The following is a 144,179-nucleotide window of genomic DNA, read 5'->3' on the forward strand; positions in this document are numbered from 1 at the left end:
ACATTTCTTCCCACACTACACAGTGATTGACTACTTCTTCTGGTTTTGGATCCTGTTTTGTTCCCTTTTTTATGTCTAGAACTTTCTGTGAACTTAATGTTGAGGCAATGGACTTCATGATATTCCTTTTAGTGATGTTGTGTTATATTTAGTGTTGTGACACACAATGGAATCCTCCGGGCTTAGTCAGACCTGAGGCTTTCCTCTCTGCATTGTGCAGTCAGAACCAAGGCAGCCTACAGGGACTGACTTGGCTCCACTCTGAAAGCAGTCCTCCTCTGAGGAACGGGTCTGTGGCCTGGGTGGAAGGAGGCCTTTCCACACCTAGAGGAACAAACTGCTCCCAGCTCTCTGAGCTTCTTAAATGTCTTTGTCTACTCTCTGGCGAGTCATTCCCTTTTTTCAGAGTTTTCTCACGTGCACACAGATTCGCGCTCAGCCAGGCCTGACAGAGCTGTCTATCTGAAGCGCTTGGTGTGTCTTTGTCTTTTGTCTTCTCTCGCATGTATAGCTCCCCTCTTTCTGATATTCTCATTACCAAATTCTGGTTGTTTTGGTCTCCTTGAGCGCTGGCCTGCATCTTCTCCACTCAGGAAGAGCACCAAACTCTGTTCAACTTTTTTTTTGTGTGTGTGTTAGAATATTTGATTTTATTTATTTATTTATTTATTTATTTATTTATTTATTTATTTATTTTCTGTTCAACTTTTCTGCCCCGAAGCTGTGGCCTGGAAACTTCAGCCGTCAGTTTGGGTCACATGTGCCCACCTTGTGTGTTGTCTTTTTCCATAACCACTGTCCTCCCCTGGTGTTTTTCCTAAGGTCTGGAAACTGCCGTTAAATTTACTCCACCTGGTTTTTCCTTGCCTTCTCTCCCCCTCCCATCCCCAGCCACTGGATCAGTGCAGAGTGTTCCCATCTTCAGCCTAAGTAGATTACAGCCTGGGCCGCCTGTTGCCTCCAGTCCTGTCTTATTCCCGTCCATTAGCCACACTGAAGTCCAGAATTCTTTTCTGTAGGACGTATGTCCCATCTCCCATTTAACGTTTTTGGTAGCACTTCCACCACCTCAGTGGCACAGAGTTCAGCACTGTGGACACCAGAGGCTCTTTAGAACTTGCCCCAGGCCAGGCGCGTCTCACCCTCTCCTGTCTTGCCACCACTGGTCTCCCCAGCTCCTGTCCTCATTTCCACTCCAATGGCTCCCTCTATGTAAATCCTGCCTCTGTTTTTACCTACGAACTGTTCTTTGTCCATCAGGATTTGCTGTCACCTCCCCCAGGAAAACTCCTTGGATATTCTCAATCACAGTGGTAAACTCCACTGTGGTTCTCGGTGTGTTACTGTGACCGTGGGTTCTACCTGGGTTCTACTAAGCCGTGAGCTCTCTGAGACCAGGATAATAACTTGTTCCACTCTGTGCCTTTAGTGGAGGGCCATGCACTGAGGAGGCACTCAGCAAAGGGGCGTGCCTTTCAGAAAAGGAGAACCAAGGCCAGTTGCTCTCAGTGGCCTGGGTGTCCCTTGGCTGTCACATCAAGCTCAGGTGTTTTAGGTAGCTTACCCTATTTAATATTCACAACATGATGAAATAGTCATTAGGCTCCCTGTGGATTCTGTGGTGCAGCTGAGGCTCGAGATTTTAACCTTGAAGTTACAGAGCCGAGCGCAGAGCCGGATTGAGCCAGTCTGCTGACTTCAGTGTTTGCTCTTAAGTTCCTTGCAGCCAGCCATCTCCAATGCTCCAGCTGAACGTGGCCCGTCCTGGGTCTCTCCAGTGCTTGCTCTCCTATGCAAACCCCAGAATGTTTCCCATTCCACAGCGCCACCAGGCAGGTTTCCCATCCCTTGTCCAGAAGAGAAAGCTGGAGCTTTCATAGTTCAGACCCTGGTCCTGGTATTCTCAACCTCAAGGGTGTCATATTGGAACCCATCCTAGACCAACTAAATCAGTCCCTCGGGGGCGGGGCAAGAACCTGTGCTTTAACCAACTGGATAGACTCTGGGACCACTGCTCAGTCTGGGAAGAGACAATAAATAAAAGAAATGGTGAGCGATTGCTGCTTACACCACTCTCACAATTCCTTTTAGAACCATGGTGGCCTCAGATAGTATATATGAATGTGTGTGTGTACACTGTATATATGCATATATACATATAAAAAACAGTATTTTAAAAACCACATGTTCATGTTAGTAAATATAGATTACCTTAAACAATATAAAGAAAAACAAAGCTACCTATAGATTTCAGTGGTTAAGAGTATATACTGCTTTTACAGAAGACCCACGTTCAGTTCTCAGTATCCACTTCGGGTTGCTCACAGCTGCCTGTAACTCCAACACCAGCGGGGTCTGACACCCCTGAGCTCTGTGTTCTCCTGCACGCATGTGCACACACACACACACACACACACACACACACACACACACACACACAATACATGTAAGTAAAAATAAAATAAAAAACTGAAAACTACCTGTACTCCCAGCCCTCAGAGGTAAAGACTCTGAGGTGATTAATTTCCATTTTAAACTGTTCGCTGGCATGTTCATGCTGTACATCAGCATACACAAATTCCAACCTTCACAGCTTCTACTGAGTTGTCTGCAGATGTGCACAGTCAGGTAGACACCGCCTGTGCCAATAGGAAGAGCGCTGACACCCAGGAGCCCCTGAGGAGATCCTTTCCGGAAACTGCACCCAGTAATTATCCTGACTTCTACCATGACATTAATTTCACCCTCTGTTCGACATTCATGCAGATGGGATGATTTGCTATCGTCACTTTAACACTGACTCACTGTGCTCAGTAGCGAGACTCATCTGTTAGGAATGTACTTCTATATGGTATTCAGGCAGGCGACTGGCACAGCGTATACCTCCATGGACATCCTTGTATGTATCTCTTGGTTCTCACACGTGCTCAGATATGTCCACGGGACGTGTTCTAGGGGCAGAATTGCGGAGCTTTAGGTTCAACTCCAGTGGCTGCTGCCACAGTTCTCCAGAATGTTCCTGCCAGTGCTTCCCGGTGTGCGTCTGGGTGGCTGCAAGCCCTGCCTGTGCTTCATCTTTGTGTTTCCACTTTGGCTATATTAGCATATAGACTTGTGCTCTCACTTTGCCTTCTCTCTCAAGTGATGAAATCGAGTATCATTCCATCGATACATTCCTAACAAATGTTACTTATGTGGCCAGTTCTGGTAACCTTAATGCACTGCAGAGACAGGGAAGTAAGTCCAAAGGCTGTTACCATGAAGTCATAACATTTTCGTTTAAAAACAATTACTCTATTTTTTCCCCTTTGGTGAAGTCTGACCTCTTAAAATAGGTTGTGTGGAACTAGGAGAGCTTAAGGAGAAGGTATTTTGCTGTTGCGCTTCATGCTTCCCGGTTGTTTCAACAACACTGCTTATGTCTGTGTTGGAGTGTAGTTTTGTGAGACCCTGCAGGTCTACTTCTGAAGAGGCCATTGTGACAAATGCAAGCTTGAATTTAGAGAGGACAGAGCCTTTCCTGGCAGATTCTTACCTCCGAGGGCTGGGCTCGTACTGGTGTGGTCCTGCTGGGAACTGTCTGTTGGAAGCGAGTGAGGGGTGAGCGCTGCAGATCGGATCCTACAGCAATGTCATTTGTTCCGTGTTGTTCTTTGTCACTGATGAAAACTTAATTTTTTAATGGGTCTAAATTCCTATTAAGCACTGTTTGAAAAACTATTTTGGATATGATAAGAATGTGCAGTCTGCATTGTTTGTAACTAGACATTTTCTGCTTGTGTGTGCATGCATTCTGGTGAAGCCACGTAAAAGGTTTTGTCATATAAAGTTATCATGTATTGTATTTTTAAGGCGCTGAATATAGCAAGTATTTTTTATGGTTGTGTGATGGTCTTGTGGATTTACTGAAATCTAAGCATCTCCTTATTTTGGTTATTTTCATAATTCCTAAATTTGTGATGAACATAATGCATAAATGTCCATGTTCTTGCAGTTATTTTCTTAGAATGGCTTCAGAGAAAAACATTAATGGTTCACAAATGTCCTTGAAAATCTTTGATACCATGTTCCTGTTCTCGTATTGGCTTCCAGAGAGCAATATGTAGGCTCTCCCTGAAGAACAGGAATTGGCTCCCTCATGGCATACCTACTAAATTTGCATGCCCTCAGTTGGAGTAGCTGTGGCCTAAAAGATGGGATTTTAAAATTTTTAACTTAATAAAAATCTGTGTTCTTTTTTTACATGATAAAACACGGCCTCTGGATTTAGGGGCAGAGCTCAGTGAGATGAGATGTCCCGCTCCCTGCAGATGACGGAAAGACATCTGCTGATGCTTTTGCCTTCCTGCTTGTTTCCTTTTGTAAATGAAACTTTAACCCACCTATTACTTGTATCTGTGTGAAATAGGGACTAGGGATAGATTTTTGTTCTTCTGAACGGGGAAAGTTGATCTCTAAACCATTCGCTGAATACCCAACATCCCTTGGGTGTGTTTGAAAGACCATCTGTGTCACACCTCTGCTGCTTTGCTGCGGTTGGTCATTCTCATGTTTGTGTTCCCATTTGGGGTACAGGTTTGTGTTGTGCAAGAAGATGCTGAAAATTACATAGATCGTTTTGGTGGCTGGCCTGGCAAGTGCCTTCGTGCTGTACCTTCTCAGAACTCCTGTGGGTCTCGGAAAACTTCTTACTCTTCCTGAGGAAGTTTCAAGTAAATTCATCTGGTTGTAAGAGAAGCTCCACTGCAGCTGTGATTAGAACATGTGGCTCTAACGCCAAGCAGGAAGAAAGGGGGCGATCGCGTCAGCTAGGCTGCAGGTGACATGGGGAGGTCATTAGATTTTTTTATTGTTTTCACACACAATGATATTTCTTGTGAGGTTTCATAGATAGTCTTCACTTAAAGATTATTTGAATACAGTGCTTTTTGTTTTATTTTAACTAGATGCTTCCACTATGTGGGAAAGGCAATAATTTATGAACAACTCTTCTATGGTTATCAGCTTTGCTGAACTATTTGTCAGTTCCAATAGTTTTCAGAGACTTACTAGATATATAAATAATAATCAGCTTATATTGGTTCTAGTGATTATATGAAAATACCCCAAAATTGTTGCATTGGCTAGAACTAACATGACGATGTTTAGTTGTATCCAATATACTTTGTCTTGTCAGATGAATACAATGCTGTTCCTTGTTTGCAAGGACTTCTCTCTCTCTGTTTCTCTCTCTCTGTTTCTCACTCCCTCTTTCTGTTCCTTCTCTGTCCCTTCCCTTTCTTCTCCTCTCCCCTCTTCTCTTCCTCTTCTCTCTCTCCCTCTCTCTCTCTCTCTCCTCCCTCCTCTCTCTCTCTTTATCTCTCTCTCTCTGTATCTATCTCTCTGTTTTCTGTTTCTCTCTGTCCCTCCCTTCTCCTCTCTTCTCATCTTCCTATTCTTCTTTCCCCTCCTCCTTCTTCCCCCCTCCCCCTCAGGCCTCACAGTATAGCCTAGGCTGGCCTACCTCACTATGCAGCATGCTAAGTTTAGAAATTTACCTATTTTTCTTTGTGAAAAAAAAAAAGACAGATCTTATAGTGATCCTATAGTGTATCTATAGTGATCACTGTGGTGATGACCGTAGCCATCATAAACACTTAGATTTTTATGGAAAGTTCATTTCATTGAGATGCCAGTCTCAATGCCTAGGAGATGGTCAGATATGCTCAGTCTCCTCTGTGTCACTTCTGAGCTTGCAAAATCCTTTCCAGGGGCTTCAGGTTCTTTAATGGCATTCCACATGCCCCCTCTTGGGTCTGAACAGAGACAGGGCCAGGGTGTGTGTGTGTGTGTGTGTGTGTGTGTGTGTGTGTGTGTGTGTTTCTGCATGTGAAGCAAGGAGTAGCTATGAAGATGAGCCCATCTGTAATCCACAAACTGGGGTGCGTATATTGTTCTGTAGCCATGTGCTTTCCTGTCGTATGCATGTGTCCCAGCATGTTCATCTAGCATCATATGTGTATGTATGCATGTACATCCCTCGGAAGCTGTGCCATCATGTGTACACGGATAATGTCTAGAGCTATTTCTGATTTGTGTGTACATTGCATACATGTTCTTTGGTGGTTGTGCCCATGCTTGGGCATACGTGTGTGTGTGTATATGTGTGTGTGTGTGTGTGTGTGTGTGTGTAAACATCATAGGAAAGCACATTTACCTGACTAAGGGAAGGCAGTTTTCAGCAGAGCCTTGCTGCTCATGTGACTTGCTTTTTGTCATTACAATCAAGCTGTCAAAGGCTCAGAGTATGAAGTGGAAGCCCCATAGGCAAGGTGGAGTGTGGAGAGGGAAGGAAAATCCTCTTGCTAATTGTGGTTCCATTTTAGAAACCCTCTGAAGAGGGGTGACCCTGACCTAGAATCCTCGTATCTGAGCTTCAAGCTCAAGGAGTAGCTTCATCCTCACTAGGCGTTCACTGGGGCCACGGAGTTGGAGCTGTTCTCTGCCCTAAGGTGTGTCATGACCACTCTGAGCCTGGAGTGCAGGCCCAGATGCTAAGCTTACATCTACTGAAAAAGACCCTAGGCTAGATTCAGAAAAGCTGACTATTGTTGCTATGGCAATCTGAAATAAGTATCTTTTGGAAGCAGCAGGATGTAGAGTGCATAGATAACAGGCAGGGCCATTGTCTGTCTCTGTCTCTCTGCTCCTCTCTCTGTGTCTCTATCTCTCTCTTGTATGTGCATACATTTTGTGTGTGTGTGTGTGTGTGTGCTTGTGTGCATGTGCACACGTGCATGCATGAGGGATGGTCAAAGAAGAGAATAAAAGAAAGAAAACAGACTTTGCAAAGGGAAATCCATGTCTCAGTGTTTCCATCTAAGACCTCAGCCATGACTCTGGATTATTGCTGACAGAACTGAAGGAAGGGATGATGTGCCGTGGGGAAGGTGTCCCTGTGTTCACCATGACCTAGTTGGAGGCTACTGTTAGAGTAGCTTGGGACCAGCTCAGTAGATATGTTGGCATCTCCCCACCGTGACTGCAGAACCCAGCCAGTATCTACTGTGTACTGTTTCCTTCTGTGCTAGCTGATGGGTGGTCCAGCAGGGACACCCCTACCCAGACCAGATACTTGGCTATGGGAACAGAGAGACACTTCCTACTACAGAACTCACTTCCATGGATGGGTCAGGGCACTGGGGCAGACAAGGACAGGACAAGAATACAGGATGATGGTCCTAGGTCCCTAATAGGGCCTGACTTTAGGTAGAGCAGAGGATTGGGACCCAGAAGGACAGGATGTGCCTTAGTTTGGTGAGCTGAAGGATAAGGACATCCACAAGGTTTGTGAGAACACCAGTGACCTCCCTCTCCTCCCTACAGGATTTCCAGCTTCCAGTAAGTAGGAGGGCTAAGCTCAGTATTCACTGCAGCCTGGGCAAGGCCCTCACACCCCACTAAGGCTTTCTTGTGGGAAAAGCTTCAGGGTACAGATAGCTTCTTTCCTCAAGGAGAGGGTGCTGGAGAAGGGAAGAAGAGGGCTGCTGGGGCCACCTGTGGTGTCTGGGTTTGGATCTGAAGCAAATGAAGGTGTTTGAATAGCCAGTAGTCCTTATCCCGTCCTTTTCCAAGTCCTCTGAGTCACCTCATGTCTTAGGCCAAGGCCTGACCTCTGGGGAAGTGGTTCCCACCTTGCTACCATCTGTTACAAGGATCCCCTCATCTCCCCACTTTGCACTGTTCCTTGATATAGTATGTAGTCTCAGAGGGCTGGCAGAGGGAAATCCCATCCTGGAACATGGGGATCATATAGGACGACCTGAAGAATGAACTCAGAGTAAGGGTGACCTACATGGATCCCTGGGACATGTGTGTAGGTGGAGAAACACAGGTAGGTGGTGAGCATGTATGTGTGATGTGTGTGTATGCCAAGAATTGGAAGATTGTGGGCATGTATACAGAAAACTTGGGAAGGTGAAATTATTATTTGATGGGGGGTGTGTATGTTAAGCATGTGAATTCCAGGTACTTGGCGTGTGTACTTGCGGTATATAATGTTATGTATGGTTATTAGGGAGAATTGGAATGATGGCAGTGACATGTGGAAGACCGCTGTCAGTTCTCTGTTGGGTAAATGAAGCATGGCATGCTACTGTGTGTGATGTAGTTTGAGAACATCAGGAATGTACATGTACCCAAAATACATGCATGGCATATCTCAAGTAATATGGTAGGTTTGGGGGAAAAGGGCTGAGGCACAGGCAGTAAAACAAGAGAGAGAGAGAGACAGACAGACACAGAGAGAGACAGAGACAGACAGACAGACACACACACACACAGAGAGAGAGAGAGAGAGAGAGAGAGACAGAGACAGAGAGAGAAAGAGAGAGAAAGAGAGAGAGAGAGAGAGAGAGAGAGAGAGAGAGAGAGAGAGAGAGAGAAGATGTATGAGGGGGAGTTTTAAGAGATGGCTTCCATCCACCTCACAAGGTGCATAGATTTTTATCTCAAGGTTGAGGAGCCTGAGCCTTGCTTGGATGACATAGAAGGGTCCATTTGACTTTTTTAAAATAGCACAAATTAACTGTACATATTAGCAGAGTTCCATGTGATAGTCCCTTGCATGAATACAGTGCACACAGTAGCAGCTCATACCCTGGTGCTGGAGGGTGAGCTGGGAGGGCTGCCCTTATGGATGGGTAATAAATCACATTCACTTCTGCAGTCGATGCATGTTGACTAGTGCTAGCCATTTGCACAGCAGAGGAGATGTTCTTGTCGTTTTGTTTTGTGACAGGTCTCACTATGCAGGCCTGGCTGGCCTGAGGTTCACTATGCAGACGAGCACCTGCCTCTGCCTCTCAGGTGCTGGGATTTATTAAAGGTGTGTGCCACCTCACCTAGCCTAGTTTTTTTTTTATTTTATTTTTAAAAGGTTTTTGTACACAATGAGGAAAATGTAAAGTAGTCCTTTAAGCCTGGATGCTGCTATGATTTTGAAACTGTATAAACTTTAAAATGAAATTACAATTAAAAATTAAAACAAATAACACACACACACACACTCAGCTTCCTCATTGTTTTAGCTTTTACTACGTCTGCACTCGCAAAGCCATGTCCACTGTGTTTGTGTGATGGCGGTGCCACTAGGATGCCATGCTCAGTACGGCTTCCTAGTGCTGTGTCTCAGCATGCTGCAGAATCAGCCCAGGGGAGAGGGCCTTCAGAGCAGGGAGTCAGCAGTCTCCGCACCCAGAATGCACTTGTTCTTTTATTGCAGATCTAGACTTAAGCAAGTGATGGGGACGTGTATCGCAGTGCAGATTAAATTCTAAAATGCTGTCGTGTTTGTAATCGCCACGTTGCGAACAACATAGATCACGGAGAAATACCTCTCCAGGACTGGGAACTGTCAGTCAGCTCAGCAGATAAGTCATTCAGGTCTCTGGGGGATGGGTGTTCTTTGTGGGTTTGCTTTCCTCTTTTGTGCTAAATTAAGTGAAAAGATCAAGCAGCATTTGAATTGGAACTAAACCCATTTATCATTGCAGCCACTGATTAGCACACGTAAAAAAATGAGGCACAATCAACAAATGCATTGATTTATGGAGTAATTCATTGTCTGGCCATATGGCATACCAGTAAAGAGTATTAGAATTTTCCCTCTTATATCCATTTATTTATTTACTTGCTTCTTTATTGTGTGTGTGTGTGTGTGTTTGTGTATGTGTGCGTTATGTATCTGGAGGTCAGAGAACAGCTGTCCACTGTCCATTTATGTCAATAAAACTTATAATAACTTATGTATTATTCACATGGACACTTTCTGGAGAGCTAGATATTAAGCTCACTATTGAAGCTGTCCTGTGGCACTTTGTAGATCTGGCATTGCCCTCACCTTCAATATGCCTCCTTTATGGTAGAGGGGATAGAGTGATGGGGATTAAGGGACAGGTACCAGTGGTAAACAGCGGTGGGAATGGATTCAGATTCCCACAAGCTGTGGTCTGTCATCTGTGACCACCCCCCAGTCACGAGTGGAGGGGCTCACTTGGAGATCCCAGTCATTTAACACTCGTCACTAAGTCCCTTCTCTGTGCCAGGCACCAGGTGGGAATTCCATGCTGGAGAAGCCAGGCTCACTGTGTGAAGGGAGCTCACAGTCCAGAGGGAGATACCAAGTCACAGCCTGTTTCTCCCTTCAGAGTGTGCAGGCAGAAGGCCCAGCTGATGCAGTGGGGGTGGCGGGACAAGAGTCTCTGACCTGATGGAGTCAGTGTGTGCAGTTCACATTAAGAGTGAAATGCCCCTGGGATTTGAATTGAAAATGCATCCATCCTCTTTCCAGGGTCCAGGCAGCGCAGTACTCAGGAACATGAATATAGACTAAGGGATGGAGAAAGAGGGGGGGCACTCTTGGAGACACACTGCTGGAGAGAGATGAGAGGGTGTGTGTGAGGCAGGGAGAGGGGAAAGCAGAGATCTGCATGGGGTGTTTGAGAAGCTGGACCACAGCTGGGGTGGGACAATGTGGAGGAGAAAGAGCAGCAGAGGCAGAGAAGAGATGGATCCAAGGCCTTGTGGAGGGGTGGGGAGAGGGGCGGGGCTTCGGATCCATGGCTGAGGGAGGAGCCTAGCCAACAAGTGATGTGTTTAGACTGATTTTTCAAAGCCGATATTCCTGAGGCAGGGAAGGTGGAAAGAGGCTAGACATGTGAGCGCTATGCCCAATCAGCAACTCTCAGATAGAGGAGTGGGGACACACAGGAAGAATCTCAGGCAAGCATGGAGCTAGCAGGAGAGGGGGTTGGGATGGCTATCAATATTACTGGAGTGATGAGGGATTAGATGACAGAGAGTAAGAGAAAGAGCGGGCCTGGGGGAACCTAAGTTTAGTTTGGGGCCTTGAGATTTCAGAGTGTTTCTGGAGGGGTTGAGAGGTATCTTGGAGTTAAGAAGGCAGCTGGATAGTAGACCAGAGCCTCTGTGGGTAGGTGGGAGACCCATGAGCAGACTATGGCTTCTTTGGTTAGATGGGAGAGCCATAGAGTAGACCAGGGTCTCTGTGGGTAGATAGGACACCCATTGAGTAGACAAGAGCCTCTGTGGGTAGATGGGAGAGCCATGGAGTTCCAAGATCACTAGGGAGATCACAGAATGGGAAGAGCTACAGAAGAAGCTCTAAGACCTAATGTTGAGGGCCAACTCAGGAGCCCCATGGACCTCATTTCTGGGGATAGGTGACATAGATGGTAGCCCCTCCATGCAGTAGAACTAGAGATTGGGTAAGAAGAGAAGGTTATGGGGAGTTCAGAGCCATCAGGGAGGCTACTGGCTGCCTTAGAGCAGGACCTGGAGACCACATGGTTAGGCCAGTCCTAGCTCTGCTACCAACTTGCTGTGTGACCTTCGGCCAATCACTGCCTACTCTGAGCCTCAGCTTCTTCGTATGAAAATAAGGTTGGATCGAACCAATGATTTTCAAATGACATTTAGAGCCCCCAGTGTCCTCCAGAACATCTCTAAATAAGTGCTGTGTGGGGGAAGGGAAGATAAGGAACACCCACTGCTGCCCCACCCCAGCTGCATGCAGAGCTGTTTGGTTAAGTTTCCAGTTGTCCTGCCTATGAAAGGGAGTACACCAGCTGAAAACTACAGGGCCAGAGAACTCCAGACATTGTGGCACATAGTGGGGATCTGTGAGTCCTTGATGGAGATGGAAATGGAAACCCAAAAAGCACAAAAAGAAAGCCAGCTAGTCTTGCTGGGCTTCAGATACCAAGCGAGTGTCCAGGCCCATTGCCATCATGACAGTCACAGCAATATTCCCTCTGTGTAGTATATAGGAATTTGTCTCCTCCCTTGGCTGGTAGGTCAATATATATATATATATATATATATATATATATATATATATATATATGTTTATATATATATACACACACATGTATGTATGTATGTATGTATGTATCAGTGAAGTGACCCCCGCCCCAGTGAGGCCCCACTCCTGTGCTCATGACAAACCACAGCATGATACCAGGAAGCAGACCATCTGACTCCCTTGCTTTGACAACTCCACTGCGTCCCTACAGACACACAGCAGAGATTCCTGGAACAGGAAGCCAGAACTTAGCTCTTAGGCCTGGCCTGTGTGTGGGAGGACTCCACAGAGGGTGTCCTGTTCCCCCTTGGAAGCTTTCCTTGAGCCTTGCTGATCGCTAGGTACCAGCTGGGGCCTGACACACAGGTGTGTGACGACTATATTGTGGGAAGGGAGGTTGATGGAGGAGCCCCATGATGAATCAGAGAAGCCAATACCTGACTCTCAGTCCTCAGGTGGGGCCTCAGAATTTGGAATGGACTGAAGACCCGACCCTTGCCCTGGGGTCCTGTGAGGGAGGAGAAGGAGGACAGAGGTCAGCTTGAGGGACAAGGGATCGATCGTGTTGCTTGTCTTGTGTCCTTCCTGTCCAGGTCATGTTCTATTTCCTGGAAGGCAATTCCATCTTAGTCCTGCTATCTAGGGGGTCCGAATGTCTAGGCCTGACCACTCCAGGCTCTGAAATCCCAGGCTCCAAGACAATACTTTTAGGGGGAGCTCCAGGTCCTCGTAGCTTTCTTGTTCCCTCAGGAACAGCCTAGAGGGAGATCACAGAACCAAGTGGCCTTCTTCCTGTTCCATCAACAGCACCTCAGATAGGGCTCAGAAAGTCTCTCTAGGAACCCTGGGAAGACCCTGTCCCCTCAGTTCTTTTCTGTCCTCTTCTGTTCTTTGTATCCCAGGACCACAAGGAGGCTGCCACTGGCTCTCACTTGGCAGGGAGGTTGGATGGGGACAGGGTGACGACTCATGGTGTTTCCTGACAACAGGCCGGGGGACGCAAGCACCAATGTGAAGCTGAAGAGAGTCCTGGAGACAGGGGTCGGTGAGACCGAGTCTGCCCAGGCCACACCAGTGGGCGGGTTGTGGCCCTGGGCCTGGGGAGGGTCGCTGTTTGAGAGGCGGACGCAACTTTATAAAATGACTCCGTAAGTATGGCCGGGGTGAGTGTGGTCACAGGCTCCCCCACTCTCAACCTGGGACAAGGGCAGGGACTAAGAGACCCTGCATTAGGCAGTGGGGGACTCCAAGGCTCAGGCTCTGGCAGAGCACAAGCTGGACCCTTTCTTTTCTTTGGGCCTGTGGAGGGGCCCTCTGGGGGCATGTTTCAGGTTACTAGCTGAGACATCCCCTGAATGGTGCCTGTGTTACCTGTGTGGGTGGGGTCTCTCTGTCAAAACTGCCAGCTGCAAGTTGGCTCTCTCAGAAGCTAAGCGCCTTAGAAAAGGCTCATACCCTTGTTTAGCAACCAGGCTCTACAATGATGGTTTGCACCATGGAAAAACCACTGGGAGAGTCTAAACAATGCACATGTCCAGCCTCACTCCCAGAGAGTCCAGGGTGGAGCCCATGATTCCCTAGACCCCTCGAGGAGGCCACCTGCCCTGAGTCATGTTTGGGGTATACCTCTCCTGCTTCTGGAAGACATTCTGGTCACTTGGACTTTTGTATAGGAGAGAGATCCAGAGGTATCTGAATAACCTCTTCCTGCGGCCCAGAAGAAAAAGAAAGGCGTGGTGGCTGAAGGAGGAAGGCTGGGGGGTGTCTGGACACCACAGACAAGGGTTGCTGCAGTGGGCACGGGGGCCAGTCCACAGACGTGGCACTCACGGCTTTCCCAAGACCCTGAAGTCCATACAAATTCCCACGCTGCCCTTGTCATGGGTGAGCCTGGAACCTCTTGCAGAAACATGAAGGAGATTGGAGTGCAAACCCCTGGGGTGGAGTCTACTGGGGGTTGCTGGGAAATCTTGGTGGGTTCCTTTCCAGCATTTTAAGTAACTTTTTTTTTTTTAAAAAAAAAAGTACATAGTTAATTTAAAATGACCTTTACAAAAGATAAAATAAATGACCTTTAAAACCCTCACAATTGACATGCAGGCTACTGCCTGAGTGAATTAGCCTGAAGGCAGCACGGATTTGCTGTATGTTTCCCGTGGTGGAAGCCAAAGGCAGAGGCAGGCTGGGTTGGCTTATGTCCCATCTCAGCCCAGGGTCAAGTATTGGTTCCTCCTGAGACCGCACATGCCCACACCTCCTGGCTGGAGAGCATCTGAAATGTTCGCCTGACCCACTTTGCTTAGTCAGTCCCCGAGGGCTGAGCCTTTGGGCTCCTTCCAACCTCTCGCTATTATAAATATCACAGCTATGAATATCTCTGTACAAATTACTTTCTTGGTGTTTTACTGGGAAGCATTCCCCTAAGTGGCTTTGCTAGGTCAAAGGGCACGAACAGTTTTATAGTTTTTGCCACACATTACTAGATAGTTACTCAGATATATTGAAGCCATTTGCCATAGTACCAGTTACACACGAGTGTCCCTACGGCACTCCAATAGATGGAGCTTCATATTTTTATGTATTGGCAGCTATTCTGTTTATGGGTTTCCCCTGTTTAGCCATGCTCATTATGAGTGTTGCTGTAAAATCTTATGTGTGATGATGATGTAAGGATACATACAGTTGGACATTATTGGGACTCTCGAGAGCTGATGGGGATTATTTGTCTCATAGCAATGATGACAGTGACCTGACAGAAATCTGTTCTGAGTCAACAAGCTGAATCAGGACCAACTGGGCATGGTGGCGTATCTCTGTAGTCTCTGCTCCTGAAGATACTAAGGCTGGGGAATCAGACTCACTTGTACAATACATGGAGAGACCCCAGTTCAATAAAACAAAGCCTGCTGTCCTTGGCTTGACATACTCCGGCTTCAGTCTTCTCATGATAGGTTGAAATGCACTCCAAGATTACCGCTTCAAATGCGTGGAGACCAAGTGATGACTGTAGTTTCCAAACAGCATCACTTGCTCCTGGTGGAAGGCTAACATGGAGGAGAGGGTGGAGAGTCCTGTTCTTCTGCCTGTCCTCAGCTTGGTGGGCTGTGCCTGAGTTCTACTGAGACCTATAGAATCACTCACACAACTGTGGCCTTCTGGGTGGAAGCTGTGTTTTCAGTTGTGTCTGTGGAGATTTGGGGTATGCTTGTCTATCCATCTAGTGACCATCATGTGTCAATACCAAGACTTTACCCAGTGCTTGTCAAGCCAGGGCTCTGATGGTGGGAAGGGAAACCAGCCTGTGTCAGGTTATAGCGTTGGTTGGTGGCTGAACCCTGGTGTCGTGGCTGAGGTCTAAGATTGGGGATTGTGGACAAGAGGACTAGGACATGCTGATTTAATTAAGAAACCAAGACTACCCTCAGGTGATGACAGGGAAGGCTCGTCAGAACACTTTGGCTCAAAACAATGCGGCTGAAGGACAGGCAGAGTAAGTGGGGATGAATGAGTGACGTGATGTTGCAGGTAGTGGGGCCTCCAGGAATCTCAGGACAGACAGTCTGGGTGATGGAGGAAGGCAGTTAGGGCAGACAAAGCCAGGGCAGCAGGAGGAAGTAGCAGAGCATGAGAGACAAGGAGCTTAAATCCCAGCTCCATAGGACTCAGCAGGCTTGAGAACAAACAGACAGATGAGGATCCTCAAGGGTATTTGAAGCAGAGAGGAGTAGCAGGATGACGTACGTAACCAAGGGATCATATAGGCCCAGTGCCAGGGGCCTAAGGTGAAGCAGGTATCCTGGGCAAGAGTCAGCATGTGTGTACAATGGGACTCAGCCGCTCAGAGCAGCGGTAGAAGTTGGCCACCCGCAACATTCCCACCCATTGCCTAGACAGGGGCAGAGTTGTCTGCAGAGGGCAGGCCAGGATCATGGCTGTCAGGCTAAGGGGAATAATTGTGTACACTGCTTTGGCAACAGGTGTCTCGGGTTTCCCATATGTCGGGCCTTGAGCAATGGGAAATCTTCATTTTCTTCCTCTCTCTCTCCTGGCCTGTTGTTCATAGAACCTGGGCTTGTGTGGTGCTGGGCTAAACAGCCGTGGGCAGAAGTGGCAGGGCGCTGAGAATGGCACCCGACAGCTGAGAAGTAGTTTGATGCAGGAGTGTAGCTCATAGGTTCTGATCCTGACGCTGCGCTTTGTCTTTTGGCTTCTGGTTCGTGTTTCTGAGCCTGGCCTTCTTGTTGGGAAAGCAGGGACATTCATGGCTGTCTTATGGGGGAGATGAGAAGAATAAATGAGATGAATGCATGAAAATACTCTTTGTGGATCTTTTGATTTTTTTTTTTTTTTGAAGCAGGGTCTTGAGGCTCAGCATGGCTTCAAATTTGCTGTCCTCCTGCCTCAGCTCTTTTGAATGCCGAGATTATAGGCATGCACTGCCATGTCTGGTTTTCTTGATCAGGTAATACCAGTTTTCTTGCTTTTACCTCTTCCAATACCTAAATCAGGTATGAAAGCCCAGGTCAGTCTCCATCTTGGGCAAAAGAAAATAAAAACAAACACAACCCTGTGAGCACAAAGTGGGGAAGTGGGGACAAAGTGCACTAAGGGGCAGCACAGTCTGTGGTCGGACCAGAATTAAGCCGAGAACAGACAAACTTCTGGGTTGGTCTAGCCTGGGGTATTGGTGAATTTAGCTGAGCAGATACACAGCATAGGAAAGAGCAAATGCCTGACAAAATGCTGAGTCTTGCTTTCTTTCTCTGAAAAGTAGGTGCATTAACACCTCAGCCCCAGAGCTGTGTGTGACCTGACAATAGTGATGGAAACACCTAACACTATGCAGGCACCCAGTAGGCGGTTTCTGTGGCTGCGGATACCGTCACTGTCCTAGAAATCATAGACTTCAGAGTGTCTGATTTAGAGTCTGGCAGACGAGGAAGTCTGATCTAGTGACTTTCATTAATTAAATTCCATGACCCCTTGATATGCCCGTAGAAATAATTCCGGGATGAGAAATGATTTAAGGTGAAAGAGCCAGTCAGTGCTAGAGTCGCGGTTAGGAGACCAGGAAGCCTGGCTGCAGCCACGGCCTCCAAAGGATGTGCTCTTCCTGCCCCTGTGCCCTCCTGCCTGGATCCTGGGCACCTCCGTGTTTCTCCTCCCATCCCTCACAGCCCACAGCTCAGACGGCTTCCTGTGATCTCCCTTCAGATCATAGCGTTTCTCTCATGTCACATTAATAACCATTCATTTTGTGTTATGGCAGTTTAATTTATTCTCTGACAGCTCCATGCATGAATATAATAAATTCTGGTCACACTAATACCTCCTCTCTCGTCCTGCTCCCATATCCACCAGCCTCCCTCTCAGCCAAGTCTCCACCCCACTTCCATGTCTTTTTGCTTTTGTTTCCTCGTGACGCACTGGTCTAACCAGGGCCACCTACATACAGGAGCATGGGTGTTGTGCTAGCCACTACCTGTGGATGCATCTGCAGACAGTGACTTCTCCACCACCAGCAGCCCTCAGTTGCATTAGCTCCCCTGGGGTGGGGAACAGGGCCACATGAGCCCCTCCCCCATCTGTGACTGAGTATTTACTACTTCCTTTTCTGGTGGGCTCTGTGCACAGCTGATGTGCGCTCACTAGTGTCTCAGCTCTGTCCTGCCCAGCAGACTGCATTTCACAGACTCCCTTTTCTGTCATTCAGCTCTTCCTGCTCCCTCTTTCCACAATCTTCCTTGAGCCTTGGAAGACGGTGGCATGGGTGGGGTCCTGTTTAATGCTGAGCGTTCAACAGTTATTTGTTTTCAACACTTAGACCAGTCGTGACGCTCTGCCTTAACCGCCATTTCCTGCAAACAGAAGTCTCTTTGTTCGAGGCTGAGGATAACACTAGTCTATGGGTATAAACATGAATATTTAGGAGTCGGGTTGACGTGTTCAGTTAACACAAAAGTAGTAGTGTTTTCCTTAGCAATGGGTCTTTGGCATGAGCTCCCACCTACAGAGCACGCCTCAGCTTTAATCAGCACGCTGGTTGCCTCTCCTTCAGTCCTTCACTCATAAAGTCTTGCGCCCATAAAGCACTTCACATATGACAAGGTAGTATTGTGACATACACGTTCCAAAGCCAGGGAAGGCCATTATTGACTTTTGTCCTCAACCACCTCTATAGCAACTGCTGACACCAAAGACTAGCCCACAGGGAGGAAGCTCTCAGCTATGACATTGTTTTTCCATGTTCTGTAACCAAAGTGTGTGTGTCTTTAGCAACAGAGTTCTGTTCATTTCCTTTCTTCTTCTGTTTATTTGAGACATGTTCTGTTGTGCAAGCCAGGATCACCTCAGACTCACAACAATCCTCCTTCCTCAGGCTCTTGAGTACTGGGAGTTCAGATACGCACCACCATGTCTAGCTTCAGACCATACCGTTTCTCAATCACTAGCTAACTCCCACCATTTCCCATTATTAAGAGATTCAAAGGTTGGAGAGATGGCTCAATGGGTAAAAGCACTTGCCATGAAAGTGTAAATCCCCAGGACCCATGTAAAGCCAGATCCATTTGGCACGTCTTATAATCCAGGCACATTCATAGGAAGATGGGAGGCAGAGGTAAAATTCCCAGAAGCTCATGGGGCAGTTTCCTTGATGCACACCGCAACAAACAACCAAAGACACTTCCACACAGGTGTCATGACGTGAGTCACCCACGTTCATACATTTGCTCCCACACTCACATATACACACATGCACGCATATATGTGTACACACACACACACACACACACACACACACACACATCAGATTTCCCTGGCCCTAAGTCCTCTTTCTTCTATGCATCCCCACCACCCATCCCAGTGTCCTCCCCTTCCTGGGGCTCCCTTGCCATGTCTACATTCACCGAACACTATAACCTTGGATGCCTAGCCCGTAGATCCCAACCTGGTGCCCCTCTTCCTCCCACCATACCTTCAGGTTGTGCTAGGCTGAGCCTGCCATTTGTTATGTCTGCCATCGGTGTCCTTCTCTGACCTTTGTCTTCACAGGCCAGGCCTCTGCCATGTCCCATTCATCTCTAAATACCCACGATAACAGTGCTGAGTACACAGTGAGCCTTGCTGCCAAACAGATCTGGCCTGTGAGGCCCCTTGATGATTCAGGGGAGGAAAGATCCAAACATCTTCCTGTGCTACTTTCTAAATCTGCTGTGGAAACTGTGCATCCCAGACGGCTGAGCTAGAAGGGCCACCAGAGGTCACCTGCTTTATTCCTGTATCTTTGAGATGTTGGACCGAGGCCCAGAAAGGGGGGAAGGCCTAGCCCAAGATTGTTCAGCAGGGAGAAGTTGTGGCTGGGATTCAGACCCCTGGCTCGTAGCCCAGGGTTCTTCCTGCTCTAACTATTCTATCTTGTCTTCTTTCTCTGCATAAACCTCTTACCACAACGGCAACAGTTATTTGAGCTGAAAAATTAGCCCCTGGCCTCATAACTCTAAATCTCTTTTTGTCCCCCTGCGGATAACAACCATAAATTAAGTTTTTTGACATTGTACTGCTTTCTTTAGCATTCTTAGTGTTGTGTGTGTGTGTGTGTGTGTGTGTGTATGGGGGGGTTGCTGATTTAATTCTTATAGAGAATGAATATTAAGAGCATAGCTGTTGTAGGAGAGCCACTTGCTCGTTTCCTGGTGCCCAGACCCCCGAAATAATCACACAGAAACTATTATTTAAATCACTGCTTGGCCTATTAGCTCTAGCTTCTTATTGGCTAACTCTTACATCTTAATTTAACCCATCTCCATTAACCTGTGCATCACCACGAGGTTGTGGCCTACCAGCATGTGCATGTCTGTCTCGGGCAGCGGCTCCATGGCTTCTCCCTGACTCTGCCTCCTTTCTCCCAGCATTCAGTTTAGTTTTCCCCGCCTATCTAAATTCTGCCCTTTCAACAGGCCAAGGAAGTTTCTTTATTCACCAATGGTATTCACAACATACAGAGGAGAATACCACATCACATAGCTTTCTAGGGGTTTTGTTATTTATTTATTCTTTGCTTTGTTTTTATGTGTATGGGTGTTTTGCCTGCATGTGTACGTGTCTACCATGTACATGTATACTTGGTACATGGAGGCCAGAAGAGGGCATCAGATCCTCTGGGACTGCAGATACAGATTATTCGAGTTGCCATGCGGATATAAGGAATTAAACCTGGGTCTTCCAGAAGAGCAGCCAGGGCTCTTAACCATTGTGCCGTTGCTCCAGGCCCCAGTTTTCTTGTTTTTATCGGTTTGACGATCCATGTGACACTTACATCCATGATCAAAGCCCTATGCTTTGATAACTGTTAGGACTGATGTTCCTCTTGTTAATCATTATCAGAATTTTCCTTCTTCACCTATGTTCTTTTGTTTGGGCTCACTTTTTTTTTCTTTTTAGATAATCTTATTTTGCGTTATCCGGGGGAAGAATATATCCCAGACTGCTGTAACCTAGGTCAATTAAACCTGACTCTCAATATGACAAAAAGTCCCAGTGATTAGGTGAAATGGGGCTGGGGGTAGGGTAGGGGGGTGGACACACGGACAGACAGGGGATTAGTTAATTTTCTTATATCCAGCAAAAGCAACTTAAGGAAGAATTTAACTTGGGTCACAATTTAAGAAGGAATACAGTGCACAGTGACAGGGACAGCATGGCCGGAGCATGAGGTAACCGGTCTCTAGTCAGGAAGCAGAGAGAGGTTACAGTGTGTTACTTAGTTAGGGGCCAAGCCCATGGAATGCTGCTGCCACCATTCAGGATGACTCTTCCCTCTTCAGTTAAATCTCTCTGGAAGGGCACCCAGCACTGACCTCTGGCATCCATTTGAACCAGCACAAACATGTATACACAGTTGAACATGTATTTATGTATATAACACACACACACACACACACACACACACACACACACACACACACTCATTACCAAAGTGGGGCTCAAGAAATCTGTGAACATTACAGACCTTCAGAATCCCCCTTGGAATTGTTCTTTGAGTAAACAGTCTCATTATGAAGAATTATTGTCTTTAAAACAGTCTTTCTCAGGAATCTCTCTGAGTTGTTCACATAAATCTCAATTACAGCTTACTGTTTTCTTCCTATGGGTCACAAAGAGCCTCGTTTATAAATGTTTCCTTCACAGTCCTGCCATTATAAATGAAATCTTTTTTTCTTTTTCATTTTGTAATATTTCTCTATATCAAAATAATATCGACTGCTCTTTTTAAATCTGATATCTTTGATGAACTTCAATTTTTGTGCTGTTCTTCTTGATTACTTCAGGTCTTCCTGGGACCCGAATTTACATTTGTGTCATGTAAATAATCTGCCTTTCTAGTGCAGTAGGCTCGTGAGTGCTCATTATTGCCCCCTCGGGAACTTTAGAGAAATGCAGGTAGTCTGGCCTTGTGGCCTATATGGGTAGTGGGCCATTTCCACTCACCCTCTACTTGGATCAAGAACCTGGGCCTGGAAGGGTGGGATTGGCAGTTGGACTCCAGACTCATCAGAAAACAGTAACAAATGTAGACAGACCTAGAACGTAGCACAAGTGAAGACCAGCGTGGCTGGGGGAGCAGAAACCACCAGCTTTGCAGGCATTAAAAAAAAAAAAAAAATTTGGCCTTGGAGCAAGGAAGTCGGCAAAGGATTTTAAGCAGCAGGTGCAAGGATAGATTTGCATTCTGCAAAGATCACTCTCTGCCATGTGAGAACAGACTGCAGGGGGGCCAGAGGGAAAGGGGGTGCAGCTCCTTACGTAACAACTCTTATATTAACTACTCCGCTCTGAGGACACATGGGAGCTCATGGCAGAGTCTGCTTTAAAACCAGCACAGATTATCGTGGGCAAAGGAAGTGGCATTGGGCATGGTGAGCCAGAGCAAATATAACAGGACCTGATGACAGAGCCGTTATTAACCGAAGATGGCAGAGAGGAGGATCTAGAGGGGTTTCCACATACCCACTGACCACTGAAATTTTCGTACTGCGTTATCCATGGCGTTTATCCCCTCTGTTCTTCCCATGGGGAGGCAGAAAATGGAGGCTGGTTGTCAGGATGGTTTCTGTCCTTTCTGTGTTTTCTGGGTGTGGTGTGGGAGCATCTTGCTGAGTCTGAGCTTCCTGCTCTGCCCTCCCAGAGCTGTTGAAGGCTAAAGGGAGAAACATTTGTCCTAAACTTCCAAGTGGGAACTCATACAACTCTTGAGGCTTAGAGATCTGATCCCCTCCTCTCACAGATCTATACACTGAGGCCGAGGAATCAGGGAAAGGCTCTCCCCTATGGGCACAGAGAAAGCCAGGAAATCAGGTCTAGAACTTAGGTTTCCTGATAAGTGAGACACTGGTGAATATATCAGACAATGACATTAGCAAATGTCTAGTCACCTACAAGGACCGAAGGAGGATGCTCAAGCCCTCTAGAGTGAAATGGATGGGCTGAAACGTTGGTTTTGCCAAGGTAAATGAGGGGCAACAGTTCACAGAAGCTGCTGGGCTGAAACACAGGCACGGGAGCTAAGACACAGTGCAGAGCCTGGGGAGTTGTCAGGGCGGCAGAGCAAGTGTGGCCTGAGCAGGAGGGATTTCATGCCTCTCAGGGCTCTGTCCACAGCGAGGAGTTTGAAACCTCTGTAGTTCTTCCCGAGTGTGTGCCAGCTCATCTGTCTCCACAGGAGGATTGGGCTACAGCCATCTAGCCTGACATATCTAGCTCAGAATCAGGGGCTTGGTCCTGCTGAGTGTATAGCCCTTGTCTCTATGTCCCCACACCCTGCTGGACTCCGGGCAGCAAGACCAGAAAGGGGAAGGCTCTGTGCTGGAAGGGATTGTAGAATAAACACAGGTGTGGAGAGGAGAGAGACCATGATAAGGACTAGGACTTGGAAGAGATTCGAGGCAGGCAGGCAAGTCTCAGAAGGTGCTTCCCCATCTGGCCTCACCATCCTGGGTGTAATCTCACCCAAGGGAAGTCTGGAAACCGGTTGCACATTGCCTCATCTTAGTGCCAGAGCTCAGGCAAACTGAGGGGAAAGGAGGCTGCCCCACTCCTTCCTAGCGCCACGTAGGGCTTTATGATCACCTCTGGTCATCCCTACTTCCTTTGTGGGCAGTGGCCCCAGGGCCCAGACCTTGGCTGAGGCTGAGTAAATCCCTGCATTCTGCCCAGCCACAGCACAGCGAATCAGCTTCTTCCTGTTAAGCTCCTAGGGTTGCTATGAGCCATCAATGAGGTCTACTACGCTGGTACTTTGCTCCCTTCCCGGAGGGCTCAGCAAATGATGTCACCTCACTCTGGAGCTTGGCCTTCACAGGTTCACAGGTTCCCCTTCATCCCCTCTCAGTTCAGCGTCACTTACTGTACAGGAAACAAGGCCACACTATCTCCACTTAACAGATGAGGGAACCGAGGTGACCCCAAGAGAGTGGTCCTTGGCGCCTCTGAGACAGCCGTGCCAAGAGGACTAGAATTAAACTCCCTCACTAAATCTCCTCTGCATTTACTACCAGTGTCTCTTCTGCAGAACAGGAGGATTCTATCCTTACTGCAGAGTTGAGTAAACTACAGCCATCTTTCATCTCCCAACGGTTCTACTGTAAAATGTCAAACGTCCGAGAAAGCTGGTTCTTTGTAATCATCCTCCTTTCGTGAGGCAGAGGAGGCACCTCAAGGCCACAGCACATGAGTGACAGTCATGACAGAACCCAGGACTGTGCTCTCTCCCCTGCACGCTCGGTATCTATAGGCCATTTACAGAATTTTTAATCCCATTCCATAGATGGGAAGACGGGGCCAGGAAGGGAACACAGTTTAACTACACTCCCAGGGTGCTACCCTGTGAGACTCAGTGACCTGGGGCTTCGGAATCTGATATTTATGAATCAGCAGTAACCATGAAGAAGGGCTATGGACTCCCCCCACCTCAAAAAACAAAAGCATATCAGGGCATTTGGGATAATAAATTTTGCAAATAGTTGACATTATATTTTGGAGACTGATTTCTCTAGTTAGCTTGTGAATTCAGGAGAGGACTGTTTAAAAATGCATTTCAACCTTTAAATAACCTCGGTTTTCTTAGATAACGGGAAAAAAAAACAGGTCAAAAATACACACTCATGGGCTTTGCAGCAGAAAGGTTACGGAATAAAACGTCCTTTGCTGCAGGATACAATGGAAAGGGCTCTCTGTTGACAAAGGAGAGAGCTCCTCCAGATAAATCCTGCCTTATGAACCAATAAGGGCTCCCTCCCTCCCTTCCTGACCAGCTTAATTCCCTGTTGCTTATCTGTAAATCCAATAATGCCAGTAAAACAGGCGCTCCTGGAGTCTGGGCACAGGGGCCTGGCCTCTTATCTTCTATTTTGAACCGTAGTCTCAGTTCCTGGGAGAGCCAGGGCTGTCTGCTTGCCGGGGAGAAAGCAAGCAGGAAAACTTGACTAGGTACACAAGCTGCCCCAGGTCAGGGACATGGTGCTTCTGGGTTTGCTTGCCTAGGAGATGCTCAGGCAGTGCCTCAAGATGGAGCAAGGTTGTGCTAGATGAAGGGCAGGTACAATGATTTAGCATCCTTCCCACACCTCCTGGCTTCCAGTAAAATAGTCACAGGCTGCACAGGTAAGAAGCCCTGAACTCCATCCCCAGTACCCGTGTCAAAAGTGGGATATAGTAGCCTGTACTTGTAATCCTCTATACTGGAGAGGGGGGGCACTAGGAGGATCCTTGAGGCTTGCTCCATCCAGTCTAGCCTAAAAACAGAGAACCCCAGATCCCATCTATAGTCTGACTCAATAAATAAAATGCATGACTTCTGAGAAACAACTGGAGGTAGGCATCTGGGCTCCACATGTGAACATATGCACACACCCATGCACACACAATGAATAAAAATCAGACTAAGGACTGTGGATCCTTCTTGCTTTGCTTACATTAGTAAATAGTCACCTGCAATGCCGTCCAGGTGCTGTATCACATCCCCCAAGGTGACTCAGGGCATACCAGCCGACATGGTTTTAGATTGTTTCATTTATTGAATGCATTGTGCACAGACGGTGTTTGTCTGTCTCCCTAACTATGGGAGATGGGATGTTGTCTCTGCTTAAGAGGCACTAGGAGCATCTGGAAGGAGGAACCGAAGGTAATGGAGGATGTGGCCCCTCGTGTGGCACTAGACTGTGCCTTTCTCACCCTGGGCAGGCTTATTTTTAATGAGACCATTCATATATTGCCAGTATCCTAGCACATTAATATGTTTCTCTGTCTTTAAATTTTTCCCATAAGAGATGCTTTATGATCTGTCCAGTGAACTCAGAAATATTTATTTAACTGAGTTCCAATCCATAGACATTCCTCCCCACCCCTGCTGATTTCCTCTAATCTAAATAAAATGCTAATGACTACATCTGTGCATCAATAGGCCTGTTTCCTTTAGCTAGAATTCTGGTACAAGAATGAGTCAAGAGCTCAGCCTCTTATTGGTTTGTCTAGAGCATGACAGTTAGACCTATGGGCTCTGGAACTCTCTGCTACCTAAATTTGAACTTGGACTCTATTGTTTGTTGTGTACATGACCTTGAGAAAATTTTGTACCCTTTTATTTCTTTGTCTGTGAAATGGGGGTCATAGTAGTAGCTATCTCAAGCAATGATCATAGGAGCCATGCATAACTAAGTTGAATGAGCATGACTCATGAGACATCATAAAGCAAATTTATTTTTGTCTCCTATGATCTCTTTACATCTATTCTATGCAGCCTCTTTCTCCCTAGAATTAGATGAAATTTATTCCCAAAACAAAATCTTTGGACTTTTTTATGGCCATTTTCAGGCAACCCAAAGTTGTCTTATCTGTCATCTGTCCATTACTAAAAATAACTCTCTCTCTCTCTCTTTCTCTCTCTCTCTCTCTCTCTCTCTCTCTCTCTCTCTCTCTCTCTCTCTCTCTCTCTCTCTCTCTCTCTCTCTCTCTCTCTCTCTCTCTGTGTGTGTGTGTGTGTGTGTGTGTGTGTGTGTTGCAATGCTGGTGATCAAACTCAGGACCTTGGGCCTGGTAGTAGAAGTTTCTATCATTGAACTACGTCCCCAGCCCCCAAAAGATCCTTGGAACTTCGATTGCTTTAACAACTGTTTCCCAGTACAGTCTAACATAGAACAGCTTCCTACAGGGAGCAGGTGAACTTGCCAAGAACTATCTGAGCACTTTCCTGGCTTCTTGATGGAAGGAAAGAGATGGGAGGAGGGTGGGGGGGTCAGGGTTCTTCCATGAGTATACTGAGAAGCTGCTGCTATTTTTCTGGCCATCTCTCTCTTTGGAGTGTCATTATGGGATCCTGGAGACCATGCTATCACTGAGGGTCCTTCTATCAGAGTCCTTGATGTCCTTGAGTCCCTCCCTAAAGCTCCTTCTCAAGTTCCATTCTCAGGTCCTAGAAAACTTATGCTTGCTCCTTCCCTGGTATCATCACTTCCCACACTGGGGGACCATTTGGTCTGCATCTAAGCCAAGGCTATACTGCTGAGGTCAGGGTCAACCTACAAGAACCATTCCTGTGCCCTTTGTCCTGCAACCTGGGGCACAGCCTGTACTGAGTTCTCAGCAGCCTCTTTGCTGTCAGAGAAGAGGCAAGTCATTACTGTGTATTTGTCAGGCATAGATCCATTGTCTGTCCGCTGTGCCCCAAGACCACTGTGGTCATACACTAAATTCCACTGTGGGTCTCGGAAAAGCCTTATCTACTTGACTTGAGATGAAGGCAGTAACTTCCTCCATACTTTCCAATTACTTAGGAGTCACTAGGCCCTAAGGCTTTCTCTAAAATTCCTCCTAAACCTCCACAGACCTTCTTTGTAGCCTCTCTCGGATGTGCCAAGATGGTGTCAGCACAGATCCGGGCTCTTCCTAGTCCCACTTAGTGTGTTGCCCTCCTCTCTTGAATGAGCAATTTATTAATTCATACCTTTGACCAGAACCTAGAACAGAATTCCATTTCATCACCCATCACCCAGATTTGTTTTTATGAACTACACAGAGGACTGCCTGGCATAGAACACACACTCAGCAAATGACAGCCCTGCATGTTCAAGCCCAGTGGTTTTCTATTTATCATGCATTGATTTCGTAACTGTTACATTTGGTCTTTGCTTTATGCCTTTAGAGCTCAGAGCCCTGAACACTATGCTTGTGTCTATGGGATTATCTGCTATTGTGTTCAGCAGCACTTTGGAAAATAGATAGGTTGTTTCTCCAGTAGCTGTTACCAGCGTGTGATCAAGACAGCCGTGCACCTGTTTCCTTCTCTTTTGTCATCCGCGATGGAGCTCTTTAAATAGGACTTACACGGGAACTGTCTGGCCACTGGCACGCTACCATCTACTCCACAGCTTTGAAAAGCACTGGAATGTTTGAGCATGCTGGGGTGCTCAAAAGGACACCCCGTCTCATTAGCCAGTTCTTCACATTGTAAGCTCATCAAAGATACTTAATCTTGTAAGCAGAATTGTGTTCTGATTGATACACATTTTGTCTTCACCCTACTCATTTCAGTCTTTATTCCCTAGTAGCCATCTAGCGGTTTTCTATACCATTTATCAGCCTTTTCTCCTTTTGGTTATCTTGTCCCCAATTAAATTGCTTAAAGGTAACTCCTGGGCCATTTATCCTCAGCTTAAAGCCTTTTAGTGACTCCCCATTGGTTACAGAATAAAACCCAAACACCCTAGCAGATGATCTAGCTTCATTCAACTTTCTTTTTTTTAAAGATTTATTTATTTTAATATTTATTTATTTATTGTGTATATAGCATTCTGCCTGCATGTATGCCTGCACACAAGAAGAGAACACCAGATTTCATCATAGATGGTTGTGAGCCACCATGTGGTTGCTGGGAATTGAACTCAGTACCTCTGGAGGAGCAGCCAGTGCTCTTAACCTCTGAGTCATCTCTCCAGCCCCTTCATTCAACTTTCTAGGCCCATCTGCTGCCACCAGGAAGCAATCAGCACAGACCAGCACACTGGTGAACATAGTCCTCTTTGTCGGTGATGCTGCTCATGACACCTAGTCTGGAGAGAGCATAGTATCTGGTATCCATAGACTCTTGGTAACTAGAAATCAGTTACCATAAACTATTCATTTCCCCCTTTCCTTCCTTACTGTCTATAAAATTCTTCCTCATTCTTCAAGGCCCAAATCAATCATTCCCCTTTTCTGTTCATCGCAAGTCTTTCTGTGCTCTTCCTCCTTCCCGTATCATTGGCTGTTCCTCCTCTGCTCTCCCCTCCCTCCGCACTTGGTTACTGATATAGTCATCATCTGTAGTCATCCCTATTTCCACTGCAAGAGTGACAATTCCCTGAAAGCAGCCTTGCCCCATATCCCTGCCAAAGCCACCAAAGCCTGCATCAGCCTTAGACCCGGTAAGGTCTAGTAGACGTCTGGTTGATTTGGATTGCTTTTGTCAGACTGCAGGGTCTCAATGCCAAGCCACCAGGCAGGGCCCATTCTGCATACATATTCATTTATTATTCATGCCCCTTTGCTTCCAAAATGGAGAGCGGTGGCCTCATTCAATAAACTAACTTGTGCACAGCATTGAAGATGTAAGACTCTCCATGGCAGTAACAAAGGGCCAGAATGCAAACCTTCTTCTCTAGGTGAACTTCTCTGAGGAGAAGAGCTGGCGCGGGGGTGCTCCTGCTTAGGTGGCATGCCCCTCACACACTGTCTCTACTTGAAAATATGCCTAAGGTCTGATGAGGAGAGTTTAAATCTAGCAGATATTCCATGCTTACAGTGTGTAGTCCAGTGGTGAGGAAGGGTGCTGGATTTGCCGTGTAGAGTGTTTCAGTAGAGATGCCCTTCTCCAAAGTCACTTATGTAGCACAACTGTAAAAAGGTGCAATGTTTAGTCGTGGCCTAGTATAAAATTCTGCATGTGGCTTTCTAGAGTGGCTTTTTGGTGGAAGTACCAGGGTTAACTTAGTGAGCCAGGGATGCCACTCAGTTGGGAAAATCTGCCATGAGTTATGAGTTGAGTGTGAACACTACAAACCCTGCAGAACCCCCACATCCTCTCCCGCCACTTATAAAAACAGACCTGCTCTGTCTGTAGAGGGGCTCACAGGACTCAGGACTCTCTCTCTCTCTCTCTTCTCTCTCTCTCTCTCTCTCTCTCTCTCTCTCTCTCTCTCTCCACACACACACACACACTGACACAGTCTCCAATGGCTTCTCACAAACTTACTTATGTAGCAGCACATGGTTTCTCTTGAACATCACACACACACACACACAAACACACACGCATGTGCACACACACACATACTGGCACACAGATCTTTGGCTTCCCCATATATGCTTATGACACATACATGTTCACACACTGTTCACACACATGTGCACATACATCCTCATACATGCACACAAGCTCTTGATCCTTCCACATCTCATATACATACATATCCTTAGGTACACACACATTCATAGTGCACTGGCACAGTCTTCCTGGTTTTCTAAATCCCATGTGTGCACACGGTTCCTGCCGAAAGAGAAGGCACAGAAACTGTCTTATTTCTGCACCTCACTCTACCTCCAGATTTTTCTCCCTTAGGACAGAGCCTGAAGTCTGTTTAATAGATTCAATTACTCCAGGCTCCTGAGACCTTCTAACTTAATTCTGATTGCATTAAGGTGTCAGATAATTTGGGAAGAAGGGGGAAAACGCAGCCTCAAAGTCATGACGGGAGAGTCTCCCAGATGCTTGTCATCCTGAAGAGGTAGACAGCAAATAACTATAACTCTGGCAGAGGTGGCATGGGCAACGGGGAGATCAGGGGTTAAAGCTTCTTGCACATGAAGGATAGCTTTGCTGCTGTGCTGTGACCTGCTAGGGAAAAGGGGCACCAGCCATCCCCTCTCTACTGCCCTTCCTGGGAGGCTATATGGAGACCAGATACAAGACCTGAAAGCAAGGCAGCAGCTTTGCACTGCACCCTACTCTCAGGTTATTTTTGTTTTTCTAGAGGTTCATGGTGACAGTAGTAGCCCTTAAGAGGTTGCAAATATTCAAAGATAACAGTGTTTAGGGAGCTAAGATTCCTACCTAGACAGAGAGGGACTTGGGAGTGTACACACGTGCACTGCACATCCTACTAAGAAGCAGAGGGTGAGGAATATGGACTGACAGTATGTGAATGACTACCTATGTGACCTTGAGCATGACACTTGTCTTCTCTGTGCCTCGGTTTCCTCTGCTGAAAAATATGTATAATATTAATACACTTCCTAGAGTGGTGGTAAGGATTAATGAGGTTATACAGATCTCACCCAACAAAGCCCCCAACAAGCAGTCCGCTGATCATCGTTATTGTGTTTGTAGTTTTGGGGGGAGACAATGCTGAGAAGCTGGAAGAAGTCCCCGGTGGGGATCCTGGCTCTGCCCCAGGGTAGTAAGATGGGACCCCACCCTAAACATGAGGATCATTCCCACACCCTTTCCAGCCCTGCCAGAGCTTCTCCCCATGATGCTTTTCTGGTTCTCTGGTGCTGCTGAGCCCAATGTACTCTTGAGGACACCCAGGGACTGTGTAATCCCTGCCCTGATCCGTACTACAGGGTTCAGGCTGGTCTTTCAGCCCACTGCGTCCTGAGCACCTGGCCTCTCCTTGCTTCCAGCTAGCCCTGCTATGGATCTTCCACCCTGCCTTTCCCCTGCTTGTTATTAACCATGGGTCCTGGTCATGGGACCTCATCAGCATTCAAGGTTAAGAGGATCTTTCTTGAGGTCTTGCTGTCCTCTAAAAGAACTTTGAAGGAGATCCTGGTTCACTTTCAGCGCTAACACTTCCTTGCTCTTTGCCCTTAGGTCCGTTAGCATTTCTCAGACTTCATTCTTTGGGAAATGGGATAACATATTTGCTTCTCAAAGCTGTCGTGCCCACTAATGCTCTAACTTTCTAAGGAGCTGTAGCAGTTAACATAACCTTCCTCTTGGTTGTGGAAGCGATGACGAGAAGTGTCAGGTCCAAAAGAAGGATCCTGGCTGAAAAAACACTTTTACTAAAACTAAAGATCAGAAGGTTCTGGAGGCAGGCACTTTTGAAATGTGAAATGGAAAGTTGAGAAGGAAGCAGGCCTCACTACTCATACCAGAGGCTCTCAGACATCTCTCACTGGAGTCCCCCTACTCTGTCCTGTCCCCGGTAAATCTGAGATAGCTGAGGTCCTAAAGGGGGAAACTGGGCTGGATGACAGCGTCCTTCCCGGAGGAGGGTGGGCGCTGCACGATCTGCATCCACGAGCCGGGGTGGTGTCTCCGCTGGGGCGGGACCAGGGGCGGGGCGGCGGCTGCCACTCAGAGCTCAGCCCTGGGCGCGAGACCCGGTGCCTGCGGTGCAGACTACCTCTCCCGCCTCGGGCACGCTCCAGCCCGCGCGCTCCCGCGGCCCTGCGCACTCCCGCTGCTTCTTGCTCCGCGCCGCGCAGCACAGGCACCCGCTCTGGGAGCTCGCGGCCGGGGCCCTGGCGTGCAGAGAGGGCCTCGGCGGGGCCCAGCGGCGGGGCCCGGGAGGATGCGGTCCGGGGCGGTCCGAGAGCTGAGCAGGGTCCCCGCGCCAGCCCCGAGCGGCCCCGGCCTTAGAAGCCGCAGCCGCCACCCCGCCCCCGGGAGACATGACTTCCAAGCCGCATTCCGACTGGATTCCCTACAGGTACGAGGGCCCGGCTTCCCCGGCCCCGGGGCGAGTGCGGAACCCCCACTACAACGCTAAGGGTTGGGGGAGGGCGGTAGCTCGCTGCCAGGGCACACACCTTCCCCCCGAATCGGGATGCAGCGTCGGTCGGGCCATCTGGCCTAGAGGCAGGGCACTGATGCCCTCCGCATCCTTTCCAACACCGAGGGCACAGGTTGGAGATGCCGAGGTTTTTCATCTCAACTTTGAGGTTCTTGAAGCCTCCTGCCCTGCTCCACCTTCCTCGGGGTTCTGAAAGGATCTCTGGCCTTGTTGAGTCTGGTGGCATATGGAGAAAGGAACTGCTGTGAGCCGCCTCCTAGGCCCAGCACCCAGGACATGCGCCTGGATAGCTTGTGCGCACACACCCCTGCATCTTCACGCTTGCACACACAAGGCATCTGCGCGCTGGGCCAAAGATGCTCATGCAGCTTTGTGAGACAGTTAGAATCCAGACCACAAGGCAGCTTACATATACATACATGTACCCATATTTCTCTGTAGACCTTAATTCTTGGGTCACACGGGTGCACACTTACAAATCTGTGCATATTCACATCCGTACAGGACTATGGCATACTACATATTCACAAGTACTATTCAGTACCTTTCAGAGATTCAGTAGTAGTAACCTGATTGTTAAAGGGACATAATACAGAAAATTGCCCTCACACGCTCAGGTGCACTCAAGAGCCCTGACCCACCTTCTGTTCCTGAATACTTGGTTGGTCAGACCTAAGTCAGGCCCAAGGTTTTGTAGGGGAGGTGGGGGAGGGGTGCTCTCCAGCTCACACAGGTGCAGGCCTTTCTCCATCCACTCTACTCAATTCTATTACCAGGGAAAAGAGCTCATTGCCATAGCAGCGCCACATCCGTGGCCACTCATTGGCTCTCTAGTTGCCATGGGCTACCGGCCTCTCTAAGCCTCCTGGAGAGGCATGTGTGTAAAGAGGCTTCTGGACTGCCGAGACCCACTTTTTTTTTCTGACCCAGGTGCTCATTCAGTGAGTTGCAGAATCAGAAACTCAGGACCCACGTGCCCTAGGCAAGGATGCTGAGCCCAGTCACTGACAGAAAGTGGTTCTGACAGAGCCCTTCCAGGAGTCTGTCCAGATAGAATCCCAAATAGAAACCAGCTAGAACTGCCTGAAGCTTGTTAAAAGCAGGACTTTCTACAAACAAGCACCTGTCATAGGCCTGGGAATTCAGGGATTTTTTTTTTTTTTTGAAAATGGTGACTGCCTCTGAGCTCAGCTTCTGTGGGAGCTTCTTGAGTTATTTTCTATCTTCACAGGAACACACACACAGATACCACAGATACATGAGCACGGAGAGTCATACTCAAGATGCAGACATGTGAGCCCATACCTCAGTGTCACATGGATAAGGGGAATACTAATTGGGAACTGGGGACTGGGTTATACTAACTCAAACGACTATCTGCCTTTGACATATATCCAGGCTGGGGATGCAGATAATCCTGGGACCATTCTGCTCTTTTCTTGGCTCACATGCACTAAGGACCTCCTTGAAGTTGGTGCAACCCTATAGAGTATCAGTGACCATTTGTCTACCAGCAGAGGTGGTGCCTGTGGACAGAACAGACACAGTGCTTTGGAAGCACCTTCAAGGGGGTCCAGCCGTAGGGTGGTGGCCAGCCACAGGCTACACTGTGGGATAATGCCGTGCTTAGGTATTGAAAGGGTCGGCTGGCCGCGATTCAGGGTTGATTCTGCCAGGAAACCAAGGACTAAAGCAACTTGCAACACTTGTAGAGAAAAAGAAATCTACCTCAAGTTAGAGAGGATTCAGCCTGCTCCCGAGAAAAGAGACCTCTGAGAGGTAGATTGTCTCTGAGAAATCTGTCGCAAGTGCCCAGGGCATTGGTATCCAGAAATGGGTGATTGACATTCAACCCAGCCCAAGCCTAACCACCCCCCATTCTCCCTCCCACACTCAGCTGAAAGCACAGCTTGCCACCCTGGAATCCTAGCCCTGAAAGCAGCTTGCCACCCTGGCGGTCCACCCTGCTTCTTTTCTCCCTTCCTGTCACCTGCCTTCTTGTTCTGTAGCATCGGGAGGATAGGTATTCAGCTGAGGGGTGGGCTGTCATCCGAAGGCTCATCCCCTGCCCTGTCCAGTCTTTCTGGGCATGTACAGAGTCTGGAGAAGCACTGGACTTGAGTGGACTTCCCAGTAGGGGAGACCCATATTGAGAGGAGATTCATTGCTAGGCTGCTGATGGCAGGCAAAGCCACAGGTCTGTCTGGTGGCAGAAAACTGGGACAGAAGACAAGGCATTTCTTGGCAGCTGGGCAGGGGGCAGCGTGTGCACACGTGCTTCGACTAGCATGAGGTTTCCCTGATGCCGCAGCACATAGGACTGGAATGTGGCATATGGGGGAGAGAGACCGAGAGAGACTGACTAGTTAGCTCTTCTGATAGGGTTCTCTCTTCCTCTGCTGATTGCATCCTGCATTCCCTGGGCTCGGCTCATTTTCTTCAAAGCAGTGATAGTTGGTGCTAATCTTCTTAGGGGTAATTTTGGTTCAGTGTCTAATAATGATCATGGATTAAGCTCACATTCTGACTTAGAAGGAAGCCATTTCATTTATAAAGATCAACAGCTAGAATCGTGTTTTGCCTTTTGTTTCCTATTACTAGTCATTTTCAGTTGTGCCCATTTCTCTTTACCAGTATTTCTGAAGAGTATTCGATGCCTGTAGTGTATGGCTCTGCAGCCTTTTGTAAGTTGTAGGTGGCTAGAACTCCGAGGAAGGCCAGCGGCTTCAGGCATATGGTATTCAGCGCTTTTGTATTTGTTTGTATGTGATTGTGTGTGCCTGTAGAGTTTATGTGCACCGTGGGCATTCAGGAGCTGGTGGAAGCCTGTAGAGACATCACATCCCAAGGAGCTGGAGTCACAGGGAGCCGTAAACTGCCACGTGGGTGCTGGGAACTGAACTCGGGTCTTCTGAAGAGCAGTCATTTCTCTACCCACTGAGCCGTCCGTTCAGACGCATCTTCAGTGTTCTTGCCTGCAGTGCTTAGGGCTTCCTTCACCAAAGCATGAACTCTTTGAGAGCAGGAACCTCATGTGATGTCTGGCTGAGCCTTCAGCACTACTCAGCACAGAGAAAATGCTACCTCTCTAAGCCAAAGCGATGTCACACTTCAGACAACATTTAGGGCTTCCAGAACTTCCTGGTCCCATTCCTGGGTTCTCAGCACACTTAAGTGCTCTCTCATCACAGCAAAGCTTCCAGAACCCCTGCAAGGTGCAGCTCCAGAGAACGTCAGGTTGCAAGGGTCCACATAGACCCTTCAGAACCCCTGCAAGGTACAGCTCCAGGTCCCAGAGAATGTCAGGCTGCAAGGGTTCACATAGACCCTTCCAGAACCCCTGCAAGGTGCAGTTCCAGGTCCCAGAGAATACCAGGCTGCAAGGGTCCACATAGACCCTTCAGAACCCCTGCAAGTTGCAGCTCCAGGTTCCAGAGAATGTCAGGCTGCAAGCGTCCACATAGACCCTTCAGAATCCCTGCAAGGTGCAGCTCCAGGTCCCAGAGGCTATCAGGCTGCAAGGGTCCATATAGACCCTTCTAGAACCCTGGCAAGGTGCAGCTCTAGGCCCCAGAGGATATCAGGCTACAAGGGTTCACATAGACCCTTCCAGAACCCCTGCAAGGTGCAGCTCCAGGCTCCAGCGAATACCAGGCTGCAAGGGTCCACATAGACCCCTCTCACTATTTTTTTTGTCCTATTATGTTGCATTTCTGTCAGACATCTTCCACCAGCCAGTTGTGACTGGAAAGCTCTTCTTAGGGTTGAGTCTAAGCAAGATTCTGGTTTTCCTGTCCTTTTGGCTCTTGTTAGATACCCTCCCCACTCACATACCCCTTTAGTTCTACTGCCAGGTTAGCCTCAGGTGCCTGGTTTTGACAACCTCAGGCAATTCCTTCTGGAAACTCCAGTGTCTTATTCTTTGAAGATCACTGGCTGTGGTCACAAGAATCATTTGCCGATTATTAGAGAACCCCATGGTACTTGCTTAAAACAACAAAATTGATTCTGGAGCGTGTTCCCCAGTAGTTCTGAGTTACTAAGCCAAAGCCAATGCCGCCAGTTTTAATTCACCTAGTGTTTTTTGGGAACCCCTGGCCGGAAGGCGATAGCACATCCTCAGAGAGCTCCTTATACCTTTGGAATTGCCCCCATTTCCAACTGTGTGCCAAGCAGCTGCTAGGCAGTGGGAGCCATGGCTATAGACTTCCCTCATTTTGGTGCTTGGCACAGGGGGTGCAGCCAGTCATTCTGGTTGGCCTGTCCTTATAGCCTATTGCTCTGATTTTTAGGTTCAGAACAGCTTCTGCTATGGCTGAGGGAAGGAATGAGGTAGGAAAAAAGGGGCAGGCTGCAAAATGGCTTGGATGGAGCATCCAGATGGCTGAGTCTGTCTCTGTGTTGTCCTGGCCTGGGCCTCTGGTATTGATGGTGAATTAGAGTTTACAAAGTGGAATGGAGGAAGAGAAGGATGGAAACAGGTTTCCTAATAATTCTGGCCATATTGTGCTTTTCCAGCCCACAGCACAAGTCCCTAGAAACCTGTCTGGTCCCTCCAGGGGAGTAAGTGGCTGTAGATAGCCTGTCTCCATGGGAATTGAAGTTGCCACCCTTTTAACCCTGGATAGAGCAGCCAAATTAGGGGATGCTGCAGACTGGAGCCAGTGACTAGAACATTCCCTGGCCTTCTAGGTCTGGCTTCCAGTAGGAGGTGACCATAATGAAGGAGCCGCCAGGGTCAGCTGGAAGACCCATCCATCAGTGCCCTGTCTCTGTCTGAGCCTCCTGGCGGGGCTGCAGCTGGCAGCCTGGGCTTGGCAGTGATTCCGTATTTGGAACCAAAGTCATTAAAAAGCCATTAATGTCTCCTTGCATGGTTATCATTCAGTGCAGCCTAGAACGGTGCCCGTCAGAGACGCACTCCGGGGAGGTGTTGTAAGAAAGACGGACACCCCAGGAATGATGCTGCAAGAGGAGCTCAAGAGGCAGGGCTAGCCGGGTGGGGGCAGGGAGGGAGCTTTGGTTCTGCTCCCCCTCGAGACAGCCGTCATTATTGTCACTGTTCCTCAGCACAAGCTGCTGTGCTGGGGATTCTTTTGTTATTCACCGGGGAGCTTGTCTTTGCCCAGATGCATTGTCCTTACCTCCCAGTACAAGCTTGTCACTGTCCCATTGTCATCTCCCAGTATCCTTGCAGCTCCCCTAGAAACCCGGCTTTCTTTTTCTCTGTGTTACACGGGTGGGCGGGTATTACAGGGCCTCCTGCGTTCATCTTGCTGGGCCTAGAGGGGGTCATTTCCAACAGCACCCTTTATGCTGCATGCACCCTTCCCTTTGAACATACCTGATGTTGAGTGAGTGGGTGGGTGGCTCTCTGGACTCTGCTGAGAGGTCTTTGACTTCAAGAATCTCTGAGACTGTGCCCTTGGTTCACACTTCTCTGAAAGCTACAGTTAAGCTCCTTCTACTGTGAATCCCACAGATTTGAGGAGAAAGACCACCGACCCAAATCATGGCCAAATTAATTAAAGCAGGCTTTATTCATATTCATCTGCTGTCTCTCCCTACGGTGGAGCTCCAGAGATTAGCATTGGATGTGGTGAAGATAAGGTTTTTGTAGCTTAGGAGTAGGGAGTTTCCAAACGGGAGTATTTGGCAGGCAGCTAAGTGGGGGGAGGGCCACCGAAGCAGAACACCAGCATCACAAGTTGGTCTTAACAACCTCCCGAAACAAGGGCATGGTTGCCATTTCCTGGAACAGGCAGCAAAGAACCATTTGTAGTTAGGGTTACAGGTGGGGCAGAGCCCAATCCTTGAGAAACAGATTTAATTATAAATAGGAATGAACCTAGTTTGTCTTTATTATAAGACAGCCTACAAGCCCAAGATGGACACCGGCTGGTTTATCACTACCTGTATCTTATCTGGCAGTGAACGGCGCTACAACCTGTGGCTCTTTGTCCATCTTCCCAAAGAGGAAATGTGGGGATGGTGGGAGAGGAAGTACTGCATTCATGGAAAATAGCATTCAACCCCAGATACAACTGCACGGAAGGTCCAGGGCAGTGTGACAGTTCCTGTGGTAGGAAAGCACCTGCCTGTGTGGCACAGGGTGGTGAGGTCACCACTTCCTGAAACATCTTTTGTTGCCACGCTGCCTTGGAGCCTCTCTGCAGATGACTCTGCTGATGGTCACCTTACCTCTTCTAGATGTCTCTAGAAATTTCACTGCCAATGAGGACAGCATAGTCTTTGTTCTGCTTAGCCAAGGCCAGTCCCTGGGATGACCCATGTAACTGCCTCTGTCCCCAGCGCTGTCCTCTGAAAGAGTGTGACGTCCCAGGAAGAGGCAAATAGCCTCGCCCACTGGCACAGAGGAAGCCAATACTGACCTATGGAGATCACACGGGGACTTCTGAGACCAGGCCACTAGCACAGAAATGACAGGATTAGAGGCCGCTGGGCCCAACCAGAGCCAGTCTGGATGTCAGACCTTTCTGCTCCTGCCAGCAGGTGTCACTGGAGAGAGCCCTTACTGCATTCACCCATATTCTAGAAGCAGTGAGTTGCACCTCTGTAGACCTTGGTGGGCCAGAGGCTTGGATGTGAGCTGCAGGGAGTGCTCGGCCCTTGTGTGTGCCACTGCTGTGAGTAGTAAAGCCTTTCAAGGCCCTTGGTGTCTTGATGGCCTGACATCTCTCTAGAGAGCCAAGAGACCTTAGTCTCTGCAGGTATCCCACAGGGTCAGTGTGCTTTTCCTGGTAAGATGTTCACCAGTCCAACTCAGATTTTAGGCTGGTTGTTGAAGCTTTGGGTCCTGGTTTTGTGTCTGGGAGCCCCAGATGCAGGTGTTCTTGGACAGGTGGGCTGTCATGGGAAGACTTACACTTAGAGACTTGTCTTTGAGCTGTGTTTTCTCCTGTGTTCCAGCAGCCAAGGGTTTGGTAAATGAGGTCATTTTGAGCACAGCACTACATATAGTATGGGCTCCTCCAATGTGCAGCTCAATCCAGGGGTACCAGAAGAAGGCCTTTTATCAGTTAAATGGTGCATGGTATCCATAGGTGGCCAGGGAGGGGAGCGGCGATGGGCGGCTAGTTCTACAAGTACTTTAAGGGACATGTAATTGAGCTGACAGAAGAGAAGCATGACTGTACCTCATTTTTGGAGTGATTTTTGACCTTGTCTTTTCCTGTCCATACACACTATGCTCACCTTCACACAAGCGAGCCTCCCTCATAGTACAGATGCCTGCTTACACATAAGATCCACTCATACACTTCCTTACAGTCCCCTCAAACTGATGTACTCGGGCCTACTTGAGCATGTCCCTACCCACAGGTCTGGTTCAGCTAGTCTCTAGCATGACTAGGAGACGCAGCCTGGAGCTTCCAGAATTCCTGGCCTCGGGTTCCACCTCATCCCCTGGCAGCATCCTGAGTTGGCCTTTCATAGAATTTGGGCCTGAGGTGTCTTGATCTAGCAAGAAAGCTAAGTGGTTTTTAATTCTCTGTAGGTGGAATTTTCTGTTCTGCCAGCCAGCTCCCAAATAACCACACAGAGACTTATTATTTAATTATAAATGCTCAGCTGATAGCTTAGGCTTGTTACTAGCTAGCTCTTACAACTTAAATTGACCCATATTTCTTATCTATATTCTAACATGTGGGTCAGCATGTTCATCTTACTTTTCCCTGTGTCTCCTGGTGACTCCACCCTTCTTCGTTTCAGGGCTCTCTCCTGTCTGCAATTTCTACCTAACCTCTTCCTACCTAGCTATTGGCCATTTAGCTCTTTATTAAACCAGTGAGAACAACATATCTTCACAATGTACACAAATACCATTCCACAACAGTTCCCTCTTCCTACTCTTCCTTCCTAGGGGGCAGGAGCAGTCTGTGTAGGAAGAAACTGTCTGACATAAGACTCACCAGTGGCACTCATGGATCTGATGCCCATGGCCAGGGAAGGGCTACAAAGCCATTTTCTGGGCTATGCCTTAGCTAGTTGAATCTACCCTGCAGTTATTTTTACCTAGCCCCGGCCTTGTCCTGTTGAAAGTGGCCGGGATTTTAGCCTCTCCCAAATGAGGACACTGTACCCTCTTTAGGGGAGCAGGACTGTGTCAATACATCCCCTATTCCTGCCTGGGAGCCAGGAACTTTGGATAGGGCAATGGTCTGTCCCAGAGGACCCAGCTTTTTCTGGGAAGGATGGAGAGAAGCAGATGAGAAGATGATAAGGAACTGCAGAGGCAGTCCTGGCACGAGACCAGCATTCTTGGGATTGGCTAATGACGGATGCCTTTGTTTGAGTACCTCTGGTTTTCTGTCAGGCTTGGCTCTGCTTAGGTATCTGAAGGGTCTTCATCCTGTTCTTACCAGGGCCAGGCTAGCTTGGAAGTCCTCAAGGCAATGAAGGAGGAGACGCTACCAACATGACAGAAATATGGCTTGGGTGCTTGTTTTCTAGTTTTTAAGATTGGGTCTCCAGGCTAGAGGCAGCGGTGGTGGCGCACGCCTTTAATCCCAGCACTCGGGAGGCAGAGGCAGGCGGATCTCTGTGAGTTCGAGGCCAGCCTGGTCTACAAGAGCTAGTTCCAGGACAGGCTCTTAAAAAAAAAAAAAAAAAAAAAAAAAAAAAAAAAAAACCACCAAGTCCAGTTGGAATGGGACTGATGGAACAGGGGACCAAACCGGACTCTCTGAATGTGGCTGACGGTGGAGGAGGACTGAGAAACCAAGGACAATGGCAATGAACATGAACTCTACAGCATGGACGGGCTCACTGTGAGCCTTGTCAGTTTGGTTGCTCACCTTCCTGGACTTAGGGGGAGCTGGGAGGACCTTGGACTTAACATAGTGAAGGGAACCCTGATGGCTCTTTGTCTTTGGAGAGGGGTGGAGTGGGAGTATGGGTGGAAGGGAGGGGAGGGAAGAGGGAGGAGGAGGGGAGGAGATGGAAATCTTGAATAAAAAAATGAGAAAAAAAAAAAAAAAAGATTGGGTCTCCAGGCTGACCCCGAGTCTCCAGCTCCTGTCGTCCCATCTCAATCTCCCTAGAGCTGGGATTACAGGCATGATCCACCACACCCAGTCCTAAAGGCATTCTTTATTTGTACTGGGGATCAGATGCTGGGTCTTAGGCAAGTGCTCTACTACCTCAGGACACCCCTTCCCTTCTGGTCTTGAATTAGCTCCTAGACAGCAGCCTCCCTCTTTCTCCCCCCACCACACGGACTCAGCAGGAACCATGAAAGGAGGTTAAAGGATGGGGGTGGGGTCTGGACCACCTCGTGGAACCTCACTGGGCGGCCCTGAATACCTTTCTCTCCCTCTGCAGTGTCCTAGATGATGAGGGCAGCAACCTGAGGCAGCAGAAGCTTGACCGGCAGGTGAGTAAGGCTGGGGCTGGTGGGCAGGCAGAATCTCAGCAGGGGTCCAGGAGCAATGAGTCCCTCTTCTTTGGATGAGCCTGTCAGATGGTTAGAGAAGCAAACTCTCTCTTGTATATTATTATTATTATTATTGTTATTGTTATTATTATATTAAACCTACCCTATTCCTCACCAATTCTGCCGAGCTGGCAGTCACCGGATGCCAACAGCATGAGTCCTTACCCCGAGAAGGCTAGAGACCCCAGTCCAACTTCTGGAACCTAGCCCAGAGATCAGGGTGCTCCTTTCGGCTCCACTGTGGGAACCCCTTCCTCCTGGAGGAGGTGGAAGGCCAGTCCACCTCTGTGCCTGTCCTGTGCCTCTGTAGCGGGCCCTGTTGGAGCAGAAGCAGAAGAAGAAGCGCCAGGAGCCCCTGATGGTGCAGGCCAATGCAGATGGGCGACCCCGGAGCCGGCGGGCCCGGCAGTCAGAGGAACAAGCCCCCCTGGTGGAGTCCTACCTCAGCAGCAGTGGCAGCACCAGCTACCAAGGTACACCCTATCTCTGCCCCAGGGATAGCTAGTCTGGGGGATCCCCTGTACCACGGCACCACACCCTGGAGATCAGTGGTACTTGGGGAACTGTAGGACTCACCCTGTAGGGTTTGCCTACACTGAATGTTGTGTCTGGCTCAGCTGGACAGCTGAGTGAGAAGGCAGAGAGATATTCTTAGCCTTGGGCTCCTATTTATGTCCAGATGGTCACCTCCTGTGTCAGGTTCTGAGGCCAAAAGGCTCTAGCTTGATGGATTGGAGAGTTCCAAGGTCCAGGTTTCTGATCTGTCTCTGAGCTCCTATACCCACCAGCATTCTCTCCTGTGAGGAATCCTTCTCCCAGCTTCCTGTCTTACTCAGGCTAAGCGCTCCCTGTCATTTGCCTCCTCGCTGAGGTCTTGCCTCCTCAGTGTGCCTGGCTTCTGACCTGTAGGTCGCTGCTCCTGGCTGAGGCCTGCATCCCTCAGGGCTGCCTTCCTTACACCTAGCATTCAGCAGAGCCCAGTCTGGAAATTATCTCGGAGCCCGTCCTGCCCATCTGGGTGTCCAGGACTTTCTCCAGCTTTCTCCAGGGTTCAGTGCCACAGAGTTTGTGAGAGAGAAGGCAGGGGACAGGAGCTAGACAGACTCAGTCTTTACTGTCCTCTGCTGGGAGGTGCCAGCCATGCAGGTGCCTGTTTCCTGCACAGCTGTAATTGGGAGTTAGGCCATGGGTGCCTTCCTGGCTTTTATGGGTAGGTTAGGAAGTGCTTTCTTCTGGTGTTCCTTTCTGCAACTGCAGGTATTGTTTGCAGTTCAGGGAGGACTTTCTTCCTCTGACCAGAGACCTTGTCCCCCTACCCTACAGTGTCTCAGGTTCTTCCCGTTCTGCTAGCTCAGCTGTTAGTTCACCCCACAGCATAGTGATGCTTTAAAGGGAAGGAATTAGGTATCATTCACCTATTGCGTAGCTCGCGGCTGGCACATGCGCACACATATCTTCTGAGGAAACACACTTTATTCCTGATAATGAAGGCTGTGTCTGGGCATTTGTCAGGGCTGAGGATCGCATTAGGTACCTGGTTTGCTATGTTATAATTTCATTCAGGGAAGCTAGCCACTGGCTTTGGTCCTGTGCAACTAGGCTTGCTTTGCCACTGCCTTTTACCATGGCAAGATTTGCTCATGGATGTGGCAAGTTGCTTATGCTCTCTCATACTTTTTGCTTCACTTATGAAAAGGGGGAGTCAGTCTTAGCACTTAGAAAATGGAAGAAATCACAGTGATTAATGGGCGCAAATTCAGGTCCTTGCTGTTCCCCACTGAGATCAGAATAGATGAGGCCTTTAGGGGTCTTCCCCATAGGATACACTGGACATGTGTGAAGTTCCTGCTGTTTCTCTGGGGCCCGCTGTCTTTGTCCAGCTTTGAGTGACGGACAAAGCCGAGAGAGGCTTTTTTTTTTGCTGTTTGAGCAAGACCCATGCTTTCTCTGCTCACTACATCCCTAGTTTTAACTACTTTGTGCCCTGCCGCCTGCTGGCTGGTGGTGTTAATGCAGGCGCTCACTGCCAGAGGTGGCTGAGGGAGTGATTCCGGAACTGACACTCCCAGTGTTAGTCCTGTGGCCAAGCTCATTCATGGTACACACCCATGAATCTCCTAAGTATTCAGTGAAGGGGTGCGGACTAGTGGCTGTGGGTACGTAGTGAGCAGACAGGCGTAGTCTCTGGCCATGGAGCTTCCGGTCTAGGTGAGAGAGTTCAGCAGGTGGTTGCAGTGTGCCTTGTGGGAAGAGGCCAGGCTGTGCGAGGAGGTGGCAGTGGGGGACAGCTTCTCTGGAGCTCCCAGGAAGTCAGAAGTAGGAATTACTCAGATGGAAAGGACAGTCAGGCAATGACACGCTAACATAAAAGGAGCGTGGTTCGTGCATGGCACTAAAGCTGCCTGGTGGAGCTGGATGCACGCTGGTGGCAGAGTGTGTGGTGAGGCTGAGGAAGGAGCGGGGGAGCCTATCAGGCTTGAGGCTGTTGGTGGTCATCTTCTGAGCATTCAGAAACTGTTAGTAGATTCTGAGCAGATTAGGGTCCTCCTATATGGAGATCGTGGGGGACAGTGGCTGTGTCTTTCCCGATAGTTCCTTGTTGGTGTGCCTAGCTCTTAGTTTCATACAGCCCCTCCTCCCTTACACGGGATCCCACGGGCTCTGCAGGCCCATGGAGGAGTATCTGTCCTGTCTGCGGTCTCTTTCAGAAGACACAGCCTTTGTGTCCTTCCCGTCCTCCGTGGCACATTCTCATGACACTCCCCCCGAACCTGCCCAGGTGCAGAACTTTGGTTCCTAGCTGTCGACGACCTGTGGCTGGTTGGGATGAGTGGGTTGATGCAGGTGAAAAGCCGCACCGGGGCTGGGTGGGACCTGTGGGCAGCGCTAATCTCACCCGATGCCCGTTTTTGTCTTGGGTTCTCTCCTGAGCAGTTCAAGAGGCAGACTCGCTTGCCAGTGTGCAACTGGGAGCCACCCATCCACCAGCACCAGCCTCAGCCAAGAAGACTAAGGCAGCAGCTGCATCGGGGGGCCAGGGTGGGGCCCCTAGGAAGGAGAAGAAGGGAAAGCATAAAGGTTAGCCTGACTTCTCCTCAGACCTCCTAGAGGCCTGGCTTCTGCGGGGGCGGGGCTTAGCCTCCAGACTCCAGGTGGTGTGGGAGGAGCACGCTCAGTGAAAGGCAGCTCAGGTGTGCCCAGGGTGCCTATCAGTAGGCTTTGCCTAGCTCCTGAGTACCTCGGCTAATTTGCGGTGTGCAAGGCTTTGTCAGACTGCCAGGAAGTGAAATACCACTTAGCTGTGGCTCTGGACCACCTTTTTCCTCCCAGCTTACCTCAGCCCGAGCTCCCTCATCCAGTCCCAAGCCAGGATGCTCTCTTCTGTGGAAGCTGTCTGCTCCCATGGCAGTTGCCAGCTAGCTCTGCCTTCTCGTGTGGATTTCTCCCAACTTCCTGCCCTATCCCCAGAACTCTCCGACCCACATACTGGTGCGTTCCCTCTGCCCCTCAGTCTAACAGATTCCTAGAGATCAATGACATGATGGTGGCCACTTCCCCAAGTCCTGTTTCCTGGCTACTGTTTCTTCAGTCCTTGTTCAAGGCCATTGATATCCAGCCATTGCGTCATAGTTGAACAGTGGAGTGTCAGGATCCTTGGGGTTTTAGAGCTGACAAGCTCAGCCAGGCAGAGAAGCTGCTCCCCGTGGGCCAGGTCTTTTTCTGTAACTCCAGCTGCAGCCCGTCGGGCAGGGAATGTAAAGAAGGCTGGCTCTGCAAGCGGACGACAGGGCACGTGGGACGGGAGGCCCTGTGCTTGGGAAGGCGACCAGGCCAGCCATGGTGTTTGAGGAGGGCCCTATTTTTGATGCCGTACGCGAGTGTATCGTACGTGTGGAGTGTGCGAGGAGAGGACACCAGCATGTGTAGCTTGTAGATGTCTGTGTCCGGGAAGCACTACTGCCCGCAACTGTGCTTTGGATTGATTTTTGTTTCCTGTCTTGTTCTTTCCACTGTGAAGTTGGTTTTGTAGATGGTTATTGTCTGTCTTAAGGATGTGGAGTATTTTGAACCAACCCTTGGCAGGTATCTTGGGGGAAAGAAGAGAAGAAATGAAGCCCATGCCCCTTTACAATTTCCCAAGTATTAACAGGCTGACAGTAGTTGTTAGTTTGTTTGTTTAGTTAAGCCAATTTTGCAAATAAGGTTTTGCAGAGGGCCCTGTCATCCATCCCCCCTCCCTTCTGGACGCCTGAGAATCCAGGCTTTCCGCTCCTTCTGGATGTAACTCAGGAGTATCTGGCCTGCAGGCACCAGCGGGCCGACAACTCTGGCAGAAGACAAGTCTGAGGCCCAAGGCCCAGTGCAGATCCTGACTGTGGGACAGTCAGACCACGCCAAGGATGCAGGGGAGACAGCAGCCGGTGGGGGCACACGGCCCAGCGGGCAGGACCTCCGTGCCACGATGCAGAGGAAGGGTGAGCCCCATGGGGGCCCAGCTGGGACCAAAGCTCAGTCCCAGGTTCTTAGCTACACTCTACTCCAAGAAAATAGCCTTCTTATGTTTGGTCCAGTCCGTCCCTGGATGTCATAAAGGGGTATTATTGGAGTCAGATGAGAAGTTTCGGGCCAGGGCTCCTGATAAGGCCGAGTTAAGAAAAAGAAGTACTAAGTGGGGTAGCCAGCCAGCAGCCTAACCCTGTCTGTAGCTCCCATGGATCCCTAGTTTGTGTGCAGAATTTTTCCCCTTTTGTTTGGACAACAAGAAGTTGTCTGTCTGCTGAGCTGCGGGGAGTGCGGGCAGGTCCTCCTTGGAAACTCACCACCCAATTTCTCTAGCATGAGCCCTAACTCCAGGGAGTTGTGGGTGCAGCCGGCAGATACAGACACACCGTGAGGAACCTACTGGAAGAAAACTTCCTGAAGAAAGAACTTCTAAGGCCACCCAGGGTAGCATTCCGGGTCAGGGAGGAGAACTGAGACCAACTCAGGGCAAGCTGGGGAAAGCAGAGTCAGTGCCACCCACAGACCAAGCGAGGACCTAAGCCAAAGTCCATGTCGGGGTCTGTGGTCTCTGCCTCCCGTGGCCCTTAGAAGAGGAGGTTCCCTGTGCAGGGTTGGCCTGGCTCAGGCTTTGCTACACAAGCCATAGGGATGATGGACCTGAGACTGAACAGGGGTACGATGTAGGGACTGAGCTAAAATCGGGTGGTGGGAATGCACCCCGAAGAGGATCATGACAAACCCCAGTTCATGTGTGTGTCCCTGTATGTGTCTGCACGAGTGGGAGGACATACGGCAATGTGAGGGTGTATGCACACGGCCCTATAGCGCCTGGGCGTAGGTGAGTCATGCGTCTGCACGCACATTGACATGTGACCGCCTAAATTCCCACTAGAAAACCTGTCTGCTTGCTCATTCCTCCATGGTCTCTGCTCACTGTAGGCATCTCCAGCAGCATGAGCTTCGATGAGGAAGAGGAGGAGGATGAAAACAGCTCTAGCTCCTCCCAGCTAAACAGCAACACCCGCCCTAGCTCTGCCACCAGCAGAAAGTCCATCAGGGTGAGTGGAGAGGAGGCGCCCTTATCCCCTGTCAGAGGCTGGCATCAGTGGTCAGGTCTGCCTGCGGGTGGTGTTCAGGTTTGTTCCCTGCTGTGGTAGAAACACTGACCGGAAGCATCTTGGTGAGGAAAGGGTTTATTCGGCTATGCTGTCACATCCGTCATTGAGGGTACTTGAGCAGAACCTTTGGAGGAGCGCCGCTTGCTGGCGCACGCTCAGGTAGCTTTATACAGCCCTAGCCCACCTGCCCAAGGATGGTGCCACCACAGGGGGCCGGGCCCTGTCACATCAACACCATCATAGACATGGCCACAGATGAGATTGGTCTGGGCAAGCACAAGCTTCTCCACCCCTTGACTGTGCTTTGTCAAGTTGCTAGACTAGAGCATGAGGTGGTAGTTTGTGCGTGTGTCAACATTATGAGGTGCTGGCTTCCCTTGGGTGAGGTGTCCGTATGAAGGCTCTAAAGCTGGGCTCTTCTGCTTCTCCACTGCTCTCTGTCTCTCCAGCAAGGTCAAAGGGATAGGATGCAGGGAGAGCTGGACTTGGACAGGATACCCTCCTGAGAGCCTGCCCTTATCCCTGCCTCCACCTCCAGCAACTGCTGAGGAAAGGAAGAGGCTAGAAGATTAGCTCCTCACTCTGGCTCACGGCAGCCACACCCACATTTCGAGATCCTGACCCCCCTCTCTTTCCCCTCACTGAATCAGGAGGCACACTCTTCTTCTAGACCTCCAATCTGAAGTGGAGAGCCTTTTGACTTCAGTTGTTACTCTCCCTTTCCGTAGGAGGCAGCCTCAGCCCCCAGCCCAGCAGCCCCAGAGCCGCCAGTGGAGATTGAGGTCCAGGATCTAGAGGAGTTTGCTCTGAGGCCAGCCCCACAGGGGATCACTGTCAAATGCCGTATCACTCGGGACAAGAAGGGAATGGACCGGGGCATGTACCCCACCTACTTTCTGCATTTAGACCGTGAGGACGGCAAGAAGGTGAGTTCCTCTCGGCATGTATTTTCAGTTTGAAGGCCAGAAGGCTAGAATATGAGGGAAACTCAGTTCTGACTCTGGCCTCTCAGTTCTCCAGGGAAAATATTTCGTTTGGACTCGGGTTTGTCAGTTCTTGTACGTGTGTGCACCCATAGCTGTGTTGGGGGAGATGAAGCAAGGTGACCATTTGTGTGTGAGCCCAGATGTATGAGTGACCATCATATTTATGGGCTAGAGGCTAGATCTGGAATGTGAATTGCTTTACTCTTTAAGGTATTCCTCCTGGCGGGAAGGAAGAGAAAGAAGAGCAAAACTTCCAATTACCTCATCTCTGTGGACCCGACAGACTTGTCTCGGGGAGGCGACAGCTATATTGGGAAATTGCGGTACCAGTGCTCTTCCAGGAAGGCGAGGGAGGGAGGGGCCAGAAAGTCTTCTGAAATCTCTGAATATCTTCTCCATCAAGTCCAGCCACAGGCTAGTCTATGCCCAGCCTTGAGTCAGACAGGACTAAGCTGTCCCAAGGTACTGAGTACAGGCCCAGCATGCATGCATGAGTGACAGGTCAAACCAGGATGCTGCTGCTGATGTAGGCACCATGGAAAAGTTGCTTTGGCCCACTGGTCATAGCCAAGGGACAGGGCTGCAAAGAAGCCCTGAAGAAGTGAGGTGGGGAGGCCTCAAGTGAGATCTCATTGTGGACGAGTAAGTGGAGATGTGAGTGACCAAAGCTGGACATAGCCCTGGAAAGGACAGAGACTGCCTTTCTCCATGAGGTGCAGAACCCTCTCTGGCCTCCTAGATGCCACTCTGCTTCCTTTCCAGAAAAATCAGTGCCCTTCTCCCCTCCTACGGTTCATAGAAACCTATGAACACTGACTCCTTGGGTTTCCTTCACTGAAACGAGATGCCCCTTGAGTTTAGTTGACTTAGAGTTGACTGCTTGTGGGGTACCTCCACTGTGTCCCCAGGTCTGCTCCTGGTCCATCCCATAATGCTCTGTAGGCTGTGCCACGGCATGGGGAGAGGTATACGAGCCTGTTGATTGTGCCTTTCTTCAGGTCGAACCTGATGGGCACCAAGTTCACCGTTTATGACAATGGCGTCAACCCTCAGAAGGCATCGTCTTCTACGCTGGAGAGTGGAACTTTGCGCCAGGAGCTGGCAGCTGTGTGCTATGTGAGTCCTTGGTTTCTAGGCAGACATGAAACTCAGGCCACGTCTTGACGGATAGTCAAGGCTACGTCTAAAAGGGCTGTCCGCTATAGAGTGACCCTGTATGGGACAGGGACCTACACCCTGTCTTCAGAGCGCTGACCACAGCAGGCTAACTACCTAGGGGTCTCAGGGAACCATCCCTGGCTCTGCAGCCTGACCCAGGATGCTCTTCAGCAGGAGGAAGTAGATGCCTGGGTTTCTTTCTGGACTTCACTCACAGCTCCGTGCTACAGTTGCAGTGCCAGGCACTGCATGGATGGGGGTCCTTTCAGAATCAGTTCGGAACAGAGATGCTGTTCCCTCTGGGGCCTGGAAACTGAAGCTTAGAGGTGGGGCATTTGCTAACATTATACCAACCAGGACAGGACTGGAACACAAATATAAGTGTATGCTCTGTTACAAACTTGGTTTCTTCATTCACCAAAGTGAAGCACGGGTGTCCTGTGAATCTGGGCAGGGATACTTAGGACTCTATAGCCATTTCAGATGATCCCATAGTGCCACCTGCTGGCCAAATTTAGAGAAGCAACCTGAGCCCATCTATAGTCCAGGTACGGTTGGAAAGACTTAGGACTTTGGAAATAGAAACAAACCCTTATGGCATTTAAATCCTTATTGAGAGACAAGCCATAGGACAGATGTAAGTGAAATAAGTATGTTCTTGATCAATGCTTAGAACTAAAAATCAAGTTAGAGATATGGATATATGAAATGCCAAGGTGTGTGTGGACCATTAGGAGGGACAGAAGGGAGGGCAAGGTAACTCTTGAGTAAAGATCAGACGTGGAAACCAGCTGTGTGTATATCTGAGGAGGGCAGGGTGATTGCAGAAGAGACTTAAGATAGCAAGGACACTAAGGACGGGGGCCGAATCAGTAAGCCCTGGAGATTGAATAAGAGTTTCAGCGGGGAAGAAAACATACCCTTTACTAGGACTGTCAACCAGGGTGCTGTGCTGAGAACAGATGGTGGGGAGGAGAGCCTTGGAGGCCCAGGGCAGGAACAAGGGGTCGCGTTAGTGGCTGTCTGGTGACCGTAGATTCTAGTGTTATCTGGAAACTGCTGTGGACAGGTTAGGAATGGGTGTGAGAGAGTGAAGTAGTAAGACTCCAGTTCACGTGAGCGGATTTAAGCGCTGAGCCGCCACGGACTGAAGCAAGCTGGGCTGTAGATGGGAGTAGTTCAGGCTGTGCTACATTTAGAGGTGACCACTAGACTACCAAGTATGGATGCTGCGGACATTTTATTCCTCTTTACCTCCTTGGCTCAGTTTCCCCATGGATAAGCAATTTGAGGTAGCCAAAATTCTCTTTGTTTTCCCAGGAGACAAATGTCCTAGGCTTCAAGGGACCTCGGAAGATGAGTGTGATTGTCCCAGGCATGAACATGGTTCATGAGAGAGTCTGTATCCGTCCCCGCAATGTGAGTCTCTAACAGTTCCCCGGGCCCCAGCCTCTCAATGAGCTTCTAAGGGCGAATTTCCCTAAGGTTTTTTGTGTAGGGGATACAATTTAAGAAACCCTGGATGGGGCTGGAGAGATGGCTCAGTGGTTAAGAGCATTGCCTGCTCTTCCAAAGGTCCTGAGTTCAATTCCCAGCAACCACATGGTGGCTCACAACCATCTGTGATGAGGTCTGGGTGCCCTCTTCTGGCCTGCAGACATACAGACAGAATATTGTATACATAATAAATAAATAAATAAATAAATAAATATTTAAAAAAAAAAAAAAAAGAAACCCTGGATGTTTAGGGAACTGGGTAAGATCTCTCTTTGGGTGGATGTGATGCCAAGGCTTGGGTCTGGCTCAAGTAAGGCTGTCCCCACTTTCCTACCGCCAGGAGCACGAAACACTGCTAGCACGCTGGCAGAACAAGAACACGGAGACCATCATTGAGCTGCAAAACAAGACACCAGTCTGGAATGATGACACACAGTCCTATGTACTCAACTTCCACGGGCGCGTCACACAGGCTTCTGTGAAGAACTTCCAGATCATCCATGGCAATGACCGTGAGTATCGCTGTCCCTCCGTATCGGCACTGTACTTGTGATGCCTAGCCCTCACTCCTCCGTCCATACCAGCCAGAGTAACAGGATGTGGGTATATGGCTTTTAATAGAAAGAATTTTCCAGTTGTAGTGATTAGAGCCCCAGCCCCAGATTCTGGGGCTTGGAAACACCTTTTAAATGGATGTCCCTTTTTTCCTACCCCTTGCTGTCTGTGTGCATCTCCCCCCTTTACCCTCTTATGGCCTGTTCTTCCTGTCTTTACCATCTGTGCTTGTGCATGGCCACAGCGGACTACATCGTCATGCAGTTTGGCCGGGTAGCGGAAGATGTGTTCACCATGGATTACAACTACCCGCTGTGCGCACTGCAGGCCTTCGCCATTGCATTGTCCAGCTTTGACAGCAAGCTGGCCTGCGAGTAGAGGCCTCCTCTGCCTTTAGGGTGGCCCGGTCTGCAGTGGAGCTTGCCTGCCCGCTGAGACAGCTCTGCCTCCCCTGTTAATAGGCCCTCAGCGGGCTTTCTGGCCTTAACAACCAGAAACTGGCGCTCTGCCTCTGCTGCTGAAGCAGGGGGATAGCAAATGGGTATGAAGGGAAAAGAGTATTTCTGTGCCCCAAGGTTAACACACATAACCAATCTTGGGTCAGTCCCCACCACAGCTGTGTTTACCACACAGGGCAGCCTCTTCAGCTGGAGGCACAGTGGAAGGGCAAGCACAGGCAGGGCTGCTGTGGCCCAGCCATCCACTCAGCCTACAAGTCAGAGGACAGCGGGTATCCCAGGAGGTAGGGGTACAGTGAGTGCATGCGTATGTATAGGGCACGTAAGCTTTATGTAGAAAGGGCCTGGTGGTCAGCAGAAAGTACTCCCACCTCAGAAGGGGTCATCAGGCCCAAGGGAAGTTGGGAGTGGGGCTAGGTGAGTGGCTGTGCGAATTAGCTGGTTGCTTAGCGTGGTAGCTCATTGGTTGCTTCCAGAAGCAAGAACCCAGCTCTCAAGGCCAAATATCTGAGTGGATGGGGGTTACAGGAGTCATCGAGTTGGCTCCCCTCCATTAGGGCTCTCTGATGTTGAACAGCCCCAGCACAACTCCTAGGACACATGTGTAGGGTAGAGGTTACCATGCTTCAGGAAGAATGTCCTCTCCGGAAGACCCAGCTCCCATTGTTGCCAGCATGCCCAGATCACTGAGGGCTGTGTGCCGTTCTTAGGGGGAATGGAGCGTGGTATTTTAGGGCCACCAGAGCTCAGAGGTGGTATGGCTCACCAAAAGCAATGCTGATCCCTGAGAACATGGGACTTGTCTCTTGGTTACCTAACTGGCTAATGGCAGAGGTCAGAACCTCAAGTTCCTTTGTTCCTACTGTTACCCAGAAATTAGACCCTGGCCTTCTAGGGTCCATTCTGCATACCCTCTCCCTTCCCATTTCCAGAGACTTAGGACCTCGAAGTCAGTGTCTAAGATTGAAAACCTTTCAGTAGGGCACCAGGCAGTTCCCTGTTGAAAGTTGTCTGTTTGGATCTGACCTGTGCCTGGCCCTCTCTGAGGGCTTCAAGCTGTGCACAGATCTCAGCAGGGCCACTGCACACTTTTTGTGTAGATGTGGCTGGCAGCCTGGGTTCAGGGGCTGGGTCTGGACATTCCCTCCACTGCCACTCTTCCTTGGATGGCACCACTCATATGGTGGGCTTGATAGTGCCCAAGCCTTGACTGTCATTTGCAAGCCTCTTGCCTAGATGGGTAAGAAACCAGTGGGAAGCAAAGAACTTTTAGACATTGCTTTAAAACAGATATGCTCAGAACGGCTAAGTAGAAACTTAAAAAGTAAAGTCATGCTTTGAATATGTAAATTAGGCTCTACAGGTGAGGAAGCTGGATTGAAGTCAATGGAAATATTACTTACGAAAAAACCCCCTGGATTTTCCTATTTCCTTCTAAGCAAAGTACAGCTGCTATAGCAGACCTGACACACCTGAGCCATACATCTCCATGAGAGGGCCTTCCAGTAAGTTAGCCTTTTGTTTACAGTCTAGTTTCTAGAGAGCACCAGGACTTCTGTGCTGGGGCTGGCCTATCTCCTGATGAAAGATTACAGTGCCATCTATCTCCTTCCCATAGTCCTGTGTTTGCCCTCCCTCCCTTACTTGATAAGGAGAAATCTCCTGATGTTAGAGTAGTAGAAACCAGATCTTCATTCTAGTCAAGCTCTTTCTCTGGGATGACAGTTTTAGGTTGAACAGGCTGATTCTGGAGTCTAGTGGGTGGAAGAGACCCTGGTGGTAGCGGTGGAACTGGAAGCACAATGGAAAACTCTTTGCCTCCGCTCTCTGCTTTAGCACACAAAAGGGGGTGTTGGCTACCTGAATATAAATTTGGTTGCACCAGGAAATAGGTCCACTATAGAGAAAGGTAGCCTCAGCACAAGACCCGTTGTTGGGCACTGAGTGACAAGAGCAGTTGAGTCACCTGCTTCAGACCAGCCTTGGGACTCGGCTCCTGGTGACATTGCCTTTTCTTGAGCACAGGCCCATGGACCTCAACTACCAGGGCCCCGGGGTCACCTGGGTTCAGCCTCTCCCATAGTAACATTTTCTTACTTTTCACACCCTCTCCTCCTAGCTGGTCCTTGGCTAGGCAGCAGATTGATGGCGGGATGAGTGGACAGTCTGTAAGAGTGTGGGGTAGCTGGAACCTTAGGCAGCTCCTCTGTATGCTACTGGCTCCCTACCCTAAAACTCTCCACCCTCTGCTCCAAAACACTTCTTCTGCAGAGTGGTGATGTTAGCTTCCCCAAGTCTTCTCCGAGTCTCGCTTTTTCTGTCCTTCTGGCTCCAAGGTGCTCTGTGTCTGTGTGTGTGTGTGTATGTGTGTGCGCGTGTGCACATGTGTCTAGAGGAAAGGGCAATCTGCAATCAACCAACAGAAGTTTAAGATCATGTTTGAGTAGGAAAATAAGGAGGCAGTTGTGACCACTGTGGATTCTGTCCCTTCTTTCCGTGCTTTCTTCATGGTCCCAAGCAGGATACCATCAAGGAAATGTGGTGTCGGTCTTACTGGAGGAGGGGCTGAGATGGTGTAGTGATGGTGCCTTAACAATCTTGACACTAAGAGGAAGCAGGTCAGGTTCATGCCTATGGGAAGACAGGTGTTGGGGCCAAGATGTGTGATGACAGGCTAGAAGAGAACTGGTAAACCTCCCTTCTTCATTGATGAGCATCAACATTGTAGAGGTGGTTTCTTTTTTTCCTTCTTTCTGGAAATGGCAAGGTATTTGCCTCCAAACTTTATTTAGAAGTAGAAGCAGTTCTAAGTTTGAGCATAGGGATGACTGCTCTGATGGGGTCTGCAGGGAGGAGCTTCATCCACAGCTCTGCTCTGCAAGCACAACACCCATCTCCTTGGTGGACGGCCTGTCTTCCCTCAGTAACAGCACTGGCCTTCCCTTCTCTGTACTCCTTGCCCCAGCTGTGATACCCTCATGGGACTTCAGGATGCCAGGTGCCATCAAAGCATGCTTTCTGTGGTGCCTAGCACTGTGACTGGGGCCCAACTGCCCTGCAGAGTTGGGACCTTACACTGCCCTAGGCTCTGGCTAGTAGACCCGCTCCAGTCTCCAGAACAGGCTATGGGATGGATTCTTACTTTAGTTTATGGCCATCTGCCCTTATTCACTTCCAGCTTGCGATTTTCTGTCATTTCAAGATCTTAAGTACTGGGATGTGTTTGAGTTTTCAGCACAGAGGTAACTTGGTCCAGGAGTATACAAGTGCATTTATAGCAGCTAGCGCATCTGAGCAAACTACATATTCCTGTGTCTGTCTCCTTACCTGCAAGATAAAGATGCAGGCTGTGAAAGCTTGGTTAGCGAAGGTCACCCCTTGCTCTCATCACTACCTTTCCTAGCTCATCACTGTGCCTTCTTTCTTCCCGAAGAAAGATACTGCACCCCTCTCCTCTGTTCTCCTGCCCCTCCTCCCCCACTAAGGTCCAGGTAGAGCTGGAGATGAGGCTAAGATTTAGGGTCTTCTATAGAGCACCTCAGAGTAGCATACAAGAGGAAGCCCAGCTCCAGCTTGGTGAGGACAGGCAGCATTTCTCTTGCTGGGAGCACACTTAGCCAGTTTTCACAACGCCTAGAACATGTATGTCGATTTGTCGATTTGCACATGATTGTCTTTTCATATTTTGGAGTGGTCAGACATTTTATTTTTGTTTAAAATTATCTGGAGTTTTAGACAAACTTGCAAAACTGTGCTTTTATTAAGTGACTTTTTGAATAAACTTTTTGGTATTCTGAAGCAAATGTATTTATTTATTGTATGTGCAATGACAAACTTGGTATTTTCCCATAATGGCATTATGTATGTTGTAGAATGTAGTGTTTGTCTAAGTACAGACATGTATCAACACATTAAACTTGAACTGTTTGATTGCTGTGTCCTTGTTTTTCACTGAAATAGAAAATGTGTCTCTCCTAAAAATGTTCTCCATTCCTTTCATTCCTAGGAGCTTCAAAGGGGCAGGTGGGTATTAGCAACAAAAAGACGCAGTGTGCCTTTAAAACCAGCAACATCCAGATCAACACTGTCTTCTCCTGTGGTATCACATCCATAGTGTGCAAAAAAATGAGGCTAGAAGATACTTCAAGGTCATCTGGGTCACCCTAAAGGAACTGGCCAACAGTTCCTAAGTGTACCTGGTGGGCATGGTCCTTGTGGACAGAACTGGGATATAGGAGTCAAGGGTGGGAAAGGCCCAGCCACGTGACTCTAGGCCATGGTCAGAGCTGGAACCATTTAAACAGGAAAACAAGCATCAGGCAGGCATCAAAGCTAATATCTACTCTTGAAGGAAGTCATCCTAAAGTCACCCCCACCCCATAGAGTGACCCTGCACCAATTCTGGCATCCAGAGTGGCCTCAGAGAGGGTATCAGGAGATTCAAGGCAGTGATGGTGCTAAGCGCCCACTGCACCTCTCACTGCAATAGACACTCCACAAACAGTCCCTGGAGGCGGACATGCTGCCCAGTCCATCCACAAGGGAACTGGTGCCCTATGAAGTGAAGGAATGGCCTGTTATCTTGCTACTAGAAGGTATGTTTTAGACATGCTGACGGTTAAGGCTGCAGGATAGTTGGTTCATGGTCTTCCCGATCACTGCTCAACAGGTAGCACACAAAATATTCTTTGTGGATACAAACTGTCTAAATAAAGGGAAAGTGAAGAGCAGATCGATAATTAGGGTTCACTTATTTACTCGCGTGTTTTTGATGTGAATTAAAAGCAGTCCCTGCCTTAACCATGGTCTGGCTCCTTTAGCTCTTTAGCTTCTGCCTTTGTGAGGAAGACCAAATACAGGATGTTCTAAAAGGGGAAAGGGTCTTGTTCACTCATCAGGTTGATGAAAAATCCTAAAGTTGTAGAACACACGTCCAGGAAGATCTTGCCTTAAACCTGTTGCCACGATGGTTAATCTCAATTGTTAATTTGATGGAATTTAGAATACCACGGAAACACACCTGTCTATGACAGTTTACAAGATGGTTCAGTCGGGAGGAAGACCCATCTTCATTGTGGGCAGCAGCATACCATTGGCTGGGGTCCCAGACTGAATAAAAGGGGAAACAAACCGAGTGCTGGTGTCCACCTCTCTCTCTGCTCCCTGACTGAACCAGTCCTCACGGCCCTCTGCCAGGAAGGACTGTCCACAAACTATAAGCTCTTCCTGCATTAAGTTGCCTTCGCTGAGTATTTTGTCACAGAGGTAAGAAAATATTATGCCATGTGTATATAAGTTCCTTTTTTCAAAGTGTCTGAGTGTAGACCATAAATGACTTTATCACCTAAGTCTAAGGTACAAAGGACTTTAGAGGTTACATCCATCTCCACTCTCAGCACACCTCTGGACCTAGTCCTTGAGCACGATATGAGGCATTGTCCTGTTTCCTACTATGACATTGTGAAGGGATCTTCTGGCTGATCACCCACTTCATTTCCCAAGCATGGTCCTAGGTGATGCAGTGGCTTCTTAGGCCAGCTGCTGCTACAGTGCCCCAGGGGTCACTGCAAACCTAATAGCAAGGCCTTGATGAAGTCTGCAGCCTTTGATACTGAGACATGAATATCACAATGAAAATCAGTCCCTTGATGCTGGTCCCCCTGGGTTGGATATACATGTAAAATCATCATATCCAAAGGATACAATTCTAGAAAATTAAAAAAAAAAAAAAACAAACCCTGCATTCTAAATTACTGAAAGGTATATACAGTTTCTGGTATATACAGAATATATTCCTATATGCAAACTAATATCTACAGTGGCAAGAACCTTAATTGGTCCTTTTGGCAGGAACTGTTTCCATAAACTGTTGACTCTGTAACACTTTTCAGCCGAATATCCATTTACACACCCCACTGTTCTTGCTAACCCACTCTTTCTGCCAAAATGTCCTTTCCCTTCCTCGCCCATGTTCTTAGTGTAACACAAAGTCTCTTCTAAAATTTATTGCTACTTTGGTAGAAGCATTCCTCTTCTTGCATGGTCCTGTAGTTTTGGGTCCACACTGTAATAAAATAGCTGCCATGTGATATGCTGTCATGCCTGAGTTTGTCAGGCTGCCCTGTGCACACTGACTAGCTCATTTACAGCTTACGACCCTGAGAGACCTGCATTTTACAACCCTCACTTTACAGATGCCCACACCAGGCTCAGATTGCCTAAGGAGCCAATCCAGAACTCTACAGGCAGAGTCGCAGGGAAGGATCAGGACCCAGTTTTCTGTGCCCAAAGAATCCGCAATCTTGAGCCTCCCTATAGTCTTCAGTGCATCTGTCAAACTCCCACAGTAAACTGGAACTCTTTAAGATACAAACTCAGCCTTTCTGTACTCGACATGAGGCAACTGTCGGATGGGTGAATGAGAGAAACAAGTTCTGAAAGGGGATGGTATCCTATGGACAAAAGTGAGAACACAGGACTATCCTAAATCACCTTCGCATGGTGGATGAGGGACCCACACAGAAAAAAGTTTGCAAAACAAGAGTACCTACATTGCTTTTTACACTTATCGTTACACCAAGACTATCTTTAGGCCACGCTAACTGCATTCTTCACCATTTCAATCAATGTTCTATACAGGGATCGATGCAGTGCAGTGGATTTTCAGACTCAATATCCAGGGCCTTTTTTAGTTCACCAAACATGTAAAGCTTTGTAGTAGTGATTATCTTAGTGTGGCCCCAGACCTTCTGATGGCAGCCAGTGTATTCCTGAGTGGTCCACACTGTTTTCTGGCATCATACTCAGACCAGGCACAGTAGAGCTCTAAAGACTGCATCCAACTTCACAGAATTCCTTAACTTTTGGGTTACCCATTTCATGGCCGGGCATGTCCTTGGAGACACACCTTCTTTCAACTTGCAGGTCTTGCATGGATTGCCCTTGTTAGGATTCACAGGTTTCATCCTGCCTCACAAAGCCTCAGGGAAGGACCACTATACTTAGGCCATCCTGTAGCTTCAACAGCCTCAAAGTTCAGCTTTGTAGGACTCAGACTTAAGCCTCAAATTTCCCCTAGCCACAGACCGGACGTATAAAGGTGCTTCTGGATTGGCAATTCTGTTCAACAGAGTAAGGACATGGGAAGCTAGAGATCAAGGTAATATACAAGCAAAATGGTCTCCAAATAGGCCTGTGTACTCCAGAGGAGCTGGGATATCTTAACCTAGAGGGTTCTGAGGGGAGGCTACAGCTCAGTCAGCTAGCTATCTTGCCGTGTGCTCTGGGCCCCTCCTCACAATTGAGCATGCTCTTCTCGGGGGACTTACTAACAAATTCAAAAGAATAAGGCATTTGGGAGTCTAAAATCTTCATTTTCAAAACCTTAAGTCCCCAACATCTGCTAATCAATGCTCATTCATAGGTAAACCGTCTGTTACCCCTATGTGGAGGGGTCAGATCTTTGCACAGGTGGTACCACCTCCAGGCACAATCAAACAAGTATAATTACCTAATGAGTTAGTGTCTCTGATGCAGAAAGGCTGGAAGAGAAAGATGATGCTGTCCTGTGTTCACGCTAATGCCTACTTTACAAGGTGACAGGTGAGCAAGCACCAGGAAGGATAAATAATATCCATAGTAGTGGCCCAAAACTATGCTATTGAATACAGAGGGATTAAGTACAGATGGCACGGGGCCATGGATGGGATTAAGGAAAGATACCTTGGGAGTAGAGGAATGGATCCACCATCGAACAGGCTGCTTTCATGCTAAACTCTGGAGGCTGCGCTTCCTCAACATGCCACCAATGTGTGTGTTATCAGTGCTGATTCCCAACCCCTCAGTTGTGAAGTCTTGGGACCAGTCTTCCTTGGTGGCTTCCTCTTGCTCACTGTAGCCATCTGCACTGAAACCAGCATTCTCTGCCAAAACAGCAGGATCCTCTTCTTCATGAAAACAGCAGGAGCATGATTCTGGTTTAGGATCACACAGGGTAACAGAATTATCTTCCCGGACTCCAGGGTCAGTGGGCAAATGATCCCAACTCAAATGATCTGACCCTTCCTCTTCCATCACTCCTATTCGTTCAGCTATTTCTTCAGCAGAGGGCTCTTTTAGATCAGGGTAATCCACCAGGATTGTTTCTTGCCTACGCTTGATACTATCGGAAAGGTCATACACTGGATAAGTCTCTTCAGGGTAACCTAGAGAGGAAAGTAGAACAAAGTCTTACAAAGAGCATCTCTGAAAATAAATAGTGTCAGGATCAGAGAGGATTCTCTGGCAGCAGCTATCCTATCCTAACAAATCCATCCAATAAATCTCTAAGATGGTTCTAATAGTCCTAAAGTTTCACTTGAACAAATTCCTAGCAGTCTGGCTGACTATCCCTATGCTCTTTGAAATACAAACCAAGGCAGAGGAAAATCCTTCTTCTTAAGAAGGTAAGTCTCACCCCTCATGTTTCTGCAACACTGATGAAGATTAAGCAAACAGCATGAGCCTTCAGCATAAAAAAAAATGCACCAATACCAGATGGAGAGGGCTTAGCTTAAGGCTAGTGTTTACACTTTCTATTTGGAACTGTTTCCAAATCTTCTGGTGGGGGTGGGGCTGGGAAAAGGAATGCTAAATCCTTTGGGAAAAAAAAAAAAAACCATGGTGCTTTCTACTTATCAAAACAACCAAAATACTCTGTATCAGAAGCAGGAGCAAGTTAGCAAGACATGACCAAGACCCCACAAGACCCCACAGGACAGAGACAGAGTTCCCATTGTCGGCATCTTCATTTCACAAAACGGAACAAAAGGAAAAACAACAACAGGTAATGAAGTGAGGAGCACTGGCACCGAACCACAGCTATGATAATGAGAAAGAGGCTATGCTGCCAAATAAGGAATGAAATGAAATAAATCTGTGTCAGCCAAGCCCAGCCCGAGCAGCAGATGGGCCACGCTGGAGTTCATAACGCTAGTTCTGGCAACAGCAGTGTTCACTACACAATGTAGAAAGCTGGAGAATTCAAAATCCATTTGCATGGTGACGATAACCCTATATTCAGCTCTGATAGACACCACTTTTGCCCATCAATTATGAAAAGCGACAATCTTTTGGTATAATGTGTGGTATCTAGAGACATTTTGACAACACTTTCTGATTATAAAAGTTATTCAGACTTGCAGCATTTTTGAGGAAAGTAGCATAGCCTTTATTTAGCTATATTTTCCCTACTAATTTTAGTTACAGACAAGTTTAAAAAGAAAACATAATTCACCTAGAATCTTACCATTTATCTCTGGCTTTGAAAGTCATATATAGATAGTATTTTTTCTGCCTTTTTAATAAAGATCATGTTTGATGTGTACTGTTGTTCTGTATTTTTTCATTTAAAGTGTGTCATGGGAGTTTTTCCATGTCATACAACTGACATGATTTACTATTCTTAAAAGACATTCTACCGGGTGGTGGTGGTGCACGCCTTTAATCCCAGCACTAGGGAGGCAGAGGCAGGCAGATCTCTGTGAGTTTGAGGCCAGCCTTGGTCTACAAAAGCTAGTTCCAGGACAGGCTCTAAAGCTACAGAGAAACCCTGTCTCGAAAAACTAAAAAAAAAAAAAAAAGACATTTAAGCAAATTCCTTCCAACTTGTCCCCACTGTAAGCTGTGTGACAGCGAGGAGCTCTGAATATAAACGCAGACCTCCTACCCCAATTATTCAAGGTAGGCATCTAGAAATATGGAGAGTAGGCCAAAGAGAACAGTCATATAGAAGACTATTTCTGCCAAATTACTTTCCAGAAGAGCCATATAATGTTTCAATTAGCCCAGAGATGTAAACACTGCCTCTTACCAACCCCCACTAGCACTGACATGAGTACCAGAATCTTGCCCATGCAATGGTATTTTGAGGGGAGATCTTTAGGAGGGGGATTAAATCAGGTCTGAAGGTAAGTTCCACATGATGGCATTCATGGACCTGTAAGAAGAAAAACTGAAGACATCAAGCTTGCTTTGTCTGACCATCATGTGATGCCCTCTGACACACAATGGCGCAGCAAGAAGGCTCTGACCAGATGCCAAGTGGATGTCGACACCACGACTCCTAGAACAATGACTAAATAAGCCTCCGATCCTTTTTAAGTTACCTCATCTGATATTCAGTCATAGCAATAGAAAATGAAGTGCAATGGCTACCCCAAGGCTTTCACAACCTCAGGGCAGGAGTTTGCTACTTCTGTCCATTTGTGTACCTTCAGTCTTCACCAAGAGCAAAGCTTACCTTTGCATTTTGATGACTACCTACTTTGGTGTAGGAGGGAAGACAATTAGACTGAAATTCTAGGCTCAATCCAGCAGCCTCAGGATTCAGGTCATCCTGGCCTCCATGGCCACAGGGACCAGTCCTCCTCTGGCACAAAGTCCAGGGCAGTCCCGTGACCTTAGTTAGCAGGTTTACACCTAGCAATCTCTATACTGACTCCAACAGAAACAGGGTCCAGGTCCACCCAGCAACATCCAAGCTTTGGGTTCCAGACCAGCCCTGCCACTGCTTCTAGGTCTACCCAGAACCAAGAGACCTCTGAAGTCAGAAATCAAGATGTTAAATGCAGACGCTGGCTCTAGACTTACCTACTGATGGTGCAGTCCTAAAGCTAATCTCCACAGTCTAGTGCATTCAGGACCTATGCTCATTCCAGTAGATGTGAGCAATAGACCAATACATAGATCAAGCTTCCAGATCACCTCTGGATCCCATAGTCCCTGGACCTAAAGTTAGGCCCACAAGGTTTTCTCATGTGAAACAGGCCCTTAGGCTGCCTCAGCACCAGGGCTTATAGACTCAAGGTACCAGGCCCATCCCAACACTTCGTTAGCCTCTCCAGACTCCAGGTCATCCATTCCAAGTTTAAGCAAGCCACCTCAAGATACAAACAAGACAACAAAATCTAATCACAAAGGAAGATTGACAGGGAGGAAAAGTACAAAGAATCTACAAAAGAACCAGAAAACATCTATCAAAATAATAGTCAGGGGCTGGTAAGATGGCTCAGTGGGTAAAGGCACTAACTTTACCACCACGTCCAACAACCTAGGTTCCATCCCCAAGACCAACAGAGTGGAAAGACAGAACCAACTTCAACCGGCTGCCCTCTGACCTCCACACGCAAACTGATGCACATCCACGTGCACATGAATACACACAAATGAACATTCCAGAGTGAAGGAGAAAGAACAGAAAGAAGATATCCCATATAATGGAAAACTGAAAAACAAGTATTTCTACTTAAGGAAAACTAATGTTAAACCCCAAACTATCATTAATGACCCACCCAAATGCTGATGTAGTTCATGCCAAATGACTTAATACTTCAGAACTTCATTAAAAATATATAAGCAAACAACAAAGATTCACTGCTTCTATGAAGAACACAGCAGTTCAAAACATGAAATCCAAACTAAGCAAATTATACAGCAGCCACCAATAAAATAGTCAACATAGGGAATGGATTTAACATGTCAACTTATCCCTAGTGACATTCAAGAGGATACAGAGCAAACAGAAATAGAATTCCTGTAAACAGAAAGGCATGATCACAAGATGAAAAATTTATACCCAGGAATAAAGGTCACAAGATTAAGACGGACGTGGCTGAAAAACAAATCCATGTATTAAAAATTCACACTAAAGAATTCTCCTGTAACAAATACAAATGACAAAGAAATGGCAATTCAGAGAAATTGTAGAGGTTCATCATTGTACACCGTTTTGAATTACTAGACTGTGAAAGCAAAGTAAAATAGATCAAAGCATTAATAAAAAACGATGAGAGAAAACATCTGCTCACTGATGGAAGACTCACTAACTGCTGGGCAACAGTAGTATAAAAACACATTCATGTATACACAGACAGAACCAATGACTGTGACCAAATTCAGATTTTCAAATATAAAATGAAAATGAATTCCCAGACAGAAAACAAACAGCTAACTAAAAACAGACTACCTACTGAGAAGGGATCAGACAAGAACACAATTTCTTGGTTTCAGTCAAGTGAAAGCACAGAATGAACAAGGATTCCAACTTCCAAGGGCAATGGCAGGCCATGAATCTTCTAGAAGCAAGATAAAACTCCATAGAGCTATCTAAGCGTTCTAACCCATGACACTTTACAGAGAGAGAAGGTGTGGTTCATATGTCAGGTCTACACCACTGCAACGAAATACCTCAGATAATTAGTCCATAAAGAGAAAGGTTTATTGTGGCTGAAGGTTCTGGAGATTCCAACCCAAGATTGGGAAGCCCATTGCTTTAGGCCTCTGGCAAGGGCAGCACATTACAACAGAAGCAAGAGGCAAACCACTTACAGCCAGAAAAGAAGTGACTGAGATGCCACAGTCCCCCTTGAGGGCATCCATACAATAAACTAAGGACTTTCCCTGAGGCCCACACTTCCAAAAGTCCACATCCCAATAATGTCAGTTTAGGGACCAATCCTTTAACATGTAAACATCAAAAATAAGGCAGGACCATTGTCTTGGGAAATATAAAAATTCATCAAAAGTTAAATTCAGTAATTGTGAAGCTGGATATAAGAAAGTAGATATAAGGCAGGCTTGCTGCTCAAGCCTGAGATCATAGCTACTATGACACAAGACACAAGGCAACTTCAAGGCCAGACTGGGCAACTCAGCAAGAAGACCCATTACATCCTTTAAATGGTTTGCAGATGGAGCTCAGTGGTGAAGCTCTTGCCTAACACACAAGTTATGTTCAAAGGCTGTAAGTTCAATTCCTTGTAGAGAGGGGGGAAGTAGCTGAGTCATATACAGCTAGGTATGCCTAAGATCCCAGCACTCAGGAGGCAGAGGCAAGAGGGCTAGGAGTTCAAGGCCAGTCTGGGCTATGTGGTGACAGCCTATCTTAGACGGACTTGCGTTCAGACTTGGCTTTGCAGAAGATCTGGCGCCATCCATTTCCTGTGCTGCAGTGAAGTTGCTGTTGCTGGAGATGATGAATTGAGAACTTTGGCGAGCTGGGAAACAACAACATATGGTCCTTGGAGCCCAGCAAGAGGCCCTGCTCCTGTGCTAAGGAGATCCATCCAGAGTGGGGAGTGAGTGTCCGCCCGGCTGGATGGTCCTGGGAAACGGAGTCCAGGCCCCCTCCAATTCCCTAAACTTTTCTAGCCATCCAGCGGGGCATTTCCCCGGCTAATGGATTTCTTTATTTACCCCATCCCATCTTGCCCCCAAGCATTCCTTTTCATCTGTGGGGTCCTTAGATCCACCAGCACAGCCTGCTTCTGGGCTGAGGGGATCTGAGAGCCAGCTCCAGTGCTGAGTGGACCTAAGAGAGGGCAGACCAAGAAAAACCCCCAAGTACATAGTCAGCCACAGCAAAGATTGGACCAAGATGCCAAGACTCTCCTGGCTGCATTTGAAGGAAGAGATGGGCAGGCCCCAATGCAAGAATTCCTCCAACAACCTGAAAAGCAACATAACACCAGAATCCAGCGAACACGCAACAGGAAGACTTGAACACCCTAACCCAGAAGAAGTAGAAGAAATCGACTTTAAACGTAACATTATGAAAATGATGGAGACCCTTAAACAGGAAGTGAAAAACTCCCTTAAAGAAATAGAAGAGAAGACAAACAAAAAGTTAGAAGAAATAAATAAATCCCTCAAAGATACCCAAGAAAACCAAGAAAAAGCAATCAAACATGTAAAGGAAACAGTTCAAGACTTGAAGACTGAAATGGAGGTAATAAAGAAAACACAAACTGAGGGATGGCTGGATATGGAAAATCTGGGTAAACGAACAGGAACTACAGAGATAAGTATAACCAACAGAATACAAGAGATGGAAGAAAGAATCTCAGGCGCTGAAGATACTATAGAGGAAATAGATGCATTGATCAAAGAAAAAGAAAGGATGGAGGGAGAAGAGTAGGGGAGGAGAAGGTAAGAGAGGAATAGAAAAACGGAAAGGGTAACTATCAATGTAAAATAATCAATCATTGGTAATGTAGCAGGGAATATAATAACATAGTTAAATGATATTTAAAGCCGAAAAGGCACGTGTCTTTAAAAGCTAGTACCACAGCTAAAATTCTATGTGATCTCAACACAGCCTACAAGGTTGTGTCCCCTACAAGAAAATGATAGGGAGAGGAGTAATACTAGGGAATAAAACTGCATAATACAGATTTACAAGCTGGAAGAAAAAAAATTTATTTTATTGCTGACTGGTGATATTGACATTTTCACAGGTTTTACAGTTGGTGGCATCTTTTTCTTCTGTGAACTGTTTATCTGAATTTCAATGACTTCTGTATTAGCCACAGAACTTTTTATATATAAGCCCATCAATTTGTTTTATGCATATTTGCTGTAGATATTTTTCCAGTCCAGCATGAGCTTTTAAACTCTTATACTATTTTAACTACATAAGGAGGAAGTTTTATGTATAGAAAGCTTTACTATTAACCTTTGTGTTACAATTTCTTGTGTTACTTTCAGTAATTAACTTTTTTTAAATCTTGAGATAAGTATAAATTGACATAAGCACAGAAATCCCTTGTTATTCCAGTTTATTCCATTGATGGCACAAAGAAAAATATATCATAATATCATAACCAAGATATCTTAGTTAGGGTTTTTATTTCTGTGAAGAGACACTACGACCACAGAAACTATTATAAGGAAGACATTCAACTGGAGTGGCTGGCTTACTGTTTCACAGGTTCAGTCCATTATCATCGTGGTGGGGAGCATGGTGGCATGCAGGTAGAAATGATGCTGGAGGAATATCTGAGAGTCCTACATCTTGCAGGCAACCAGAAGTTGACTGACAGACTGGGCTACCATGAGCATAGGACACCTCAAAGCCCGCCCCCACAGTAACACGCTTCCTCCAAGAAGACCATATGCACTCCAACAAAGTCACACCTCCTAATAGTGCCACCCCTTTGGGAGCTATTTTCTTTCAAACCACCACACAAGATATCTACATTAGCAGATCAGGAGTAGGAAGATAGTTCAATAGAAAAAGCCCTTGTCCTACAAGCACAAGGCCCGGCATTTAATCCCCAACACCACATACACAGCAGGCGTGCATGAACAATCTGCTTGTAATCTTAGTGCTTGGGAGGCTGAGACAGGACCCTCAAGACAAGCTGGCTAGCTGGAGTAGTGAAATTGGAAAGTTTTGGATTTAAACAAGAGTTCCTGCCTAAATATATAAGGTGGGAAGAAATTAAGAAAGACACCTGAAAATAAAAAAGACACCTGACCTCAACCTTTTGGCTGAACACACACGTGAATATGCATACATGCATACACACTCCACACACATGCATGCATTCAACATACACAAAAAGAAAAACATATAGTAGAGAACATATTCATCCAAAAGGCTGCCTTATGTTGTTGCCCTTCATGGCCACAACTTCTCCTTCCTACCAGCATGTTGCTCCTCAACTCCTAACAATTACTAGTATGTTATCTATTCCCAAACTTTGCCATTTGAAGAGTATTATACATATAGAATCATAACTTTTTGAATAAGCTTCTACCCTTCACCCTGCATAATTCTCTACATGTATCAATAATTCATTCCTTATTGCTTTGTGGTATACTATGTAATACATGTACCACCATTTAACTATTCACCTACTAATGGATATTCAAATTGATTCTAGTTTTTACCTCTTATATAAAACTGCTATGAATATTCATGTACAAGTCCCTCATGTCCCTGTCCTCATTTCTTGGGTATAAATATCAAGGCTGCAACTGCTGTATTACATAGTATTTACATGCTTAGATTTTTTTTTTTAAACAAACTACTACTTTGTTTTCCAAAACATCCTGTTGTGGTTTGAATACGAAATGTCCCTTACAGACTCATATTTTTAAAGCTTGGTTCCCAGCTGGTGGTTCTAGTTTTGGAGGCTGTGGAGGAGGCAAAGCCTCACTGGAAGATATAGATTGCTGAGGATAGATCCCTGGCCACTTCTCTGCTTTCTGAACCCTCCCTGTTGTGAAATGGGATGTTCCACTAAGTCTTCCTGCCACTGGCAAGGGAAGTCATTTGGTCACTGAGACAGAAAAGTAACTAATAACACATGCATTCCCTTCCATATCTCACTACCAATGTAAACATAATACCTTCTTTATAGTCCAATCTGGTGCAATTTCTTATTTCAGTCATTCTGAAAGGTATAGGGAAGCATCCTTTTTCTTTCTTTCTTTCTTTCTTTCTTTCCTTTTTTTTTTTTTTTGAGACAGTGTCTCATTATATAGCCCTTTTGCCCAAATTTACTATATAGACCAGCTGGCCCCAAACTCACAGAGATCCACCCGCCTCTGCTTCTACTTCTGCTGGGGTTAAAGTTGTGTACTACTATACCATGCTATCTTATTCTAATTTTAATTTGCATTTTCTATGAGGAAAATTATGTTGAATATGCTTTAATGTATATATTTGCGTTCTGTAGCCTCGCTGCTGAAAGGTCTGTTTATACCTTTTGCACATCTTCAAATACTACAAAACAAGGGGGACACAATAATCCCGAGAAGGGAAAAGGGGGCCCATGGAATTCCCTAAGTTCAGAAAAACAGACATGAGAGTTCAGAGAAGGAAGGGAAGTCAGAATTTGCTGAGAACTACAGAGCTTCTTAATTAAATACTTCAGAGACATGCAGAGGGAACCTCACGTTTTAGCTGAGTGCTGGCATGGGAAGGAACAAGATGCCACTAGGTGTCAGCAGTAAGGACATCCTAAACTTGCACGTAGGTGAGAAGAGTTTGTTCTACTATCCAGAGGAGAAGACTTGTCAGAAACTGGGTTCAAACAAGGCTCACTAAGGCTAAACCAGCCCTCAAGTATATTCCAGAGCCAGCCTCATAATGAGAACAAAACACAGGCCTTTGAAAAGATCAAAAGTTATAAGTCTGTCCAGTTGATCAGGAAAAGAAGTGAGAGGAAGAAAAGATTATTAGTACCAGTACAGAGAAGTACACATTCCCACTGGGTGGTGGTGGTGCACGCCTTTAATCCCAGCACTTGGGAGACAGAGACAGGCAGATCTCTGTGAGTTCAAGGCCAGCCTAGTCTACAAGAGCTAGTTCCAGGACAGGCTCCAAAGCTGCAGAGAAACCCTGTCTCAAAAAAAAAAAAAGTATACATTCTCCTGGTGTCACAGACAGTAAGTAGGTAGGGAAGATTATGAACAATATTTTTCTAACAAGACATGTGTATGAAGTATGCAAAACTTATAAAACTACTTTCAAAGCTTACTTAAACTATTAAAGAAATTCAATTTATTCTTGTAAGTCTACACATGCACCTGCACACACATTCCAAAACATGAAAATGCCCCAGGCGGGCCCAGATAAACTCCACTAATGATTATGGATTAACAGCACTTCAACACAAACTTCCAGAAAAGACTGCAACGCCATTACTCTGAAAAAAAGTCCAAAGACAGTATAGGATAAAAAGAAAATCGAAAATCACTAGTAAGTAGCCTTTATAAACACCAGCATTAAAAAATAATCTTTGCAAACAAATACAGAGACACACAGCCAGACATTATACGGAGAGGGAGTCCTTGGAATAAACGGTTCTAAATGGGAGGTCTCCATCCAACTCCTTCCCTCAGAGCTCAGGGAACCCCAAGGAGGAGGAGCAGAAGGAGTGCAAGAGCCAGATGGGATGGATGGGGGACACCTGGAGAACAAGACCCTCTAAATCAACTGAGCAAAGCTAAGCAGTAAGCACAGGGCAGACATGGTCTGTACCAGGTTCTCTGCATATATATTATGGCTTTCAGCCTAGAACTTTTATGGGACGCCTGAGTTTGTGAACTAGTGGATCTTATGCCTTCCTTAGGGCTCTTTTCCTTCTGTTGCTTTGCCTTGTGCAACTTTGATGGGATGGTTCTTGTTTTATCTTATTATATTTTATTTTGTTATGTCTTATTGTTATCTCTTAGAAGCCTGTTGTTTTTAATGGGAGACAAAAAAGTAGTGATCAGGAAGAGCAACAAGGTGGGGGAAAGAACTGGAAGGAGTAGAGGGAGGAGAAACTGTAATCAGGATATATTGTATGAGAAAAGAATCCATTTTTAATAAAAGGGGGAAAGCCTTTGAAAACTGGTCTAGCCATATATTATCAAGTCAAAAATAGGTTTTAACACATGTTGTAGTTATTCTAGAACTAAAAACCAACACAGGGCTTTTTTTTTTTAATTGTTGTGACATGTGTATGTATGTATGTGAGGTGCATTCCTAAACATATAAATACAACCTTCTCAATCTGTATGTTACCTGTATGTATGTATGTATGTATGTATGTATGTTTTCAGGGCTGACATTTGGTATTGGACTAGCAATGGAGCGCAGTGGCAGAGCATATGCCCACACATGCAAAGCTCTAGGTTTCACACCTAGGAAAACACACACACACACACACACACACACACACACACAGAGCAAGAGAGAGAGTCAACTGATTTTCAACCAGTATGCTAAATCAAATTAAAGGAGAGTGATATAATATTGAGATATGAAAAAGCAAATTTAAGTTTTGATGCCTACCATCTATAAAGATTAACTCAAGGGAGAGGTTGGAGGGAGGAAAGGAAAGGGAGAAAATGGTGTAATTATACTTTAATTTCAAAAATATTAATTAAAAGATGATTCTCAAATAAGCCTAAATGCAAGCATTAAAGTCATATAATTTCTAGAGGAAAACATTTTATATAAGGTAAAGATGTCTTAAACAGAACATATAAAATGAGTTAAAAGAAAAATGAAAAATATAACTTCATAAAAATTTAAGGCTTCTCTTTGAAAGATGCTATTAAGAAAATAAAAAGGCGAGTTATAGGTTATGAGAAAATACATGTAAAATACCTAACTGGAAAAGTACTTGCATCCAAGATACATAAAAGCTCTTAGAGCTGGGAATGGTGATGCACATATATAATGCCAGTACTAGGGATGCTGAGGCACAAGGATAATGCATTTATGACTAACTAGCCTGGGTGCTATACGGTGACTATATATATATAGCCCAGCCAGGGCTACTGTATCACAAAACTTTGTCTCAAAAAAGACCTCCATACAGTAAATAAATTATGTTGCAACTTAATAAAAACACATTCACACAATTATCAAAAATAATAATTAGAACAAGCTCTTCAACAAAGATATGCAGTTTGGAAATAAGCACATGAAAAAATGTTCAGCATCATAAGTCACTGGGGAAATGTAAATTTGAGTTATGACTGCAATACCACTGTAATCTCACAGAATGGCTAACATTTACATAGACATTGTATTAGCAAGGATATGGGATAACTGACTCACAAGCTACTAGTGAAAATGTACAGCCACTTTAAAGCTAGCTTACAGTATCTATAAATTTAAACATATACGGACTATAAATCCTGAAATCCCAGCCCTATATTGAAAGAGAAGCACAGTGTGTCCAAATGAAGCCATGAGAAGCCTTGCATGCAAACCTCATAGCAGCTCAGACCCCACAGTTCAAAGCCAGAAAGAATCCAGTGTTAATCAGCTAGTGAGCAGATGAACAAGCTGTGGTATATTTATACAATACTCCAGCAATTTCAGAAAGAACGTGTGACACACTCAACAACACACATGACTCTCAAAGGCATTACTCTAAACAGAAGACACCCACCATAGCGCATCTGCACTACAATCCATTTATACAGGAAAACCCCAATTATTGGAGTGGAAAGCAGCTCAGCTGCTGCCAGAGGCAGGAGGGCAGGACTTTCTATAGCACAATGAAACTGTTCTATTCTGAGTTTCTATTATGAATGTGATTACAACTGGAGATGTTTGGCAAACTTTCCAACTGCACATTTATAAAAGGTAAACATTATGCAAGTGAGAACAGAGATTTGTCATGCCTCAGTACCAGCTGACTTTTAAGGAAACTGGTAAGATGTCCTTTCTGGGTGACAGCTAATAAAGAAGTAAGGGGGCATTTTACCTTCCCAGTCCTCCATGTAAGGGGCTTCCTCAGCTTCCTTCTCTGGAGTAGATGTGTCAATGAACTTGCCTTCTTTCATGACCCTCGTGATTTCTCGGAGCTGATGCAGTAATCGTTTCTCTTGGTCAGATGTCACAGTCTGTGCTCTGCTGAGAAACATCAGACAATCCAGCCATTTGGTGGTCAGCACTCCTAAGCAATGGGGGAAACTTGGCCATGATCTGTTTGGATCCTCACAGAGGAGGTCTAACAGCAGGTGATTTTCTAGGATTGACTCTGGAATGTCACGGTTGGTGCCAGGGATGTTAGCTCCATGCTGTGATCTTACAAACGGGGAGTCTACTCTCCAGAGCACGTCAGTGACCGCTTGAGTCCATGATTACTGACATGGAAACAAGATCCCAGTGGTCTCAGCCGTACACCTCACCAGGCTGAGCCCCCAGACTCTCAATTTCCTTCGAACTCGTACCTTATTCCCTTTACTATGAGACACTTCTTTGAGGCAAGGATGTCAGAGAAAAATATTCTAGGCCATTAGTCTCAGCCACAGAAAAACACTGGACTGGAATCAGAAGGCTTATTCTCAGAGGTGCATAACTCGGACACTCAATCACGTAGATAGAGAAACTCACAACCTGAGATCCACAAACTGAAATTTACACATGGTGATTACAGTTCCTGCCTTTTCTTTTTCCATTTCTCCTTTCCCATTCCCTCTCCTCTCCTTTCTCCAATGAGCCTATACACCACAACAGTACTCGGTTTCTACAGTTTAGAAAACTGCACCTGACTGCCAACTTAGCTGTGGTTCTGGGCAAATACCTGCAACAACAGCACCAGACTTGAGGGAAACAAGGCCCTGGAGAGGAAAACACTGCATCACACAGAAAGGCAGGGTCCTAAAAACCCGTTTTGAGGCCAGTTCATCTAGTGGAGGAATTAAGGGAGCTGCTCATTCTCTCCTTAAAGCCCCAAGCACCCAAGTGAGAGCCGCAGGAGGAAACCATGCACCAGTTATGGGGGCGCCCATTCCTCTCTCTGCGCAGTGTGATCTGCACTGTGCTCCTCTCTGTGCTCAGCCTAACAAACTTCACCTGACTGGAAAAACAGGATTCTCCTCCAAACACTGAGCGTGTAACTGAGGAAAAGGGTGTGTCACTTCCACCTCCCTCACTGGGAAGAAAACAAAAGCAGGTCAGTTCTCCAGCTTCCTTTAATGAAAAGGACCCATTTTGTGGGAGAGTCAGGGGTAGAATAGACGCCCCGCCTCCTTTCACAAAGCCTGGCTAGCAGTTCTTACAAACCGTTTCTCTGTACAGGGAATATTCTGACACTAAATGAAACAAAATTGAGCCTCTGCTTCCTAACTTATGGAAAATGGAAACCTTTAACTAAAATAGAACAGATAAAATAACAAACTAAAACATCCTTTTAACTTTGAAAACATAAGTCTGTCTGTCCATTAATCAGAGTCCAGGATACACATATCGCCTCTTCAGGATTTACTACAATGAACGTTTTTATGGAATTCTTGCTTCTCAGCCTGCCTTGAAGCCCCCAAGGGCAGTCAGACTGCTCACGGCAGCACACATCACGGCACATGTCCGTCTGGCTGGTCACTCACTCACCATTTGTTTTCCTCGACTCTGAGATGTGCTCTTCACTCTGTCATTTACCAAATCTTACAAAAATCAGCAGTGACTGTTTTACTCCTGAGTCCAGGGGCCTTTATCTTCCAGTTTGTTCTTTTCGATTCTTCTTACTTAGAGCATCCTTCCGAAACTTCCTGCTTTAGCCAGGAACACACCTGCATCCCTCCCACTTCTTTAGGCATTTCTTTTAGTTTTCACCTTGGCCTACTCTCTCCATTTACTAAAGCCTGGCCATCACGAAGGCTCAGTTTTACAGTCACGCTCCAGGGAGGCTGACCCAGCATCACAGATTGAGTCATTACCTAAAGAGATGTCCTAACCCTATCTTTAGTCTTTACTTTTTACCCAGATGCCCCTGTTGTCCAGTTATTTCCTCAGCATCTCTACTTGGTCATCACACTAAATTTCAAATTAACCCCAAATTCAGTCCCTCAAAACCAAGGCCCACAAGAAGCTACATGAACAAACAGAACAGGATAACAGGTTATCTATGGCAGATTCCAAAATGTTAGAAAAATATAAGGTGATTAAATAATGTCACCTGACTTTTAACCAAAGGAATCATCAAGTCCAAATCCAAGAATTAAATACGGAAAGAAAAAAGCAGAGAGGAAAGACCAAGGCTAACACCAGAATATGATGGTCTCAAAGATTTGGTGATCTCATCTTTCACCATGACCTTGATTGTATCCCCAACAGCACATAGTCCTGTAGCTATTATATATTATATGTAGCTATTCTGACAGCATCTCAACCATATTCAAAGTTCAGTCTATGTTTATTATCTCAAAATTCTTATCTTCTTTCTCTTCTTTCGTGTTTAATCTTAGTTAATGCCAGAATCTCCCAAGAAGTACTATTTATCTTCATGCATCTTTGTATTTTTCCATTCCTTCCACGTTATTACCTAGTTGGTTTCCTTTGGGGGCACAGTCTCTGTTTTGCTCACACTATAGGTTAGGGTACAGCCATTCATCCCTTTACCGTCCTTTGACAGTGGTCAAGTGGCAGTCTTCCTATTCCATCTTCCTGTCTGTTGTGTTGGTTCATTAATAATTGCTTGACCTAGATTGAACCAACTGAGTGGGAGGTCAATGCCTCAGCAAAGGAAAACAGATTTGCAAGGTCCTAGATGCAAAGATGTTTTAGGGGGGGAAAAGGAGTAGTTACGTGGGTTGGAGGGAGGGTGGGGCATGTACAAGAGAGCATGTGAGGGAGGTTGGCAAGGCCAGGGCACTCAGGAGAAGGCTCTTTCTAACCAGCGCTTCCTCAGGCTACACCATGTTTCTAGAATATAAGTCATTTCTGACCAGACACTCTACTCTTGGAAGGAAACCTTGTTAATTCTAAAGGCAGAAATAAGAACATCTCACCTTGCTTCCTTAACTGTGTCTCTGAATTTGGTACTGTGTTTAAAATCAGACATAATATAAAAGTCACTGCACATGTACAGACCTATACCCCTGAGGTGAAAGGTACCTCAAAAATTTACAAGCCACATCAGGAACCCTTTCGATGCTTCTAGTCATACATAGATATATGAAGGTACAGTTTCAGGTCTGACTATTTCTCAGTTTCAGGCCAATATCTTGCAGTCAGGAACACTATGGAAAGTATGCAGTATGTGGATACCATACAAAAGGTTAGAGCTGTAAGCAAGCATGTGCTCCTTGTCTTAAATCCTTTCCTTGCCCCAGAAGTCAAGATGTCATCAAAATCATCTAACAGAAAACACTGGAGCATCCACAGTTCTTCAGATAATCCTGAATGCTAGAACTACTGAGGCAGGCACCGAAGGAAACCTGGTGCACAGCTCACCCTGCACAGGAACCTGTTCAAATGGATCAAGGGAGAGGATGAAAACAGAGTCCACACAAAAGTCTGTAAGGTCCAGCCCACCCAGGACTAGGTAGGTCATGCTAAGTTCTGCAACTCTTAGCTTGCTAGAGGAAAGCAGGTGAAACACTTCAAGATCTAGGCACAGGATTTTTATTTCAGGGATCCAAATAGCATAGGAAACTCCATGAGAACTGAAATAGGGCGATGTGAAATTAAGAAGCTACTGCACAAGAGTGAAGGATGCCTGCAGAAACGGTATAGGATCCTACGCTACACATCAGACAGGGGACTAAGATCACAGAACAGATAAAGAACAGAAAATTAAACAACAAAATCTAATCATACAATCAATAAAAAGCCTACTGAACTGAATGTACAGTTCTCAAAAGAAGAAACACAGATGTCAATAAGTGCTTTTAAAAGTGCTTAGCATCCTTAGCCACCAGGGAACGTGCTTTCATGGACGCAGAGTTGCCTTCCAGCTCCTGAGAAGCACTACAGGTAACACTTTACATATTTGTTGCTTTGCAGGCTGGAATTGATATGTTCTCAAGCAGTCTACACCTCAGCCTCTTGTAAAGAATAAGACATTATAGAGGTTCCCCAGGAACAAGGAGATGGTGCAACTCTAGCTGCAGTGCAGGGACACCTTCCTCTGGCTCTGCACATACAGCACAGAGAAGACAGAAGGTAGTTAGGAGCTACAGTGCTGAATTCCTGCGAGGATAATAGAGACATGGTACATGTTGGACAGGTGACAGATCATCTAATTTGAGTCTGAATATCTTCACATGGTTCTTTAACCCTGGGGTTAGATCTCCCGAGTAAGGGACTCTAACTATAGATATTCATCTATGGAGTTCATGACTCTTAGACTTGCTTGGGACAGTCAACAGCCCAGACTAAGGTACAGATATTAATCTGAGGCATAAGGGCCTATAAAAGTCAGGGTAGTTCTCCACCCAGACAGGAAGTCACATGCATTTGTCCATTAGATAATGTCTGCAAAAGCAGTTAGCTCAGAACAAGCTTTAGCAAGTTCAGTGAACCTTTATACACACACAACTACAGTCATGTATATATGTGACTTCAGAAAACACTTTAGGTTTTAAGCCTACTTTCTGAACTGCAAAGAGGTCAAAGTTCCTGACACAGACAGGCAATGTTCCAGTGCTCATCCTCATGAATAGCATTTCAGTAGCACAGGAGATAATATAAGGAAATGTCAGGCGCTGAAGCTGCAGTGTGAGGATGCCTACTCTTCTCTCTTTTCTCCACACCCCCTTCAGACAGAAGTTCGCTGTTAGCCCTGGAACTTGTAGACCTGGCTGGCCTTGAACTCCGAGACCCACTTGCCTCTGCCTCCCGAGTGCTGGGATTAAAGGCATGCACCACGGTTCAGTTGTCTACTCTTCTAATATGCAAACAGGGATGGGCAAACTGATGTCAGGGAGCAGAGGAGGAGACACAGAGCACAAGTACTTGAAAGATGGCAAATACAAGAGGTCAGTGCCTGTTCCTTGCATCAAAAACTGTGGACAACTGTGGGAGAGACTGTTCACTATCCCGCATGAGATTGTTATGGCTACTGTGAAGTTCTCCCTCCTTTCCTGTTAGAAAGTTCAGCTGAGACTCTCTGCCTTGGTACACAGTATCCACAGTATCACATTCTGGCTTTTCCTTCCTGGGTTTTGTTTAAGTTGTTCCCATTTTCATAAACCTCTTGCACCTTCTTTTTCAGATCCTTGGCCAGTGTGGCAGAGCAGAAATGTTCCTTCCTAAGTGTTTGCCTGAATATATGTCTGTGCACTACATATGTGCAGTATCCAGGGAGGCCAGAGGAGAGCAGTGGATCCCCTCCCCTGGAACTGGAGCTACAGACAGTGTGAGCTGCCATGTGGGTGCTGGAAACTGAACCCAGGTCCCTGGAAGAGCAGCTGTGCTCTTAACCACTGCAACATCTCTCCAGCCCCTTGTTTTTCTTTTTTCAATTTGGTCTCAGAAAATACAACATACAATAACCAGATTTTACTTAATATTTTACATTAGATAACTAAGGAAAGATACTTCTTAAAACTAGGTTATTTGATCCTACATGATTTACAAATTTCAAACTCTCACAATAATTCATACCATATTTAATGCTTGAAAATAGGTTTCTCAATAATATGAAACTGGATGTCAACTGAGAAAGAATACATATATTACACCTAATCTGACAATTACATAAGACAAAAACATGTAAGACTTACATGTCTATATATCAAAAGCAAAAAGATACTCTAAACATGAAATTGTCTGTGTCCTATTTGATGAAAACTTACCTCTTGAGCCAGATATGGTGGCGCATGCCTTTAATCCCAGCACTAGGATGGCAGAAGCAGACAGATTTCTGTGAGTTTGAGGCCAGCCTGGTCTACCGGGCAAGTTCCAGGACAGTCAAAAGTACGTAGTGAAACCCTGTCTCAAAAAGAAAAAAAAAGTTTTGGATGTGGAATCACATGCCTTTAATTACAGAACCTGGGAGGCAGAAGCAGGAGGATCTCTGAGTTCGAGGCCAGCCTGGTCTGTAGAGTGAGTTCCAGGACAGCCAGACCTACACAGAAAAACCCTGTCTCAAAAACCAAAAACAAACAAAGAAAAAAAGAACCTTTACCTGATGAGCCATCACACTGCCCCATTTCTTTCGCTCAGGAGGTAAAGGCAGTGAATTTGAGGCCAGCCTAGTCTAGTCCTAGGACAGCCGAGGCTACACAAAGAAATCCTGTCTCAAAAGCGAGCAAGCAAACAAACAAAAAAGAAAACTTACCTCTCACCATTAGGTCCCACTCTATTGATTAATTTTTCCATGGCTTCTTCTGTCTCTTTTAGTTTTTCTTGCAGTTGAACAAGCTCATAATTGGCTGAAAAACAAGCATCAATCTAAGAGCCATCATATGCCATTCCCTAAACCCTTTCAAGAAACGGCTAGCCGAGATGATCTGTGATAATCCAGGCTTCTTCAGAGACTCGGGAAATAGACGAGCTTCTCTAACTAATACAACCAGTGCAGAAAAGGCTCAGAGGTCTGACCATGAGGATCAACAGGATACATACTCACTAAGGAAATGATAAATAAATCACTCCTTCTTCCACACAGAATTCAACAGAGCCAACTAAAGAAAACATCTAACACTGAAAACACACCCTGCAAAGTCGCCCCAGCGTAAATGCAGAAGGTAGATGACAGCTTGTGATCCACACAGCACCCCTGGGTAACGTACCAAGCCTAGAGAGTACTAGAAAAAAGGGTCAGGACTCTGAGGTGAGCCCTGTTTGCCTGTATTTATGGTTTGGAATTAATAGCTTCATTGTTATATTTCTTCAGTAGGAAATCCTGAATTATGGTTGAGACCTCCTTGCTCAAAGTTTTCTGACCCTAGTTGTCTAGAATAAAAAATAGACCATGCTAGGGTATCCATAGTTGCAGTTTTCTCAGACAGGGTCAGTAGAATGTAGACACACACACACACACACACAGAGAGAGAGAGAGAGAGGAGGGAGAGAGAGAGAGAGAGAGAGAGGAGAGAGAGAGAGAGAGAGAGAGAGAGAGAGAGAGAGAGAGAGAGAGAGAGAGAGCGAGCGCACAACAGCAAAAAAAAAAAAAAAACTCAAAACCGTGAAGTGCACTTTCAGGCAGTAAGGAAACTAAATGTCCCTCAGCATATGAACACCTAGACTTCTATTTCATACCTTTCCTGTATAGACCTGCTGGCTTCAAACTTACTCTATAGAGCAGCCTGGCTTCGAATTCAGATCCAGCTGCCTCTGTCTCTTGAGTGCTAGGATTAAAGGTGTGCACCACCACTACCTGGTTCTAAAAGGTCTTAAGGCCTTTTCTTTCTTTCTTTCTTTCTTTCTTTCTTTCTTTCTTTCTTTCTTTCTTTCTTTCTTTCTTTCTTTTTCTTGAGACAGGGTCTCTGTGTAGGCTGTCCTGGAACTAGCTCTTGTAGACCAGGCTGGTTTCAAACTTACAGTGATCCACCTGCCTCTGCCTCCTAAGTGCATGCCCCACTACTGCCCGACTCTAAAAAGTCTTTTAAGGCAGTTAATTCCTGTGAAGTGGGTGCAAACTGCACTACGTGGCGCTGAAGTTATTGTTAATTTTGCATGATTCCAGATTAAAAGATAAAGCTGACTCACCACTATTGCCATTGTTATAAAAAGCAGTCTTAGGAGTACATTTTACCATTTGATGTACTTCTTTCTGTCTCTGACAAAAGACGGTCTCAACAGTCTGTTTTTTATTTTATTCATTATTAGAGTGTGTATTTTGTTTTGGTTTTTACTATTTTTTGTGCTTTGTGTATGCACTGAGTGTGTGTGCATGCGTGCTATATACATTTTATTTCCCTGACAGCACAGAATACTCAGTGGGAAACTATCTGATAGCACATTTCAAGATTCCAAAGTGTCAAGAGCTAATTATAGACTGTAACAGTGATGCAATTTCTCCCTCCGGTTTTCCTCTGAGAAGTAAACACATTTGCTACAAATATCCTGAAGACTACAGGTGAAAAGTAACTAAGTCAAATGTTGACTGTTAATTTGCTAATGTATACCAAAGATCTAGCAGCCTTGTGCCTTGTGCAGCATTAGCCCTTTAAGACCCAATATCCACACACTTTTGAGAAATGTCTGTCCCCCTGGCTGTATTCCACTCCAACTCAGTAAAACTGAATACGTGGGAAGGAGCACTTACTGATCTTCCTGTGGGCATTCCCAGGTGGGGCAATGGAGCAGTTCCGATCTTCCGCAGTTTTCCCCTTCGAAAGCTGAGGATGAAGGAGGTACAGCACATCAACAGCAGCTCAGAGCCTCAAAGACACGGAACACCGCATGTTAAATGGAAAGAAAAAAAAAGGCTGGGAGACAAAAATTAAGTCAGAAATCAAACCAAATATCAGCATTAGAGAAATGTCTTTTTAAAAGCCACTGAAAGAGTCAAGAAGGCAAAAATGATCAAAGCAAAACCAAAGCACAAAGGAAACAAAATCTTATCGTTGTCTGCGTACCCATGCTTATTGAAGGACAGGTGATGTAAAGTACCACCCCAGGGACATTCTCATGCTCAGCTCAGGCTGCCTGCAGAATTCCTGGGTGAGAAGAAACTACTCTAAGCATGAGCGTAAGGTGAAGGTTCTACACCTCTTCACAGAGAACAAGTCTGTAGCCTACAAAAACCTACTTGAAGGTAGAACTAAATTGGGGGTTTGCCTTAAAAGACCCAGCAGGACACCCAGAACCAGGAAATATTGGGCTGAGTATGTAGATATGACAGTTTTTTGGGAGAATTACAGAGATGACACTGGACACAGTATCTTATACCCTGGCACCATTAAATGGACCTTACAGTGGCTACTTGGAAGCCTGGCTTTCATCCTATAAACAAGCCTTTTCCTAGAGCATCTTTATGGTCTATCAGCTTGCAAAAATGCCCAGTTTTTTGTTCTTTTCCTTTGAATTATAGTGCTGATTGGATTATGAACTAGAAGATCCAGGTTTAAACCCTGGCCTTACATTTTAGTTGTAAATCTATGCTAAGATTTCTCAGCTGTAAAACTGAGATGATAGCTATCCTAACTGTTCAAAGAGATGAAGTTTTTTTTAAGGAGATGATGGATTTGAAAGGGCTGTGTGACCTTTATAGGGTTTTACTGGAGATGATTTTTATTATAATGACATTAAATTTTCACTGACATATGTCTAAGATAATTCCACTTACCTTAAACAGAATGTACAGTATGTACAAAAAAATTCCAAAGCCATAGACTGGAATGATCTGGCCCATCAGTCCTCTTCCACCGCCCCCTCCTCCAGCACCTCCGCCTGCTCCCTTGGCCTTTGCAAAGGCCTCTGCAAGGTGGGACCTCTGGAAACGAGCTCCAGGCATCTGACTGTCTGAGGGCGCTGAGTGGTGATGCATCATAGGTGGAAATCGGCCCAGTTTTCCTGAGAAAAGTAATTACTCAGCTTTACCTCTTCTATTTTAAATGTGGATATGGCAAAACATCTTATGCACTGAAGTTAAAATAACAGAAGCATCTCAAACATGTTTAAGAAAAAAATAGAAATTTGATTAGAAAGATAGAAGTATCATACAGATACAAACATGTTGTAGTAATCTCAACTTATTCACTAAACACTTTTCCTCTTCCTTCTTGGTCCATAGCTAAACTACATTTCCTCCTCCTGTAGAGTTAAATGTGATAGAGTTCTAGGCAAAGGAACTTGGTCAATAAAGCTTCCCATAGGTTCAATTACATGACCATTTCCTTCTGCAGGATGGACACTAAAGGCCAGGGAGACCTTGACAGTCATATGTAGCAAATGGCAGAGCCTCCATCAACCTTGGTTCCTAAATAACTGTGGCACAGGCCTCTACTTGTCACCCTGCTAACTTAGAGTCATCTGGTCCTGTTTGTGTAAGTGAGAAGCGAGCATTTATTGTGTGAGGGCCATTATATACTGTGGAGTCTGTCTGTTACAGTGGTTAGCCACCTCTATCTAATGCAAAAGGAAATGTAATGTATTCTCAGGAGAGAACAGAACTAGAAACTGGAAAGCCATCAGGAAGATCCAGACCGGCTACTTTCACATTCCAGCTCCAACACTCTCCTCTCTATGGGACCACAGCCTTTCCCTTTGTTTCTTTGCTCATAACTTCAATCTCTTTCTTCAGATAACTCCTCTAGATCTTTGTGCCCACAGCAGAAGACAGTCATTCCAAATCTCTCAATTTGCAACTCCTTCAAGAAACTAGCTAAGACGGGCCCTAATTCCAAATTCCTCGGAGGAAGGCTGAGTGAGTGCACAGCTTAGGGAGGCAAGCACCCCTTTGGATCAGCTATAGTTGAGCAGACAGAATCAAACAGGAAAACAGGGTCAAAGGCCCAATCCTGGAAGAGCTTAGAGAAGGGGAGGTTTATAATCCATTTTCTTTCATTTTTTTAAAGCTCCATTAAGAGCATCCAAAAGATAACACCACAAGCCCAATTGGAGACAAAGAAAGGAAACAGTAAGTCTTCAAGAAGCTACAAGTACAAGTGCTTGAAAGCCAGTGTTGGGATAACATTCTAAAGTACAGAACACTAGAGAACAGAAGAACCTCCAAGAAACTCTTAAACACACAAATTTACTATATTTGACTTCAACAAAACTAAAGATTTCTGTACATACAGAAGACCATGAACAGAATTAGGAGGAATGAAATCATAAAAAAGTCTAACATTTAAAATGGAAAAGGACTAGATATCTATAATATAGAAGAAGAACCCGCCACTTAATGATAGCACAAGAAATTCACAGCAAAAGGGACCAAAGATATGAATAAGGAACTTACAAAAAGGGACATCTAAGTGGCTGCCAACACACAAATAATGAAACTTAAAGTATGACAGTGGCTGGTCAGTGCTGAGTTATCAATACGAACAGGGTATGCGACCAAAGTGCATAGTTACGAGAAAGGACTTTCTACCAAGCAGGATGGTGGAAAGTAGCAAAAGGTGGCCAAGATATGGGAAGGCAAGAACTGTGCACTGAGGTAAGAGTGCACACACACAGTCACCCTGCTGACTGGTACCTGTGCTTTGTGATACTATACATAGGTTGGATGAGCTAGTGGTCCCTCCTTGGTGGGTAAATCTGGGAGAAGTGCTCAGTCACAGTTATGGAGAGGTGGCTGAATTACTCACTTCAGATCTGTGATGGAAAGCTCACTATGACAATGTATCAACGAGCTTCAAGTAACTAACCTTCATAATTGGAAATAAAAAACTGAAACAGAATTGACACAAGTAACAGAATTTTATGTTTTTTGAAACTATATTATAAGTGTCTATAGACAGACATAGTAATACATACCTATAAACCCAGAACGTGGAATATGAGGCAGGAGGATTGTGGGTAAAACTGGCCTGGGCAACATAGCAAAATCCTGTCTCAAAAGCAGGAAAGGGAACTGAGGATGTATAATAGCTCATAGGTAAATAGCTGGCCTGCCATACCCAAAGCTCTAAATTGAATCCCCAGCACGGAAACAAGCAAAGGCAGGATATAAAAAGCAAAGAAAAGAGACAGAAAGGCAAAGGATGCCTCACCACTTCCCAGTCTGCTTTGCCTTTCTTGCTGACTGAGAGTCAAGAATTTTGACTGCACTAGCAAAACCACTATGAAGATGGCCTCTCCTGAGATTTCTTAAATAAGAGTGTTACATCAGCTAATGAGTCAGACATGGTCACATATCCCTGTAACTCCAGAAGAAGTGGAGGCAAGGGATCAGGAAATCAAAACCATCCTTGGGTAAATATTCAGGTGGCTACAAGAGACATTGTCTCAAAAATATATTGTGGTCAGGGGAGGAACACAAAGAGAGATGGATGATAGATAAACTAATGACCATGCTTAGGCCCCAAATTAAGTTTAATTTTTATCACTAGTCATTTCTCATCTTTGAACTGTATTTTTCTGAGAAAATCTTACAAGTTTGGTTTGTGAACCACATTGATAATCAAAACTCATGCCTGGACCTACCTCTTACTGTACATTAAGAGCTACTTTGACTTTTTTTGACTTCTGCCTTTATCCCAACAGCAGTCCTTTCTTATCTTTAAATATGTACCACTTACCTCAGAAGACATCTTTGGATAAAAATCCTTTAAACAAAAAGTCAGGGCTAGGGATGTGGTTCATTTGGCAAAGCAGCTGCCTAGCATGTGCAAAGCTCCAAGGTAAATCCCCAGCACTTTCCCCCAAAAGTTTGCCAAAATGTTTGCACTTAACCTTTTAAACTTAGATAGCAATGATATCATTTGAACAATGTAACTTCAAAAGCCACAAAATCACACCAGAGAGAGAGAGACAGACAGAGGGAGACAGAGAGGGGGGGGGCTAAGGTACTGAAATATGACTCTCTTAAGAAGCCCACACCTACACACTGGGTTTATAGTATCCTTAGTAAACTCGATTTTGCTTTGTAACATTCTAGTACAGCATTTAACAGTCAAGGATTTGAACTGTTGTGTTAATAGATCTTTGGCTATTTACCAAAATGAAATTTTGTTTCTTAGATACTCTAAATTTGAATATATTATTTTATTGCTTTTTATTCATTTTAAAATTTTAAGCAATATAGGCATATGTAATCTCTTATCAACCATATTTCTAGCCAATTCCACAATGTCACCTATTAGTAACAGCCTATTCTTTCAAATATTTTTACATACACCAATACACATGATATTTTTTGAAGGCTGAAAACATCCTTTTTTTATGCTCACATCATTGCTTATATGGATCTATGAGAGATTCCAGGGAGTGGTTTTACTGGGCTAAGGGGTACACATATGTTTAAATTTAAAAAGTATTTTCAAATTGCACTCATGAAAAACTATATGGGTTCACACACAGCAGTATGTATCCATATACATTTTCCTACATCCTGGTTGACCTTGATAAATAATCAATACTTTAACTTATAATTCGATCTCTGTAATATTTAAGCAAACCAGCTTTCATTTGCTTTTATTTCTAAAGAACTTTTTTTTTTTCTGTTGCTGTTTTAGTTAGGGTTTCTATTGCTGTGAAGAGACACCATATCCATAGCTACTTTTATAAAGGAAAACATTTAAGTGAGGTGGTGGCTTACAGTTCAGAGGTCCAGTCCATTTTCAGCATGGCAAGGAGCATGGTAGTGTGCAGGCGGACAAGGCGCTGGCTACATCTTGATCAGAAAGTAACAGAAAATGGTCTGTGACACTGGGCAGGAACTTGAGCATAGGAAACCTCAAAGTGCACCTCCCACACAACAAGGCCACACCCACTACAACAAAACCACACCTCCTAATAGTGTCACGCCCTATGATCTTATGGGGCCAATTACACTCAAACTACCACATTTGCCTTAGAGGTTGTTAATCTTTTTATTGTTGTTTCAAATTTTTCTTGTGCTAATTCAATACAAAACAGAATTTGTAAACATTTACTTTTCAAAATGGATTGAGATTTTCTCTCAGATTTATAGAAGTAAACTATGCCATAGAAAAGCACCTTAAAACATTTTTTCTGTTGACTACAAATGGTAATATTGTTATGTATACTGTTTATTATTATATTATAGTATATAGAGATATTTGGTCTATCTAGTTAAAGTTAAGAAAATTACTATGATGATTTTAATTCCCTATACTGTCTATAATGGTTTTTATTTAGTTAAAAAAACTCTCTTCTCAAAATTATACAATAGAAAAAGCCTAGCCAGTATATAAAAGAGCAGTCTTTCTCTCGACACAATCTGACATATCAGATGGCTACAGTTCAATAATCTAATTTAATGTATGTAGCAACCATGCTGCCAAACTCTTTTACTGTTCTAATAGGCCTTTAAAAGTGACATAAAAATTAAAATCAGATAATGAGACAAAAGATGTTTTACATCATTTTAAACTGTATACTGATGCTATGGGCTAATATGTCTGCACATTTTGAAGATGTGTTGCTCTCATTGTTAATAAAAAAGCTGATTTGTCAATAGCTAAGCAGGATTTTCAGGACAGAGAATGGTAGGGAGAAGAAGGTGGAGTCTGAGGTGATGCCCTGAGACACAGACAGAGCAGGATGGGAAGGACGTATGAGGTAAATGAGCCTGGGTCAGCTCACAGATTAATAGAAATGGGTTAGTTTAAGTTATAAGAACTGGCTAAAACAAGCCTAAGCTGTCAGCTGAGCATTTATAATTAATAATAAGTCTCACGGTTGTTCTTTTGGGAGCAGCTGGCAGGACAGACCGAATGGTGGGTGGTCCATACAGAAAACTACACTGACAGACTGATGATGCTGTTATGATCTCTTGGCCGTGAAAATTTATTAGACGTGTACTTTGTTCAAGATTCTGCCAAGGTAGAAAGGAAAAGAATTATAAATAGAATAGAAATGAAGTTCTTTCATGGAGCAATGTTGATAAAGGGGAACATGTCCACAACAAAGAAACAACAAGCAAGGTTATCACCAAGGTTTCCATTCTACAGATTCCACTTTTACACACTAAAAGAATGCAAACATCTTAAAAAGAAAAGAGGGCAATCAAATGGGGTCAACTGCTGAAGGAAATGAGAGACTGAGAACAAGGAAACACTGCCAGGTGAGGCTGGCACCATTAAGGAAGTAACAGGAGTTCGCACACTACTGTGCAGTGCATGAATCCGATACCTGGATCTTGGATCAGGAAACCAACTTAATGAGAAAGGTGCTTGAGGGGGATTAATCTAGCAGTTGAGTACAGGGCCTAATAAGAAAGAGAGTAGAGTCTGGGAAAAATAGCAGAAAGCTATTACAGTAAGTTAGCTGTGAGGTTCAAGTGCCCAAGGTGATGGCTAGAGCCATTAAAAAAAGAAAATAATAATAAAGGAAGAAAGGATAGGTCTAAGGCTATCACCATGTAGTTAACAGAAGCATTTAATGTCAAACTACAGAGGGCTAGGAGACAGTCAAATTACTCCAAGATTTAGTTTACTAAGAGATAGTGAAGGGACTGGGAGGCCTGTGGTTAGGGTAAAGCTGAACACACTTAAATCCAAGGCATCGGTGGAACACTGCAAGAAATGTTATTTGACTGCAGTCAGCTTGAGCAGCAACCCTGTTCAACCTACATGGCAAAGCTGGAAAGCTGGATCAACTCTTCCCCACACCTGGAGAAACAGACTGACTCATGCACAAGAGGGGGAGGGGAATGAATGATCAAAGACAAAAGCAAACTAATATCTTAAAAGTCAGAGGAAAGAAAACCCACTGAAAAGACTAGAAAGGTGAACTGAATGAAAGTTGGGTGTGGATATACCTATAATCTCAGCACCCATGCATAGAGACAGGAGCATCAAGCGTCTCTAGCTGTCCTGCTACCTTGGGCTGTGCAGTCAGACTGTCTCAAAAAAATCACCTGATTAAAGACTAATAGCGGGTTTGTTTTCAGAGACAACTTTTTTTTTTAAGTTTTTCGAGACAGGGTTTCTCTGTGTAGCCCCGAGTGTCTTGGAACTCACTCTGTAGACCAAGCTGGCCTCAAACTCAAGAGATCCACTGATTTACCCGTCTCTGCCTCCTAAGTGATGGGATTAAAGGAGTGTGCCACCACTGCCTGGTGATGCAAGATATTCTTAGTGACAGATGGAACATCACGTGATGGTCTGACTGCTGGCCATTTTAGACAGTGACAGAAACCAAAGTATAGTAGTCTACTTCTTTTATACATGGTCGTACTTTCTGTAAGCCTAGTTATCCATAGGCAGCCATGATCTAAAAATTAAAAATGTTAAGTAGAAAATTCCAGAAATAAAGTTATAAAATACACACCATTCTGAGTAGTATGATAAAGTCATCCCATCCTGCCTAGGATATAAATCATCCCTAAACCCACAGTATTCATGAGCCATAGGCTATCTGCTAGCTAATCACTTAGTACTGCTTCAGTTATCAGGGCTGACTAGGCAGCACTGCTCAAGTGACCCTGACTTTACTCAGTAATGGCCACAAACTGAAGAGTAACGGTGCTACCATTGCAGCGTATTGTTTCAGCTGTTCTATTTTATTATTAGTGGTATGTATTACTATACCTAATTTATAAATTAAGTTTCCTCACAGCTACATATGTGTAGGGAAATATACACACATACATACATAAACATATGGGTGAGAGAGTAGGATCTAGCCTTTCAACAAATGTATAAGGACAGCCACACCATATTCCATAATCATGTATAAAAATAAGAAAATGGATTTATATTCACACTATACTAAAAATTAACAAGAAATAGATGGAAGACTTAAATATAACAGGTAAAAATTTTAAAGAGAAAACAATAGATGTAAGGTAGATTAGGTAGTGGTTTCTCAAATATAATACCAAAGTAACAAGAAGAAAACAAGCCAGGTGGTGGTGGTGCACTCCTTTAATCCCAGCAGAAGGAGGCAGAGGGAGGCTGACCTCTGTGAGTTCAAGGCCAGCCTGGTCTACAAGAGCTAATTGCAGGACTGGCTCCAAAGCAACACAAAGAAACCCTGTCAAAAAAAAAAAAAAAAAAAAAAAAAAAAGAAAGAAAAAGAAAAAAGAAAAGAAAAACAAATTTGACATAATTAAAATTTAAAACTTCTGTCCTGTAAAAGGCAGTATCAAGGAAATGAATACAACCCACTGAATGGGAGAAAGACTTAAAAATCATTTTTCTGATGAGGTCTGGTATCCAAATTATTATTGAATTTTTAACATTCAATAGTAATACTCCATTGTATAAATGTATCACATTTTCTTTATCCATTCTTCGGTTGAGGGACATCTAGGTTGTTTTCAGGTTCTGACTATTACAAATAATGCTGCTATGAATATAGTTGAGCAAATGTCCTTGTAGTATGAGTGTGCATCCTTTGGGTATATGCCCAAGAGTGTTATTGCTGGGTCTGATTCCCAATTTTCTATGAAATCGCTATACTGACTTCCACAGTTGCTGTACAAGTTTGCATTCCTATCAGCAATGGAGGAGCGTTTCCCTTACTCCACATATTCTCCAGCATTAACTGTCATTAGTGTTTTTGATCTTAGCCATTCTGACAAGTATAAAATGGTATCTCAGAGTTGTTTTGATTTGTATTTCCCTGATGGCTAATGATGTTGAGCAATTATTTAAGTGCCTTTCAGTCATTTGAGATTCCTCTGCTGAGAATTCTCTATTTAGATATAAACCCCATTTTTAATTGAATTATTAGACTTTTAGATGTGGTAAAAAAAAAAAAACAATGACATCTTGAAATTTGCAGGCAAATAGATGGAACTAGAAAAAAAAACATCCTGAGTGAGGTAACCCAGACCCAGAAAGACAAACACAGTATGTACTCACTCATAAGTGGATATCAGACATAAAGCAAAGGATAGCCAACCTATAGGCCATGACCACAAAGAAACCAGGAAACAAGGAGTACCCTAGGAGAGACATACATGGATCCCCCTGAGAAGGGGAAATAGACAAGATCTCCTGAGTAAATTGGAAGCATGGGGGAAGTGAGGAGGGTGGGAGGGAATTGGGGAGGGGAGAAGGAAAGCAGGGAGGAGAACATGAGGGGTCAGAAAGGTTGAGTTGGGGGAAGGTCAGAGAGGGAGAGCAAGGAAAGAGGTAACTTGATAGAGGGAGTCATTATAGAGTGCAAGAAACCTGGCACTAGGGAAATTCCCAGGAATCCACAAGGATGACCCCAGCTAAGAATCTAAGCAATAGTGGAGAGGGCCTTAACTGCCCTTCCCCTGTAATCAGATTGGTGAATACCTCAATTGTCATCATAGAACCTTCATCCAGAAACTGATGGAAGAAGATCCACAGCTAAGCTCTGGGCCGAGCTCCGGGAGTCCAGTCATAGAGTAGGAGGAGAGATTATATGAACAAAGGAGTCAAGACCCTGATGGAGAAATCCACAGACACAGCTGGCCTGAGCTAGTGGGAGCTCACTGACTCTGGACTGACAGCTGGGGAACCTGCACAGGACTGAACTAGGCCCTCTGAATGTGGGTGACAGTTGTGTGGCTTGGGCAGTTTGTGGGGCTACTGGCAGTGGAACCAGAATTTATCCCTAGTGCATGAACTGGCTTTTTGGAACCTATGGAAGGATATCTTGTTCAGCCTAGATACAGGAGGGAGGGACTTGGTCCTGCCTCAAGCGACATGACAAACTTCGTCGATTCTCCATGAGAAACCCTCCCCTCTCTGAGGAGTGAATGGAGGATGGGGTGAGCATGAGGAAGGGAGGGAGAGGGAACGAACTGGGATTGGTATGCAAAATAAAAAAAGATTGTTTTAAAAAATAAAATTTAAAAAATTCAATAGTAAAAGACAACCCAACTCAAAGTGGGCAAAAGGTCTGAATGGAGATGTCTCTATAAAAATGTACAAGTGTCTTAACCACTGAGACATTGCCCCGGTCCCCCAGAACTTCTGTACAAGGAGTCGAGGAGTGAGTGACTCATGGGAATAAGAGTTTCAAAACCAACACTGGATAAATCCTGATGAGGCAGGAAGTGAATACACATCCATTAGAACTGAACCAAGAGGTTAGCGACAAAACCTACTTTATAATGAAAAAGGTTACTCATGGTATCACAGAGCTGTTGACAAGTGGAAAAATAATTTAAAGAGAATTGGAACATATAGACTAGACAGTAAAAACAACTTTTATAACCTAGAGGAATTCCTCACTCTAACAGTTCAAATATTCACCACCGGCCACTTTCCAACATGTCTGGTCTGTGTCAGTCAGTCACTAAAATGGCATGAGCCTAAGCCCCAGCCCGGTGGGGGGGAGGGGAAAGGGAGGGTTGCAGATGAGAAGGTATTGCAGCACCTGTTCCCACAGCCTCAACCAAGTCAGTGGCTATCAACTTTCACACATCAGTCACAGTAAACAGTAACCTGAAGAAATATCTGCCAAAGTTTCCTACCTTGCTCTCTATGGGACATCACTCTCTCAAGTGGCCTAGTTATTCAACTTAGTCCTTCTCAGTCTCTTGAGCAGTTCTTTAATTCCTCCAAGATTCTGACTCTCTCTTTCCCTTTGGCAAATGTGTTCATTCTTAAGGAATTCATTATAATTTCCAAAATGTATAGCCATAATTCTGACTTTTCTCCTGAGCACCTTGTATCTCCAACACGAGTTAGCTTATGTCTTTTTGTATGTTTATCACCTCAAACCCGAAAATGAAACTCATTTTCACCTCTAAACCCTACTTTTGCAGATTCATTCTCTCAAACTTTGGCTTTGACCTAAAACCTCTATAACCAAGGATGTACTTGAACCAGTAGGCTGCAGTCAGAACATCAAAGATGAAAGGATTCTTCTCTTTATACAAAAAAAAAAAAAAAAAAAAAAAAAGGCCTCCATAGGGAAGCCTCGCCTCTCAGAGCTTGGTGAGCCAAGTTTCTTACAACAGAGTAACCTCAAATGTTTTCAAAGTCAACAACAATAAGACATGTGGAAATCACATCGCACACTTTCACACCTAGCTCCCAGGGCTCCTGCCCTCACTCTCCAAGTTCAGCATGCATTACAATCATCTCACTCAACAATGGGAACACACTCTGACACTGCAGTGTCAGCAGCTCTGCAGACACCAACGTATACTCAAGAAAACTAAGATGACCACGCCTTCATTAGGCAGCGGTTCTCAAACTGCAGACAACAACCCCCAAACAACCATCAGAAAGCACAAATATTTACATTATGATTCATGACAGTAGAAAATTACAGTTATAAAGTAGCAACGAGAAGAATTCTATGGTTGGGGGTCACCACATGAGAAACAGTATTATTTATTTTTTATTTTTTTAATTTATTTTTTTATGTCCACCCTTCCTATATCCCAAGCATCCCCTTCCCCCAAGCTCTCCCCATCCTCCCCTTCACACCCCTCTCCCCCCATCTCCCCTTGCCCCCATCCCACCCCACCCCCAAGTTCCCAATTTATGCCCGGCAATCGAGAAACAGTATTATTAACGAGTCACAGCATTAGGAAGGGCGAGAGCCACTGTCTCGACATACTGGAAACATACTGTCTATATGGGCTTTATGCAGCATCCACTGGCACAATTTCTCACATTTCCTTCCATCTAACTCGTTTGCTGTCCATTATTTTAATGTTTTCTGCTATTCAGCCATGTCTTTCCCCCCATATTTTATTAACATCTGCAAAACCAATTCACCTAACAAATTATTATGTGTCCAAGTTGCTTGGCACAGGGCCTGTCTCATGTACTCAGTGTACATACCAACATACAGAACTGCATTAGAGTGTGTGCTTTCACATTTCACTGAAGTAATAGTAATTTGTAATGATTAAGTAATCATAAAACATGTAATACTGGGGCTAGAGAGATGTTTAAGCAGTTAAAAGCCTTGGCTGCTCTTGCAGAGGACTCAAGATTGGTTCCCAGCACTCACATGACAGCTTACAAATCTAAAACTCCAATCCTAGGGGACCCAGCACCCTCTTCTGGCATCCACAAGCACTCCTATACTCATATATACAAAATAAGTCATAATATATACATAACATGATTGGAATGTTTTGAAACTTTATGTTATGAGTGAAGGGAGGTGACAGTTGTACAACATGTACTTGAGGACACTGAACTGCTACCTAAATTTAAATTTTAAGCTTTGTTGTGCACATATAGTCTATTATACTATTTTTCAGCCAAAAATTTATGTCTTTCATTTTAATATTTTATTATTTTGCCTTAAATATATGTATAACCTTAACTGGTTGCCATGAATTTCAATGTCTTCCTGCCTTAAATATTTTACATGTTTCAAAGTACAAACATTACTGTCAGACTATAGCAGTGAATGCTCTGGTTCAGTCTGGCACTAACTGGCTGTCACTGAGATGGCTTCTTTCCCTCTTCTGAGTTCTTCTTGCTTTGGTTTCAGTCTTCATTTTGCCTGAAATATTTTAACATTTAGTACTTGATCAAGTGCTTGCTGCTGGAGAGGAAACTATCTGGCCTTGAGACCTCTGGCCTCTCCCTGTATTAAGCTACCAAGGCTTTTGGAAAACAGCAGAGTTGGTACACTTACTGGGGGCTAGAAATCAAAGCCTGGAGGCTTGGTCACTGAAGATCACTACTGTAGTCTGGGTCCTAAATGTCTCCCAAAGGCCAGTGTGTTAAAACTCTGGTGTCCATGGTTGTGCTATTGGGAAATTATGGGACCTTTAAGAGGTGGGGGCCTGGTAGCAGGTCTTCAGGCCACTGGAGGTGTGCCCTTATGGGTGATTGTGGAATCCAGCACCTTCCTTACTCTTTGGCTTTATTGATTCTAATGTAAGAGGTTTTGCCCTTCATATGTTTGTGCCATGATGCACTGCCTCCATAGCCCTGAATAGCAGGCCAAATCAATACAGAATCTCCAAAACTAGTAGCTAAAAATAAACCTTTTCCTTTATAAGTTGACTGTCTTAGACATTTTGTATCACATTAAAAAAAAAAAAACCTGAAATCATGATATATGATATTCATGCTACCCAACTCCCCAACTCCTATTTTGCCTTTTTTGGGGGGAATGATTAATTCAATATTTTGGCCCAGAAATGTAGCCATGCTATGTATAGTCAGTTTGCCAGTACTACTGACCAGCATTTTAAATAACCCTCCAGTTTATTTATCCGTTTTCCACATAAAGAACATCTAGATTATTTCCAATCTTTTAGTATTACAAAGTTTTTTTCTTAATTTATTTATTTATTATGTATACAATATTCTGTCTGTGTGTATGCCTGCAGGCCAGAAGAGGGCACCAGACCTCATTACAGATGGTTGTGAGCCACCATGTGGTTGCTGGGAATTGAACTCATGACCTTTGGAAGAGCAGCCAATGCTCTTAACCTCTGAGCCATCTTTCCAGCCCCCACAAAGTTTTATGTTATGAATAGGATTTGTAAAATTTTTAAAGATTTGTTTTAATGGGGCTTGGGGATGGCTCAGCAGTAAAAGCACTTACCATACAAGAGTGAGGACCTAAGTTTGGATCCCTAGAACCCACCTACACTAAATAGCCTGAGATTGTAATACCAGCATCCCCTTGATGAGATGGGAAGTGGAGACAAAACTCTCCAGAAGCTAGCAAACCAGCTAGCCTGGTGTACTCAGCTGCAAACCAAGATCCCATGTCTCAAGCAAGGTAGAAAAAAAGGACTGATATCTGAGGTCTTCTGACCTCCACACATGGCACACATGCATGAGTGTGTATATGTGCGTCTGTGTGTTTGCATGCACATATTCTACACACATGCACCATACACAAATAAAAGAAATGGATGCGGGCCAGCAGTGGCTCAGTGGGCAAAGGGCCTTGCTGCCAGGCCTGATGATTTGAGTTTGATCCTCAGGGTCCGCATGATGAAAGGAGAGAACTGACTTGTGTCTTGTGGCTCACACCTTCTTACCCACCCCACTAAATACATAAATAAATAAGTATATGCAATAAAGCATTTTAAAGAAGCAGATAGAGAAATCAGAATAAAAATACTAAAGCTGTTAAAATTTACAGTTTTTCTAACATTGAGAGTAGCTGTGTGACACCTCTAAGAGTACTTAAATATTCAATAAAATATAACTTGACTCAATCCAAACAGTATATTGAAAGCTTTCTCGTTTCTAGGTTTATTTGATCATTAAGTTTTCCTTTAGCATATCATTTAGATTTGGCTAAAAGCTTAATGGCGTTCCAGAGTTGAGTTTACTGTTGCTTGTTAAAAACACCCTATTGCTCATGAGACAAACACCAACACTCTCACACTATTAACAAAAGAGCTTTCTAAAAGTAGCATTAACCATCTGTAGCATTTCATTCTTGAGCAAATAAATCAATAAAGAACTGGATGTGTTTATATTTCTCATTAGAGCAGTTCATAAAAGGTCTTAATGGGGCAAATAAATCAATAAAGAACTGGATGTGCTTGTATCTCTGCTAACCACAATTCAGGAACAGTCTTAATGGCCAGGTCCTTAAGATGCAGAAAATGACTGCGCCCCACATTGGAGCACCGGACTGAGCTCCCAAGGTCCTGATGAGGAGCAGAAGGAGAGAGAACATGAGAAAGAAAGTCAGGACCGTGAGGGGTGCGTTCACCCATGGAGACGGTGGGACAGAACTAACGGGAGATCACCAACTCCAGTTGGAATGGGACTGATGGAACATGAGACCATACGGGACTCTCTGAATGTGGCCGACAGTGGAGGCTGACTGAGAAGCCAAGGACAAAGGTGCTGGGCTTTGATTCTTCTGCATGGACGGGCTCTGTGGGAGCCTTCTCAGCTTGGTTGATCACCTTCCTGGACCTGGGGGGAGTTGGGAGGACCTTGGTCTTAACATAGAGTAAGGAACCCCGATGGCTCCTTGGCCTGGAGAGGGAGGGAGGGGGGTATGGGTGGAGGGGAGGGGAGGGAAGGGGGAGGAGAAGGGGAGGAGATGGAAATTTTTAAATATAAAAAAATAAACCATATATAAAAAAATGGAAGAAGAAAAAAAAAGATGCAGAAGCTTCTCCCTGAACATTGACATTGTAGTGGTAATACTTAACACAACATGCCTTAACATTGAAGCAGGAACAGCTCTGACTTCTTCCTCACCTGTGTCCAGCAAGGCTCCATCTCATATTCTTTGAATACTCCTTCAGAGCATGTGTCCGATGTTTCATAAAGATAAAAGACATAAGACATCTGTCCTTGGTTACTTATATACATACAAAGTTACTAATTAAACAAAGTAATCAGATATATGTGGGATATATGCATATGTATGCATTTCTGTAGCTCAGAGAAACCAAGACTCAATGAACCCTCCACCACTGAAGTACACAGTGGCAAAAGAGACTGAACTGCTATTCTAGGGAATAAGTTTCCTGGGAAGTGGCCAGTAAGGAACCACCCTTTTTAAGTATGTGAAGAGCTTATAGGACAGTATGGCAGGCATGATCAGATATGTGATTGGGAGCAGCAGCAAAGGATCCCGGCCAGTACAGGTGGTGGGCAAAACTCTGCTGATGCCAGTTCTAGCATCTTGGAGCATTCAACTATCCTGAAGTCATTCAAAGTCTGATTCAGCTAACACTGGACAGAGTGTGAACTTGGCCCATTGTGCTGATGTTATGCTCCATAAAAGGTATGTACAGTAAGCAGAGGGATCACTATCATCGCCAAGAAGAATGAATGCCCTCTTAGTGGCTATAGCAACAGAAGCAGCAGCTATGCGGTTCAAGCTTGGGATGACAGGGTTAAGAAGTTTTTAAAACAGAGAGACTCAATTCCATGGCGTGAGATCTTAAGAGGAAAGCTCTTCATGTACATTTGTGCCTGGGCATTTCAAAAAATCTCAACAAGTAGGAAAAAAAGATGGAAAAGTAAATACAAATATAAAACGAAATCAAGAGATAAGTCCTTGTAAAAGGTCAGAAAGATGAACAAACAGAGAAGCAATCAGCATGAATGACTCAGACTTCCGAAAGCCAGGCAAGGAGGTTATGGTCCAAAACAAGTTAAGATCTATAAAAATGCCAGCAAAATAAATGGTGTTCTTAGTGAGGTTAGAGCAAAAAGGGAACATGCCTGGTGATAAAAGTGATGCAGAGAAAGCAGAACCTCTCAGCTTTTAGTTTCTATGCATTCTATCAACAGAGGCAACCTTCAGATTAAATAGATAATTAACAATACTAAGGGGAAAAAGCTTCGAGGAAGGTATGATAAAGTCTATTCATCAAATAATTTCTACCAATAGAGCTGAGAAATAAAGTCATTGAATTAAAGAAAATTTTATGAATTATACAAGAGGTGCAGGACAACTGTCTATATTTTGTCAATTATGTTTTAAATAAACGCTGATTGGCCAGTAGTCAGGCAGGAAGTATAGGCAGGGCAACCAGACAGGAAGTAGAGGTGGGTCAATGAGAACAGGAGAATTCTGGGAAAAGAAAAGCTCCCTCTGCAGTCCTGTCCAGACACAGAAGAAGCAAGATGTGACTACGTTGCTGAAAAGGGGACTGAGCCATGTGGCTAGCACAGATAAGAATAATGGGCTAATGTAAGTTATAAGAGTGAATAAGAAGCCTGAGCTAATGGGCCAATCAGTTTATGATTAATGTAGAGCTCTGTGTGATTTCTTTGGAACTTAACAACTGCAGTAACTGGGCAGGACAGAAACCTCAGACAACAAACAAATAAAGTCTGAAAAAAGTCAAGATAATTAGTGCTGCATTTTGTAGAACACAGAGTAGATGGTGATCTCTACCACTATAGAGAAGCAGGCATGCTGTAGCTCTCCAATAGATTCTGAAAAAAATTCTTCCAAATTGGGGGGCTAGGGATATGGGAGAAAGAGCCATTATATATTCTTTTCTGTTCATATAAGAAAAGCACAGAAACATGTAAAGAATAAAAGTCACCCATAATCCTATAGTCCAGATATCATAACTGTTAAAATGTGGACATATCTCTAATGAACACATATTTTTATTGTTTGTATCATACAACATTCTCATCTCACTTAAAGCTCTTTGTGAATATAATTTACAAAATCCATAGTAGTTTAACACATGGAGGCAAGACCAATTATGTAATCATAAAGAATGACACAATTAATGGCAATGATTATAGCTCACAAACTCCAACTGTGGACAATCTTGATACCTTGGAAGCAGCATGTACTAATTCACTCATTCTTCAATTTGTACAGTAAGTACTATCTATATTATGTAACCTTGATCTACAGCTGGACATACAGCCATGAGGACACGAACATAAGTCCCTGCCCTGATGGGGCCTCCTTTCTAAGTGGGAAGAGAGACAATAAAGATAATGGTAAATACTAAGAGGAAAAATAAAGCAGGAAGAATATAAATAGTGATTTGGGAAGCTGAGACTTAACTGAAATAGCCAGAGGTCTACAGCCACACTTTACTCAGAATACCTCCAAAGAAGATATCAGATGTCATTTCAGTGAAGTCATGAAGAGGAGGGGAAAAAATATGGGTGGACCAAAGAAGAGACTTTCAGGCAGAGGAAAACACACATAAAAGAACCTTGAGGTAAAACTACATCCTGAATGTTCAAGAAACAGCCAGATGGCCAATGTGACCAAAACAATATGGGAGAGGGGAGAAGCAGAAGGGACTAGGGACAAGGCTTATAAAGGGCTTTAGGCCATAAAAAAGATTTTGCCCCTTTATCCCAGTGAGTGTGGGAGCTACTAGAGGGTTCTGAGGAGAAGAGAGCTATGTATCAACTTAGGCTAAATGCTACTTAATGGGCCATACTAGTAGGAGCATGGAAGACAGTGGGCTGAGTCAGATTTGATGAACTGTGGGGGTCTTGCTCAAGAGGTTTCAGAGGAGAATTTTAGTGTGTTGCCTAGAGATCATTCTTGTGATATTTTATTGCAGAAAATGGCTGCTCTTGTCCAAAAAGTCTGCTTGAGGCTAAACTGAAAAGTTTTAGATTAATTCTATTGGCAAAGGAAATCACAAAACAACCTAGTATAGACTCTGTCATGTAGTATTAGTGGTTATTAGTGAGAACTCTAATGAAGATTTATAATGAAAAGGAGAAAAGGAATAGAGTTATGTGGAATAGGGCTAAGTCATATGTTCAAGGAGATAAACATATTAAGAAATAGAATAAAAGAAGTGGTGACCTCAGGGCAAGATTTGACCCAGCGAAAAGGTTTTTCAAGCAAATGGCCTAAGAAACAAGTGGGTGTGGCCATACTAATTTCTAACAAAATTGACTTCAAACTAAAATCAATCAGAAGAGATGGAGATGGACATTTTATACTCATAACAGGAATAATTCATCAGGATGAAGTCTCAATCCTAAATATCTATGCCCCTAATATAAAAGCACCCACATATGTAAAAGAAACACTTCTAGAACTCAAGGCAGTCATCAAACCACACACACTAATAGTAGGAGACTTCAACACACCTCTCTCACCAATGGACAGGTCAATCAGACAGAAACCTAACAGAGAATTAAGAGAATTAATGGAGGTAATAAAACAAATGGACTTAACAGACATTTATAGAACACTCCACCCAAATAGGAAAGAATATACCTTCTTCTCTGAAGCTCATGGCACCTTCTCAAAAACTGACCACATACTCGGTAACAAAGCAACCTTTCACAGATACAAAAAAAATTAGTAACCACCTGTGTCTTGTCAGATCACCATGGATTAAAGCTAGAATTCAACAACAATGCTACCCCCAGAAAGCCTACAAACTCATGGAAACTGAACAGTCAACTACTGAATCACTCCTGGGTCAAGGAAGAAATAAAGAAAGAAATTAAAGTCTTCTTGAATTTAATGAAAATAAAGACACAACATACTCAAACCTATGGGACACTATGAAATCAATACTAAGAGGAAAGTTCATAGCACTAAGTACCCACTTAAAGAAAACAGAGAAAGCACACATTGGAGACTTAACAGCACACCTGAAAGCTCTAGAAAAAAAAAGAAGCAAACAGGAGGAGTAGAAGACTGGAAATAATCAAACTGAGGGCTGAAATCAACAAAATAGAAACACAGAAAACAATCCAAAGAATCAATGAAACAAAAAGCTGGTTCTTGGAGAAAATCAACAAGATTGACAAACCCCTATCCAAACTAATCAAACGGCAGAGAGAGAACATGCAAATTAATAAGATCAGAAATGAAAAGGGAGACATAACCACGGACACAGAAGAAATTCAGAGAATCATTAGATCTTACTACAAAAGCCTGTATGCCACAAAATTGGAAAGTGTAAAAGAAATGGACATTTTTTTAGATAAGTACCATATACCAAAGTTGAACCAAGATCAGGTGAACAATCTAAATAGACCTGTTAGTTGCGAAGAATTAGAAGCTGTTATCAAAAACCTCCCTACTAAAAAAAGCCCAGGACCAGATGGTTTCAAGCAGAATTCTACCAGAACTTCCAAGAAGAGCTATACTCCTTAATGTATTTCATAATATAGAAAAAGAAGAGTCATTGCCAAATTCCTTTTATGAAGCCACAGTTTCCCTGATACCAAAACCACACAAAGACTCAACCAAGAAAGAGAATTACAGGCCAATCTCACTCATGAACATTGATGCAAAAATTCTCGATAAAATACTGGCAAACCGAATCCAAGAACACATTAGAAAAATTATCCATTATGATCAAGTAGGCTTCATCCCAGAAATGCAGGGCTGGTTCAACATACAAAAATCTATCAATGTAATCCATCATATAAATAAACTGAAAGAAAAAACCATATGATCATTTCATTAGATGCTGAAAAAACATTTGACAAATTCAACACCCTTTTATGATAAAGGTCTGATCTCCAAAATATATAAAGAACTCAAGAGACTAGACTTTAAAAAGCTAATTAGCCCAATTAAAAAATGGGGCACTGAACTGAACAGAGAATTCTCAACAGAAGAAGTTCAAATGGCCAAAAGACACTTAAGGTCATGCTCAACCTCCTTAGTGATCAGGGAAATGCAAATCAAAACAACCTTGAGATACCATCTTACACCTGTCAGATTGGCTAAAATAAAAAACCACTAATGATAGCCTGTGCTGGAGAGGTTGTGGGGTAAGGGGAACACTCATCCATTGCTGGTGGGAATGCAAACTTGTGCAACCATTTTGGAAATCAGTGTGGCGGTTTCTCAGGAAATTCGGGATCAACCTACCCCAGGACCCAGTAATTCCACTCTTGGGAATATACCCAAGAGATGCCCTATCATACTACAAAAGCATTTGTTCAACTATGTTCATAGCAGCATTATTTGTAATAGCCAGAACCTGGAAACAACCTAGATGCCCTTCAATGGAAGAATGGATGAAGAAAGTGTGGAATATATACACATTAGAGTACTACTCAGCGGTAAAAAACAATGACATCTTGAACTTTGCATGCAAATGGATGGAAACAGAGAACACTATTCTGAGTGAGGTAACCTAGACCCAAAAGGATGAATTTGGTATGTACTCACTCATCAGTGGATTCTAGACATAAATAAGGGTCAGTGAGCCTATAATTCCTGATCCTAGAGAAGTTAAATAAGAAGGTGAACCCAAAGGAAAATATATAGTTATCCTCCTGGATATTGGAAGTAGACTAGATTGCCAGGCAAAAATTGGGAACTTGGGGATGGGGGTGGGGTGGCAGTAAGGGGTGATGGGGAGATGTGGAGAGAAAAGTGAGGAGGGGAGGATGGGGAGACCCTGGGGGAATGGGATGGTTGGGATGGAGGAAGGGTAGATAGGGGTGCAGGGACGAAGATATCTTAATTAAGGGAGCCATTTTAGGGTTAGCAAGAGACTTCACTCTAGAGGGGTTCCCAGGTATCCATGGAGATATCCCCAGCTAGTTCCTTGGGCAGCTGAGGACAGGGAGCCTGAAATGGCTCTTTCCTATAGCCGTACTGATGAATATCTTGCATATCACCATAGAAGCTTCATCTGGCGATGGATGGAGATAGAGACAGAGACCCACAATGAAGTGCAGGATGAAACTCCCAAGGCCCAAATGAGGAGCTGAAGGCGGGAAAACATGAGCAAGGAAGTCAGGACCGCCAGGAGTGCGGCCACCCACTGAGACGGTGGGGCTGGTCTAATGGGAGCTCACCAAGGCCAGCTCGACTGGGACTGAAAAAGTATGGGATCAAACCGGACTCTCTGGACGTGGCGGACAATGAGGGCTGACTGAGAAGCCAAGAACAATGGCACTGGGTTTTGATCCTACCGCATGTACTGGCTTTGGGGGAGCCTAGTCTGTTTAGATGAGCACCTTCCTGGACCTGGATGGAGGGGGGAGGACCTTGGACTTCTCGCAGGGCAGGGAACCCTGACTGCTCCTTGGACTGGAGAGGGAGGGGGAGGGGAGTGAAGGGAGGGGAAAGGAAATGGGAGGTGGGGAGGAGGTGGAAAATTATAATAATAATAATAATAATAATAATAATAATAATAATAATAATAATAAAAGATTTGATCCAGCTAAGTTTCCAACCCTGGGAAAAGTAACTAAAGAAAACTTAGAGCCGGAAATGGTGGGGCATACCTTTAATCCAAGCACTCAGAAGGCAGAAGCTGATGGATCTTGGAGTTTGAGGCCAACCTGGTATTTAGTGCAAGTTCATGGACAGGCAAGCTTAAGCAGTGAGAGACAGAAAGCTGGTAGAGATGAAATTGAATGAGGGAGCCATGTCCCAGCCCCAGCAAGCAGCAAAACTTGGCAGCTTCAGCCATGTGGTTCAGGCTTTAGAGTTAAGGACAGAAGAAAGTAGTTATGGAATTTGCCCTCTTGCCTAAGGAAAGATGCTGAGGCCAGGCATGTGTCAGGGGTTTCAATGAATGAAGGTCTGGAGAGGCCATTGTGTGAAACTATGAAGTTGAAACCTAGATTGCCTGGGAGACCCTAAGATGCTAGAGATGCCAAAATTGTGGGATACCTGACAAGGAGAGCTGTTAACAGGGATTGGAACCAGCCCAAGAGAAAGAAGTGTGTTGCAGTTAACAAAGCTGAACAGAGTTGGAGATCTGAAGAGCATTTTGACATCAGACATGGGATGCAGAGTCTGGACTTGCCCAGATGGATTTCAGTCTTGCTTTGGTCTGCTATTTCCTTACCATGCTCCCTTCCCCATGTTTTGGAATGGTAATGTATATCCTGTGCCATTATATGTTGGAAGTATGTGATCTGCTTTTTTATTTTGATTTTACAGCTGCTACAGTTAAGAGATTGCATGAATCTCAGAAGAGACTTTGAAACATTGTGATAGACTACAAGGGCTTTTGAAGCTGGACTCAATGCATTTTTGCATTATGATATTGTTAAAAGCCTATAAAGCCTATGGGGGGCCAGGGAATGGAATGTGATAGTTTGAATGTAATTGGTCCCCTTAAGCTCATAGGGAGTGGAGGTGTGGCTTTGTTGGAGTGGGTATAACCTTGTTGGAGGAAGTATGTCACTGTGGGGGTGGGTTTTGAGGTTTCCTATGCTCAGGATACTGCCCAGAGTCTCAGTTGAATTCCTGTTGCCTGTAAGATGTAGGACTCTCAGCTACTTCTCCAGCACCATGTCTGCCTGCTCACGGCCATGCTCCCTGCCGTGATAATAGACTGAACTTCTGAAACTGTAAGCACGCCACCCCAATTAAATATTTTCCTTTATAAGAATTGCCGTGGTCATGGTGTCTCTTCACAACATTAGAAACACTAAGACTGGCTTGAACCAGATCATTATAGTTTCTGCATAGAGAACAGACTGAAAGAGAGGGAGCGAGCAGGCAGAGGAGGATGAACCAAAGCAATTCAGAGACTAACAAATATACAAAGTCCTTTACACAAAAATGTTTCTGTGATCTTAAAAGTAACTGCTAATAAGCGATACATTTAAAAATAATCTCAAGGCTCCAGCACAAAGGCACACTGATCACAGTCAAAGCTGAAGCAGGGGGGTGGTGGGAGGGGAACAGACACTGCATATTCTACCTTTGCTTGTGCTTGAAACATTTTTAGGGAAGGTTTTTTATCAATATAATGAGGTTAATGATAGAGACAAGAATTTCACAATTAATTCACTGTAAAGAATTCCAAGGGCTGGAGAGATGGCTCAGAGGTTAAGAGCACTGCCTGCTCTTCCAAAGGTCCTGAGTTCAATTCCCAGCAACCACATGGTGGCTCACAACCATCTGTAATGGGGTCTGGTGCCCTCTTCTGGCCTGCAGGTATACACACAGACAGAATATTGTATACATAATAAATAAATAAATAAATAAATAAAGAATTCCAAGAAGCTGAAGTGCCAGGACAAATTTAGACAGGAAAAATTCAACAGAGAAAACTACAAAGTCCCATATTTGGTTCCAAAATGCCATGTGAATAGTACAAAATGGATAAATCCAGATAACTGTTAAAGGAAGCAAAACAGCCTGGAGTTTCATACACTGCAGCAAAGTCAGCAGAGAGACTGCCAAAAACTCACAGCAAACTCAGTTCATAATTTTAAAGAAGGGATAAAAGGATATGATTGTCTCAGGAGCAGACTGCTTTATACCTGCTGCTATTTGCAATTCTAAAAGCCTCTTCTAATGTAGCCTGTGTTCAGGCATTTGCAACTACTTTATACGGGGAATGGGTGAGGGAGCTAAGGGCCTTGGGACAGATAACCATAGCCCCTTAGGGGAGACAAGTTGGGGTCTCAGGATCCTAAACCACAGCTCACCCAGGCCCTGCCTCATGTTATTCTGGTTCTACCAAGCATATTCCTGGCTTAGAGAAGGAGCTATAGTTTTCTCCATACATCAGAGCCTCAAGGGAACCTCAGATCAGGTCCTAGTCCTCAACAGTTTTTTTTTAAAGGAAAAAGAAACACACACACACACACACACACACACACACACACACACACTTTAGAGTTGCCTCTTCATTTCAGCCAAAGAATGCCAGGTTGGTTTAATATCTAAAAGCCAATTAATGTAAATACCATATCAATGGAATTAAAAGCAAACCACACAATTATCTTGACAGAAAAAAAAGCACTTGGTAAAATCTAATATCCAACCCATGGTCAAAAAAATTCAACAAACTATGAACAGAGGAAATTTCCTCAGTCTGACAAAAGGACAACTACATAATCCCTACCCACACTATATTTAATGGTACAAGAAATTTCTTCTTGAGATCAGAAACAAGATAGAATATTGGCTTTTATCACATCTATTCTACACAGTTCTAGGGACTCCAGCTAGTCTAGTTAAGAAAGAAAAAGAAACAAATGGGATATAAGATCAGAATAAAAAGGGAAACCCTCTCATTTGAAAACAACATGATTATGTTCAAAAAGCTAAGAAACAAGTTCAGCAAGTGGCAAAACATAGGCTTGGTACATAAGCATCATGTATCTATTGTCTAACAAGGAACAATCTCAAAATATTCACAATATAGCATTTAAAAGAAAATAGGGGTACATTAAACAAAATGAGGGTTTAATACTGAAAACTAAGAGTTCTTTGAAAGTAAAAGATCTAGATAGATAGAATCCTGTGTTCACAGATGGAAAGCTTAGCATTGGTGAGATAGCAATATTCTGAAAACTGACTCAATACAATCTAGCAAAGTTCTGGCTACTTTTTGGCTCTTTGTTGTTATTTTCTTTCAGGAATTAATGAAATGGTCATAAAATTAACACTGAAATGCTGGTCACAAGACCCAGAAAATCTTATACCTTAATCTTGCAAAAGAAAAACCTAGGGAACTGTAACTTCATAGTTTCAAAAGGGCAATGTATAGCCTATTGAATTAAAATGCAGGTATGAACTTGTGTTTATAGCTGACGCAGGGTGCCCAAAACAATTCAATGAGAAAGAGCAGTCTTTTCAATAAACGGTGCTGGAACAACTATACACTCCATATGGAGTTGAATTCTTCCCTCCTATCATACACCAAAAAATAATTTCAAAGTCACAAAGATGTAAATGCAGGGGCATAAATAATAGAACTTGCAAACATAGGAATATATTGTCAGATAAGAAAATGATTTGTCTTAGACATATCTGACAATAAAGGCAACAAAAAAACCTGAAATTCATCAAAATTTAAAACTTTCCTTTTTTGAATAAAGCAAGCACAATGCACTGGATGGGAGAAGATTAAGGACTAGTAAATGGAGTATAGAGAAACACACACAACAACAACAACAGGATGACGGGCTCCCCGGCTCTTAAGAGATAAAAGACTTGGTAGCTATTTATTTACAGAAGACACGCAAAAAGCAAACACACACACACACACACACACACACCAAGTTCCTCAATGCCATCAATCACCAGAGAGACAGAGAGATACAAATACAACCACAAGGAGATTCCAACTCATTAGGGCAGCTGTAATCAGAAGGGCATGCAATGAATGCAACACCAGCCTTGCAAGGTTCCATGAGACCAAAAAAGGTAGATAGACCTGGTACTGCAGAGTCATTTTTCTGGGACTTACTGACGGAAGTATGACGGTCAAGACAGCAAAAAGACTGGTGACTTCCCATTATCTGGATCAGAAGAAGGATGCTTTTGTCCCCAGCAGGACATATGGTTTCTCCAAACCCAAGAACACACCATGTTTGTCTTAAGCTAATGCCAAAGATGGCAGGCACATCACAGCTCACTAGGCTCTGCTCATACAGTCCAACACACCACTATAAAGGAAGTTCACTAGAATTACTCAAGGGCAATCATGGTGGTCACAACCCAAGATGGCTACAGTCATTTCAACTTTGTCCCTACGGTTTGCAAGATGCAGTGGAATCAGAACCATCACAAGCTGCCAGTAGGCCTGTAAAGTGGTAAAGCTGCTTTGTTAACTGTCTGGCAGAATCTCAAAAAGTATAATATAACTGTAAGACTGGGAAGTCACACTCTTAATTCTAATCACCACCAGTCCACACAGAAATCTTTAAACAATTGGTAGCATTATTCCTAAGAACTGAATGACAACAAACAAACAAACTAACAAAAAGCCAAAAACCTCAAATGCCCTTTACTAACAAAGACCTATCAACACAATAGACTAGCGTTTAGCCTTTAAAAGAAACAAAGCACATACTAGAAGATAAATGAACCTTGAAACATTATGCTAGTTTTAAAAAGCCAGTCAGGCCAAATGATGGTGGCATACACCTTTAATCCCAGTACTCAGAGGCAGAGGCAGGCGGATCTCTGTGAGTGAGGCCAGCCTGGTCTACAGAGCATGTTGTAGGACAGCCAAGCTACACAGTGAAACCCTGTCCCGAAAAACCAAACCAAACCAAACCAGAAAGCCAGTTAGGAAGAGCATAGGTAATTCTACAGAGGCAGAAAAGGATGAATGACTGGTTGCACTTGACTAGATGGGAAAATGAGGAGAGAATGACAGCTAAAACAGATTACCTTGGGTGGGGGCAATGCAATGTTCTAAAACTTATTGAGGTGATGGCCACACAACTGTGAATATGCAAAAAAAAAAGACTCATGTGCTTAAAAAGACAAATTGCATGGTACATGTATTAGATCTTAGGGCGGGGAAAAAGAAAAACCTCTATAAAACCCTGAGCAGGGATTTAACTCGTGTTCATTGGAATGCAGTGAGCATCTGCACATTGTGTGCATGACATATGATAGGATGAATCAAAACTGTCAGTCAAGACTGCCATTCAAGTGGTCCTCAGGAAAGCTTTACTTTACCTGGGGTCATCAGGCAAAGTCTACAGAGGATACATCTCAGCAGAAACTTAAATGATGAGAAGGAAGCAAGAGAAGAGCATTTCAGGAATGAAGAAAGTAGAAAGGGCAAAAATGTCAAGATGGGAACACTGATCTCAGTACCTGGGGTTTTTTCTAAATATTTATTTATTTATTATGTATACAATATTCTGTGTCTGTGTGTATGTCTGCAGGCCAGAAGAGGGCACCAGACCTCATTACAGATGGTTATCAGCCACCATGTGGTTGCTGGGAATTGAACTCAGGACCTTTGGAAGAGCAGGCAATGCTCTTAACCGCTGAGCCATCTCTCCAGCCCCCAGTACCTGGGTTTTTAAGGGAAGGCAGTCACATCTACAATGAACTCTATACCCCCCCCCCCAACACCGAGAAGCAGAAGTGTCTTCCACTCACGTTCCATAATATTTCTTTAAGCTAGTTCAGCCGGGGAGAGGGGGTTTTACAACTCTCCATGGTTCAGGATTATCACAGAGTTTGAAGATGATCTTGAAGATCGTCACTCTTCAAGACAAAAAACACTGACAGGAAAAAAATGAGCAAAACGTTTTGAATTTTGTAATGACAGAAAAGGAGGGGGAACGGCAGCTTTACAAGCACAGCTCATCAAACACATTCTGCAGGCAGAATAATGTGCTCAACCCGCCTTCAGCCCCTGGAGCATGGCGCTTTGCATTTGTAGTATTTTTAATCTTTAATGCTCTGGAGGATGGAAGGACAGCCAATGTGCACAAATTCAAAGAGGATTAGAGTTCAAAGGGAGCTGTCCAGCGTTCAACAGGCTGAAATCAGAGGGACCGTTCACAGACAGTTCACATGGCTCAAGGATGGCGGTACAGGATTATTCACAAGACAAAGTTACCAGCAGAACTTGGCCAACAATAGCGAATTGTTCCAGTCCCTTCTCTCAGCATTCAGGACCATGCATTTACAGATTCTGTAAAACTTCCAGAATGTAGTAGTCAAGGGGGCTGATTTTGAAGCATCACATTCATGCCAAACAAAACAAACCAACCACCACCACCACCACCACCACCACCCAAAAAAAAACCCACAAGAATTAACAGGCATGAGGAGAACAGTAACTTGCTTGTCTCTACCTCAGGAACAAAACATGGTTTAAATTATTGAACAAAATTTTTGATGTTTTTGTTGATTTGAGACGGGGTCTTACTATGTAGCCCTGCTAGCCTGGAATTCATTAAGCAGGCCAGGCTGGCCTTGAACTTACAGTGACCCTCCTGACTCTGGCATGGCAGCATCAGAGGTGCGGACCAACACCTGATCAGGTCGTACTATGAGAGGCAACAAACGGCTGGACCAGTGAGCACCCCCCACCCAAAACAAAGCTGAAACTCCACTACCGACTAAGATTCCTACAGACTCCTGGTAGAAAGGGGAAACCTAGTGACTCTGTTCAGGCACGAGTGACGAGACGACTGCCAGTCAGTGAGGGGAATGGTGTGGGCCTGGGAGGCCGAGACCGCCCGCGAGCATCCCGGGCGCTCACCTTCGGGGTCCGCCGGCGGCTCCGGGCGCTTCCCGCGGGACAAGAAGGCCTTGGGCAGCAGCAGCGATACGGCTAGGACGAGACCCGAGGCCAGCGCCACTCTCTGCACCGTGGAATACGCCATGGCTGCGTACCGCGGTGCCCAGGAGTTAAAACCGGAACCGGAACCGCAGCGCGCAAGCCGGTTCACGACCGACCAGCGGGGCTGCGCAGACGGCGGCGCGCGAGGGACAAGACCCTCCGCTACGCCGTGTACCCTAGGGCGATGTGGTGTGTGGCAAACGTAAACTACCCTAACGTCCTTCAGTTCGCTCCGTGTCCAGCTGTCACCCAGGCACGGCCATACTAGAGTCTAGACCTCTAGTGATTTTGCGTTCCTTTCTATCCCTGTTCACCTCTAAACCCTTGCCTCATTTGCAGGAGGAACTCTCTTTCCCAGCTTCCATTCATGCACATCGCTTCCACAACTCATCTACAACCAAAAGCAATAAAACAAAAACGAACTATTGAGCTCTCGTCATAGCTCAAAGCCTTACAGAACCTAACATGACCTTCAGAACGACATCATACTTCTTTATCTGACTTTATGGGCCTGCATGATCTAGTCTTGCTAACACTCTTCGGAAATTAGATGACACATTTGCTACCAATTTTCTCGTTTGGAGGGCTTTTGTTCATCCTGTTTCCTATTCCTGGAAGATACCTGATGTCATCCTCACCTGTCAAAAACTCATCATAAGAAACAACTTAGAACAACTGTCCTTATGAAACTTAGCCAGCCTCTTCATGTCACAAAACCTTGACTCTATGCCACGTGTCTCTATTCCTTTAGCAAATGTTCTTTTAGTTTTTGTTGTTGTTGTTGTTGTTGTTGTTTTTGGTTTTTCGAGACAGGGTTTCTCTGTGGCTTTGGAGCCTGTCCTGGAACTAGCTCTTGTAGACCAGGCCGGTCTCGAACTCACAGAAATCCGCCTGCCTCTGCCTCCCGAGTGCTGGGATTAAAGGCGTGCGCCACCACCGCCCGGCCTGTTCTTTTAGTTTTAAAGTACACATTAAACTCTGAAGTTAGCATCACAGGGCATAATGAATCAAATGGGTTCCACTGAGAAACAGGTAGGCATCTAAGCAAAATTATGGACTCCATACTCAGCTCAGCTGCAAAGAGGAGCCAGGAAAGGCTTTGCTAGGGTCAAATTTGAACTCTTTATTTAATAGGCAGACAGTTGAGAGGGATTAGGGGCACATTCCAGGAAAAGCAAGCAAAGAAAATTAAGGCAGGAAGCGCCTGCCTCAAGCTTCCGGCCGTGTTCAGAGAACTACTAGTAGCTTATTTTAGCTGGATGTGCAGCTGGTGACCAGTCATAGAGTGGTGAGACTGTAGATCTCAGAAATAGGTCCTGGAAAGTACAAGGAGAGCTACCAGTTAAACATGGAGGGTGTAACACATGCATTTATCTTTGTTTTTCTCTAGACGTGTCCCAAAATGAAAAGGGGTATAAGCCTTGAAGACTAAAGAGAATGCTAGAAAGCAGGATGAGAAGGGTCAAAACTGTGTACGGACACAACACCATCCAGTGGAAACACAGTTCAGAATTCCTATTAGCCATATTAAGTGACTTAAAATAAATATGTGAAATTAATTTAAGTAAGTCTTATTTAAACTGATAGATCCAAAATACTGTTTCAGATTGAGTAGCACTAGCCAGTCACATTTTAGGACCCACTAGCCACCTACCAATTGGGTAGTGAAGGTGTTCAGTACAAAAAGTTAATTGGCTACAAAAGGAAAGCCTATATGAAACAAACTAATTTGCTTCCAAGAACCTATAAATTCTAGTAATTAGAAGCTAGTAATTGAAGTTAATGGGTTAACTTCAAAGGTCAGGGTGTGGTGTGCAGATGAATAAAAAAAAAGGACTGGTTGAGGGTCTAGTTAAGAAGCGGAAGTTCAAACCAGGCATGGTAGCACACACCTTTAATCCCAGCACTTGGGACATAGAGCCGAGTGGATCTCTGTGAGCCACGCCAACCTGGTCTATACAGTGAGTTTCAAGATAGCCAAAGCTATATAACAGAGAGATCTTGTCTCAAAATAAAACAAACAAAGTAAATATTCTTCAGATTTCTTTCCTACAGATGTTTGTACCTGATGGCACCCATATTTATGTCATCCACACCACTAAAAGCTATGTGTTCTCAGGGTCACACATATTGCCGTAGTTACTTTTCTGATGCTGTGGTAAATCCCATGACTAAAATCAATCTGGGCTAGGAATCAGCTTATTTGGGTTACAGTTTAGTCCATTATCAAGGGAAGCCAAGACAGGAACTGGAGCAGAGATCATAGGAGTGCTGGCTTGTTCCTCCGACTTACTCAGCTACTGTTCTGATATAATTGCCCAGGGATGGCACCACCCACAGTGGGCTGGGCCCTCTTACATACATCAGCCAGCACACAAGAAAATACTCTCACAGACATACCCATAAAAGAATTTGATGGAGGCAATTCCCTACTGAGGTTCCTTCCTCCCAGGTGACTCTACTTGGTGTCAAGTTGACAAAATCAAACCAACAAACATAACTCGGTTGATTGTCCTAGTGACTATATGAAGTAAGCAATATTATACGACCATTTGAGAGATGAGAAAGACAAGGCACAACAAATTTAAGAAACTTACAGACAACTACCTGCTATAGATTGGAGTCTGTGATTTAAACCCGGGAATACTACTGGCTTTACTCTCTACAGAGGCAGGACCAGAGAAGCTCTGAACTCATGGACAACAGGCATGGGTTAGGAAGCTATTACTGAGGGAATGTGACCACCAAGAGATAATCTGGAACAATCTCCCCAACTTTGGTTTGTATGACTGGGTCGGCTTTGATTCTACATAACAAAAAATTCATAACAGGAACACAATAAAGTTGGTAAGAAGATCATGAATTCATGTTTTGATGCTGATGTTCCATGAAATACCCACATAGCAATATCTAGAACACATGCTCACCTTTGAAGAAATGTGTAGGTCGAAGTCAATTGGTAATATAATCAGTAGTAAATTAAGTCTGGGAGAAGACATTAGCAAGAGTGTTCATGAAAAGTAAAGGGGTAACAATAGAAATCTGATTAACAATGCTATGTTCAAGTTCCCATGTGCAGACTAAAATGGGTAGATGAAGATAATGACCCAGATGTTAAACTCTTGAGTGAGAGTTAGAAGATTGGAAGGTAATATGTATAGAGATAAAACAAACAACTATGAAAAACAAAGAACTTGATAAGTTCTTTTAAGGAGGTATGTGTGTGTGTGTGTGTGTGTGTGTGTGTGTGTATACAGGTGTGCATGCATGTATATGTATATAATCAAATTCATGTGGAGATCAAGACAACAACCTTAGGATATTTCAAGTGTCACAGGAACCCCATCCATTTTATTTTAAGGTAGAGTCTCCCACTGGCCTTGGAGGTCACTAAGTAAGTTAGTCCAGGTAGGCGAGCTAGGCAGCAAGCCCTAGAGATGCACCTACTTCCACCCACCAGCACTGGACCGAAAAGCATATGCCACTGTGCCTGTTTGTTTGTTGGTTTGTTTTTGTTTTTGTTTTTATCTGGTTCTGGAAATAAACATAGTTTTTTCACATTTGTAAGACTAAGCCCTTCGCTCTCTTAGTAGGCTCTCCAGCCCCTGGCACTACATTTTTGTTATTGTTAGTGGCAGTGGCAATAGTTTGTTCATTTGTTTATAAAGAAGCAGGTATATGAAAGCACCGAGAAGGGCTGAGTTGTGTACCTATTACATTCCTAGGCTTTGAGCCATGGGAAGACAAATATATCTTCTTTAGGAAAAAAGTGCAAAGGAAACAGCCCAGAGAAAATAGCCAAGTGTCCCCTAGAACAAGAAAGTTAAGAGAAGCAACAGAAAGAAGGAGGGGGCACAGGGGTGGGGGTATGGGATATTTGTACACTGTGTGAAAATGTATGCCTGTGATTGGTGTAATTAAGAGCCAAATGGCTAAAAGCCAGGCAGGAGGTATAGATGGAGCTTCAGGGTGGAGAGAGAACTCTGGGGAAAAGGTGGAGTTGGCAGACTCAGAGGAAGCAGCGTCAGCAGTACAGAGAGATGAGGCAATGAGCCACGCAGCAGAATGTAGATTAAAATAAATGGATCAATTTACCTTACAAGAGCTAGTTAGGAACAAGTCTAAGCTATAGGCTGAGCTTTCATAATTAATAAGTTTCCATGTTATTATTTGGGAGCTGGTGGGACAAAGAAAGACTCGTTCCAGGGGAGGATGAGAGATGAAATGTTATAGTAGTGAGGGGATGGAGGATCATGTGAAGACAAATAAACTGGTGGCTTGAATTTCAGCCAGCAGTCATTGTCACTGTGAATGGACAGAGACCATGGTCACAATAGACCAGGGAAGTCGCCTAGTGAAAAGTGAAGACACCACGTTATAGTCTTCAACACCTAACTGGGTCCACATTCAGTATTGCAGCCAGATGAAGTGAGGTCCTGGAAGTGACAGGTGCCTGCCTAGGGGCCATCTTGGATCCAGAAGAATACTATACTAAAATCCTCTAGAAAAAATGGAGGTCTTATCTCAAAGCAAGTGCTTAGGTTTTTAAATACAGTATTGGAGACCGAAGATCACAAGTCTGAAGGCTATGAGCTAAATACAAAGTAAATGACAAGGAAATGGGGCTGGCGAGCCAAATCCATCACCATGTGCACGGAAAGAGGTGAAGCGTGTACATTGGTGATTTGGGGTGTCCGAAGGCTGAGGAAGCCCTGTATTCATTCTTTGTTTATGAAAGACAGGGTCTTACGTAGCCCAGGCTAGCCTAGAACTTGCCACGTAGTTGAGGCTGTCCTTGAACTTTAAATCCTCCTGTTTCTATCTCCTAAGTGCTGGATTACAGGAATGTGCCACCAAATCTGGCTAGGGCTGTTCTTTTTTTAAGGGAAGAAATAAACATTTGTGTGTTTATCAGGAAATGTCAGAAAAAGGATGGTGAAAAATCTAGAAGCAAGAGGGATCAATAGATTAGAGCAATACTGGAGCAGACAGGAGGACCACACACCAAGCACTCGGCAGTGGAGCCAATGTAGAAGAAAGAAGCAGGAGTGAATTCTGGCACACATTAAAGGCGTGGTGTAGGGACAGCAGATCAAGGGAGTGTGTTCCCAGTGCAGCAGAACTCCTGGCAAAAAGGATATATTCAGGCCATTAACTGAGGAAAAGCTTCTGGAAAGGATTTTAGAGTGGAGGGAATCGTTACAGCTTGGCAAAGAGGGCAGACCGACAGTCTGGGACCACAGATAATTATGAATTGCTTGTTCTCGCACTGAAACAAACAGCGTCTTTCTACCGGCACATTCTAGGCTGGCTTTGGCTTCTCCACAGCATCCCTCGCGTGGAAGCCTCCAAGAGACCCATTCTAGAAGAGTAGAGGTGGGCAGGAGAGAGGAAGGGAAGCTAAGAGACCTTCCATTATTAGACCAAAGGAACAACTGAAGTCCTCAGTGGGAGATGGGCATTTCCTGTTGGTGACCCTGGTCATGAGGGCCTCAAAAAAGGGGTAACCTTGGTGATCAGCAGCTGCGCTAGGTCCCTGAAATCAATCCTGAAGTTAAAAACGTTATGTTAAACGTAAGGATGCTTGCGGAGTCTTTACAGGCAGAAAGACAGTGGGAAATCTAATTCCAGGGTATTTACTCATAAGTAACTGTGAAGTGACTGGATTAAAGTGACAGCTATTTCTTTGTTTCCTAAATGTGAGGCCTTCCTGGAAAGCAGGTGCACATAGGACCGAAGAGGCCAGAGAACTCTCGTGGGAAGTGGAGAGGAGGAGGAGGAAGAGGAGGGGGAGTTTCAGTTGCCATGTGAAAATAAGATATGAGAGAACTCAGCAAGAAGAAAACCGGAGAAGAGTCGAGAAAGAAGAAAACAGATATCCTTAAATAGGCTCTCTGTTCACAGACTCCAGTCCTGTCTGCCTCACCAGGTTTCAGGGAGCGCTTCCTGACCTGCACAAGTCTGGGTTCAGCGGAATTTCCCCGGAGACCAGTTCTGTAGTGAAGCACCAGGAGGCCATCCAAGCTCTAGAGAACCAGTGAGTTTCTCATCTGTACAATGGAAACTGGGTTTCCCTCCTACTAGGGTTGAGGAACCCGCGCATGCGTAGCAGAACCAGCATATGTAGCAGCCGCTGAAAGGCAGGCCTAAAGGAAGAAAGTAGGAATGAGAAGAAAAGCTTTGAGAAGAAAGCCGCTAGAAGGCCCAGATTCCTTCCCCAATGGGGCAGGGTAGGCAAAGGTAAGGAATATGAAGACAGACGCTTTCTGGTGGCCAGTGGGCAAGGGAACAATGACCTCTCTGCTTCCAAAGAGAAGTCGCAGCCAGATACTTTCTTTCTACCCTGAATAAGGAGAAATAGTCTTTGGCGCCAATTAATTAAGCAAACTAATAGGAATTCCCTGCTTAAGTCACACTTTGCATATCCATAATCTCCGAAGTACATTTTCTGTATACTTTACCCCTGGGTAAAAATGGGTGAGCATTTAAATGCTTCCTCACATAATCTCGCTGAAGCACATTCTTGCCTATAAATATTCATGCCACTGCCAAAACATTTGCAAGCCTTCCCCAAAGGTGAAATGTGTAGAATGTACTTTGTCTTCTGGGTATAAATATTACCCAATACATTTTGGTTAATATGAATACGCTAATTATTCCTGTAACCCTTTTAAAAAGGGTCGTCTTCCTGATGTGAATTTTTAAAAAATGTAATTACAGTAATTGGATACTTAATCTAATTAAAATTTGCTTTATCTTTAATGGAAATTTTTCTAAGGAGGCGTAACGACAATTGGCTTTTTGATAATGACTGTTTTCTTTCTGCAAGGGGATCAAGTTGCTGAAAGCTGGAGAAGCAGACAAGTTGGCATCTGCCAGAGCCCGGGCTGCTGGGCAGAGCAAAGCCAGCGCTTCTCATAACTCAGCACCTGAGGGGCGAATGTGGCTGTAGGTACAGAAAAGCATCAGGGAGAAGAGTGAGGGTAACTGGCTTTTCTATTCCAACAGATCTAGCTGTCCCCCTTCCTATGGAACAGCCACCTGCTCCTCTAGACCTGTGATTGGTCCATGGTGGTCATATGACCTTAGCTCGCTCATTGCAAGTGGCTCGCTCTCTGGGGCAGGGAGCTGGAGAAACAGCGCCACGCCCCTTTGGGAACTAGAGTTGGAAGGAGTTGTAGTCATTGTGGGTGTGGTCTATCCTTGAAGTCATCTACACACAGTTTCGGATTATGGGGTAGGAGATTATTGGACCTTTCAACATAAGCCCTTTTCTCTGGCCTGGAAAGCAAGCTAGAACATTACCTTTAGACTAACTCTCAATGAAGAAGAGAGCATACTCCGTAGGAGAAGTCCTACGGACTCAGTCTTTCTGGAGCGTCCTGGTAAGACTGAGGTCTAACTGCTCCTGCTATAGCCACCTCCCTAAACCCTCCCGCTACCCCTTCCTGACGCCCCTCCATCCACACCCACTTTGACTCACTGTCTTACTACCTCATTACCCTTTTTGAGACCACCCTCCAAAAAGAGCAGCTCACTTGAATTCTTGCCTTGGAGAAGGCTTTGTGGAACCCACACAAGGAGACATATAATGAGCTTTCAGGACAGCTTTTGTACCCACCAGGTGGCGTAGCCCTGCCTGGAGGAGGGATCCTGAAGGCGTTTGCACAGAGTAGCAGGAGCAGGAACCGAGCACCTGAAGTCCACCTAGGCTCCTAGCACCTCTCTTAGGACTGCCGCCTCCTTCCTCCGCTCAGTCAACACAGTCCTCCTCTTTTGGGGTCATTGTTAAACTTGGTTCAGTTTCATCTTCATCTCAAGCAGCTCAAAGCACACAACACAATGCGAATGGAGCCTGCCATGCTGCTGGTGTTCTCACATGGTTGTCATCTTTGCTTAATGTCTGACTTGTTTCCAGAAGGACCTATGAATCAAGGACTTAAATAAAGCCTGGAAAGAATCACAAAAAAGTCAGTTTAGGGACTGGGGAGATAGAGATGGCTCAGCAGTTAAGAGCACCAACTGTTCTTTCAGAGGACCCAGGTTCAAGTCTCAGCACCCACATGGCAGCTAACAGCTGTCTATAACTCCAAGATCTGACACCCTCACACAGACATACATGCAGGCAAAACACCAATGCACATAAAATAAAAATAAATTATAAAAAAGTCAGTTTAATTCTACTCTTCCTTTTCATCTTTTTCCTAACATGTGTTGAAATCTAACTACCCTCCCAGTTAACGATATTTATATAACTATAGCTATAACTATAACTATATCTATATATAAAACCATAGCTATACTATCTCCTTGTTGCAATTAAATACCACTCTAGTTTACTTATGGGAACTTAGTGCAATTAGGTCACAAGATCTGAGAGCCAAATCACGCAGCATGAGTGACCCAGTCAGGTTCAGTTTCTGGAAGATTTTGCCTGGCTCCAGGGATTTATTTGGGATGGCCTCTTAGACACCTTTATATTCACCCCATTAAAAACATTTTAAATTTTCTCTTGTTTCTTTATTTTCCTTTTTTCCTTCTTTCTTTCTTTTTTTGAAACAGGGTTTACTATATAGCCCTGAGTGTACTGGAACTCAGTCTGTAGACCAGGCTGCCTAAAACTCACAGAGATCTGCCTGCCTCTTTCTCCCAAACACTGGGATTAAAGGTGTTCACCACTGTGCCTTTTTTAAAACTACTTTTTAGCCTGCATTTATATCTTTATGCCTGGTATAAAGGCAAACACATTAATATTTATGTAGCAGCATAATCTTTGACCTAGAAATTCATTTTCCTTCTGATTTGAAATGAAACAAATGCAGTTTAGGGTCCAGCATGCAGAATAGTTTGAGATGCCCTGTCAGGTTGACTGCGTAGCCAATGCTTTACTCCAGAGAGTCCAGTGTGCACTGAAGTAATATGTCTCCCAGTTAGTGTTTCCCACAGCACACTATAGGTGTGTGTGTGTGTGTGTGTGTGTGTGTGTGTGCGCACGCGCACGTGCATTATACACCTATATCATATGGTGTTTGTGTCTTTGCACATGCGTGTGTGTGAGGAGTCCAGAGGTCTGTCAGGTGTCTTCCTCTATCACTCTCTACCTCATTCTGTGAGGCAGGGCCTTTCTCTGTGCTGTCACTGATTTGGTTTAGATTGGCTAGCCAGCAAGCCTTGGGAAGCCTGCCATCTTCATCTCCCCAGCACTTGGATGAAAGGCGCAAGCTGTTCTGGGGGATCAAACATAGTCCTCATGCTTACACAGCAAAGCACACTGCCACTTGAGCCATCTTCCCAGTCCCATAGCTTTTAATTGTGTCAAGCATTATAGGAGGTAAAAGCTGGCACTTTTAGAAAAGCTTCCAGCAGAGGCTTCCACCGTCTCAGACTGCAGGAGGCTTACCTAGGCAGTGGGGAAGCACTCCCAAGGATTTTCTGGTTCTACACACACAAGGCTCAGGCTGACTTGGAGTAAGAGCTGGGACAATGAAGACAGAGGAGCTTTTCCGAATAAATGGGTGTTTTCCTTCAGCAAGGGACTGACTGAAGGAAAACCTGGGAGTACTCTGATGGCCCAAAGACAAGAATTTGACAGCTTCTTCCTGCTTCCTGACCGTGGAAGCAATGTGACCAGACACCTCACGTTCCTGGTGCCATGCCTCCCCTGCCATGATTGTATCCCCTTGTAAGCCATAAGTTAAAATAAACTATTTCTGTGTCAAGTTTCTTTTTTTTTATTAAAAATTTCCGTCTACTCCCCGCCTCCCAATTACCCCCCTCCCTCCTCCACTCCCCCTCTCTCTCCTGTCCAGAGAGCAGTAAGGGTTCCCTGCCCTGTGGGAAGTCGAAGTTCCTCCCCCCTCGATCCAGGTCTAGGAAGGTGAGCATCCAAACAGGCCAGGACCCCCAAAGCCAGTATGTGTAGTAGGATCCAAATCCAGTGTCATTGTCCTTGGCTTCTCAGCAGCCCTCATTGTCTGCCATGCTCAGGGAGACCGGTTTTATCTCATGCTTTTGTGTCAAATTTCTTGTTCAGGTATTTTGTCACAGCGACCATACAGAAGGCAACGGCAGCGGCAATGGCATCGAATGACTGACTGCCTTACCTTAATCTTGACTGCCAAGGTGACTCTAGACTGCAAGCCAAGGGCTGAGGCACAGAAGTGCAAGCAGAGGAGCAGCAGCCACACAGATGTGCAATGCCCTTGAGACAATGGTTGTTTGTCCCCCGGGAAGCTGGCAGACCAAGATTGTTAGGATTCAGTCATAGTGCTGGCCCCTGTCACCTGGCAAGACACACCCAGGCGGTACCCTGGTCAGCCCAGGGTCCTATGGCTGCTAGTCACTAGTCAGCTGTCACTATGTATGTACACAGGTGCAAACGGTCCCTTTAAGAAACAAGCTCCACCCACTCCCACTCTCTCTTTCCCTCCCCTCTTCTGAAAAGTTAGGGAGTTCCTAGCCTCTTCTTCCTCTTTCTCTTGTATTTCTCTTTCTCTCTTCCCTCCCCCACTCTCTTTATCTCAAAACTTCCACATAAGCTCTGTCTACATGGTGTGTCTGTCCCTCACCCTCCGTGGGCTGTCACGTGCCGACTTGGTCCCTTGGACCGCCGAGGTCTTGAAAGGAAAAAGAGGAACTGGATCCCACTGCTGGAGCTAGAGCACTGTCCCTGGACACCTTCGCCTTTCTGAGGTTTCAGTCTCTGTTTCTAGCTCCACCCTCTACCTCACCCAAAACATGTCTGGAAAGCAGTCATCCTGAGCCTACACTTGCCCTCTTTCTGGAATGCTCTGTCCCAAAATATCTGCACAGCTCAATCTCTCCTCTCCAAGGCTTTATTCTAACAGTGCTTTCCTTAGCGAGGCCTTCACTGACTAACCAAGAAATCAGCCAGGGCAAGGCGCTCCCTTGCAAACATGAGGATCTGGGTTTGCATCCCCAGAATCCATGTACAAATCTTGGCCTCCTAATTCCAATGATGGAGAGGAGGGAGGCAGGGACAAACGGATACCTGGAAGCTTGCTGAGAGCCACTTAGCCGACTTGGCAAAGTTACAGGCCAGTAGAAGACCCTGTCTCAAACAAAATGTGGGAGGCATCTAAGGAATGACACTTGAGGTTGATCTCTGACCTCCACACACATGTCCAGACATGTGTACATGCACCCACCCGACACCCGCAAACGCAATACTCACCTTCCTGCCCTGCTTTGTCTTCCTCCATTGCCCTTCTCACCCTCCAATACAAAATGGTTTCATGGTTTACCTGACCCTCTCCAGAGTGTAAGCGTCACAAGAACGAGAGATCTTGTCTCTTTTGATTACTTGTGCTTCCCCGACAGCTAGAACACTTCCTGGCATATAGCTCCAATAAATATTTGTCAGATGCATGAGTGGAGATGACAGAATCTAGACTCTATAGATGACGTGCTTTGAAGACACATCTGCTGGAAATAAGTTTAGATGTACATTACACAGCATCTGGAAACCACAATTGGGTAAATGAAGTGGGAACAGGTTTGCAATGAGTGATGGATCACCCATGTTCCCATGTTGGCCGGAGACAGTATTTATCAAGCTATACGTAGCTGGCTGTTTAAATGGTGTTTCTTAGCAACATGAAAAGTACAGGCCTTCCCTCAATATCTGTTTTTAATTTTAATTAGCAACTCCTGGTGTCTAGTACTGCCAGGTTAACTCACTTTCAAAGAAGCAGAGCTTGGGAATAAAGATTATTTTGCCTTTCCGTGAATATATTTGGGTTTCTTAGAATATGCTCATAAAGGGCTGTTGTGAGGTGGCACTCCTTGTTCGTCACATGTATTTGTGGTAAGGAATGCAGCAGTTAGATCAGGAGAGTGAAGCTTTGTGGTAAAAATGAAAACAAATAAAAGCCAACCAGTTTTCTACTTCCTCTCTTCTTCTTCCTGTTCTTCTTCTTTTCTGTTTTGAGACAGGATCACACTTCGTATTTTGCCTGGCTTAGAACTCACTGCATAGACCAGGCTGGCTGGGTATGGTACTGTTTTCTTTAATCCCACTACTGTGAAAGCAGAGACAGGCAGATCTTTAGGCCTTGCTGGCTAGCTCCCCTAGCCTACTTGGTGAGTTCAAGTACAGACTGAATCTGTCTCTAAACAAACAAACAAAACCTGAGGCATGGAACCTAAGGTTGCCAAGGTTGTTCTCTGCTCTCCACACGTGTGTTCACACACAAGCCTGTGCAACTGTATTCAGATGTGCAGCCATGCATACTTGAGTATTTGTACATACAGACACACACGCGCGCGCACACACACACCAAATAAAATGATGTTCTGTGTCTTGCTTGTTCTGCTCTCCCTGAACATGTGGGTATCAGTTTCCCATTGCTTGTTCTCACAGCTGCTAGGCACATCTGCTCAGCCGAGTTTTTTAAACTGGGATCTTGTCAGAACTCCAGGCCTTCGATGTCCACTTAGCTGCAAACCTATAACTATTAGCAGTGCCCACAAGCTGGGCCCCACTATGACTTGTGGCATTCATTCCTGACTTGCTTTGGATCCATGTCCCATCCCACAGGGCTACTGTAGAAGTTAGCTCAATTTGGGAAATAGCCAGGCTAGCTTAAAGATAAACAATTATATTTTTACTTATTATAAGGGAAAACTCATACCACAAGAATGGAAAGTCCAAGTTCTGCTGTGTCCCGCGGGAATCACCCAGAGCGAGCGAGCACCTGGTCCATCCCAGTTTTTCTCCTGGGCTCCAGGAAGTCACACCTTAACTAGGTTCCACTTCTTTTTTTTTTTATTTATATTTTTTTCCATTCAAAAATTTACACTTCCTCCCCTCCTCCCATTCCCCTCTGGCTGCCCCACTCTCCCTCCTCCCTCCCCCTTCCTCCTTAAGAGAGGGCAGGGAACCCTGCCCTGTGGGAAGTCCAAGGCCCTCCCCCCTACATTCAGGCCTAGGAAGCTTTGCATCCAAATAGACTAGGGTCCCAAAAAGCCAGTACATGCAGTAGAAACAAGTCCCAGTGCTTTTATCAATGGCTTCTCAGTCAGCCTCCATTTTCAGCCACATTCAGAGTCTAGTTTGGTCACATGCTCATTTAGTCCCGGTCCAGCTGGATTTGGTGAGCTCCCATTAGATCAGGCACACTGTCTCAGTGGGTGGACCAACCCCTCGTGGTCCTGACTTCCTTGCTCATCTTCTCCCTTCTTTTGCTCTTCAACTGGACCTTGGGATCTCAGTCCACTGCTCTGATGAGGGTCTCTGTCTCTATTTCCATCTGTCGCCGGACGAAGATTCTATGGTGATATTCGAGATAACCATCAGTGTGATAGTGAAGAGAAAGTGGGAAGTAGACTGCAACAGCACAGGAGACCACTTCTTACGTAGAACCCCAGAAGCACAGACAACAAGAGCAACAGTGAATAAATGGGATCTTCTGAAACTGAGAAGCTTCTGTAAAGCAAAGGACATTGTCATTAAGACAAAATGGCATCCTACTGAATGGGAGATCTTCACCAACCCTGCATCAGACAAAGGTCTGATCTCCAAAATATATAAGGAACTCAAGAAACTGGACCTGAAATTTCTAATTAACCCAATTAAAAAATGGGGTACTGAACTGAAAAGAGAATTTTCATCAGACGAAGTTCAAATGGCCAATAGGTTCCTTTTCTTAAAGATGATTGGTTAACAAAGCTTCCTCCATCACCTCCCCCTTTTGTCTAAACAAGATTGATCAAAAACCAATACAACTATATACAATAGGAACAGATACCAAGTATAAGATTACAAACAACATAAGCAATATTAAGCAAGGAACACATGACAAATGTTTTAATAAACATTCTACTTCAAGGAGTCTAAATCTTGCATCGGAAATAAGCTTAGCTAAATCATGAGGAAGCTAACTGTGACTATCTAATCTTCAACCTCATCGAAGGCCTGAGAAGGGAGATAATATTATTTGAGGAGGCAAGAAGTGCAATCAAGCAGCTTCCAAAGTGAGCACTATATGATGGGGACAATTGGCTTCATGAGCAATCACCCAAAGTCTCATTTGCAACATTGAAGCAACCAACTTTTACTAAGGCCTTACATAGCTGACAGACCATTTTTAAAGGCAGGAAAAATTTTAAAAACCATCCTACCCTGTCTTGGCAAGGTTTGACAGTCTTTTTTCTTGTGTCCTGTTTATCCATTCCAGATACCATGTACTTTGTCAGTGGTTAAAGTATGAGCAGTTCCTTGCCCAAAGGCCAGTTTTGCCAAGAAGAAAACACACTCCAAGTGGAGTGTCTTTGGTGCTCAACATTCTCTCGGGAATAGATTGGTGCTGTCAGGAGCAATTATGTCTCATGTCAACAGAACCCTAAGTTATTTAAATGCCATGTTCCACAGATCCTTGAAGTGGTTGAAGATTACCTATCTAGACAGAAGACAATCTCTATGTATCTAAAGAACTTAATTGATCTGACTGTATGTACAACAAACATGAACAACTATTGATGTATAATAATTAATACCTGTATAACTTAAAGACTAAAACTTCATGTCAGAATATTAAATAATCTGTAAACAAATGTGCAACAAATGAAGACAATGACCTCAAAATGTAAACAATCTATAAGTATCTTGATCAGAGGTAGGAGTAATATATAATGCAATATGAAAATATATCCTAAAAGTTGTATCAATATACAAAATGCCCTAAACAGAGATAAGAACATACATATATACAATCTGACAGAATAACTTTGCATAGGTGTACAAATATTGTAAACAAAAATAAATATAATTTGAACTTTTATACAAAAACTATACCAATGGAAATTATCCCTGAATAATAGCTCACAAGTATTCACTCTATTACCCACTATTACTATCCCTCTTTTTTCTTGAACAGACATAGTTTTCACCCCAACTCTCTATCTAATATAAATAATAATCAGCAACCTCTAAACAGTGTTCCCAACCCTATAGACCAACTTCTTTGGGAGGGAGGCATTGTCCTCTAAAATTGCTTCCTGCTGACATGGGGGCAATATTCTCTTTATGGGATCCTGCAAAAGTAAAGTGATGGTTAAATTTCAAGATTACTGTCTAGCAGAGTTGCAAACGATTTTCGAGCAGTCGATAGGGTTTTTCCCAAAGTTCTTATTTGGCATATTGGCCAGAATGTCATGAGAAGGTGCACCATGTCAGCAGCTGGTACCCCCAAAACTGGTCTTATAGTAGTGCTAGCAATATCACGATGTCATCTCAAGCAGGTGGAATTGTTGCTGTGGGTCCCCATCTTCTTCCTGGAAACTTCAAAGATTACTGCAGGAAAAGGATCTATAGGGAAAGTCTATTGATCATCATGGAAAGCTTAAAATTAATAATAAAGATATACATTCAATAAAGAATACAATATTGACAAAATAGACATGGAGAAAGGAAATTTTTTTCTACTTTTTTTTCTTTCCCATACCAGATAGCTCCCAATATGAGACCAAAACTCTGAATGTTCCTTTTAACAACATGCTTGGATTTAGAGAGTACAGAGCCATTGTCCAATCCCAAAGCCAGGTCTGCATATTCATATATATTTAAATGTATATGCATTAATCATCTGATTGCCCTTTTAAATCAGCAACTTATGAATTATATTTAGAATAATAAATCTCACCTGTGGTTTAATTAGCTGGAGTAGGTGCAGTAACCGTTACCTGCCAGTAGGTGTTGTGGTGCACTTGGAGCCACATGCTTGGTTTAAATCTGATTTTAGAGTTAAATGCTGAAAGATATGCTTAGATTAAAAAGTTATTTAGTATAAATCACAGACTGTGTGCTCTGTGAAGGTCCCTGGCTGTTCAACAGCCGCCTCCTGCTCAGGAGAGAGGGTGTGTTGCCTGCGATGGTGGCGGAGCTGGGCTGGGTGAAAGCTCCTCAGCCATTTTCCATCCCAGCCTCCTGCATCTCTCCGCCCACACTGCTTGAGCTTCCATGAGTGCAGAAAAAAATGGACCCAGAAGTCAGCCAGTAGTGGCTAATCAGGGCCGCTGTGTGGAAATTCTATGCCCAAATGAACACGGCTGGCCAGAGCTGCCAGAGACGCTAGTGGCCCCGTGCTGGGCGCCAACTGTAGAAGTTAGCTCAATTCAGGAAATAGCCAGGCTAGCATAAAGATAAAAACAATTATATTTTTACTCATTATAAGGGGAAACTCATGCCACAAGAATGGAAAGTCCAAGTTCCACTGTGACCCATGGGAATCACCAGAGCGAATGAGTACCTGGTCCACCCCAGTTTTTCTTCCTGGGCTCCAGGAAGCCATGCCTAGGTTCCACTTCTTAAAGATGATTGGTTAACAAAGTTTCCCCCATCAGGTTACCTCTTATTTCCACTGCTCCTTTGCATGTAAACTGCACTCTTTGCCTCTGTAGCCCATCTCTCTGGTGGCTTTCTTGAGGCTTTCCTCCAAACTAGCTTGGATTCCTCTCAGATAGTCCGAAGCAGCTGCTGCTACAATCTAAGTCTTCATGGTCAACTCAGGACAAGGATAGGGGGCATACCACCCTGCAGTTTCCCTGCAGATCCCACACTCACTTCTCCTTTTTGAATGTGTGTATGTGTGTTTGCATGTTCATTATGTACATGTGTTTATATACATGTGTACATGTAGGGGACAGAGTACAATCTTGGGTGTTGTTCTTAAGGCACTGGCCACTTTTTTTAAAAAAATTGAGACAGATCTTTTCATTGGCCTGGAGCTTTCCAAGTAGACCTTAACTGTCTCTCCTGTGCTGGGATGACAAGCTAGTGTTATCAGAAAAAAACAAAACCAAGCCAGATTCTGGGAATTGAACTCAAGACTTCATGTGTGCATGGAGAGAACTTTACCAACTGAGCTATTTTCTGTTCTTTTTTCTGTGTCCCTCTGAAGGTCAGATGTACATATGAGGCTTGAGGATGAAGTATCAAGATGGTCTCAGTCCTCATCTCGGCACAGGAATGTCTTCAGCCTGCTGGGAGGTCTGAGGGAAGAAGGAGACAAGATGTGACTGCCAGTACCAACACCAGCATCTCCACAGTTCCAGAACAATCTGGATCCACCATCACCATCACCACTGTTCCCACGGCCCCAGCACAATCTGGATCCACCAGAACCATCACCACTGTTCTTACGCTTCAGAACAATCTGGATCCACCATCACCATCACCACTGTTCTTACGCTTCAGAACAATCTGGATCCACCATCACCATTACCGCTGTTCCCACAACTCCAGAACAATTGAATCCACCATCACCATCACCACAGTTCCCACAGCTCCAGAATGATCTGGATTCTTGGGCTTTTTCCTAAAGAGTGAGTGTGGGAATATATGATTTATAAGGTAAATAATATACAGTATCAGGATGTAAATGAATGAAAGGTGAGTAAAGAAAAGCATGGGAATAAATAAGCCTCCCGTCTTGGCCCTGGTCTAAACAATGAGGCAGGTGGTAGAAGCATACCCACAGGACAGGACATCATGGCTGCTGACGCAGTGTTCCTCATGGAAGCCTGGACAGCCTCCCACCCACCATTCCCCTTCCCTAGAGTCCCATGTCTTCAGCAGACCCTACGTTAGGGTGCTGATCCCTTCATGCAGGAACAGTCTAGTGCCTAAGAAAAGCAGGACAGATATTGCCAGTGTGCCAGCTTCTCTCTCTGCTGTCAACCTTGAAGTTTAGTTTCCCCACATACAAGTGAAGAGATTAGACACGATGACCTCAAGTCCTTTCATAGAACTTCCATGGTCTCTTATCAAGAGGCCAGAGCAAAGTGCATCATATTTCTGGTCCTCAGTTTCCTCATGCATGAAATGTGCAGTGTTGATGGGAAGTTTCAGACTGCTGTCCTCCTCCACTATCCTACTAGGCGTTTCTGTGTTGGCGTGTGTGTGTGTGTGTGTGTGTGTGTGTGTTGTGTTGTGTTTATGTGAGGTACATATCTGTCTTTACGTGTTCATGTGTGAGCATGTGTGCATGAAAGTGCACAAGCATGCATGCCTGTACATATGGAAGTCAGAAGTCAATATCAGTAGCTTCCTCAACCAGTCTCCACATTAATAATAATAATAATAAACAATATTATTATTCTATTATCATATTTTGAGACAAGGTCTCTTTCTCTGAACCTAGAGCTCTCTGATTCAGCTGGGTTGGCTGGCCAGTGAGCTTCAGGGGTCCTCCTGCATCTATCCTCCTCCAGCGTTGGAATTACAGTCATGGAACTACATGCCACTTCACCTGTCTTTTTTACATGGGTGTTGAGGGTTTGAACTCAGGTCCTTGTGCAGGAACCATTTACTGGCTGAGTCATCTCCCCTGCCTCTCCACTAGGTGGCTTTGACTTCTCTAATTAGTTCCCTAAGTTTACAAGCAGATACACAGGACCCCAACCCCACCCCTCTTTGCTTCAGAGCAGCCTAATCCTCTGGGACTGCAACCTTTGAGTAAACTAGAGGCAGTACATGCATGGAATTTCCACTCCTGACCTCCAACCCCTCTCTCCCATGCTTCATGCATGACAGAGTACAAGACACTTATGCTCCAAAGTCTCCCTGCGGTAGCCCTCAGCCATCCAGTGGTGAGCCCCCGCCTCTGTGCCTGTACCTCTGTGATGGTTTGTCCTTAGAAGTAACTACCTAAAGTGGGGAGTCAGGAGCAGAACCCAAGAGATGAAGGGATTGGTTCCCCCCAGGAGGTGTGAGAGAGGTCTTGGGAGGCCAGAAAGGGCAGGCAGGCAAGGCCTCTAGCGAGATATAAATTCTGCTTTGGGCCCAGTATAGTTTTGGGATCACTCCTCCTTGCCCCCAGCAGATGGCAGTGTGTATAAGGCGACGGCTTGGGATCTTGGGATGAGAATTTTGCAGGCTACAGGGAGGGAAGGAATCATTGCTCCTCTTACCGAAGTCAGTAATCATACAGGGGCCGTTTGACTCCTATAGAACCACCCACTGTGTGCGCGCTCTGCGGAAGAGACACTCATCCAGGAGCTCTGTGGCCATCATGGCTAGCCCTTTCCCTCTCTCCAGATGGCCCAGGTCACTCCTGCCCTGTACTCAGGCTAATGAGGGCCTGGATGGGGAACAGTCTTGATCCTAAGTCCTCGTGGCACCCGCAAACAAGGAAAGCTCACCTGCTACCCACCGTTGCTTTGTGGTAGCTGTCCTCAGTACATTCAACTCCGTGTCATTACCGGCAACAGTAAAACTGCCTGCACTGGTTAGCGTGAATTGTCAACTTGTCACGCTCTTAGAATCATCTGACAAGGAGTCTCAGTGATGGCTTTCCTGGATCAAGTTGATCTGTAGGGGAGTGTCTTGATTACATTATGACCATGGGAAGACCCAGCCTAAAAGCGGACCCTGAGTTTGGACCCTTGACTGTGTAAGAGTAGAGATGACAAGCTGACTAGGAAGTGTGTGCTCATTCATTTCTCTCTGCTCTTGACTGGATGTGACTATCTGCTTCAAGACCCTGCCATGACTTCCTCAAGTGACAGACTACAACTTGAAATTGGAAGCTGAATAATCCCTCCCCTCTCCCCTTGAAGTTGCTTTTGTCGGGGTGTTTTTAATTGCAGCAAAATGAAACTGGAACACTACCCATGCCCACAAGCGTACCCTGAAGAACAGTGCTGCTCTTGTCCACCCCACATCCTGAGTTCCAGATCCTCTCACCCCTAGAGTCAGAAATATGAGCTCCCACAAAGGCAGAATGTCCCAGGATGGTTAGCTTTCATTGTCAACTGGGCTGATTGGCACACCTCTAGCTGTGTCTGTGAGAGCTTTTCCAGACAAGTTTAACTGGGGACAGAAGACCCACCTTGACTGTAGACCACACCATCCCATGGGAGTGAGGACAGAGGGGACAGCAGGCTGAGCACCAGCACCCATCTCCCTGCTTCCTGAGTTGGGATGCAAGGCAACCAACCAACTCACACTCCCAACGCCATATTTTATCCTCCACAGATGACTGTACTCCCTAAGACATAAGCCAGGGAGGAAGAGAGGGGAAGGGAGAACTTCCTTAAGCTGTTTCTCCATGTGTTTGCACAGCAGTGAGAGAACGGTAACTAACAGCCCCATCCAAGTAAGATTCAGGATGCCAGGTTCAGACTGACTCAACAGTTCTATTTAATCCAGGAGGAAGCAGCCAGTTGGAACCCGCCAGTTGGAACCCAGATCTTCAGCTAGCCTGGACTAAAGAGAGATAGATACTCTAACTTGTGCCTGTTGTCACCATTGCCACCAAGCACTGCTCCTTCTCAATTTTCAGAGGTCCATTGTAGCACAAAATAGAAGTCGCTAGAGCTGTGGAATCGGACAGCTTCTCATCTCCACCACACTCACTGACCTCGGTGTGGCATAAATAATATCATCTGTGAGCTTCAGCTTGCTCTTCTGTAGCATGGAGTCTTAGAAGTATATGCCACAGAAGCTGCGATACACTGGATGGGTCTCTGCAGAGGGAAGCTGCTCTACTCTTGGTGAATGTTGACTCACGACTACTGATCAATGGGGAAGGAAGGGCAAATTCCTAGGTCGGCCTGCCTCAGGCCTCTTATGTCAGAAAAGCAGAGGCCAGGACTCTGGGGTCATATCCCACCAGCACCACTACCATGGAAGCAGAAGGTCGATCTTGTCAGCCCTTCCTTAGTCACCTTCCATGGACCTCTGAGAGCTGGCATTCTAGGTTGTCTGGGTTCTGGTTCTGCCATTGGCCCTGAGATAGACTCTGTGTTGAGTTGGTCCACTGGGAATGTTGAAGATTATAATACTTAAAGGAACTGTGATTGAGGTAAGGCTTAAAAGATAACAAATGGTCAACAACAGTGTATGAATGCACACTTTACTTTAGTAGCTGTAATTGTCTCATAGGCCTGTCCACTGGTAGAAAAAAATCTTTTCAATTAGGAAGGAGACAGGAGACAAGGGCTCCAGTTTTGACATGCCTTCCTTCCTCTGTCTAGCACTGGTGACCTGGGGTACTCTCCTTTGTGACCCCCTATTTTCTCATTCAGAAATGTGACTGAGTGAATTTTATAGGCGTCTCTGGCTCTGAAACCACTGGGTCCTAACAGGCGACACTAAGAGAATCTGAAAGCATACAGCATCCTTCCTGGCACAGAATGGAGGTCTTTGTAACTGGTGACAGCTTCTCCTGGTGTGAATTGACAACAGGTGTCAAAAGAGTCTTTCCAAGTGGGAGGGAGAGAGGCATAGTGGGCAGGCTCAGGAGAGACTGTGAGGTCTGAAGATTGTAGCTGCTTCCTGAAATCCCTGGAAGTCTTTGCTGCTAGGTCTGTCCCACCAAGACTTGGGAGGAGCTAGGGACATAAGAAGCTTCATGGATGGACAGTGTTGGGGTTTATCTGCCTATGGAACTAGGAGGTGATATGGCTCTGTGTTACTGCTTTATCATGCAGGAAGTAGTATTATTTGGATCAACTCAAGCATGGAAAGTGAATAAATAGGGGGTCTGAGTATTCAGAAACCTGAGGACAGGATACTAGCCTGGGTAAAATCTGGTTTCTGATCCTGGTGGCTGAGGGACCTTAGTAGCAGGTACTCATAGTCCTTGTTGTCCTGTCCTTAACCCAGTGGATCCATAGCTCCTGTGTCTGCTCTCCCTCTGCTAATTATTACTGATCACAGCTTCTCAGTTTCAATTCATACCAGGAGAATGTAAGAAATAAGCCTAAGCTATTGGCCGAGCTTTCATAATTAACGGTAAGTCTCTGTGTTGTGATTTGGGAGCTGGAAGGTGGGACAGAAAAATCCATCTACACCTTCCTGTAGGCAGTCTGATGGAGGCAATCCGTCAGCTGAGATTCCCTCTTTCCAGATGATGCCAGCCTGTGTCAAGTTGACAGATGCTATCCAGTACAATCCTCCAGCTACCTGGCAGCCCTTGCTCATAAAAACAACCTTGGCAACAACCTTTACCCAAGCCGTGCTACCTATGAATCCTTACTTTCTATTATTTCCTGAATTGGCCAAAGCCTCATGTTCTGAGGATGTTCACACTTATGTCCTCCTGGCTCTCTCTCTCTCTCTCTCTCTCTATATATATATATATATATATATATATATATATATATATATAATGCCAACCTTCTCCTGGCATTACTTTCTATTTTCCCTCCACTAATCTGCTATATTTACTACAATTTGGCCAAAGCACTCAATCCCACTGACCTCCATTTTCCATTCTACTATTAGCAAACTTCCTGCAACCACCTTTTTTCTCTCTGCAGACAGGGAGCTAAATGCTACTAAGGACAAGTGCCCAGGCACAAGACCCAGAATCCTACAAATTTTGGCACCTTTTCTGTCAGGTCCTTGACACTATTCACTCATCCCCCTCTTGATCCCCAGCATCTCTGTCTCCTGCTTTTCACAGAGACGATTTCAGAATGCATCCCCTCTCTTCTCATCTCCTGCAGCATCCCCTGCTACTCTACTCATTATTAAAAAGAAACCCTAAGAAATAGAAGCCTTTCTGCGGGAAATCGTTTCATGCCCTATCAGTAGCACACTGCAGCCTCTCCCTGGCTGTGATTCTGACACCAAATAGTTCTCAAATTGCAGCCTTTTCTTTCTCTCCTAGGCGAGTCACTTCAAAGTTATACCCACACCAACTATCTGTCAAAGTTCAGCCTACAGGAAAATGTAGCTGCTACCTGGGGTACATGGAGGTCTGGGTGCCATATCCGGGGCTCCGATCAAGGCAAGACAAGGGCAAGTTAAATCAGAGCTCATTTTAGGAAAAATCAAAGTCACAGAACAAGTTCTTATAGTCTGAAAGAACGGTCGGTGGTGGGATCAGAGTTGGGGTTGTCAGACGAGAACTGGGCCACAGGAAATGGTGTCAAGGAAGCGGCGAGGAAGAAGGAACAAGGAAGAATGAATCTAGATGATTTCTGTAAGTAGCCTTGGAAAATGTAGATAATCTCGCCTGACCTTTGAATGACTTATGCCAAAAGGATATAGCTATAGACTGCCTTCAATGTGTGAAGGGTGGAGGCCGTAAACCTCCTTTATGGGAGAGTCCAGGTTTTCCTGAATGAAGTTGTTCTACAGAAAAAGTATGTGTGTGGGGGAGTAGAAAGGCCCCCAGTTTCCATCTTCTGTGCAGGTCAGTGTACTCCTTGATGCCCTGCACTGAGCTGTCTGAGGCACCAAGATTCTGCAGTCCCGTTCTGAGTTGTGAGAAATGGGGGAGAAGAGGGCTGAATCTGGCACTTTGATGGGCTGTCACTCAGAGCAAGTTTTAGCACACAGTAGGATGTCAGTCAACATTCTAGGATTGTCTGGAACACAGTTTATCCACTTGCTGCTTTCTTCCACACAGGGAAGGCCGGCTTGGAACCTCGCTCATTGAGCAGTTGGATAAAGCCAGATGAGAGATCTCACCACACCATATGACATATCATGTCAGAATCATAGATCTCCTGTCCTGCCACCCCATCCCATCCCATGCCATTGGATGGTAGGCTTTGATAGGAAGAATTCTGGACTAGGAATTAAGCAAGGATGTTCTGGTCCCTTCAGTATCATTGACTCATTGAGTAGAATTGGGAGGATCATCTACCCATGAGGATCCAGTTACCTCATGGGATAGTTGTATAAACCAGACTTCTGTCACTTTAATGAAAGACCTGAGATTATTAACTTATAAAAGGCAAGGTTTATTTACTTCTCACTTCTGGAGATTCCTTTTCTTGATTGAGTGGTCCCATTGCTTCAGGCCTTTTATCATGATGCCAGAAGACAAGGACCTAAAGAGTGTGATATACAAAATCACATACATCATAAACCAGGAAGCAAGCAGAAAGGAAGAGGCAGGGATCAGCGTCCTACAATTCCTCCAAACCACTGGTGTACCCCAAGTGACCTAAGGACCTTCTCCTAAAGAGCCACAGCATCTCCTGATAACAACATGCTGAGAACCAAGCCTTTAACATGTGGACATTTAGGGGACAGTCAACATCCAAACTAGAGTTGTAATTATCTTTTTTAATGAAGTTATTGCAAGATTAAATGAGCTAATAAATCAAAAGAGCTTTGCAGGTCATACAGTTTCTATACGTTGCATGAGGATAGGACTTTACTGGAAGTGATGATTAATCTTTTATTTTAATTTAATTGGGGTAGGAGTATGGGGTGCTTTTTGGTGGAGGGGTAAACCTCTGTGTGTGTGTGTGTGTGTGTGTGTGTGTGTGTGTGCGCGCGCGCGCGCGCGCGCGCGCATGTGTGTATACAGAGGTCAAAGGAAGATGTTGGGGAGGTCTCTCTTCTCTAATAATTTCTGCTTTATCCTCTTGTAAAAGGGTCTCTCACTAAAGCTAGGTTGACATACAGCAAGACTCCCCAATCCTATCTATGTCTCCCACCCAGTACCAGGGCTACACTATGCAAATAGTCACAGCCATGTCTTTAAATGGGCAATGGGGATTCAAACTCAGGTCTTTGTGCTTGCACAGCAGGTGATTTCCCTTCCCATTGGACCATCTCTACAGTCACACTGGGTATGACAGGTAATCAATAAAAGATGTTTGTATGCATATGGGTGTTTCATTTGCACTTACATCTGTATATCACATGCATGCCTAAGAGGCCAGAAAAGAGTGTCAGATCCCCTGAACCACAGGAAGTTGTGATCCACAATGTGGGTGCTGGGAGCTAAAATTGGGTTCTCTGCAAGAGTACCACTTAGCCATCTCTTCAGCCTCTTGGTAGGCAGTCTTGGCTATTAATCTGATTAGATCTGAAATCATTTAAGAGACACACCTTTGAACGAGTCTGTGTGAGCATTTCCAGGAAGGATTAACTGAATAGAAAAGAATGTCCTTCACAGTGGACAGTATCTTCTGGCAGTAGCCCAGACATAAAGAGGTCCCCATGAAAATAAGAAATGCTTACTTGGCTCATTTCTCTTTTTTAGAAAGATATTTTTTAATACTTTTATTATGTATAGGTGTATATCTGCATATGGGTATGTGTAGCCTGGAGCTGGAGTTACAGACAATTCTGAGCCACCTGATGTGGGTGCTGGGAACTGGACTTGTGATAGGGCCTGCTTGTTGGGGTTTCTGTCCCACCTGGTACCCCACAGCCGACAAGCCCCAAAGAAAATCCCACAGAGATCTGCATCAATTATAAACTGATTGGCCCATTAGCTAAGGCTACTTATTAGCTCTTGTAGCTTATATTAACCCATTATTCTTATCTATGTTAGCCACATGGCTTGGTACCTTTCTCAGTGAGGTAGCTTACATGTTGCTTCTCGGTGGTCTGGGCAGGAATGCCAAGGGAGCTTCCTGCTTCCCAGAATACTCCTGTTCTCATTGCCCCGCCTCTACTTCCTGTCTGGTTGACCCACCTATACTTCCTGCCTGGCCAATCAGTGTTTATTTAAAACATGATTGACAGAATACAAACAATTCTCACGCACCACTCTCTGAAGGAAGAGTTGCAAGTGCTCTTAAGTCAGCCCTCCGGCCCACCTTCACTTCTTGCTGGCAAGCGTGTTTGTCCTGTTGCTGCTTCTGTTACCATCATCCTTTCCTGCCATCAGAACTCAGCCTGTGTGGCTCTCCAAGAATCCCCCAGGCCTTCAGCACCCAGCTACCGGGTTCTCAGCTGCAGGCATTCATTGCTGAACTACTCAGCCTGTTGTGTTAGCCCATAGAGTAACTCCCTTTGTCATAGATGGTCATTCTATTAGTTCTGCTCTCCAGAGAACCTGGAAGAAACCCAAGAAAAGTTCAGTGTTTCATCTCCTGCTGTTCCCTAGGGACTAGCTGTTCTTCCTTTTGTACACACCCATACACCCCTCAAGCTTCAGAGACACCCTGTGATCAGAAGTCTCCAAATTGACTAACTGCTTTATCTATACTCCTCTCAAAGTAGACCACTATTATAATTGCCATGGGTAGGGGCTTAGCCGCCCAAGGGAGGCAAATGCCCAGCACCAGCCTTTGCTGATCCCCTTTTGAAACACTACTTGATCCAAGATTGAAAGCAACACTTAGGCTAACTATATCACCTTCTTGTTCTTGGACTTTATTCAACAGGGTGGCTATGCTTATGGTGCATCATTTTATAAATTTAAATTTCTTAGTTACATTTAGCCAAAGATAGATAATTACTGTCCACCTCCTTGATTTGTACCATAAACTATTATATTAGTAATGTTCTCATGATATGACAAAAATAAAACAACTTTAAAAAGGAAGAGTTTGCTTGGCTCGTGGTTTGAAGGGACACACTGCGTGGTGACAGGTGAAGCATGGCAGAAGAATGTGGGGTGGTTGATTATGTTTTTTTCAATTCTCTTTCTCCTTTTTTTTTCATTTTTACTTAACTCAGGACCCCACCCATGAAATAGTGCCACCTGCACTCAGGGTGAGTGTAGTCTCACCTCACTTTGAACTCTCTGGAAACACCTTCATATTCAAGACTAGGGCTATGTCTCCTAGGTAATTCTAAATCCAGTCACGTTAACAATGAAGACTGACCATAACAGATACCCTTCTGGAGTATTATTCCATGTATTTTCCCCCCTTGCACTCTGGGCCACAGACGATGTCTCTACTGTGAGCACTGCTGGGGCAACATAAAGGCAAAGAGAAGACATTGTGGTTTTTAGGTGGCTGAGGGGACAGATTTGAGTGCAGGGAACAGTTCTGAAGTTCATACACACATTAAGAAGCATCCACATACACAAACATATACATGAGCACACAAACACTAACATACACAAATATATCATTGCACACACAAGCATGAGCACATAAACACACATTAACAAATACATAAATCATACATGTACATGCACATACACATATGAATCTGCACACAAGTGTACACACATACACGTGGAAACACAAAGTGAAGCTAAATATACATAGATGCACATGCAAACATGCATAGGTATGCAAACAAGCACATGTGTGCACACAAATAGATATATACACAAGTATGCACATGAATACATTCAAGCAAATATGTATGCATATACATATATATACACAAGCACAGCATATATGCACATTCATGAAAATGGATATACACTGGCAAATATATGTAGACACACATATATAAACATATGTTTACCCTACTTAAAACACATACACATGCACATATATGTGGACAAGGACACACCTACATGCACTACAAACATATACATACATACATTAATGCACATACATATGCAAACACATTCATACCCACATGAAAACACACATTCACACATTTATTCACAAATATACAATACACACAGTGGACACAATCACCAGAACAACAGCACATGTGATCACACAAACACATATGCATGCTTAACTTCAAATACATGTAAGTTGAAGCATGAACAGACACACACACTAATACACATATAAGCACACACGCATGCATGCACTTACATGTGTGAGTATATGTATACATGAACACATACAAACATACTTGGGTAGATACACTAATTAATACAAACACTTGTACAAATACAAGCATTCACATATGCACATATGCATACATATGAACACACACCCACAATCCTTCATATGCATGACTACATGTGCACACAGAGGCACACTCAAACACACATCTGCACATCTATTTATATTCCCACATACATATGTGAATCTGTGAACCTATATACATGAACATGTGTGTACATGACACATTTGTATATAAACATACACATTCACACACATATGCACACACATGCTCATGTACACATCTTTGAATCCACACACAAGTGTTAGAAAGAGGCAGAAGCATGAACATGTGTTTCTAAGTGGAAGAGTGTATAGTCCTTGGTTCTAGAGGAACAGGAAGGGAATGGGAAATAGGATGAAAATCCATTTTCTAGAAAGCTGGAATTCAGACCATGGAGTCAGGAAGTCAGGTAAAGCCCTTCTTGTTGTATGTTCGCTTAAGAACCCACAGACAACCCTGTTACTGGAAACACCAAAGGCTCTGCTCTTCTGGAAGCCAGCCCAATGAACCCTGGGTACAGAACTCCTCCACGGCCAAACTGGCAATTGCTCCAGTGCCCAGAGGTAAATACCTAGCTCATTCTCAGACGGCTTTGCCTCAAGCACGGTAGACAAAGGTAGGTTTCAGAGCTTCACTGCTCTCTAAATGCCCCTAGAGCTCTCCTAGTGCCTCCTCCAATCAGGACTTAATTTTAGTGCTAAAGGGAGTGAGGCGAGGTTGTGTTTTCTGCAATCTCCTGGGCCTTCTGACTTGGCAGAGCAAAAGCATGCCAATGCCTGCTACAGCAGTGTGCCCTTCTGTATTCCTTCATCCCACACGGGCCCAATCCTTAGGAAGCACAATGGGCTCCCTGCGTTCCCTAAGCTTCTCAACGAAAAGCTGTGTTTTGTTGTTGTTTTGTTTTGAATTCAGTGGCTCATGTGTGCCAGGCTGGCTTTGAACTCTCTGTGTGGCTGAGATCAACCTTGAACCCCTGACCCTCCTGCCCACGTACTAGAATTACAGACATGCACCGCCATGCCTGTTTATGCAGTGCTGGGGAATGAACCCATCTGTGCACGCTAGGCCCTGTGGTTGGCCAAGGCTGCTTTTGTACTCAGTGTGCAGAGTAGCAAAGAGAAAGCAAAAATGAGCTGTAGTTTGCCAGCCGCTGCCCTCAAACAGGAAAGGTCACCTCACGTGTTACACGGGAGGCAATGGAGGCTCAGAGAAGGGAAGGTGCTCACCCAAGGTCATATAGCCAGTCTGTTTTCCTTGCTCTAATAAGCTTTTCTCTCCACAATACTGTACTCAGTGCCAAACTATAGGCCACCCCGAAAGAAGAAAAACTAAAGAACCAATCTCAAAGCCTGAATCTCAGCCATAGAACCCTCTGTGTTACAAGGCCCTGAGGAAATCCAGCGCCACCCTCCCCAAAGTTTGAAGTGAGGAGGCCCCCTCTTGAAAAATCAGTTAAAATGCCCTCCTTCATGCACATGCCAACTTTGACTTCAAAAAGACTTTATTCCCAAGGATAAACAACCCCGTGTTTGTGTAATATAATTAAGTGAAGGCATCTTTAAATGTCATACTAGCTTGTGCCCATTTCAAATTGTTATGCATCAACAGAACTTAACGAGATAGCCAAGCCTTTGCCTTGCTGTGAGACTGAGATAAGCCACAGCACTGTGGGCCCTTTAATAGATTGCCAAAATAAAGCATTTTCTATGCAAATTATTCATGCAGTGGGACAGCTAATCGCTTGCCAAGAGCCCGCCCACCACCTCTCTGCAATTAGTCCTGAAGTTGAAGGAGCTCCAAACTCCGCAGGCACACTCAGGGCCTCCTGCTCCTAAGCCTTGTTTTCAGGTTAACAGAAACTTTCTTTCCCCTGGTGATAGGACTTGGATGCTCCCACAATGGAGTCAGTCCAGAAAGGGGGTGTATCTGTGGAAGTGTCAGACAGAGAGCTGGCTGTAGAAGAGAGAGGGCAGTCCCTGGGTTCGTCCTCTCTCTGCCCCAATGTGGAGAGTACATACTAGGAAAGCAGGCTTGGGAGGTTGTTCAGTCAGGAAAGTGCTTGCCTTGCAAACATGAGGATCTGAATCTGATACCCAGACCCTGCAATTAAAAACAAACAAACAACAAAGCAGACAGGTGTGGAGGAATAGCACACTACGGTCCCTGTTTGAGGACCGAGGAGACTGGTGGGCTCCTGGGGCTCGCTGACCAGCCAGTCAGCTTAGCCTATTTTGTAAGTTCCAAGCCAACAAAAGACCCTGTGTAAAACAGACAAAAAGGTGTATTGTACCTGATAATGTCACCCAAAGTTGTCTTTTGGCCTACACACACACACACACACACACACACACACACACACTGTTGTGCTCTAAGCCTTGATATTCTTCACCATAAAAATAAAGTGGAATGGTCTGAGGTACCCCAAAAGAGTAATCTCAGCCCTCACCCTGCTCAAGGTAGAAGCCACTTGGGGCATATGGGAAACCAGGCACTCAGGGTCAGGGTAGGAATTTTGAAACCTACAGTCTACTGTCAACCACCATTTTCACACTGATACTGCTACCATCAGCTTAGGAAGTCTGTGTCAGTCAAGAGTGCCCTCCCCAGCCCAACAACCATCCCTCACCCTCTCTCACTCAAGCCAACCAGCGCTTGAGGGTGCCCTCTGCCTCTCAGATTTGACTCTTGAGAGTCTCAATGCGTCATTGCTATGGGGTTCCATCACTAGTTCTCCTGCCTACACTTTGCCCATGAGCCTCCTAAAACAGAACCAAGACAGGTTGGACCTGGGCAAAAGAGCCTTGGGATGTCTTAACCCTGCACCATCTTGACAGGGCAGTACCACAGCCTAGGATCATCCATTCCCCCTGGAAAGAGAATATGATCACAACTCAAACCAATGTTGATGTCCAGGTCCATGCCCAGTGAGATGAGCTAAACCCAAATTGTTCAAAGGAGTGGACTTGCTCAAGGAAGCAGAGCTAGTCTCAGGTGTGAGCAGGTGGGAGAGGAAGGAGGAGCTAGTCTCAGGTGTGAGCAGGTGGGAGAGGAAGGAGGAGCTAGTCTCAGGTGTGAACAGGTGGGAGAGAAAGGAGGAGCTAGTCTCAGGTGTGAGCAGGTGGGAGAGGAAGCAGAGCTAGTCTCAGGTGTGAGCAGGTGGGAGAGGAAGCAGAGCTAGTCTCAGGTGTGAGCAGGTGGGAGAGGAAGTAGAGCTAGTCTCAGGTGTGAGCATGTGAGAGAGGAAGGAGGAGCTAGTCTCAGGTGTGAGCAGATGGGAGAGGAAGGAGGAAATACTTGGGTAGCCTGAGCAGCTTGAGTGCTAAGTGCTCATTGGCTGGGATTCAGGCTTGGCTAACCCATGGTTTCTTACGTACTTAGTTGGCAGAAAGCTATGCTTCTCGTTAGAATTCGTCATAGTCAAATGGCAGTCATTGGGTCTAGAAGAGCAATAACTGATAGATATGTGCTTCTGCTATTCTTTATCAGCCTGTGGGTCACTCCAGAGCCCAGGGATGGCACAGTCTTAGGATCATTTGCTGGCTCCAGAACACCAGTTATTCTTCCCTAAGCCCTTTGCTGGTGATTCTGACCCCACACCCATCTGAGCAAGTGGCTGAGCCTGCCCCAAGGCTCTGGGAAGCCCTGGAAGTTCCTTTTAGAACTCCCACACCGTAGGAGGTGGTGACATCTGTTCCTAGAGGAGCCCATTGAGCCTATGCCATGGCTTCATATTGGACAAGGGGCTAGTCAGATTGCCAGGCACATGCTGGATGTGCTTGTAGATGAAAAAGAGCTTCAGTAGCCCGACCCTCGTGTTCTGGTTTTACCTAGGTCATAGCTGCTGAACCCAAGGACCAACAATTTTGATTGTTTTGAGATTCAAGGCCCTTCCAGGTCTCGTGCTCAACATACCATTTTCTTAAACAAAGTTGTGCTTTGCTTGCGCTGATTTTGCTCCACTAACTTCCCACAGCTCCGAAGGCTGGGTCCTGCCACCTGTTGATGCCCAGACTCTGTTGCACTTGGCCATGGCTCTAGGAGGATTATACTTTCATTGAGGTCTGCAGAATCCTTTTTGAACAGAGTTTAGGATCATTGAGGGTGAGCTGGGCTAGTTTTGCCTGGTGTTTGTTCTTTACTTCATTATCTTCTTGTCCCTGTTGCTTGAGTGGCTCCCACACAGCATCTGGAAGAAGGTGGGGTGCTGTCAGAGTGGACTCTCCCTACCTGCCTCATCTTAGGCTACCTTCAAGTTATTAGGCTTTCTTATTGATAAGCAGAGACAGAAACAAGCTGGTCCTCCAGTACAGGCACGTGGATTTTAGGGAGAGGAGGACAAGGAGAAGGGAGAGGTGTGGGACCGCAAGCCCTCTCTGGCCTGAAGGTACACTGATGGAGAACAGGCAAGCAGGGTGAAGGGAGAGATGGGGTGCAGTGGGAATGTGGAGCACTGCAGAAACCTTGCTCACTTAGAAAGTAGAGTAGTTGAAGCCTAACTATGATGGGCAGCTTTGGTTGTCAACTTGACAAGAGGGGAAATCAACCCAGGAGATCAACCTCTGGACGTGTCTATAAGAGCTTTAATTGGGTTAACAGAGGCGGGGAGATGCACCCTAAATGTAGGTGCATTATCCCATGGACTGGGGTCCTCAGTTGAATAAACTGGAGAAAGCCAGCTGAAAACCTTCTTTCATCTCTATTTTCTGGTTGTAGACCCCATGCGACCAAATGCGCCACACTGCTGCGGTCTTGCCTTCCCTTTGATGAGGGACTATGCCATCAAGTGTGAGTCGGAACACACCCTTCCTTAAGTTGCTTCTTGTCTAGTATTTGTTCACAGCACCAAGAAAAATACCTGGTACCCTGACCCTGTGCTTTGAGTCCTGGTAAGGCGTAAGATCCCTCTTTGTCACTGACTTCCTCTACTTCCTTCTCCTCTCTTTCTGATTGCGTGGTCCATCCCATAAAGGAGATGTACTGAGATCCAGCCTGCTCAAAGCATCTGGGGGCTAGCCTTAGAACCCCTTCCCATAGGAAACATACTCTATGGAATTGCATTCTAGCTCTCAGTGGATTCCTGGAGTCCTATATGTCCATAGCTTGTCAACGCCCTTGGTCACTTGCAGTCTCCCCTCACAGTGAGCAGGATTCCCATGGGTCCGACCATGACAGTGATTGATGCCTCTTTGCTAGTAACCCTAATTCTCTCAGGAATGGAGGGAGAGACCCTCACACATCAGGAAGGAGTGAATCTAATCCCCTCACGCCCAAATGATCCTGAGACATAATCAGAGATTTGAACTGTGATCCTTTCAACCACTTCTCAAACTCCAGCCTGAGAATTTTCCAGTGTGCTAGATAAGTACAGACTCTCAGGCTTTTACTCCCCAGGCTTCAATTCCAGCTGCTGAAGTTTCTCTGGAACTTTCAGGCAATGGTGGCTGAAAGTTCATGGGTCATACTTGGAGGAGAAAGGGTCTGGTCCAACCCCTCCATTTCCCGAGAGAAAGACTGAAAAGATTACAAAGCAAAGCAAGGTGACCTTCTACCCAAACATCTACCTACCCAAGTCACTTTAGGAGGAAAATAGAAGTCAGGCCAAACCCAGCAGGCCATGAAGCTGCATGTCAGGCCTCTGGCCTAGCCCAGATGGTTGGGACACGAAGAATGTTAGCTACTGTCATTGGCTGGTCCCCCATTGACAGGTTGTCATTGACAGCAGAAACTTGGCCAATGGCAATCAATCAGGGGGTCCCGTGCTGCCTTAAATACCAGCAGAGCAAACAGACTCAGACAAAGCTGAGCCATATATCAATTACCAAGAGGCTGCATGCTCCTCTGGGTGGAGGCAGTTGGAGTGAGCGGCCAGGGCTGCTGCCCCAGCTGATAAGGGCCCGCATTGTTTGGGGACAGCTGGCAGTCCGATAAGGGCCTGCAAGCCTGAGATAATGGCAGTGGGCAGACGCCTCACGGCAGTTTAGAATTTCTTGGGTCTCCAAGAAAGGTTCTATTAAGCCCACTGACCCCAATTGAATATTAATTAGCTAATTAACGGATTTATTGTTCCACGCCATTTCTGGAGAGGCCATTTTTTTTCGAGTGCCATTATTTTTGTAAATGATTTTTCGCATTGTGCATAATTGAATCTTCGCAGCTGCCAGCATCTTCTGCATGATTTGGCAAAAAAAAAAAAAAAAAAAAAGCACTTAGGGTTTTCTCCCCCCACCCTTTCAGAACAAATGTTTTCAGCCCCTCCTGCTCCTGCTGGAGGAGAGGGAGCCGGGGGACCTCTCTCTGTTTCACAGGTTTGTTTTTTAAGCTCAACTGCAGAGTCGCTTCTCCTTTTTCTGCCTTTTGTAGGCAGCTGAGGGCTGAGGCACTCCGGGCAATCCTGGAGCAGCCCTTTGTCTAGCTGTCTTGAAACTGGCCAGACTTAGCGTTGCTCAGCCTAAACTCCTCAAAAGCATTGTGTTTTCTATGAGAGGGTAGAGAGGGGGGAACAAGGCAGGAACTGGCCTCACCTAGAGCCCTCAAGGGGGCTGGCCAGTTCTGAATTGCCAGAGGAGACACTCTGTTAGCAAGCAACTCTTGCTGGGCTCAATCTGGGAGTCTGGCCCTATCTATCTAAACCTTCACTACTGGAACCAGTCTTGGTTCTCTCTGCTGTGGGGGAGGGGCCAAGAACCCCATGCCTCTCTGTTGCTCTTTAATAAGTCTTTGCTCCAAATTCCACAACAGGGTTGCCTGACTCCCTGGAGCTGGCATTTGACCACAATAAGTTGACCCAGTTGGTCCCATAGGCAAATGGCTGATTGCATGGACCCCATCCCTCATCAGAGGATCTGGAGTGGGGGGGTATGCTGGGGTGGGGCTGGGGTGGGCAGCTTGGCAATATTGTCAGGCAGCATTGGGGAGCCCTGTTGGACCTCTTGCCCCCTTCTGAATGGGTAATGAAGCCAGGGGCAGGCAGAGGCTCCAGGAATATTAGTTAGGGCCCCCTGGTGGGAGGGTCTATGGAAGGCGGGTGCCCAGGCTCTGCCCCTGGCCACAAGGGGCTGCAAAGCTTTATTGGGATTTTTTATTAAGCCACCTCTTCCTGGCCCCATTTTGGTCCCTCTCCTGCTGTCTGTGCTAGGAAAAAGGAATTGGGGTGGGGGTTGCTTTTCTGTATGGAGACATGAGTTGGGTTCTCTACTATAGACATTGGCTGGGACTCCCTCAACTCCACCTTTCCTATACCACAAATAGACCAACAAACTGTCATGGATACCCCCTTCCAGGAGCAAAAGTATAGAAGGGACCATGTAAGGTAATACCTTTGTTAATTAACTATATTTCTCTCTTTCACAATGTGTGAGTACTTAAAAAACATTGTGTTGTGCATGGTACATAACTACTATTTTATCTGTTAATCTATAATTTTTAAAGTTGTAGAAAGTACATCCAAATATGTTGCTCAGAATGAATGGTGGCCCTTGGAGATAGAGGCCAGGGTCATCCAGTCTCTAGTTAAACACTTTAAGGAATGAGGTACTCCCTAACAAGTAGCTTGAAGACCCTTATACAAAGCTTACACGGTCCTTTCTCTAATCCCTGGTCTCCTTGTGATGTCATTCTGCTAATAATAAGATAACAATAACGGCACATAGGAGAGTGTTAACTTTGGTTCTATTAGATGCCACACATTGCATTAGGCACTTTTGATCTGTCACCTCCCTTAGTCTTCTTACTGTCTCTGTGAGGTAGGGACACTCTCTTGAAGTAAGCAATGTAAAGCCGTAGCAGCCACTCCAGAGCCTTCTGGGTGCTGGAGCCCCTGCTTTAGGCTACTATGCTTCTTGGAGGAAAACCCTGGGCCATGGCTGCATTCTAACAGGGAGCTGCAGCTTCGATGCAGTGGAGGGACCTCGGGTGGTGTCTTTGCTGGCCTAGACCTTTTCAGAAGATGAACCTCAGGTGGAAATTTTGCTGCTCTGGACCTTTGCAGAGGATGGACCTCGGGTGGCATCTTTGCTTCCCTGGACCTTCCCAGAGGCTTGAGGTGATCTCTCAAGGGAACCCATGGCCACCGACAGTTTATACCCACATTCTGGGGAAGCAGCCTGGGTCAGCAATATGGTTCTTGGCAAGAGGTCCATTCCCCTCTAAAACATTCATATCCCCCATTATTCAGACTTGCTATTTATAAAAGAAGCCCCCCCCAAATCCCCTTTGAAAACTCTCAAAATTGCTGGCCTTTTTCTCACATAAGATG

The 144,179-nt window shown here is 45.2% G+C and overlaps 2 protein-coding genes across 6 annotated transcripts; one reads left to right on the top strand and one right to left on the bottom strand.

The window, feature by feature from the left end:
- The first annotated feature begins 31,573 nt into the window (after positions 1 to 31,573).
- On the top strand, positions 31,574 to 51,344 carry Tub (TUB bipartite transcription factor). The gene is made up of 12 exons (XM_038346897.1): positions 31,574 to 31,611; positions 41,038 to 41,089; positions 41,460 to 41,622; positions 44,084 to 44,227; positions 45,457 to 45,624; positions 46,592 to 46,710; positions 47,499 to 47,696; positions 47,967 to 48,079; positions 48,755 to 48,872; positions 50,235 to 50,333; positions 50,752 to 50,923; positions 51,211 to 51,344. Exons 1-12 carry the CDS (start codon positions 31,574 to 31,576, stop codon positions 51,342 to 51,344), a joined length of 1,518 nt encoding a protein of 505 aa, XP_038202825.1.
- Positions 51,345 to 55,165: 3,821 nt separating this feature from the next.
- Ric3 (RIC3 acetylcholine receptor chaperone) lies at positions 55,166 to 108,454 on the bottom strand. Of its 5 annotated transcripts, none has more exons than XM_038316742.1 (6): positions 108,316 to 108,454; positions 80,716 to 80,942; positions 79,693 to 79,765; positions 77,761 to 77,854; positions 71,461 to 71,606; positions 55,166 to 59,628 (listed from the first exon to the last, which is right to left on the bottom strand). In XM_038316742.1, exons 1-6 carry the CDS (start codon positions 108,437 to 108,439, stop codon positions 59,189 to 59,191), a joined length of 1,104 nt encoding a protein of 367 aa, XP_038172670.1. In that variant the 5' UTR covers positions 108,440 to 108,454; the 3' UTR covers positions 55,166 to 59,188. The 5 variants fall into 5 exon arrangements, with proteins under 5 accessions (XP_038172670.1, XP_038172662.1, XP_038172683.1 ...); XM_038316734.1 differs by having other exon boundaries at positions 71,461 to 71,609; XM_038316755.1 differs by lacking the exon at positions 108,316 to 108,454 and having other exon boundaries at positions 71,461 to 71,609; positions 79,693 to 79,808; positions 80,716 to 80,849.
- Between the last annotated feature and the right edge of the window lie 35,725 nt (positions 108,455 to 144,179).

The sequence above is a fragment of the Arvicola amphibius genome, chromosome 1 (assembly GCF_903992535.2).
Source record: "Arvicola amphibius chromosome 1, mArvAmp1.2, whole genome shotgun sequence".
Taxonomy (NCBI): domain Eukaryota; kingdom Metazoa; phylum Chordata; class Mammalia; order Rodentia; family Cricetidae; genus Arvicola; species Arvicola amphibius.

Bases quoted from the DNA above. Each gene is read 5' to 3' on its own strand.
- Tub (XM_038346897.1), top strand. From the start codon at position 31,574: ATGACTTCCAAGCCGCATTCCGACTGGATTCCCTACAG. The intron at 41,623-44,083 runs GTACACCCTATC...TCTCCTGAGCAG, and splicing joins TGGCAGCACCAGCTACCAAG to TTCAAGAGGCAGACTCGCTT. The intron at 47,697-47,966 runs GTGAGTTCCTCT...TTACTCTTTAAG, and splicing joins ACCGTGAGGACGGCAAGAAG to GTATTCCTCCTGGCGGGAAG.
- Ric3 (XM_038316734.1), bottom strand. From the start codon at position 108,439: ATGGCGTATTCCACGGTGCAGAGAGTGGCGCTGGCCTCGGGTCTCGTC. The intron at 77,855-79,692 runs GTAAGTGCTCCT...CTTGTTTTTCAG, and splicing joins GAATGCCCACAGGAAGATCA to CCAATTATGAGCTTGTTCAA. The intron at 71,610-77,760 runs GTAAGTTTTCTT...GATGTTTCTCAG, and splicing joins GTGGGACCTAATGGTGAGAG to CAGAGCACAGACTGTGACAT.